This window comes from Notolabrus celidotus, chromosome 7 (assembly GCF_009762535.1).
Source record: "Notolabrus celidotus isolate fNotCel1 chromosome 7, fNotCel1.pri, whole genome shotgun sequence".
Taxonomy (NCBI): Eukaryota; Metazoa; Chordata; class Actinopteri; order Labriformes; family Labridae; genus Notolabrus; species Notolabrus celidotus.
The window spans coordinates 22,873,152-23,004,595 of NC_048278.1; the positions used below are offsets into that span (position 1 = coordinate 22,873,152).

Consider the following 131,444-nt stretch of genomic DNA (forward strand, 5'->3'; position numbering starts at 1 on the left):
TAAAACCTTCATGTGTTTTAAGTTTTTTTCCTTTCAGCTCCCACCCTATAGTTGGTCGATTGACATAATGCAATAACGTGACAAATACATGATTTTTAATGCAAAAACAGCATTCAGTTAACTTAGTCTTTCAAAGTGTTTCCAAAATCTTACCTAGTCAAATACAGCATCTGTTTTACAAAAGTAATGCTTGTTTTCAATTTTAAAAAATGACATCACAACATTTTAAGGTAATAATCTCAAAGAGTGTTTCATTTAAATTAAGTCTTTTCATTAATTATATAAAGCTAAATTAATTAAAACAGTGGTACTTGATCCTTTGGCCTGCTGTTGAGAGAGCATACATTTACAGTGTTAAAAACTGATGTTGGTGGGAATATTCCCAGGAGAAATCACAGCAAGACACAGATATAAGTTTTCAATCATTCTGCAGGGTTTTTTTTCCTCAGTGAGGCTACGCTAATGCAGCAGAAACTTAATTTCATTTGTCTGCTGGCATTGCAAGATGCAGGCGACCTCTTATAAGTGGTGTTAAGTCATTGAAATTGAGATTTTCAAGAGTGTATCTTTAAGATTACGTCAGAAACCTCTCTCACTTACCAGTTTATTTTATTACACAAGATTAAGTGTTCAGTATGTCTGTAGTACGATGACACCTTTTGCAGCCAGAGCGATGACCTTGATACTGCTGTATAAAAATGGTTTTGGCTGCCTACCATCCCAGCGATGAGACCACACTGCTCTTTAACTCCTTTCCCACACAGATCTGTATGTAGAAAGTCCATTGACTTGGGAAATATGGGCAAGAGATAATGGTGATGACATACACTCAAAGGCCGAGGGTCAGAGTTGAGCCTGTGGCCAGTGCCATGAGGAATCAGCGTCTCTATACTGGGGCATTTTAGCACTGAGCAAAACCAGCACCCAGATCTGCATATCATTATCCAAAGTCTTTAGTTGTGGGTAATAACAATAGCACAACTAAGTTTGAAGAGAAGGCTACAAATATTTGAGGCAGCTGTGCCCAGCTTTAACCTCCACCCTGACTTAAAGCCTCAGAGGTAACATCAACTCACAGAGAGACATGCCCACTATAAGGACTAGGCACGTGGACGGAAGCATGTCTCTGGAGGGGGGCTGTTGCCTTAAAGAACACCACACACAACATGTATGTTGACCATCCCCTCCTCCTCGCCCTCTCTCCCCTTTCTCTCTCTTTTTCTGTGGTAGCTATCCTTGCCCCATGGTGTTAGAGAGTGGTTTTGAGTGTTTGACAAGTTAAATTTAGCCTATTGATGTAAGCTGCATTCCATTCACAACAGACACAGAGAGACACACTCACAGTTTGGCTTTAGTGTCCGGGAGTGTGAAGATCAGGGAAGATCAAACTTCCTACTGTAGGTTGACCCCTGAGCCTCTGTGTCTCCTCTTCAAGGATACAGGTTGCAGACTAGGGATACCATCACAGGTAGGGATACATGTCTTCAGGGTGAATTTTGAAATTATCTGTTTTATTCAAATAATGCTGAATGTACTTTAAAATGTTAAATTGAGTGTTGCTAAACTGTGTTAAAATATATCTAGCTGTTTAAAAGACTTATCTATTGAAAAAGATTCAAAACCTTTTCTCTGTTTAATTTGCATAGAAATAATTTTGAAATAGTCCAACATAAATTGAGAATTTTAAACTGAAAAACTACATTTAAAAATTTTCTGTAAGTAATTTATTTAAAGTTACTTTAGAAAAAAAGAAGTATATTTAAAGTCACACTATCAAGTATGATGATCTGCATTTGACACAAAAAAAATGTGATTGCAGCGACCACTGCAAATGCCACACAGTTATTCTGAGGACTATATTTTGCATTGTGCTAGACATGTATTGTCTGCAGCTACACATACTAACTGGAAACACAATATTCAGCCTTGATCTTAACAATGGTGATTTATTCTGTGACAGCATGGAGAGGAGATTCCACTAACATTAACTTACTAAGAAATGGATCCAGTGACGGGGACAGATTTAAGAATTACATGTGCGGGACTCATGTCGGCACAATGGGGATTTGGGATTATGTAATATATTGTAATCTAATGACCGTAACCTCTGCAGAGATTACTGTAACATGGCAAACACTGATATGGCAGATTTGTTTGAGAGGTAACTATAAATGCTGTCAGACATGGGAGATGCAGCAGATTTAATGGACTCTAAAAAAGTGAGTTGTACAAGTTAGCTATGTAACTTTGTACTTTGCCTCTCTGTCTGATTTACGTCAAAAGTACTGTTGTTTTCGCTGATGATTTTTGAATGATGACACTTACACACCAAACAGCAACATACAGGATACCGGTGCATTGATGTTCTATCGGGAATTCAAACTCATTTTTTAATACCTTGGGCAGAACGACTACATCCTGTGTCCTGTATGTGTTTCCAGTACTCCTGCCAACCTTGCCAAAGCCACAATGTCACAATTCTGTACAATGCCAACTGGAGAGAGGAAGAAGCATGCAGCAGCTATTTGTCGGGAGGTCCATGGTACCAATGGTATGACTTGAGTTTTGAGGATCACTGCTGCAAGAGAGTTTTCATTTTGATCAGGGTTCAAAATGTCAGGGCAGATCTCCAGCTCCTCCACAAATAAGCTAATGGAATGATTTAGTACCTATAGTGGCTGATCCTTTGTCGTTGTCCTTTCAAAAGTCTATTTCTGGAGAGGGGAGGGAAGCAGTGTGGGCCAACTGTGTAGCTGTTTGTTATGTGACGGTCCGTGACAGCTGGGGTACATACCGTTTGTAGTGGTGGATGAGGAAGCATCCTGTACATCCAAAAACTCATTCTCAAGTACAATGATAACTCATGTCCAATGACAGGGCTTAGAACATGGAAAATGTGAATTTTTTAATTCCTTTTATGTATTTTATAGACACTCCCGAAGCTTGTCAGTTGAGGATTATATCCAGGGGCATTTATATTTCTATTTTCTATCCGGCTCTTTGCAGATCTAAAACCAGGGCTGGATTAACCCACAAGCAGGGCTCTGGGTAAAAATACTGTTGCTATCATTCCCTCCCGTTCTTCCAAAGTTAGGCTGTGAAAACTTAATCTTATAAAATGTATCTAAGAATATGCATCCTGTAAGGATATTATCACTTGATGCATTAAAAGTGGCAGGGCTAGACAGATTCCGCGGTGCTTAATCAATAAAATAAGTTTACCATAACATGCCACAGAAATTTCATTAAGAAACCATGTAGCACACAGAACCCGTCTGAAAGACTACATATCCATGATTGTGCCACTGTGGCTCACCATTGTCAGAAATGAAGCAATTAAATATATATATTTTTTCCACTACATTTTTAATGTTTTTGTTCTTGTCTGTCAGGGGACGTAATGGATCTCGGAAAGAAGCTCAGCACTCCCAAGGATATAATGTTAGAGGAGTTATCGTTGCTATCCAACAGAGGGTCCCGGCTTTTCAAAATGCGCCAGAGGAGATCTGAGAAATACACATTTGAAAGTATCCAGAATGAGGCAAACGCACAGCTAAGGGTAAGTCAACATGTCAGGTTACTCAGCCTCTGTTTTTTTTTTTAGGGAAGACATTTATCAGGAAATATGCTATAAAAAAAAGTGTCACAACACATGGATGATAACACAGACATGTGCCTCGTGCCTTTGGTTTCCTCCAGCCAAATCTTCAGAGAGGCTGCTCATGCACTTGGTGAAGAGCTGCACCCTGCTTCACTTATCAGTGCCTGATGATATGTGTCTGTGTGTTTGTGAGTGCATGAGAGACGACAGCAGTTACAAAGTAGATGAGCCAACTGAATGTTTATTGTAGCTCAGATGAGGATTCAACTCAACTTTTGTATTTTGCTTTCTGTTTGCAGAACGATGTTTTAACTGAAAATGCAAGCACTGTGGAGATCACAGTAGATGCTCCAGCTGATGGAAATACTGCAGATACAGCAAACACTGATTCAGGTAACCATGTTGATCAGTCTGAAAGGAGGGCTGTTAAATCCATAATGCGGTGTTATCACTTTCAACATTAGTCAACATTTAAATACTAACAAACTTATAATTAAATAAATGATTTCTACATCATCTCTGTTACACTGTCAGAAAAATGAAGCTGCTATGTGCTATGAGGTTATGTAACACTGTCATAATAATGACTGCTGGTATTATACAGTCACAACAGCTGGTGTTCCCTTGTAGCAGCTAGTAAGCTAGAAGCCATATATGTAACAATGATTTTTTCATAGAACCTGGGAAGCTTTATGTGTTTTATTTATATTGTATTATACTTGAATAGCAGTCAGAGCCTTGTGCCCTGTATTCTAAAATGCTCCAGTAGGGTGCCGTTGCATGTCGACACATTATATGGTGAGTGCACGCTACAACTATGTGCTATTTTAAGGTCTTAGATCCCAATGATGGACATCTCAGTCCGCCTGTAAGTGTTCTCTAAGCACAGTTTCTATTCATAATCCTATCCACTCTAAAGCCTACAAAAAAAAAAGAAAACAGCTCAGCGTTTACCCTTAACTGCAAACCAAACTGTTAGATCCTTTTGTTGCACAATACTATCTATTAGTGACATGTTTTTTTATGGCATCTCTCTTTGTTTGCGCATTGACAGACAACACTGCAGACAAGTTAAACGCCTCAGGGATGCCCAAGTCCTATCACTCACCATGGGATCAGGCGATCCTCAGCGACCCCGATCTCGCAGAAACCCTCAAACTGACAATGTCAGCACCAGACCCACGAGAAGACCTGGCTCAGTACAAATGCTTCAACAGGTGAGAAATTTACATTGAAGAGAGCTAGATCAGAGTATGAAAAAGAGATTCACTTCTAATATTGTTATAGGGTCGCCACTCCATATGGTGGCTTTGGCCAAGCTCCCAGAGGGATCACATTCAAGCTACCTGAGGTGGACCTGAACCCGCCCAGTTACCCAGAGCTCCAGGACCCAGGGGTCAAGCGTCCCACCTTCAACAGGTCAGCCCAGGGATGGATATCTGAGGGCACCCATCTGATCCTCCCCACAATTACCCTGGAGCCCATTCAAGTCCCTGAGTCTGATGACCTGTAGATGGTCTGACTTTGTGTTTGTATTCTGGCAAAATGATGTCTGCTGTAGTTTGTTGGCTCTGTCAACAACAACAAAAGGTCAATGAGTAGCACGGTCACATCTACTGTAAGTCCAAGATTTTGGATTTCTGCAATTCAATGGACAAAAAAATGTTTGATGCATTTGTTGACTAGAGTGTTTAGTGATCACTAGAATAAACTGTATTAGAACTTCATGTAAATAGCAAAAGAAATGGTCTATACATAACTCAAACAGTCTAGCAGTTTCAAGTGACACTGAAAGCAAACCTGTAAATTTTAATGATGTTCAAATGAATTGATGAATGTGTAATGTAAATAAAGAATGAAGCCTATTTATGGATGGCACACAACTGGGACATAAAGGAAGTTACAGTAAGTTATGTTTGTATGGTGTCTATAAAGTATGATATCATAAAACATTAATAGATAAGGATCTTATCTTAATGCTAACTTAATGTAAAGGCAATCACTGCTGTACATAAAAAAGATAAATCAAGCTGTGAAATAAGATGATAAAAAATGAGCTTTAAATATACAGATCCAAAGATTTTCAATACAGTGCTGTAAAAGCTCTTTTATCTCAATTTCCCACATCCAGAACAAAGGAGGTATGTGGGTGGTTTTATTGTTAGCTGATGAAAAAGAAATACAATTATGAAATATTTTAGCATCTTGAGGCAACATCAGTTTAACCGAAGAGCCATGACTTATTTCTTGCCCTTCAAAGCAATAAGCCAACACCCCCACAGATAAATAAAACACACTGTGGAAGTAATCGTGCCTGCCTTGATGCTTGCCTAGTTTGGAAACAAATATTTCTAAAGGAAAAGTTTCACTTTGCTTTGTATTGTTACATTACAATCAACTGTAGAAATACTGTGTATGACTGCAAAAAAAGAAAAAAAATCTCTGCATCTTTGTGAGGGATATTGAGCTCATAAAGTGAAAACTTTCAAGCTCCATTTCTCTATGTACGGCACTTTTTTTTCTGTGACAGTTTAGAGGCATAACGCATGACCTCTAGATTTCTAGAGAACAGAAAAGGAGTAATATTGGAGAGAAAAATGTGGTAGGAACACACATGACTTAAAACATGATTTCCCCCAAATCCTGTTATCAGGAGAATTTTCACGTTGGTCAAATAAAATGGTCACCACACAATGGAATATAATAATCCATCCAATGAGAAGTGCAAGTTGTTTTTCATTTTTTCTATATTTATTTTCTTTTGCAAATTTCCTCATCAATGCCTGAGAATATAAGTAACTGGAGAAACTATATAAGGGTAAAATGTTGTCCACTCAATGGTCGTTTTGCTAATGAAAGATGGAGCAGCTCAGTCCCACCATGTCAGCTTCTCTAAGGTATTTTCTCCCTGCTATGCCAACAACTTTCTGGAGACTTGATATGTCCACAGCCGCTTTGTTCCAGGGAGTGTGCTGTCATCAAATGCATAGCATCACAAACAACTTCCTTCAGCACTTCCAGAAGCGTCATGCCAATTACAATCAAGTCTCTTATTATTGCTTAATAAGTTATTATCAAAACAAGTATCTAGTCCTGACAATAGCTAAAGCACAGGAACTGGTATGTGAGAGAAAAACTAAGAGTCTGAATCTGAATCTGTGCATTGTATCTGTATAGAAGACGGAAAACCTATTTTAACACGTTAAGTGTGTCTAACGAGACTGACCCTTGATAATCATATGAATAAATAAACTACTGCATGGCCTGATTTGGGCCTAAGAAGAGGAGACTTTTAGGTTCTGCTGGGAGTCTATCTAAGTCACTATTTCAGGAAGTTTGAACCACTACACACTGCAGTCTGAAAAAAAGAAAGAAAGAACAAAACAGATCCAAAAAACAGATCCAAAAATAACCTCAAGAACAGTTGAGTTTGACAGCTCATCTGAACCAAAGTTAGCAGTGCAACATTCAGAGCAAGAAATGATATGTCTTTTTTCCCTTCAGCCTTTTTTTTTTCTTATAAATAATACCAAAATGCTTCATATGTCTCTGGGGAGGTTTCAGTGCTATTGCTGGAGCCAAGACAGAATCACAGACAGGCTATACAGAGTTAAACTGCATACACACATGTCCAGCTGTACACAGCACATGGACCATACTTTATACATCACTGAGTAGAGTTCAAAGAAATTCAAAGCTGAGCCTTTTATTTAATTTTTTATACTTTCTGCAGACACAGTTGCTGAGTATCACTCTTTTTTTTCTCTATTATTGTAAAAAGCTCTTGGTTAATATTCTCAAACAGATTTCATTCTTGGACTCAAATTCAGGGGGACTTCACAGTGTAACAACTCTGGAGATTGAGTTACACTGTTTTTCACAGCCTTGCTTGAGCCCTGTGCACACACATTTCACACATTACACACAGACACGTGCAGGCATACACACACACACACACACAGAGAGAGAGAGAGAGAGAGAGAGAGAGAAAGAGAGAGAGAGAGAGAGAGAGAGAGAGAGAGAGAGAGAGAGAGGGGGGGGGGGGGGGGGGAGAGTAAAAAAAGTAAAAAAAAAAAAATATTATTGAAAGAAGTGAGAGATGTAGCTGATCAACACTTTTCATGTGGCATGTGGATTCTAAACATTGTGTTGGATTTGCTGCGTCATTAAATTACTCATTTCATCCTGCATTTGATATATGAATGTGAAGCTCTTTTTTAGATTTTTCTGTGTGCATCTTCATTTACTGGTGTACTCTTTTGGATGAGTTTGTTTGTAGAGGATGACCATTTACTGAGTGACATTTGTGCTGACTGAGCTCGTGGGCACCATCAGCCTGTATTGGTCGTCCTGTTTACACTTAAAAACCTTCTCTGCTCGGCAGGCTTCCCCTTCCAGGCCTTCCATCTGCCCCATCTTATTGTGATCCCATGTCCGGTTTACTGCAGCAGTAGAGTCACATGTATAAAAATGGCTGATTACTTATATTGTGAGGCCATATGATCAATATCATAAGTAATATTTAATGATATGAGAGGGAAATAAGGAAAAACTATTCTCATAGAAAATGTGACGTATTCACACATTTGGTATTTCATTTCATTTATGACATGAAACGTTTTTATGTTCAGTTGTCTGACATTTAAGTAAGAGAATAATTGAAAAAAAGGAAAAAAGGGAAAAAAACAAAACAGGCAGGGTTTAGTACCCTCAGTGCTGCATGATTATGAAACCAGTGCAGTCATGTGATGTCTTCTCTCATCATCATCATGACAAGTTGGAAGTCTGACCTTCCGCCAGCACACAGTTTGCCATGCAGGGATTGAAAATTGCTATACAGCAGCAGTGCACTTGAGGCTACACTAGGGGCGGAGTTTGACCTCTCAAGTCTCAAAACATCACTAATCCGCGTCGGACATCCTGGCACAGGCCATCACTGGCCCCGATCGTACGGAAAGGGGACGAATTTTCACCGAAATATCACTGTCCCGACTGGGTCTGAGTGGCAACAAACACAGGCTTGCGCTGCCGCCTATGTGCGTGTCGGAGGGATTGGGACCACTGTGGCAGATAGTGCATTTATGCGTCTGGATATAACTGCAGTCATTTTTCGCCCGTTTAGATTTTAGGATTCGGAGAGAGGTGTTTGGATTTTGCGCGGTTGACAGCTGGATCGCCCTGCGCCAGCTACCACGTATCCGCTTCCCTTTGAGGTGAGTCGACAGAGCACTTGTTTTCCCCGTGTCTCAGCTGTGCAAGTTGCGGCATATTTGTGCTATTGTAGCTGACCGGGCTCTGCTCTCCTGCACAGTTCACTGTGAGGCTGCAGCATGGTGTTACTGTGATGGGAGAGCGCTCGGCGAGGCTTTCAAGGGGGGGATTCAACGCAGCTAAAGCATGACATGGTTATAAATTCCTCTTCTGTAAAGGATTTATGTCCTTTTTATGAACCCTGCTGCAAAGATGGGCGCTTCTAACTAGACTGTATAGGCCTATACAGGCATTATCACATGGTGTACGAGAGGTTAGTGCAGGAACGCATGTGAACACAAATTTTAGTGTTGAATGTACATGATGAAAACGTTGGAATATTTTGAAGAAGGGGTACAGTGATTCAATGATCCAATCGTTGACCTATTTACATCATTAATGTACGTATCACAAACGTAAACAAACAAGGGCAGCATCAGATAATGAGAGAATAAGCACAGTTGTTGTGTAGTGCGCTGCTCATGTAAGTGTATTTAAGAGAAAAATAAGCTTTTGCTTTGTGCTTTGTTTTTTGTGGTGTATGTGTGTGTGTGTGTGTGTGTGTGTGTGTGTGTGTGTGGGGAGGGGGTGTTTTTAACATTTTTTTTAAAAATTGTATCTAAAAGTCTGATGTAATTCAGTGACAGACTGCTGTTTACGTTGAACAACATGTTCCCTGTTGCAGACTTTGAAATATTAGATAACATGTCAACCAATGTACGCACATAGCAATCAAAAGTAGCATCAGATCAAAGTGAGAAATAAAAGTTGTTTTCTAATCATGCACATGTCAGTGTGTTTCACACCAACACGGGAGCTCAGATTTGAAGGTCTGGAATTAAATTACTATAAATGAATATGCTGTAGATCAAAGTTGGACCGTACACCATGTAAATGTGAATGTGGTCATCATGTTAGACAATAAAAATATATTCTGCATTGTAAGTTTGGTCATTGTGTTATTAGTCTCTTTTCCTTGTATTACTGATGAAGCAGAATGAAAATAGTTGTATCCAAAACAATTCAGTAGTCATATTCTTGCATCAGCATGTTTGCTGGTCCCATGCACAGTGACACTGGGCTTGTGACCAGCAGACAGCAGTCTTTAAGACATTCAACAATATGTACCTTTTCTGGCATGAAAATTAATTTAAATTAATTCTCCCTTACACAGCATATCGTTTAAAAGTGCTTTACATAATGAGGGGCGGATTTACATTGAGTTTAGATTTTCATTTCATGGTAGGATGTATTTTGTACTTTTTTTTTTTAGCATTAAATGGCTGTAGTGCTTTTGAGACTTGATAGTTGCACTGTGGACTAAACAATAATTCATATCTTCCCAAATGTTCATCTTCAGATATTATTCGGTTGCCATTCAATGTCCAGTGGCACATTGCTGAGGCTGCCTTGTGGCTGATCCTGACCATGCTTTCCACCAACCGCTCTGGAGGAGCTTGGGGATGAAATGGATGGAGCCCATGGCCAGACCAACGCACCAGCTCCCACCTCCCAACATGTCCAGCCGCAGCAAGTCTCCCCCCAACTCTGGAGAAGGTAGATAAAAAGATTTATCTGGCTGCCAACTCAAACACATATTTTGGATCAGAGACACAATGAAAGCTGTCTGAGATAAACTTAATTTTTATGCAGGCTTGTTTATTGTTTCCAACACAGAGCAATGCCGCAATTATCACATTAAATATCATGAGCTAATTATTTTACTGGAAATACTAACTGTTGTTCGTGTGTGTGAGTGTTAAGTTTGTTTAGTATATTTTGACTACATAAAAGTTTAACTTTTTACTGTAGCGGTTACTGAAAACTTTACTGTTACTGTTTTTGAAATATAATCTCAGTTGATACCAGAACCATGTCATTGTAGGACTCTAATTTGTCCTAAATTATTGAAACTCTGCTCAGAATTTACAGAAATGTAAAACACAATAGCTTTCTATATCTATTCTGAAAGTGTCCCTAATGTCATATCATAGAAATTATTCATTACCTATGAAACATTCGTCATAGTTGTTTTTGTATTCTACTGCATAGCCTAAGCCTAGCTTTAGCTTTGAGCTAAGATCAAGAGAGAAATTACCAACCAAAACAAACTGATGACCTTTTCAAGAGAGCCCACTTATACATTCATTGTGGGGAAAAACTTCAGCATGATAATTTCAGTAACATTTTCAGCCAGTTTTTGCTTGTAAATATGTTTGCTCTGTAAAGTGGTTTCCCTGTGGTCTAGTACATTTTTAATATCATTTTCTTGTGCTGGTCAAATTCAGTGTTTTGACCATTTTAGGGTATATGTTATCAAGCAATGAAACGCATCTTTGGGATGTTTTTAAAAGTTACTACCTAAAATCATGGCAAAACTAAAGAGTTTTTATTTTGCAAAGAAAATAATAGATATTAAGTTGTTCCAGCTTGTTGAGCCGGTTCTGTGGTTATCAACAAGAAACATGTTATGTAGTTGTCAAATAAGGAATATAGATTTTCATACTGCTTAGGATATGAATGTTGTGACCTGATGTCAATAATAACCATATGAGGTTTTTTTAAATCCCTACATTAAAGATCTGTTTATTCATAGATTCTAAATTGGCTATTGAAATTCTATGCAAATACATTTCCTGTGGCTAAGTGTGAAAGAAGCACAGACCAGCATCTTATCAAACAAAAGACAAGTGTCAAATCCGAATATTTTTTCATCAGTTGCAGGCTCTAACTCCATGGCATGGGTGAAGATGTTCAAAAAACCTGGAGGAGGCCTAAAAAAATCCTACCAGCCTGGGAGCATGCTGTCTCTCGCGCTCACCAAAGGCCTGCTGAATGAACCTGGCCAAAATAGCTGCTTTCTAAACAGTGCTGTTCAGGTGAGAACTCTTTTCTACCGGATCTAAAAACTTCACTCTGCTGTAATTGAAAGATGCTCCAACAAACTACAAATCTAACATTTCCCCACGCTTCTCTTGGAAAAATAAAAAATACAACTGATATTTAAAATGAGAAGTACATCCCAAAACAAACTTACTGGACTGAAACTATTGCAACTTATCTTTTAATCTTGGAGACAAGATTAGGTAAAAATTAACCTAGCATAACTTGGTCAGCAGAACCAGCAAGTTGGTAGAAACATGAGTTCTTGTTTACTCTTTATGCTGGCAATGTCTCGAAATCATGTGAGTTGAGCTTGTTGATTTCATGTGTGGGTTAATGAGGGATGCTGGGACTCGGTCACATAAGCAAACCAAAATAATGAGCCGAAAGTGGCTTTAATCTGAGAAAAGCTGCATGTTAAGTGTTGATTTTCAGGGTGTCGCAGTACTGCCAAACTCTTCATGTAACATTATGACACTTAAAAGACATTAGTTATTATTATTAACATTTAATAGAAATTACATTGCTTTCCGTTTAAATCAGTGTTATGATGAGGAATTTTTGTTGTTGTCGTGTTGTACTCTTGCAGGTGCTCTGGCAGCTGGACATTTTCCGGAGGAGTTTGAGGCAGCTCTCAGGTCACTTCTGTCTCGGTGACGCCTGCATTTTCTGTGCTTTGAAGGTTTGCATTGTTCTACACTTTGAGCTAAACTTAGCAATTGCAGTAACAGAAAATATTACTTCATTTCTTTCCACCAAAATAAAGACAATGCAAATACATTTGGATGCAACAACAACAACAACAACAACTGTATGCAAGTTAAATAGTGTTTGAAAAATGTCATTTCAAAATGCTATTTACTTTCAGGGCAGCAAGCAATCATTTGTGTCTCTTCCTCAGAGTATCTTCAGCCAGTTTCAGCAAAGTAGAGAGCGAGTGCTCCCGTCCGACAGCCTGCGAAATGCTTTGGCTGAAACATTCAAAGATGAACAACGCTTCCAGCTCGGCCTAATGGATGATGCTGCTGAGTGCTTTGTACGTTGACACAGTGCCTTTGGCTTTTAATCAAAGTAATACTCAGAGGAAGACCTTTACAGGCTTCACTCTCCTTAAATAATATCATGGTGCTTCCTCTGTGACATGAAAGTTAAAAATGAAGAGGCGTCTGACAAAATGACTTGGCTTTGTATATTTAATATTTTAATGACTAAATGTAAATTACATATGGGCATAATGGCCAATTGCATTTTGAACTCTAGGAATGCATATATAAAATATCTGCCTCTTAGATGAGTTTTGTTTGTCATATATTTTTGTTGTTCCAATAACATCTAATATCCAATATAGTCCGTTATAACAGTATATGTTATGTATATTTAGCTCTTTGTATAAAAATAAAATTTTAGTCAAGAAGGACTTCACCAACTTATTAAAATACAACTTATATTAAAATATAGGGACAGTGTTTTATTTATTTTTAATTTAATACAAATCTGATATTGCCAGTAGTTCTAATGTTTTATTCAGTCGGTATAATTTATATAGAACAGATGCTATCTTAAAGGTATGGATAGAGAGAATACCACAATTACTGTGCTTCTAAATGTGCCATAGTGCTATAAAGCATGTATGCACAGTATGCTTGTATTCAGTGTTGTTGCTGATTTTTCTCTTATTTCTGGTATCAGGAGAATATCCTGGAGCGGATTCACTTACACATTGTTTCAGACGCTTCAACAGATGCTTGTTCGTCCAAATCCTGCATCACCCATCAGAAGTTTGCAATGATGCTGTATGAGCAGGTAATTCATGTTTTTGAATTCTGCGGTCATCTAACTTTAAGTAATGTTTTAAAAAGAAACATCTCTGCTTTAAAACAGTTTGATATAAAAAAAAAAGCAGTGTCTTTTTTTTAATAGAGGAGTTAAGTGGAATAATTGTGATAAACAGCTGCTCTCACTAAATGGTCAAGTAGACGTTACTGACTGGTCATTCCGTTTACCAAAACATGAACAAAAGCTGTAATATCTAAGATAATGTCTCTTTTTTTCCACAGTTTGTGTGTCGCTGTTGTGGAGCATCCTCAGACCCACATCCATTCACAGAACTGGTACATTATGTCTCAACCACTGCTTTATGGTAAGTACTTGAAATGCTGCCACGGCTTAAAAATTTGGGAAACAAAAATGAGGCCAGAGTGCTAATCCTGATTTAAATGTCAAAGCATTAACTAAAGTTGCTTGATAATTATTTGATTGCAATTTTAAGCATCTTAGATCAATTTTCTTCATGTATTTCAAAAGCCATGGTAGCTTGAATATCAACAAATCTTGGTGATTTTCACTTATATTGATTAGCTTCAAAAAATGTTAAAATGTATGATTGTAAACTATTTGTAAACTTCTCTGAAGTATAACGTGTCTTCCTGCTAAGTTCAAATGCTGCTTTTCTCTTTGGTGTAACAAGTGCTTTATGCATGCTCAGCTCACCTGCTGCATAAGTGTTCCCTTCTGTCCTGGCAAAGCAAACAGGATAACATGACAGTGGTATCAAAGTTCATTATGTAAAGCTGCAGAGTGTTAAAATGAACACCACTTTTCATTTTGTAACCTATTCTGTATTTTATGCAAATAACTTAAAGGTAGGGGGAGGAGTGCTTATGCAATGCAATGCAAACGAATGCAAACCAAACCACCAGCAAATAAAATAACTATTTATTAATAGTTATTTTTATCTGTTAATGCTGAGGCGATAGAATAACATTGCTGAAAGAGCCTTTATGCATATTTTCCTCCTCAAAGTTTACAGTAAGGTCTACTTTTACGATGACAGTGAAGCGGGATTAAAATTTTTAATAAAGAATAGAAAATACTGCATAGGACAGGACCAGTGAAAACAGAAGAGGTAATGCTATGTCCACTGGGGGCGCCAAAATGTACACAAAATTATAGTTCCTGGCAGTTGCTTTAACTGATTGGATGGATAATTCTCAAAGATGACATAAAGCAACTTGTTTTCAAATCTGCTTTAGTTGATCTTTTTGGATTGATACTAGCCTTTAAGTCAGTTAAGAAATATGTATTAACTTGAAGACTTCAAATTGTGAGGTATGTTGACTGAATGAAATATTAATATGAGATGCTTTTGTCAGGAATTGAGAATCTCTATTTTTATGCACAGCCAACAGGTTGATCGTATGATGGGCAAGAGCGAGCGGCTCAGGTCAGACATGTTTGGAGAATTGCTGCAGGCGGCAAACAACACAGGTGACCTCCGAAGCTGCCCGGTATGTGATTTAGTATCATAGCTGTTCTTAGAATTATAAACAGATCATTTGACTTAACAGTAAGCATGCTTTTAAAAACTGGATGCAAAATGATCCTAGCAGCTATGCAGAGTATACTCTGTACTTTTAACTGTGGCACTCGAAGTGGCTGGCGGGAGACGGTGCCAGAATACTGTTAGGATATAAATAGCAGAGAGGCCATAACCACTGATTTTCTCTCATCTGTATTTTGTAATGCTATCTTCCTCTTCAGTGTGCTTCAGTTTGGTTAAGCTTCCCTTAACCCATTATTCTCCAACAAGCTGTGAGCCATAGTACAGACTTAGTAATAATGAGGCACATACAGTGAATGTTGTCTGGCTCTTTTCCGTTTTTGAGCTTTTTCTTGTTATGATATTTTGAAGTACTGTGTCTTATGAGTTTTTAGTTCTCTTTTGGAAAGCAAAATAGATAAAGTCACAAAGTTTTGTTGTAAAGGAAACATTGACATTGAAGATTTTTGTGCTATGCAAAAGACTGACATAATATCACAGAAAGTTCAGACTCACTCAAGACAGCGTCCTCAGTCTTTTCTTGAATGGAAAACATCATGTGTTCAAGGGAAGATGTAAAAGGGAAGTCATAGGAACTTAAGAAAAGACAGCCATGAGTTCTAACACCACATTATGTCACACTAAGTAAGACTTCGCAGGGGAATGGAAATTATTAGCTGTCTAAAATCTATGAGTCAGACTCTACATTGGCTAGTTGTTTCCCCTTCCCTCCTGTCTTTGTGCCAAGCTAAATTTTGGCTAAATTCACAGATTACCTCTGTCAAGAACACTTGAATCAATTTACACAGAAATCTTCAAAAACGTAACCTCTGACCACTAGACTTGTTTATATATGTATGTTTGTTGGCTTTATCAACCTGCATCTATTTCTGTCATATTTTACAGAGCAACTGTGGTCAAAGTATCAAGATCCGCCGTGTGCTCATGAACTGTCCAGAGATTGTCACAATTGGATTTGTATGGGATGCTGAGCAGTCTGATCTTACAGATGATGTCATTCGATCGCTTGGCCCACGTTTGAATCTGTGTGGGGTAGGAGCTAAAGCACGCTTCACGAGACAACAAATACAAATAGTACATATTATTAATATATATTATATTATAATACTTTGGGTTCTAAAAGTAAAAGCCTTCAGATTGAAACACCAAAATAAAGAGCTGGCTACACAATCAAAACAAAATATTGCTGCCCATGTCTGGGATGTGCTAACTTAAAGGCACTATGAGGAGTTTTTCACCAGCTGAGAAACAGACTGAAACCAACACTGATGCCTCTTTATGACCTTCAAAAGCAAACAAAACCATAAACAACAACACTGATACCTTCTCTGTTGTCATTTTTAATGCCTTAAACCACTCAGAGGGGGTAGGTGTCAGACCACATGATTGACATTTGGCTTTAGAAACTCCCTTTTTAGGCTGTTTTCATGGCAAATAATCACATTGGGTGATAAATCTGGCTGTTAAAAGACAGCAGGGTGAGGTTTTAGTTTAAAACACTACTTTTGCATGTAGAGAACAAAAAATAAGAGGTATCACTTTGTCCACAATGGGGTGCCAAAATTGATATAAATCAAAAGTTCCTCACAGCAGCTTTAACTTAACGTAACCTACATATTTTACAACAAGGTTTGTGTTAAGAAATAAGTTAATTGTATTAAGATTTACTTCTGTTGTAATCTGTCTTTGGGCTTTTACTGGCAAATTAACAGTTCTACTTTTATACTCCTTGTTCATGATAGATAAACCAAATAACAACGACGAATATCACATTTTTATTTTGTCAAATTTGAAATAATAGTAGAATATATTCATCTTGTAATACTATCCAATTACATAATAAACAGTACTAATAATAACTTATCAAAACTGAGTCAAATTCAGTCCACTCAAATTTTAGATTTGGAGAATTTTTACAACTCTATAACGTCCAGATACTTGGCCAAGTAGAGGATTGCCTGTTGGGTTGCCAGAGAGTTGCTTTCAAGTTACTTAATTCTTTGGAAGATATCTGTGGCCTTTAAAAAGGTTTTATAGAGTAACAAAAACACAAACTCTACTCCAAGGATTTTATATCAGCTAGCGAGTGATATGGGGAGAACAAACTTGTCTCTTTTCCCTTTCTTTCAGCTTTTCAACCGTGTCACTGATGAAAATGCCAAACGGAGTGAGCTACATCTGGTGGGGATGATCTGTTTTTCCAGTAAACATTACTCAGCCTTTGCCTATCACACCAAATCTTCAAAATGGATGTTTTTTGATGATGCTACTGTAAAGGAGGTCAGAAACTATGCTATTGATCAGCTTTGTCCCAGTTCAAATGTCTACCTGTTACTGTGTATTACATGCTTTCACATCATGTTCTCCTTTTGCTCAGATTGGATCCAAATGGAAAGATGTTGCGTCTAAATGTATCAGGGGACATTTCCAGCCACTTCTTTTATTTTACACCAATCCTGAAGGTTCTCCAGTTTCTAATGAAGACGCACCGAGACAAACTTCCATGTGTCCCCGGTACAAAGCCCAAGTCAATGGTGACACAACAGGTACGTCAACACTTAAGCTATCAGCAGTCCTTACTTCTGAATGTCTTACAGATAGGCAAGGTGTGTTAATTCAAACATCTTTGTAAACACAGTTTATACTTTATTATTACGACATATACGTTTTATAAACCTTTTACTTCTGTGTCAAACAAAATTTCAGATTAATACAGCTCCATTTGTTATTTTTTCCCTTAAACCGTAACTCAAAGACTTTAAATCATCTGTAATATGCAGGAACCTTTAGCTACCAAAAAGTATGTTTACTGTAACATAGTTTCAATAGTGTAAAGTCTTCAAGACTTACACATGTGCCCACAGAAGTTATTTTCAAATATAGAAAAGTGGGTTTATTTAACTTAATGCTCCAACTGGATGCTTACACTTTTTTTTTCTTCTAATAACAGAAGAAAGTTGCTGCAAGAAAGAATCAAACAAATGAAGAAAATCTGTTGTGAATGGGTAAATAAAAAACCCAATTAAAGTGTTTGGCACTAATGAACAGTTAGAGGCCATGATAAGTATCTGAATAGTTATTTATCAATTTGCATTTTATTTCCATGAATTCAAATCTATGTTTGCATTTTAGCCTCTTTTATTTGACTGGTACTATCAACATTACAACCCATCAGTACCTATGGCAACAAACAAATTCGCTCTACAAATTACAGTTTCGGTTTGAATTGGGATTTAGAGAGTGCTGTTAAACCGTAAGCAGAAAGATTGTCCTGCCCTGTGTGCTGGCTTGAACTTGACATGAGGATGATGCCTCTGTTGCACGCAGATTACCACCCACGCCTCACTCCCTAATCCCTACTCCTGTAGCCAAGCGCACTCATGCTCCTGCTCAACAGTCCTCACTCCGCCCTCAGACATTTCTGATGTTAGCGTCCATTAATTTATCTGCTTGGTGTTTTGGCAATGGTGCCCGTTTAGATGGATTGTTTTGCTTTAGTGCGTTACCCAGGCTCTTTGACTGGCATGGGACTGGATCCTTGTTTATATGAAAATATGTGTAAGTGATTGTTTTTGTTTGATTTTGAGTGCGATATCGCTCAGGTTTTATAAAGTGTTATATTTGTTGTATGCACTGTTATCTGTTATATTATTAGTTGAATGTAAGACATTTAGGTAGTTTTGTATTTGAAACATGCTTTGCTTTACTTTGTGACGGGTCTTTTATCATTGTTTATCCACTCTTGCAACTACAACTAATAAAAATAACTGGCCTGTACTGTTGCACTTAAGTTAACAGCTTGAGAGTCCCAGTATCACTTAATTATCCAGCAGTTTTGAGAAATATACTCTATCTCAAATTAGCTTCTGCTCTCTTGAAACAACTTAATGTCTGCTCCATAAACAAAACTGGGACTCTATAATAGAATAGCCTACAAGCTATTGTTACTCACCTTTGTTGTAACATACACCAACTAAACGTCAGCATGAAGAAATGTATTTATTAAAACATGTCTGTTATATCATAGTAAACTGTTGATCTTCTTGAAGTGCAGTGTTTCAATTTTGAAGACTAATATTAAGGAAACCATGCTGTAAGAAGTAGTCCAAATGGAAGACAGTAGGAGTTGAGTAAATGTTAAAGATAGTGACACTGTTTGGTGACTGTGTTGATTTTGGTGGCAGATGTTTACTGCATTTCTGTTTTTCACAGTGACCTGCTTGCTGAAGAATGACATAACTACACCACAGGGTAGACAATAGTGGCAACAGTAGTGTATTTTAAGCCAATGATCCACTGAAGCCTGTCCTTCACTAAGTTTATTTTTTCCAAATTAATTGTTGTTCCATAGCTTGTTTGCAGCTAATATGCAAAGTGAGGATAAAATAGATAACTTTAAGATGTACTTACATTTGTAGGAAGGGTCTAATTCACCTGGATATGTAGACTTCATTAGCTGCAAGTTCTGGGTGCCTTTAGTAAATTTACACAAGTACCTGCGATGGTTGTAGTACAGAGTGTAGCCCTGAACATTTAGAATTGATGAAAGGTATATGTGACTTTTCACATGCTAGTGGGCTAATTTGGGGTGAAATGTAGCCATGGTTGGAGAGATGACCCCATCACTTCAAGCTAAATACATCCATTTGACAAACAATTCTGTTTGAGCCTAGAATGAGATGTATTTCTATCACATTTGCTCATACAACACATATTAGGTAAAGTCCATGCATAAAATAATAGTATTCAATGAGCATTATGAGCAGTTGGGGGTTAGGTGCCTTGTTCAAGAACACTTTGGCAGTGCCCAGTTGTAAACTGGTCAAGCAACCAGTCCCAACTTCCATACTTGCTCCATAATGGGGATTGTACTGGCGACCCTCCATTCCCAATAGGCTGAGCTATTGCCACCCTCTTACTCCGTGATGCTTTATGAACTAAAGGGAACTTAGGGCAGAATAGGTTACTTAAAGCCTCTATAAAACACATATATATATATTTGAGGGCAATTATCTAAACTGTTGACTAGCTTCTCATGTGCCTGTGTGTTGTTGTTTTTTCCTCAGTGAAACATCCCATGGGCAGCCCTAAAAAGTTCCAGGAGCCTTCAACAGAAAATTTAAAGAGGCCAAGTGATATTTCCAAAAAGGATAGAGGACATCGGAGGACGGACCCTTCACAACACAAAGGTAGAGCATTGTGTCTTTATCTTCTGTTGAGGAGAACCTCTGATGAAGAGGCAAAAACAATGCCAACTGTGTCAAACCAGTTTTGTAAACTTTGCTAGGTCCAAGCTTTTTTAAAAATCATCCACTCTATCTCTCTCTCTCTCTCTAGAGATGGCACATGCAAGATCTTCATCTCCTCCAGAAAATGGACCTAGACCTTCATTGGACCAAAAATCAAAAACCCATCCACGTATTGAGAAGTCATCAAACCATTCAAGCAAAGGATCTCAGGAGCCACGTGCCAACTCCTTTGGTACCCAAAGCCGGAAGAACAACACGTCCCCAAGTCGCCATGATCAGGACAGCTGCCAAGAGCATTGGGAAAAAGTTGGAAGTGAAGGAAGTCACAATAAATCAAAGTCCACTTGGAGACCCATTCGAGAGGTGTTAAATGTTGACACTGTACTCAATGAACTAGAGCAGCGTCGACAACAACAACATGACAGCCCACGGCACAGTAAACCGTCATCCCAGGAAAGAGTGCACAGTGAGCAGAGTCGAGACCGCGAGCGGGAACATGTACGGACCAGAGATGACCGTAAGCAGAAGTGTCTGATGACGATTTATGAGGACGAGCAGCGGCATGAGACGGAGAGCCACAGCTCTGTAGAATCAGAGAGCAGGGCTAACCAACAAAGGGGCAGCAGACTTAAGGGTGGGCCAAAGACCTTACTGCGTAGTGACACCTGGACCATCCAAAGGACAGAGTCTGGCTATGAGAGCAGTGATAGACTCAGTAGCGGCTCCACCAACCCAGACTCACCTGGGGTTGATTGCTTTGTTGTAAAAGACCAGAGAACAACTCCAGATGCACATTTGCAAAGGTAAGAAACAACTGTTTTGTGTTCATTTGAACATTTCTTAGGATGGAAATTGAAGTTTTTGCGTTTGAGATGGAGTCCTAGGAAAACACCCTTTTTTTCCAATAGGAAGAAGTAAGAGATGCCTTTGTCACTTAAGTCAATCTTTTATAGCTAAGCCTGTTAATTTCACTTGTTCACTTCTATAAGCTTAATAAGCAAAAAAAAATAAAATGCTCACTTACATTGGTCACAAAACTTTACTTAGATTGATATTAAAGTTGGAAACTTAAGACAACTAAATTGCAGATCCTATCCAAAATGTATTGTGACAATGTACTTGACACCACTGATGGCATATAGAAAATTATCTATGCAATATGTTGCTTTAAAGCCTCTTGAAACCAATAACAATAAACTGTATTCTTACTAAGAGGAATGTGGAGTCTTAGGAACAAAATACATAGCATAGCATATTAAATTCCATCCCAAATGGGGCGCTGGTGGCCTAGCGATCTAGGTGCCCCACGTATAGAGGCTACAGTCCTCGTTGCATAGGTCGCCAGCTCGACTCTCGGCCAGTTGACTATTTGCTGTGTCTTTCCCCACTCTCTGCTCCCCACATATTCCTGTGTCTTTTCAGCTGCCCTGTCAATAAAGGCAAAAAAGCCCCAAATATACCTTTAAAAAAAATTATATCCTGATTCAAAAATAGTGTCACTTATGTCCCTGTTAACTTGGCTGTTATTGGGTTTGAATTTGGTGTGGTTGTGCAGGTATTTTACACAAGTGATCTTTTGAACAAATCAAAAGCTACTTGCCTGTTTATACTAAGTGTGAGCATTGTTTGTGGGTGATTATTGACAAAAGTGTTTTGCATGTCAAATGGAGTTGTCTATTTTCAGCTTCAGAGATTTGGTGCAGGCTCCTATTAATCTATTTTTGTTGAGGGTTTTTAAACACTGGCAAAGGGAACGTAGTTCCATCAAAACATGGCATTAGCTGTAGTTACTTAGGTGAGCTATCACTTTGCATTACATACACTCTTTGAGGAAAAAAACATCTCAGCTAATAGACCATGTGTTTGTAATCCACTGAACTCAAAGATAATATGAACAGCAAAGCATATGGTACCTTTAGTGACCAAATAACATCAAAAATGTAATATTTCAGGGCTCTTGCATACTTCTCTGGCTTCTATGTAATATTATTTACGATGAAAAATGCTTTTGTTAATTAAGTTTTCCAATAGTTGTTATTATTTCATTTTCTTATTTGCCATTTCTTCTTCATGGGGCACTCAAAATAAATATCACAAACTTGAAGTATTGTGTTCCAAATTTCTAGTGGCTTCAAATTGACATACAAGGAATTCCCAAAGGATATTGGGGAAATAATTATCAAATATGTGATTGGTAATCAAGCGTGTGACTATAAATTGTTATAAATCATGCTTTTACCTTGTGAAAATGTTCTTTAGTTACAGAGAGGACATTGTTATTACAATATATTTAAATCAGTGCTTTCAGCATAGTTTTTTATTTTTAAATTCATCGTCAAACTTGACAGAAGTCTTAAAAAATCATCAAAAGTTAAAAAAAAATGGTGTGAGTATATACAAAGTAGCAACAACTACATGGAGTTGTACACTTTTGGAATCACAATAGTTATTATAATAAAAAAATATGAACAGCATTTCTTTAACATGGGAACTAGTTGGACCTAATGAAACAGTTAATTTAAGATCCTCCTGTTTCTGGGATTTCTTTCATTTTTTAATGGTGCTCGGAATCCTTTAATATTTTCCTTTTGCATCAACAGGCCATTAAAATAAAAAAAAAAAACTAAGTGACTTATGATTGACTGATAACATGCTTAAAATAACTTCTGTTTTATTTTCTAGTCAGCTGCACCAAAAAGGAGGCGATGCAAAATCAAGCGTAATGTCCTCACCTTCACACAATGGTAAGTTCCAAGGCTTTCAATCTTCCTTTCAAACTGCTAAAGTTTGCTTGTGATTTGTGAAGTTAGTGCGAAACACCCTTAACTCACTGGCTAGTTTTACTATCAGTAGTGATTCACTTTTGAGCATTTTTAATAATAACTATAATAATTGATATTAGTATTATTATTATTATTAGTTTTAGTGTTATTTATTGTTATAGGCTATGTAACTGTACGGTTTAGCCAATGTTTTTGGACAGGCACAGTGTTTGATGTAATTTTTTATCAAATCCACTTTACAAAACATAAAGCTAAAGTTAAAAAAAAACCTTTTTTTTAAAAGAGAAAGAATAAGACACACAACCAACAAAAATAGCTTGACATGAAAATGATAACTTGATGAAAAGCATCAAAGAACACATCTCTGCCCAGGATTGGTTACAACTCTTATTTAATCTGCAAATACTTCCAGGAATAGATTTACAGGGAAATGTACGAATTAAGACTTGCAGTCCAACAGATTGGTTACCACAGTATCTACTGCATACACTAAAGTCTTTTAATAGTTTAAAGTCTGATTTATGCAAACCACAATATGATCTTACAGCAAGAAAGATCACTTTTCCTTTAGAGTTCCAGTCACACAAGACTTTCCACAGGAGGAGGGTTATTTTTGTTCATTTTATTTATTTCTGTTAGTATAACAAATGAATTGTGAGTCCTTGGATTCTTACAAAGTGAGAATAATTGACCACTGATTTATGTCTGAGTTTATATATAAGCTTAGATTGGTTTCTTTAACCTCTTCACCCAGTCAGCCAAGCACAGGCATTAATCTGATGATAATCCCACAAAGCTCATTCAGACAGCACAGCTGGACACGGCTGCTGGCATTGTCATAAATATCTTCCTCGTTCATGCACTACTTTGAGTGCGCGGCATTTGATTCTTTATCAAAGTTATATGCATTTTTAGCCACTGAACCAAAATCTACAGCTTTTATCCTTGAATAGACCTCTCCAGGACAACAGCAGAGAAAAAAATGACATCTATTTTTAAAGGGAAGGAATTCAGCACCCTGCTGCTCTGGTACTGACTAGTTTATCCAGCTGTGAGAGGGTCTTATGGGATTTAACAGTCAGCTGCTGCCCCCTTGTGTCCTGATAAGACAACAGTTTTATAGTCACATGTGTAGATGACATAGTCTGCTTGGTTTCTTGTATGATCCAATTTTGCTGTGTTGTAGACTAATGCGTATGCCTGGTTCATAACAAGGGAACAAGGATTAGGGGTACACAAGAGTAGGACCCTGATTTAAGAGATGAGTTTTTAAATATCTTCTCTGAATTTTTATTTAATTTTATTTTTTAAGGGTTTGAGAAAATCAGCCCTCCTATAGCAGCCCCTCCCTATCTGTAGCGTGTCTCAACAGACGATCAAATGGGGTTGTGCATACCCTTAACTAATTACAACACATACAAAGCATGCTGCTTTGATGGAAAATCTACTCAAAATATGTTAAAACAAGAAAGTACAGTTTTTATGTCACAGAAAATTGAGTTAGCGGTTACCTTCCTGGGATAACAACCATGTTTTTACTTTCACGATATATAAAACTGTCAATGCCAGCTTCAATCTTAGAATTCAGAAGACAGTTCATAGTTACCCATTTAGAACAAAGTCTACAATCATCAAATTAACTTCTTTTTACTCCATTCTCTCAGGATTCTGATTTGAAACTTTAAATTCTGAGAAAGAACTCATTAATCTCAATACCAAGTTTTTTAGGCTCTAATCTCGTCCCTTGTATTTTTATGTTTTGTTTTTTCTTTAATGTCGTCTTATTTGTTGGATTCTAAATTTTCCTACAGTGCACAGCACATACATAGTTTGGCACTTTTAAACATGCTCTACTTAAATTAACTCTGCAGAGAAGGAAAGGTCAAAAGATAAAAATACATCGGGCTACCTTGAGCGCTAATTACAGGATGTTAAAGCTACTTGTCTCTACAGAGCAGACCTATCCAAAGCAGTACTGCTACTTTGGGGTTTTTTTTCTATGTATTTTCACTTTGTCTCCTTTACTGTCATTCTGGTTTAATCTTCTTTGTTTTATATATTGTAGGTAAACATCAACCCAAACCTCAGGGAAAGAGCCATGACCAAGTTTCACATTCACATCTAAAGTGCAGTCCAAATTCAAGGTAGTGTCCTATATTTTAAGTGTTATCCAACTTGTTCTAATAAATTGATGTTCTGCAATATTCAGTGATCATTTCCATGGCTCTGTGCAACACATCTCTTGTAGACGGAAATCAAAGTACACTTCCAGTACCTCCAGAAAAGTAGCGTCTTCAGAAAGAGACTCCAATAGCTCTGATAGCAGGCCGAGTGAGCAGCACACTGCAGAAAGTACAGCCCTGAGGCACATCACAAAAACCAGCAGCTCAGAATGGAACAGCTCAGACGATCTTGCTCTCTCTGAGCCCGAGGACAGAGAAAATTCTTACCGCTCGAGCAACAGCGAGTCCGCCGTCTCTGAATCCCAGTGTCCTCACATGACTCTGCAATACCACCCTCCCAGCAATGTGACTGCAGAGCCTCTTCCACTGAACACTCAGCGTCCGCCGGGCACAACAGGGTCCCCTCATCTCAGATCAACCCAGCGCATCCCTCCTCATCAGGGTGAAACAAGCCACGCAGTGTTTCGTCCGAGGATGCTTCAAGAAACCTTTCCCTCGAGTCCTCGTCTTTCATCTACATCCTTTGTCAGTCCTCACAAGAAACCTGACATGTCAGGCCTCAGAGCCCTCTCAGATGCAAGCTCCAAGTCGGGCTCTGACCTGGAGAGGAGCACCCCGTCATCATGTGAAAGTGAGGAAAGACTAACTAGCTGCAAGGGTGAACAAGCGGTGCCAGCTCAAGAGGTTTCCCTGACCACATACTTCAATGTGGATAACTGTATGACGGAAACATACCGTCTCAAGTACCACAACCAGAGGCCTCTTGTCCTCTCTGCCACAGTGCCACGGACAGTGGTAGTGACTGAGCGCAGAGATACCAGCCACACACTCCCCACTGACACACACTCACAAGATGTGCCAAAAGCAAGACCTGAAACAAGTAAGCCTCTTTCACAAACCTCAAATTCACCTGAGACTTAGCTGTACTGTTTATAACCTAGCAGTTTTCTCTATCATATATAGTTGTTACGGTCGTTGAGGAAAATAATGCAAATCAATCAGATGGACTATGGTAAACCATAAAATAAGATAATTTAACATACATATTATAAACCATCTTCTTTCTATTTGTCAGGTACAATCCTGTGTGATTATTTTGAATCCATTTACAGTTTATAAGTTAATAATCAAGACTATCCCCTAATCTACCATATAAATAAACATTACCATATAAAACAGAATCTAAAACGCTATAAAGGTTTTATTTTCTTTGCCCACTCCAGCCGGACACTGTCTAAAATAGACAATATTACAGCATTAAGTTGTGTACTTTGTTTTATAATATTAAACAGGGTGAACCATAAAACTAAAGTTAAACTAGATTTTCATTTCTTTTTTTTTCTTTACAGGCCATAATAGCAATAAACCCACTGCAAATGGAACCCAGTGACAGCCAAAGGACTGGATGAACGTGGTTTTTTATGAGTGTTACTTGGTAAAAATTGTTTACATGGATGAGCAGCGGTCAGTAGAGTACCAACTGGATGCCAAAGAGTTTACAGAATGGAAATATGTCCTGAAGCCAGAGATCTCCAAATAGAGTGGAATGTGTTTATGCAAGCTTGTCACATAAGTCAATGCTATTTCTAAATGCTGTTGCATTTTGTTTGAAAGATTATCAGCTATCACGTATACTGTCTTCCATTACTCCCCAGTATTGCTGAAAGCAGATTTTGTTTAGAGCAAAATCTCAACTGTTTTTGGTTTGCACAAAGGGATTCTGAGTCTCTATTATTCTTTTTGTCACCGTATCTCAATTTTAAAATGTTTATTTTTGTATTTTTTGAGTATTTCTGGAGAAGTAATCAAGGAATGGAGATATACTTGTATATTGCAAGAGAGGCATGACAGTTTACTGGAGCCACATTTTGATGAAGTATATTGTGTACAGTTATTACACAGAGATGAAAAGGAGGTAATGTGATGGAAAATCAAGACATGTTATCATGAAACAATATGTTTAAGATATTTTATAAGAATATGATGTCATTTTACTAGACAAAAGAAAACTTATAGACTGAAGATTTGAAAGAGCAGGTTCAAGAAAGTTCATTCAATACTAAATGTCTAAGGACTAATATCAGGACAGCCAAATCAATTTATGCATGTAGAGGGCTTCAGTTCACCAGGGAAGAGACATTGCAACATTTATATAAGTTCAGTTACTGATTTGTTTCAGCTGTTATCATTTATCAGTTCTTGTACAACATCTGTGTGTTAATCAATGACTGAGGGCTGCCCCATTCCAGCTAACCTCATTGGTTGTTACAAAATGTTGACTTAGATCCTTGCTCTTTTTTTCTCTCTCCAAATTTTCATTCTCCTGGATGATTCCAGGCAGTTTCGATGCCTCTATTGATAGATACCTAAAGATATTTGAGAGACAATGTTTCTCAAAATATGATTCTGCTGGTCTGAATCCAGTTTCAGGTTGTCTACATTCTTTGGTAACTGTGATGTTCTGTGGTGCTTGTGGCAGCCCTCAGGTCATTTCAAAAATCACTATATACTGTACGTACAACTTATCTCCTAATGTACTCTACCTTGAATTGTGCTGGTTCTTGTAATCCTTTTGTTTTTGTAACTCACAGTGATGTCAAATTGTATTTTTTTAGTCTTCCTTTTAAAGTAGACAGATTGAAACAGGTCTGTATTTGCAGGTATTTTCATAACAATGCCAATATTAACTAATATGCCTATCTGATACAACACAACAATTACTCTTGTTTATAAGACTAATGTTCTGAAACCTGCATGTGGCCTTTACAAAGTCTTACTAGCTCTGTGTACAGCATAAGCATGAGCATGATAATTCTGGACATACATTCTATTGGATTTAACTTATTTGTATTAAATTCATTAAATAGTGATTTGTAACAATAGTTTTGGAAACTTGAACCTTTTCTCCTCTCTTGCCCATGCGAGGACACATACTTTTGATTATGCATCCATTGTATATATAAAGATATGTTGCAAACAATACGCTGGAAAACAACCAACTGTTCAAGACATACTATGCATTCACTAGAAAATAATTTAAGATGACTTAAAATAAATTTGGTACTTTTAAGGCTTTGTATTATGTACATCAGACATTCCCAAGAATATACAAATCAGTATTGTTGCATTTTCAAATATAAGCTTTCTCTTGTGCTCACATGATTGCCAAGTCTTTTCCTGAACACCCTGTTAATTATTATTTTCCACTTAGCACTTTGGTCTACCCATGATAACTTTTACCCAGGTATTTCTAGAGTATTCTAATCAAACACATTTAATCACTAAATTTGCTGTGTTTGTGTGTTGTGCTTGTGCTGTCTGACACCACAAGATGGTGTGAAATTTATGTGTGTGGTTTCACATCAAAATGATCAATTTAGCATCTGCTCGCATTTGTCATGTTTTAATTATTGACACTGTTTGAATTGAAGAAAATGGAAACATACAATGAGACTAATCTATGAAATAGGTTAGTCTCTCAAGTAACATTAAGATGCCTTTACACTTGATTGTGCTCTAGTAATTATAAGTCACTCATTCACCTTTATGATAGGATATATAAATCCGAATTACTAAACCATTGGATTAGATGAGGTGCAATTTGAGTATATTTATTGTTGTCTCCCTTCAAATTGTTCTTTTAGTGTCTTAAGTGACATAGATTTATAATTTATCAACAGTTTCTGTCATGTTATTCATCATTTTCTTCATATGAAAAAGCAGGATTTTATTGTGTTCACCTGAGCTGTATTTAAAATTCTGAATTTTGGTGTCTTTAGTTATATCAAGAGTGCCTTGACATTTTTAGTGGGACTTGTTTTTTGTTAGCAAAACCACAATATGGAATGAGGGTGATGAATGACAGGGAATGCAGGATGTCATGAAAAACTTTAAAATATGCAATGTTAAAAGTGACATATCTGACCAACATTATACTGTATGTGTGTTTGCGTGTTTGTGTGTGTGTGTGTGTGTGTGTGTGTGTGTGTGTGTATGTGGCCAGGGAGTGGAACTCAGGACTTAGGACCTGAGCCGGGTCCAGATTTCCAGAGGTATCTCTAAATGCCCTTTCAGACTTAGAACTATGACCACAGTGGTAAGAGGCAATTTCTCAGTTCATTCTGTATGCAACAGCAATTAGCAAAACTTGACATTCTCAAATGTCAGTTACAAAAAGTGGGAATATCTGTGCTACATGTGAGAAGTGCATACCACCTTTGAAAAGCTTCTCAGTGTGAAAGAGCCTTGATTTAAAACAACTGAAATATTTATTTCGGTGCAAAACTTTAAATTCATTAAATGTGCATGCATGCCTATGTGTCTGAGTTGGAAAAAGTTAACTCATAATTACTTTTCTTCTTGCATTCATGATCTGTCCAAGAACGGCTTTACAGTGGTTTGTTTGACTAACGGTCTTTTTGTCCTGTGTCACATAAGTCGCAGTTGGCATTGCATCAATTCATACCTTTTGACTTGTACTTAATATACAGGGACAGAAACTAATTAGACTGTCTTGCATCAACACTCAAAAACAAAAGAGATCTCTTCACACTTCTGTCATTGATTTTATCTGATATGTTACTGGCTGATGTGGCCTGGTGTGCAGGAAATGTATCCTGGTGTCATACACCTCTGTGTGTGGTTTGGATTCAGCCTGACATTACTGTTGAATTGAGTTGTTGGTGCTTCAGTGAATGCTTCATGACTTGTGTAAGTACAGATCAATTTAAAGAAACATATAAAATCTGTCTACACTTTATATTTTTGTACATTATATATATTTTATTTTTATTCATTGTTGAATAAAGTCTAAATTATTGTATCACTCTCAAATCAGTCACTTGCATCTTTTTTCATTTGCACACACCTCCACTGTTTCTCATAGAAAATGATTTCATGAATTAAAGTTCCAAAGGAAGAAAAAAAAAAGAGAACCGGTTGTTACATGAAGGCTTTATTACTGCAGGTATCAAAATACTATCCAGTCCAAAGTGTTTTTTTAAACTGTATAACAGGCATTACAAGTAGTGCACATATTTAAAGTTAGTAGGGTACAAGTTGTTGACAGTTCAACACAATACTGTATGTAATCCTGAGTCTAACATCTCGCTATGAAGTTTGAACTTTTGGGCTCAGTCTAACACTTCTTGAAAATCCTCTTTGCATCCACACCTTCATAGTTGTAGCTCTGTTGGTGAAAAATATCACATAAAATCATCATTTAGCTTCATACTTCAGACGGTTGTTGCACATTTAGATTAGTGTATCTTGTTACTCATTATTTTCAGACAGAATGACAGCTTAAATATGAGATTTACAATTCACAACGGACTTTTTAACCGTTATGGAAATATGCTGCAGGAGGGTTTTTTTTTTTGGTGTGCCTTAATTTGCATAGTTTTTAAACCTACCTGAATGAGTTCATCTCCTTGGACAATTCTGGTTGTTGTCAGTTGCTTTCCATTGTCCTTTCTGATGAAGACACCCTTCAGCATGTCTCCTTCCATGGCCCATGAGCCCTGCAGGGACAAATATGAAAATGACTAATGACAAGGACATAACATGAAAAAGGTGTTGCATGTGTGCATATGAAGGCAGGTGGTGCTAGCTGATTGTTATATGGTTATTGCTGTTAAGAGCAGAGAGTTTAAATGAACGTGGCACAAGGGTTACAAGAATAAAACTCTGACAGTGACAGATGAATTGTGTACTTAGTAAACAACTGAACATTCTCATGCAGCTCAAGGGTTCAAAGTCTGAAGTGACTGAAAGAAAAGAACCTTTCAGAACAAACTTAATAATTAAATTAAATTGAATAAAAATAGTTGTAAATAATCCTGAAAAAAAACACTTCCTGTAATGAAAGTGCTACACTGGATGCAGCTTTAACTTACAGAAACTTCTGTTCCATCAGCGAGGCTGTACTCAAAGGTGACCCCCAGGGTGAAGTCTAATTCCAAGTTGCGGAAATTGCTGCTCTCCTTGACATGAAACTTGTCTCCAGTCTGTTCAAGGGTTATCTTGAGGTTGTCGTGAGAAGCCAACTTCCTCTTAACCATGTTAATTCCTATCAACAGAGACAATGAATAAGTTCAATAGACAATGAACAATGAAAGGAAGGGTGTCAGGAGTTAATCACTTTTCATGCACATGTTGTTCCATTGTTTTTCTATTTTGTAGAGAGTGAGTGGGTACAGAAGCCAAACATGTTCAGTGGGTCACTGTACTACAAAGTGAGTTCAAATAAGACCTCTAGGATTTGTTACGTTTTCTATTCTAGAGTTGAAACACCTTTTACTTACATGATGATTGCACAAGCTAAATAAAACATCTCATGGAATAAAACATTGGTAGGAGTATCAGTTCTCTATATAACTGACATTTCAACTTTATAACTTCATTGAATGTGACTTACTGACTAGCTGCACTTTATGTTTAAACTGCCATAATTATCATGTCTTAATTATATTATGTATATCTTACACAGAGATAGTAGCTATGGTTACATTGTATTTGTTTTCAAACAATCCATTAAATCAGCCATAAAACATGTCACACATTCACTTCGATATTTCGTCTGTAGTTTGGCATTACTCACCCATCTGTTCCATGAATTTCTCATAGTTGTCATTGCGATCAATTTTCCAGGTGCCGTTGAAGGTCATGGTGGCGGTGAGGGTGAACAGGACGACTCTGCAACAAGGAGTGACTTGCTCAGTGACTGCCACTCCTTTTAAACCACGCACCCTCCTTATCTCGTCATCAATACAGCTGAGGTGGCTGTTTAAAGTTTACATTTTCTGAAGGCAACATCCACCACTGCAGCTGATTGGGCAATGCCATGGTTTCTGCAGAGAATGGTGCCACATCCCATTGAAGACTGAAATATAATACTTTTTTAATGGTTGACATCCTGGTGTATTTGTATTGTGTTTGCAAAGGGTGTTGGTCATACAGCTGCTTAAACACAACCCCAATGCAGCAGTTATTAGACATGCACCAACATGAAACAAAAATCTATTTATAGATTTAACTACAAGCACTGTCATGTTTTTAAGCCTTGGTGTCTTTCCTGAATTCAAGATGACATAAAATGTATACTGAAGGACCTGTTTAGGCATACAGTGGATAGCAAAAGTCTACACACCCCTGTTAAAATGCCAGGTTTTGTGATGTAAAAAAATGAGACCAAGATAAATAATTTCAGAACTTTTTCCACCTTCAATGTGACCTATAACTTGAACAATTCAACTGAAAAGAAAATTGAAATATTTTAGGGGGAAGAATAAAAAAACAATAAAATAAAACAATGTGGTTGCATAAGTGTACACACCCTTCCTATAACTGGGGATGTGGCTGTGTTCTGGCTAAACCAATCACATTCAAACTCATGACAAATAGTAGTCAGTATACACCTGACATAGTTTAAAGTGACTTTGATTAATCCCAATAAAGTTAAGCCGTTCTAGGAGGATTTTCCAGACATTTCCTCAGTTGCATCTTGCAGTTGCAAAAGCCATGGTCCACAGAGAGCTTCCAAAGCATCAGAGGGATCTCATTGTTGAAAGGTATCAGTCAGGAGAAGGGTACAAACATGTTCCAAGGCATTAGATATACCATGGACCACAGTGAAGACAGTCATCATCATGTGACAACATCTCTCCTATTCTTCATATGTTTCGGCTATGGGTAGGGTGGCGGAAGACGGAAGCCTTTTCTTAAGAAGAAAAACATCCAAACACAGCAAAATGTTTCAAAAACACACATGAAGTCTCCCAAAAGCATGTGACAAATGTTTTATGGTCTGATGAAACCAAGGCTGAACTTTTAGGGCATAATTCTAAAAAGTTGTGTGTGGCATGAAAACAACAATGCACATAACATAAAGAACACCAGACCCACAGAGATGCATGGTGGGGGCAGCATCATGCTTTGGGCCTTAGTCAAGGTGGAGGGAAGTATGAACAGTTACAAATTCCAGTCAGTTTTAGCACAAAACCTCCAGGCCTCCGATAGAAAGATGAAGAGGAATTTCACCTTTCAATACGACAACGAAACCAAAGCATACATCCAAATCAACAAAAGCATGGCTTCACCAGAAGAATATTCAAGTTTTGGAATAGACCAGCCAGAGTCCAGACCTGGATCCAGTTGAATATCTGTGGGGTGGTCTGAAGAGGGCTGTGCACAGGAGATGCCCTCGCAATCTGATGGATTTGGAGCTTTGTTGTAAAGAAGAATGGTCAAATATTGCCACGTCAAGATGTGCCATGCTAATAGACTCCTATAAAAAAAGCAAAGTGCTGTAATAAAATCAAAAGGTGCTTCAAACAATTATTAGTTAAAGGGTGGTCACTAATGCAACCACATTATCTTATTTTTTAATTTTTTATTCTTACCTTTTCATTTTTTTTTCAGTTGAGTTGTGCATGTTATAGGTCACATTAAAGGTGGAAAAAGCTCTGACATGATTTATCTTGGTCTCATTTTTTTACATTAAAAAACCTGGCATTTTAACAGGGGTGTGTAGACTTTTGCTATCCACTCTATGTGAATAAAAATTCTGCACACTTAAATAATGACTTTAAACCAGGTGTCATTTTGTAACCCTCTTATCACTCAGCTGAGATACTAGATGCACTAGATGTAATTGCTTTGCACAAAAGGCAGTGATCGCACTTGTTGATAGTAAGTTTACAATCATACCTTTGACCTTAATCTGGCTATTGTAGACCTTTGATATTTGAAGTTAATATTATACAAACACGTCATCATTTACTAGATAATTTGATTTATCAAGATACACACAACTGATTATAATAACTTGTATGGTCATTATGATAACACACAAGGTCCATTTGAATGAGGAAATGGTTTTATTGGGTATTTGTGTTTTGGAGTTAAGGTGCTCTGTAAGGACAATTCTCAATGCTTTATCTAAAGTCTGTTTCTGGCGCCAAAAAACATGTGTGTATTTTGAAGCATCTAAATGAAAGCAGTAAAATTGCACATGGGGAGGTATCTCTTGAACATCGCTGCCAAGTCTCACAGGAAAAAAACATGCACATGATGTCAATTCTCTTTCTTATCTGAGTGTATTTTCATCTTACTTTGTGGCAGAAGAGACCTTTGCCTGACCTTTTCTTCCCCTCAGAGAATCTGCCTCTTATCAGTCAAAAGACCGTTTCTACTATCTCTGCCATAATTATATTGACAGGTGAACTAGAGGTGCTGAAACTTGGCTTCAACACAATTATATTCCACAATGTTTTATCCAAGCTGTAGTAACAACTATACCAGTGCAAGATAAATAGTAAAAAGGTGTATAAAGGACATGTACAGTATGTCTTTTGGTCGTTGTAACATGTCTTCGGCAGCTGTTGCAAGCCACTGAGGTATTGTTCTACTAGCTGTAAGTGTCTTGAAGCATAAAGATTTAAGAACTGGAACCAGAAAGTTGGCTCTAGCATAATACTCCATCTTATAACAATGATGTTCACTTACCATTAAATCAGTCTGCAGTTTCAATCAAGAACATACATTGACCAGCTGTAACATTATGACCACCTACCTAATGCTGTGTAGGCCCTCCTCTCATCAGATCCGCACCAAAACAGCCCAGAGCTAATGAGACAGACTCCACTTGACCTCTGAGGGTATGCTGTGGTATTTGGAACCAATACGTCAGTGGTAGATCCTTAGTCTCTGGGAAAATTGGAGACAAAGTTAACACCTTTAACTCATTATCATGCTCCTTTAGGCTACCTTCTTCCATTGCTCTGTGGTCCAGTTCTGACACTCATGTAACCATTGTAGGTGCTTGCAGCAGGTCATGTGTCAGCATGGACACCCTGACCGGTTTTATGGTGTCCCATAAAAAACAAACTGTGATGTACTGTGTGTTCTGACCCCTTTCTATTAAAACCAGCATCAACTTTTTCAACAGTCTGAGCTCCTGTAGATTATCCATTGTATCAGGCCACATATCCACTTAATGACAGGTGCCATTGCCGTCAGTAGTCATAATGGTATGGCTAGTAACTGCTTTTACCATTACTTTACCAGTTACCTGTTTATTTATGAATAGTGGTAAGATTTCACTGGGTACTTTTGGGGCTAGTAGTGGCCAGGTTACTAGCTATCAGGGTCAATTATTCACCAACCTGAACTGCTACCTTCAGCTGCCTTACTATTAAAAGAAAGGCAAACGTTTCAAAATACTGATTAAATATTATAAATGTATTTATATTAAATATTGATTAATAAAAACAAATTTACTTAAGTCGGTGAATTATCATTTTTCATGATTTGTTTCTCATATAATGGCAGGGAATGTGATTTTATAAACCTATAGAATGTTTTAAACCCAGAGTAGCAAGTCAACATGTCTGCTGTAAACAAAAGTTACCACTGAAGTTGTTGTGGCTAACTTGTAAGCAAACAAATATCTCACTTACCCAGTCCACATAGCAAGAAACCCTTATGTTTTCTCATGGCCACCTTGTGAATTTCCAGTCGTCTCTCACTAAAGTCTTGCTACCATTAAGAGCTCCTGGGTGACCACCTAGCCAGCTTAGCTGCATATTTTATACAGTCTATGGTGGAAACTTGAGGGAAAGCCTACGTAGACGTATTAGTTTGTTCATTGAAATGGTAAGACTAACTTTAAGTTTATTTCTGTCTTCATAGTCAAAATCAGCAAATTATGTATGTTTTGGCTAAGACAGAGCCAAAAACCCATACGCACATACTGAGTCTAACACAGTGGTTCCCAAAGTGGGGGTGGGACCACTTGGGTGGTCGTGAGACACTAATTGGGGGGGTCGCAAGATGCCTTCCAAAAATCAATAAAAACTTAGAATGATCTAAAACTGCATCTTTTATCCTTTTGTTGTAAAAACATATACAAAATGTGTAGCCTAAGGAAATTATCCTGCTATAATAGCCTTCTTTAAATTACAAAGAGATCTGGTTTTTGGATGGGCCTAATAGTTTTGTGAGCAACATTTAACCCTATGATTTAACCACATCAGGACAGTGGGGGTCTCAAGTCTCTGGCATTGTTATTTCGGGGGTCACAGAATAAAAAGTTTGGGAACCCCTGGTCTAACAGACACCGGTACTTACCTGTTAACTAGCAGTCAGTGGACTTTCTATTGAAATAGTTGGTTGCCAAATGTAGTTGGTCTGAGTTGCTTAGACTCAGGGAAAACTGAAACCATGATCTGAAAGGCCTCAATACCCAAAACGGGAAAAAAATCCCATGAAGCCGAAAACTAGAATCCACATGTCTTGCCTAAGTTTAGGAGCGCATGTGCGGCCTTGGTACAAATTTACCTAAAGGAGAGCAATCACTGTGGAGGAATAAATGCAAACCAGATCAGTTTTCACTGTAATGCAAGACAGACTTTAATTTGGACCACAAACAAAATGAAAGGTTTCCATTTCAAATTGACAAACAAGAGGAATCATACAAAGAGAGAACCCAAGATAGAAACGTGAACAAAAAATGAGCATGGGTTACTAATCCAGAGCTCATTCATACACCATAAAATACATATAAATCACAACAAGACTTATTTGTAAGTGTCATACTTGAAATTGGTCATTAGTAAATACCTCAAACCTCAAAATCATGTTTCACCTTCATCAATGTATGTATCCTAAATAAAGTTTTAATCTCCCATGAAAACAATGAAAATGCTGTACCATGTAACATTTCGCACCCACTTTATGGTAACCTTTATATTTATTCATAGCATAAGTCAAAAATTACAGGGAGTGTGACAAATTCTACAAGAAATGGTAGAGCTTTCAAGATGTAGGTATTTTGACTAGCCACTAGAGAGAGCTCTTCACTAACAGATGCACTGTAGTGATCAGCCTTTGTAGTGGTTACACTGATGCCCTTTGACTATATCATAAAGTACTTCCTTCAGTGAAGTGCTATGTTTTTCCTGACTTTTTAAAATAGCCACAGATTTTAGCTGAGCTTTAGAAAGCAAAAATAGAGAAACAAACATTTCACAACACAGTTTTAATAGTGGCCTCCCAAATGAAACAGTGTTACAATAGAACATGCCCTACAAGCCCAGAGATGCACTTGTAAAGTACTTGAGGTACCTGTTTGTTTATAATCCAGGAAGCTACACTGATACAAAGGACACTGTGAGGGGTTAATTTAACCTATAATATAGGTTTAAAAAAATGAAGTGAATTTCCTGTGTTAAATTAATGCAACAGGTTTAGTAGAGGCACAAACAGATGTTTCCGCTATTCCTAACCTTGTGTATTTTTTTCGTGTAATGTAAAATATACTTTCTGATTTCTAAAGGTCATAATAATCACTTTTGATGATGAAAAAGGAATAAACATAATGTACAATGTTAACAGTAAATATGTAAATCATTAATGAATATCTTAAGAAGAACCTAAAACAATATATTTTTAGATAACCACACACAAATGATTGTGCAAGAAGAAGAGGTGTAATAAATATTTTTAATAAAGTAGTATATAGCACTAATAAGACTTTTAATAATTCAGTGATGGATGCATACGATTTAGAGTTTGCTTAAGACTCAACATCTACTTCTTGTTACTTTTAAGAAAATATTTAAACTGTAAATCTGTCTTTGAATCTATTTTAATGAATGTATGAATTTAGTGAGCACAGCAGCTTTTGCAAAACAACAATAGTGCATGGTGATAAAAATCTACAGTATTAAATACAACAGCTATAATATCTATTTTTGTCTTTTAATATAACTCTACTATTCAGTGAGAAAAAAACAAGTCACTCAAATAGAGTATTTTAATGGCACTGACATAATATTAAGTGATTCCATTAGTTCATTTTAAATCAAGATTGTATCTGTTTGGAATGAAAACATTTATAAATTACCTTTTTTTTTTTTTTTGCCGGTTTCTGAACAAATATGACAAATATAGCAGCTGAAATATCAAAGATAGATGGAAATGTATAAAAACCTTTTGGGTTTTAATGTACATTAACACTAGAGAGTGAGAATACTTATCTAATATAGTACCAAAATTTAACATACTATGTAATATATCACTTACCTCAACCCATCAAGGAACACTTCACCAATGTGAATATGCTAACAAACACAGAGAAGTCAAGACTGCTCATGTTAAAGCTGATAAGCAGGGAGAGCAACGTTATGGACTTAAAAAGTCCAAGCAGCTGTTTGCTTTCAGAAGAATTATCTGCTTGTCTGTGAATAGATGCTCTTGTTTCCTGCTTCAAAATGTGCGTGATCATACAGATTTATGAACTACACTAGTACGACTCTGAATGCTGTTATCTCGACACACTCTTGGCGTTTCAGTGTCAGGTCTGAATTTGTTAAGCTTGAACTGTAGAAGACTCTGTGTCTGTGGGCTTCCTGGATAAAAACCACACCTTCATCGGTTCCTTCTTTCCTTTCATGGTTACAGGGCCACGATACTCCAAATGAAACTGTGGGTCAGCGTTCTCAGCAGACTGCAAACACCTGCAGCAAAAGTGTAAACCGTCATATATTACTGACACTGCTGTAGGCTTCCAAGGGACTTCTCTATGTGTGTCAGCAAAGAACACCAAATAAACTGACCAAGACTATACGGTATATATACTTTATATTGACATGAATACTAGCATGATGATACTTTCCTAAAAACTTAAACAGCTCTAAATAGTGTTGCAAAGCACCTTCAACCCCACCCAACTTTCCTAAAACCATGGATGAAATCAAAACAAAACTAAAATGCTTACCTGTAAGTGTATTCTGAGACGTTTATTTTCCCTTTCTCTCCAGTAGTTTCTGTACGACTTGTGAGGTTGACTGCGTTTCCAAAAAGGCAGTATCTGGGCATCCTCTGGCCAATCACTCCAGTCACTACCTCTCCTGTGTGGATACCAATGGTTATCTAAAAGGAGAGGAGAATGACAAAGAAGACTGCTTCATCATCAATCAATCAATCAATCTTTATTTGTACAACGCCAAATTACAACAAACGTTATCTCAAGACGCTTTCATAAAAAATAGCAGGTCTAGACCATACTCTATGTTCAATTATTAACAAAGACCCAACATCAAGACAGGATACGATCCAGTCCCCTCTTACTGACAGGACTCTATCTTATCCTCTCATCTTAATCCACCATGAGCATTGCACCTCGCAGTATTTAGCTCGTTACAGTGGCGATGAAAAACTTCCTTTTAACAGGCAGAAACCTCGAGCAGAACCAGACTCATGTTAGACAGCCATCTACTGAGACCGTGTTAGGGTTGGAAAGAGAGATAGAAGAGAATTAGAGAGAGAGAGAGATGATAGTGATGAGACGGATAGTAGTAGTAGTAGTAGTAGTAGTACTAGTAGCTGAATCATGTAATCCACTGTGATTCAACAATATGTCAGTCATAATTCAACCAAAGTTAATGAATACTCTCCTATACAATGGAACAGCCTGACGGAGGCGAGAGCAGCTGGAGATATTGAGACTTTTAAACTTAAACTAAAAACGTTTATTTGGTCTGGCTTTTATGTAGGATTTAATTTTGTATGACTTATTTGATCTTTTAGTTTATGGGGCTAATTACTTATCTGATTTTAATGTTTTGTAATTATTTTATTAATTTTAACTATCTGTTTTTTAGTATTTATCTACTACATTTAATTGATATTTTTACCCATTATTTTATCTCCAACTATTATCCTCAGCCTTTTTAATTTTTTTTAAGTTATATTTTTGCCTTTATGTGATAGGACAGCTGAAGAGAGACAGAAAATGTGGGGAGCAGAGAGTGGGAGAGGACATGCAGTAAACGGTCAAGGCTGGAATCGAAGCTGCGATGAGGGCTATAGCCTCTGTATATGGGGCGCTTGCTTAGATAGCTAGGCCAACGGCACCCCAATTTATTTATCTATTTTAACTAATTCTTAATGCTGATTTGAAGCTTTAACTTATTTTAATCACACATATTTTATTGTTGTTGGTGTGATTTAGTGTCTATTTTAAAATCCATCTTGGTTTTTTAATATGTCTTCTTTCTTGTTTTTAATCACTGTAAAGTACTTTGCGTTGCATTTGATTTGTATGAAAGGTGCTATATAAATAAAGCTTGATTGATTGATATGCCACAGATATTGCTTTTTCCTGTCAAAGCACTGACAAAAGCAAGCTCAATTATTTGTGGTATCCACAGCACAGGTCATTAGTTATCTGCAGTTAGTTCATTATAAGTGCACAGTTTTAGTTTGAGAAAAACTGCAAAGGTTATATTAAGAATGAGGTTAAAGATATGTGCTCCACAAAGTGAGGTTCAACTATCCAGTTAAATGCTCCAAGTCTGTTGGCACGAATTCTTAAAGATATCTTAAAGACAGGGGAGGTGCAGCATTTGGTGGGTGGATAAACGTTGCAAGCAAACCATGCACAAAATTAGGTCTATATTTTTTCACAGTTGCAAAAAACAGGCAATTCCAAAAGTAGCTTCAAGCAATCTACAGAGTAATATTTATACTTGATCCTGTAGGCACTTCAGTGCTTGTTGTCTTCAAAGCATGAGCATGCAGTGAGTGTCTGGGATAAATGGGAATCTATTTTTAGACACAAGATCGTGAGATGACTTGAGTCTGTTTCTGCAGCTAAAACGGGCTCCTCTTCAGCCAGTGCCATGTCCAGAAAATAAACAGCCTTTTGTTAAGCAGACATCATTTTCCAAAGTTACGTCTTAACAGTCCATGATACAATAACAATGTCCAACAGTCAGTTAAACAAATGTCTGCTGTTTTTTATCCAGCATTTCACGGCCTGTTACTTCAGTGTGGAAATATGTCCTGATGTATGGATATAGTTATTTCAAAATGTATCTGCAGAAAAGCTCAAATGTTGGTCTTATTAAGTCCAATGTTTACATATTAGTAGAAAACACACAGAGATATAACAAAATAGTGGGTATAAAAAGTCTAAACAGTGAAAATGATAGGAACAAAACCTGCTACCAGTCGTTAAAATTCAAGAATAACTGCCATCTGGCTTTAATGTGTACACAGTTACCATCTGCCAACATAAAAATATCGTTGTGGGATTTTTTATCCTTGCACGCAGTAGGTGTTGCTGATATACAAATTTAAAACCTGACATAAATAGAATTGATTTAGCCAGAGCATACTATAGTTTAATAGGTTTACAATACATACACATGGATCAAGAGTTTGATATTTGTACCTGTACTGGTTCATTGTCCACTTTAACTTGTCCTGCAATCTCCAGCATTTCAAGAGCCAGGTGGCAAATTGACTTGGCGTGGTGTGTGCACGGCTCCGGGAGGCCGCTCACTGTCATGTACTTATCACCTACTGTTTCCACCTGCATTAAAACAAAACAGAAAGTTATATCATTACCTCTTTTAGTTGGATTTACTTTTGCTTCATAGGAAATCATCTTCCCCCTGTGTGCTAAATGAACGCACTGTGCAGCGAGAAATAAACTGAAACACCCTGAGATAAACACTTAAACACTTACATCAGCTTTAAGACATTCAGGGCCCCTTAGAACCCCCGGACCACCTAGCCATTCAGCTTGTAGAGTAAATATTACTTCTTTTGGTGACCCAGTGCCTGAAGCTGATCCCCTGGAAGTGCCGGGGTCTGTTTGACTTCTTAAAGTGCATTCTTGTCTGAAAGCCTGGAGTGTAAATCTGCTGCATGAGGCCTATAAAGTGCTGCAGTCCCTCTGTAAAACCACACCGTGTTTAGAAGGTAGTACTACTCTTCTTATGGAGAAAAACTCAAGTCATTTGATATAAATTCCATCTTTCTGACTTGTACATGCATGATTGCATAACATTATTAATCGGGTCAGATGTGCTTCACTGGTCCATTTAAGCTGAAGAACCATGTAAGAGGTTGGAGTTCAATGCACTTAAATTCTTAGTTTTTAGATTCCAGACTTGTGTGTTTTTGTGTGTACATACACACTTTGATCTTGCTACTCACAGAACTCCTTATTCGTTTCTTTACTGTTAGAAATGCACACAAATGTATGATACTGTCATGGTAAACATCTTGCTTCCAACCTTGTATACATAAGGGTTATTCCGAGAGTCCGTCAGGATGTCGAAACGTGTGTAAACATCATTTAGCAGGTTGACTATCTTGATAGCTCCCTCAGCTGATGCATGCTTGCTGCAGAAGGCGTTGAATCCCACAATGCCACTGAAGAGGATGGTCAAGTTGTCGTAACGCTTAGCCGGGACGGGCCGTTTGTGACGCAGCTCGTTGGCAACAGATGGCGGCAGAACCGAATAGAGCAATCTAGAAGGAAGGAGAGAGAGGTGTACATTTTGAGCGCAGTGATGGTGCACTCTAGCAGCAGAGTAATGGGCTGTGGCTGGCAGACTAGAGTCCACCCTTTGGATCAGCATTTTGTTTGCTCACCCACCACCTTTTGGCAATTTTGCTATGCAAGCTGCTCTCGGATGGGAGGGTGGTGTTTCTATGGTAACTGGGTAGCTCAGATGGTAGCCTGTTAAAGGTATTATACCTTCCATGAAGCATCATAATTTAAGGACACATGAGACATTCAGTCCCCAAACAAAAACATATACATGCAAGTGGAGTATGATTACCAAGGAGATGAGACTTAAAGTATTTATCCATGACGTCTTTGAGAATTCACATGCTGGAGCAGGTTTTCCTCTTGTTAAGATACATAACTTAACTTTGGAGGGGGGGAAACAGAAGTATGTTTTTATTTTAAGTGAAAATGGTGAAAGCTGAGGCTTTGCTCTGAAAAAGCAATAAATCAACACTGGTAATTCTATTAATATCTAGAGACGAGACATAAGTTCTTATCAGCGTTTGATGCCTGGAGCACTTTGAGGCCAGAGAACAAGAATAATAATCTACGGATCCAGCGTCAGGATGAGAGTCTTCTCTTGAGAATATATAGAGCTACAACATCAATCTTAGTGAAGGCAAGGCTCCACCTCTATGCTCCTTTGCAGCTGTGCCAAATTACTATGACAGGCCCTCTTCCAGCCAATCCAACAGAGTTTCTTCACTGTAACAGGAGCTGAGGAGAAGATAAGGCCTCAGACAACCATAGATTTTACACATAGGTGGTTGTACATAAAAGAGGATAATTTTTGGTCAAATTATTTACATGATGCATTTATATGTGTTTAGAATTCCTAAATTCTGATAGTTACAATACAATTGGCAAGAAAGAAAGAACTTTAAACCAGATTTTAAGGGTTAATAATAATTTCAAAGTCTTATTAAACAATCTAACCTATCTGTCTTTTTCTTCTCATCCTCCAGGGCCCGCAGCGTGTGCTGCAGACGATCAGTCAAGATCTCCAGCTCTTGGGTCAGCTTGTACTCCTCACGAAACTGCTCGCCCAGCAGCACCAGGTCACGTGTGGCGTCGTGGAGAGGGATGTCGCTCAGGTACAGCCCCCTCCGTGTCAGATCATCCAGGTTCATAACACTAGAAAAACAGAAAGGAGAAAGCAACTAGAAACATATTGCTTTTTGCTGGTGTTACTGTGTGATTTTCATTCAAGTTAAAGGGTTTTATTTTCATGAGTGGGTAGTGGAAAACCTGCAGACTTTTTTCTTGGTCTTGCTTGTACCAAGTGTTGGTATAATTCATACAGAAGATAAAGTGTACCAGCAGCAATGACAGCACCATCATTCTCTCAGAGCTGAGCTCACGGTCTTCAGATGACGTCAGACACCATCTTGTGTTCTCTGTTAGATTAAATACATGCTTAATGTCTCATATTGTTATTTACGATCAGGAAACAACATTTCAGGTAAGAGTCTTTAATCCTGTAGGACAAGATCTCTTGAACCCTTCTCTCCTGCATCCAATATTTCAATAGACAAGTCTGATTGATTATTCGAGGGCTGTAGAGGCTAATGGAGGTCAGAACAGAAGAACCAATGTAATCACAAGCCCACAGATTCCTCTGTTTTTACGTGTTCATATTCCCTTTTTAACCATGTTGGTTTAAACAGATACATAATCCTAAACCCTGATTAGGACTATGCACAAACTGAATTACCGGTAAAACAAAAATCAGGAATACAAATCATCAAACATTCACCTGCTATACTGAACTAATAAAATAAACATGGGCAGAAAATAACTGCTCTGTTGTTGTGAATACTTCCTTTTACATAATTTGCATCCACAAATAGATCACTTAAAATCACAGTGACAAGAGCACAAATCAAAACAGAGTGGAAAATGAGAAGTTTTTAAAGGATCAACACAATGTAGGTAAACATGTTTGTCATCTCCTCAGTCATCTTCATTATAGCGGTTGTAGAGGAAACCATAAACAAAAACACAGTTGTAAGCAACTGTAGGAAATTATAAATACATGTGAATTTTGCTTTCACTCCAGGGTTATTTATATTTACTGTATACAGTGAGTCTTCATTTCTTTATGTACAGAACGACAATGATTCTCATCAAATAGATCAACACCTTTGAATTCCTGGATTTGTATCTTTGCCAGTAATTGGTGTGCTCCTATTCAGGTGTCAAAAGAGAATCAGTGGTTAGGTGTGTGTGTGTGTGTGTGTGTGTGTGTGTGTGTGTGTGTGTGTGTGTGTGTGTGTGTGTGTGTGTGTGTGAGTGTGTGTGTGTGTGTGTGTGTGTGTGTGTGTGTGTGTGTGTGTGTGTGTGTGTGTAGTATCTATTCAGCCTGTGCTGCTGTCAGGACGGACGACACCATGGGTTTACCTGGGTGAGCAAAGAAAAAGGATGTTCTCCGCCTCTGGCAAGTAAATCATCTGTCCTTTCAATCTGAGACAGCTGATCTCCACCCCCGTCAGCTCGTCCTCATTCTCCACGGTCTCTACATTCAGCAGGCCCTCCTGTCAGGATTACATGACACTCATGAATATTTCATTGCATGTTCTTGTCTAAATCCGCCTCAAAACTGGGCACCGCTTCAGCTCACTATTCTTAATCCTTATGTTTTTCACCTCAAGTCTTACATACATCATTGGCCATTGGAGAAAATCTGTCCAGATTTGATGTGTGTGAAGATAAACTTTCATCTTCTTCTTCATTTTATCGCCGTCAAGAAGCTTTCCAGGAGTGAAGCTGCTTCAGGTCTTATAACAACGATTGCAAAATAGACGTATTTTTGCTGAAATAATCAACAAATTTATACATCAACACCTTTCTGCTCTACCCTTTCTTTGTGCTTTAAGTCTTTCTGACTTATCTTTCCCACATATTGCATAAAATGTATTCCTGCTTTTGCGTACAACACTTAATTCTCAGTAAATGTGTTGAAGAAACCAACAAAGTCTAAATGATGTACAGCTGCTTCAAGAATAAGCTTTCATATGGGACTATATCACATTCTGTCATGTACATTGCACAACCAAACCATTTACTGATTATTTCCACCTCTGTGTGACTCAGTTCCTCTTTACATCCAGGAAAAGTGTTCTAATATGAGAAAGTACTAATTTGATAAGTCAACAATACAGTGGAAAAATGAATAATAGGTCATATTTACCTTGCTTCGCAGAACAAAGACAGTGTTGATGTGGGAGAGGATGCCATGAAAACTGAAGTCAATGTGAGGACGGACCAAAGAAAAAACTGAAGGGAGGTTACAGGTACCGGGCTGGAGCTGAGGATCAAAATAAGATGGTTGTCTTTTAGTTGCATGGTATTAGAATGCTATTCTTTTTATTCATGGTATTAATTACAACTGCAATCTCGACGAACAGATCAAGTCCAAGCTTTAGAAAAAAGAAACTTAAGCTAATTTTGATACCATTTTTTGTTAGTCCAAAGTGTTTTTTGATTGCTTCTTTTGACCAAGCAACATTCAAAACCTCTATGTCTGTCCATTACCCATCACTAAAGTCAAAGAAAAGAAGCAGATCCTGAAGCATTTGCCGGTTTTGACTTTTGCAGTGACACATTTTTGTTTGAAAAATGACTAAAACAATCTGTTAGCAAAGTAGTAAGAATCTAATATCCATGCAGTTGATCTATTATTTTTTGTAGCACGTCATACTTAAACTCTGCATGAAAAATACACACCTGAGGCAGGACACGATAAATGGCATTCCCACACTGAGTGAGCACCAGGTCTTTGTCAAACATAAGGTGGAATGGGAAGGCCTTGCAAAACGTGTACGGGCTGATCCGGGTCTCCTGTGTGCCATTCTCCTCATAGCCGTCCAGGTCTTCGTAGAACGCCTCCTCCTCCGAGTCTTTCTCCTCAATCAGGAACTTGATGTGGTCACACTCCTCGCTTTTCGGTTGTATCATCTGCATAAAATTTAGTTTAACAATCAATCAAAAATGTGTTATTCTTACAAAGTGGACATGATTAAGTTATAACGACATGGCACATGGTTGCATCAAATTTGATTCAATACTTCACCCAAACATTAATGTTATGTATGCACTCCAATTAATAATAATATAAATTTAATGTTTATTATTAGGGAATTAAGACTGTGAAAAATGACATTATTCTGTGGGTTTATGGCATAAGGCACGCTGACGTCAAGCTGCTGTCTCTGCACTCTGTTGCCACAGCAACAGAGGCTAATATTTCCAGAAATTGGGTGTCACATTTGGAGCGTCTGCCATTTTCTGTTCTTTCATTACACACACAATTGTAGAAAAATAAAACCCTTCCTGAACAATACCATTACATTTGAGGGCTAATGCTTTCTTTAGAAACGAAGAGCAAACTCAAGCTCGTGTACAGGAGAGGACGTCCCAGGAGAATAACATGTTGATGTTAATGGTGTGGACTTAAAGCTCAGAATAGTGGGCTAAGATAGAAAAATACCACCAGCAGTTTGTAATATTGTGTTTTTCATAGTAGTTTACACCAAAAGACAAGTGTTGTCAGGTAAATAAGCCTGCATAAAAAATATTTATCTTTCCACTGGATGAATAATCTGACAAACACACAGGAGAAGGCCAATTGGAATCCAGCCGCAGTTCGACAAGCTTAAAATAAACTGTGAAAGAAAAAAACTCCCTGTAAGACTCCCATGCTTGAGACTCTATAACTTGGTTCTAAAAATATCCTCTGACTCACAGACATTAGCCAAAAACTCTGAGCTGAACTGCAGTTGGCACAGCACAGCACTATTCCCATTTTCAAACTTTCTGTCTAATCTTCACATCATAACCTTTGACCTTCAGTTGTACAGTACAGTGCACAAACACTCAAATCCTGACAGAAAACATTACGAGGGCTGGAAGCCTTAATTGTGTGTTGGAAAAAATAAGAGGAGGAAGGAGGAAAAAGTCATCTTCATTTATCTTCAATAGCAGAGCGAGCCTTTAAAGCTGTGGCTTCACACAAAGAAGGCACAAAAACAGCCAAACAGACCTTCATCTCTATCTCTGTCCCATGGATTTGTTGGGCGACAGTTTTAATTATGCCTATAACGATGTCCTGCAGGCCTTCTCTCTCAGAGTAGTAGTGGAGGATCAGGTTGTTGCCCTTCTCTGCATCGGTGCAGCGGAAAGAGGGAGCTCTCATCCCGGGGTAGATGGTACCCAGGTGGTCATGTAGAGCATCCAGATTCTGAAAATTCAGATTACACATGAAATATTTACTGTTAAATGATAGCTTAGTTCATTAAACCTGGCTGAGGCACAATGAGTTAGATGGTGATGCTGCTGTATATTATTCATGCAACACTGAAGAAGTTAAGCTCTTTATTACTGCAAACACATAATAATATTTGACTGGCTACTGACAGATTGAAAAAAAAGACCAGTCAAAGTAAAAGCAATAGAGCCCTAAGAGTTAGGAGTTCAGAGTAGTGACATATTTTGATGTTCAGGTATTGAGGACAAGTGTATTTTGTAGGTAACTTTAGTCCTTAGAATGTATTAGGTTCATTTTTTTTGATCCCACAATTCCCATGGTTCAAACTCTTCAGTTTTCTGTAAAATAGTCAGGGACTGTTTTAAAATCCAGCTACTATACAGTATACCATTTCTACCCGGATGTCATACGAATTTCGAGAGATTTCTCAGTACGCAGCGGACCAGTCTCCCTAGTGTTCTTTTTTCCCACATTGCACAGCTCTAACGTTATGCTTTTCTTTGTTCTTCTTTTCTGAGGGGGGCCCTTTGTTTTTAGGTGTTATGTAAATTCACAAATTCCATACAAAACACTTCTTAACTTTTTGAATCATAAGTGGATGCTAAAGAAGCAGTTTCGCTATCAGCTTAACCATTGTTTATGTCTGCTTTTCTAAACTGGAAATCCAGCGACGCCTGGCCCAGCATACTGCAAACAGATCCAACAGAGTAGTCATACCACATACTACCAAACGCAGTATGCAGTACGTACTGCTTACTACATTCGTTGGTAGTATGTAGCAGGCGGTTTCAAAAACAGCCAAAGTCTCTCCGTCACACGGAGATGACCCTGATGGCAACACCAGCTTTTCTTTTTCGCCTCAGATTGGACAAAGCTTCTCCTGTAGCACAAACAACATTAAACAACCTGTTTGCAATGGTTTCACGGTGGTCCTCATAATGAGTAAACTGGCATGAAAAGAAACCGAAATAACCTGCAGGAATTCTCTGACATTTGAACCCAACACCCTCAGGATGGTGTCATATCCAGACTCTTGGCAAAATTCAAAAAACATCTTCCCAAACATCTGCAGGATGGCCCCTGCATCGATCTCTGAAATACAGAAAGCATCATCATCAGTATCATAGTTTTGATACAAATTCACATGTGATCAAGCTTTATTTGCATTATGTACTTCTTTAGGAGTCATTTGTATTCCTAATATTACAAAAAACATGGCGTCACTTACTTAGAACTTTACTTGCAGCAGCAACAAGATCGTATGTTTTGGCGTCTTCGTAAATGATTCGAACGAGGAACTGACCCTCGATATCGAGCTGCGCCTCCCTCCTGTAAACAGAATGATGTCATCACTCAGGAGCTAGGGAACATTTCACCGCAATAATAAACAGTCTTTGTTGGCAACTTGTTTGCTTTGCTATAATGTAAGTTCTCTTTTGTGTTGCCAGAATCACAGGGGGACATTTGTTGATGGGGATTACTGGATAAAGCTGTTTGTTTGTTTTTTGTTGTTTTCATTTTTTTGTGGCTAGTCAGTGAAAGCAATCTTGATCAATACAAGTGTAACATTACAACAGTTGCCATATTGCTGTGAAGTTTTTTTGTTGCTTTAAAACTTTACTGTTGAGCAGGATCAGATAAGTAGGAGCATATCAACTGCTGGTCCGAGCTAAGGGTTGCAATTTGCTATTTATAAATTCAAGGATCAGAGTTTTTAACAAATAGTCTGAAAAGTTAATGAGGTTCTGATTACTGCTGTTTAGCTGAGAAAACAAAGATGATTTACAGGCCTGACCAGAAGCCACCATTTTAACAGAACCTATCACAGCTGGAAAAACATACCAAGCCTTGAAATCTTTTTAAAGAAAATAAGAATTATTTTAAACCATTCCACTTATCAAAGTCTGAAAACAGACCAAACACAATAAATTATGTAATATATAACACAGAGTAACATTTTCAGACAATAAAAGTAGCCTTAGAAAATTGTCTGCTGAGAACATTTACACAAGGCAGCTGCTGTTGGATCGATTGTCTGCTTGCATAAATCTTTTTTTGTTTGGAAAGGGTTAAGTATAGTGAAGTTGACAACAAAATAACAGAGATTGCACCAAACATTTCAATGGGCTAATAACACTGGCATGTAAACATTACAGAAGACTTGAAATAATCACATTATTTGTGTCTGCTTGGTGAACTTGGGTTTGCCACTGCTGTAAATTAAAAAGCTTAATTGGTGTGTTGAATGTTGTTAAGACGCTATCTGACATATAATTGTAATACAATTTGTAAATCTACTCAAGTACCTCAAGTCAGTCAGGCCTGAACCTAAGTCCTCTGTATTTTTCTCAAGTCTGTTGGGCTTTTAGGAACCTGCAGGGAAGGTTACATCCCAGTGTTGTAGACAGCATATAGTTTTGTTCAACACACACAAAATACACCAAAAGATATGAAATAAAATGAACTGCTTTTTTTTTTTACAAAACAGTAGAATTAGTTAACATTAACATTATTAAGAAATTATCATGGAAAAAATCTGAAAGTAATGAATCTGCTGCTTTTTTAAGCAGCACTTGTATTTTGTTTATTTTTTTTTGTAAGTCTTCCTAGCTTTGTGTGTGGGAACTGATGCTTTCACACAAATAAAGTTCCTTACGGATAGATACAGTTTGTTGAAGTTGAGATTTAGTCATACTATATTTGTCTAGGAACATTTTTTTCCTGTGGATGAGGGTCTCATGACCTCCGTATTTGTAAAAACCCCTGGCTCAAGCCCAAATTTAGGCACTTAATGCATATGCATTACTGCATATTTAAGAGGAAACTAATACACATTTTTGTCATTTCACATCTAGAAATAAATATTCCTTTGCAGAGACTTTTCATACTAATCACATCACTATTATAATACACATTTTTGAAGTAAACTACAAACTAAGTTAACTAGAATGGATTTTAGTGTAACCAGCGACAACATGACATTATTTCTAACAAATTACTTAAATAGTTACAATAACTTGTGATGCTTGCAAATATATTTTGCTCATCGCAGCTGCATTGCTTTGCTTCAGAAAGATGTAATGCATAAGTATTTATGCAATGTTGTAGCTTTTTAGCAACAATTCTATTTTTTTATTCTCTGCCCAGTCATTGGAGCAGCTCACCAAACTTAAATTTGAAATCTCAGATGTGAAACTTTTAATTATCCCACTTCTGTATTACTTTTAGTGTTATGCTGCAAATATAAGGGTTAATATTTACTATAAATGTAAATGTATGTCAAAGTGTGGGCTGGTTGTGAGCTGGGCTTTATACATTATCTCCCTTGTCTCCTTGTGGCAGTCTGCTTGGCCACAGTGTAACCTATGATACCAGCAGGGCCGATTAGTAAACACATGATCCAGAAACTCACTTGATATCTTCCCACACTTCCGGGCCGTAATTCCTTAAAACCAGGAGCTCCAAGGCGTGATTCACAAAACCATACTGTAAATTTATGGAAAAACACACACGAGCAATGTTAATTTTCTTTCATGGAGAATGACATGCAGGGTGACTAGCTCTCGAAAGATAATGTGTCATCAAACGATTAAGAATATACACAAAATCTAAAGGCTGAATAAACCCAGGCTGTTATCTGTTTATCCGTAAATACACACAGTTCACAATATCCAGGAAATTATTGGAGAACGGTGCTTTAACAGGAAACGTCAGACGCAAACACAGCCTGTCACACGATACAACAAATCATTTAACCAGCACTGAAACATCATGCAAAATCATCCTATACACACCATGATGGCAGCCGCTCTTCTATTTCCTTATTTTTAAGCAAAAAGCGTTGAATCCTACACAACCTTCATCGTTTGGTACGGATGCTGAGTGACTCTACGTCCATGCCCCATTTTTCCCCTCCGCTTGTGAGTGACAGTGAGTGTGGCCAATAGTAGACAAGGGGGCGTCTTACGTAAACACCCCTCGGCCAATGAAAATGCTGCTGCGTTGTTGTCGCAACTGATGCTGGTGAGCTTTGAGACACAGCAGGCAGCCACTGAGCTCTTGTGCTGGAGGTCCCGTTTTACACTATGAACTTTAAAAACTAATATCATCTGCGTATTACAACTGTAAAATAATCATATAATGTCTCAATCCTTATATATATAATCCTTCCAAAGTAAATTTGGAAGAGATAGGGACGGTGGCCCTGAAATGCAAATACCAACAGCAATTCAGAAAACACAACGGCAAATCAGAAAATACTATGGCAGATGTCGATTTTGTGATTTTTTTTTTTTTTTATCTTAACCCTAACCCAATGGTTAATGCCGTAGTGTTTTCTGATTTGTCGTAGTGTTTTCTAACTTGCTATAGTGTTTTCTGAATTGCTCTAGTGTTTTCTGATTTGCCGTAGTGTTTTCTGATTTGCTCTAATGTTTTCTGATTTGCAGTAGTGTTTTCTGAATTGCTGTAGTGTTTTCTGATTTGCCGTAGTGTTTTCTGATTTGCTCTAGTGTTTTCTGATTTGCCGTAGTGTTTTCTGATTTGCTCTAGTGTTTTCTGATTTACCGTAGTGTTTTCTGATTTGCCGTAGTGTTTTCTGATTTACCGTAGTGTTTTCTGATTTACCGTAGTGTTTTCTGATTTGCTCTAGTGTTTTCTGATTTACTGTAGTGTTTTCTGATTTGCTCTAGTGTTTTCTGATTTGTTAGTGTTTTCTGATTTGCTCGTGTTTTCTGATTTGTTAGTGTTTTCTGATTTGCTCTAGTGTTTTCTGATTTGCCATAGTGTTTTCTGATTTACTGTAGTGTTTTCTGATTTGCTCTAGTGTTTTCTGATTTGTTAGTGTTTTCTGATTTGCTCGTGTTTTCTGATTTGTTAGTGTTTTCTGATTTGCTCTAGTGTTTTCTGATTTGCCATAGTGTTTTCTGATTTGCCGTAGTGTTTTCTGATTTACCGTAATGTTTTCTGATTTACCGTAGTGTTTTCTGATTTACCGTAGTGTTTTCTGAATTGCCGTAATGTTTTCTGATTTGATTAAGTACTCTTAAAGGAATACTGGGGCCTATTTGCATTACTGTTATTGCTTATGAAGATTATCATGTATTATTTAATGTTTTATTACTGACAATACACACTAGCCTTTTGATAAATTAACCATGTTTTTCATGATTAAAATCTTAACTACAGAGGTAACTTTACTTTTGAATGATTAATTGTCATAAATAGGCTGTTATTTTGGAAATGATGTAACATTAGAAACACGCTAAAGTGTAAATCCCTAAAAGTTTATCTTGTATACATAGGTCCTTAACTTTGTAAAACATCCTTAATTACTTTTCTTAACTCCAAACTATATAATAATTTGTTTGAACAACCAAATTTGACATCACAAATATTCCCATTATAAAATACTATATTCTTGCAATTAAATCTATTAATGCAAAATTTTATTGCATTTCGATTACATTTCAGTAATGATTCAAACACATCATTATGAGTGATAATATAGAACATTCATTGGATTCTTGTTGTGTTGTATTCCTGTTTTATAGCAAAGGTGTGCATTAAAACTAATGTAATAAATATATTATAAACATGTGTACAGTGGAAAAAGTAAAAAATACATTTGTATCACTTGTATTATAGGAATATGCAATCTTGGAATGCTTCATGTCTAACAAATGGAAGTTTGAGTAACATGTTATTACAAATATATACTGAGCAGGAACCACAGAACTCTGGAAGAAGTAAATTCATATTGATCCATATCCAAAGAAACAAAAAGCAGTAAAAATAAACATATAATTACTTTTTGACATTATTGATCCCGCCTGTACAGTATCCATAAGGCACCTTAATCTGCTCTACATACATTATTCAAATACAGGGCTGAATCTCAGCTCAATAAGTTTGTCTGCTTAGTCTTTAAAGCTTTCATATTAACTTAACTTTAGCATTAATTATTTGTTAACCTCAGTTTTAATCTTGACTCCTCCTATTGTACCAACAGGCCACGGTGCTTAAGTAGGTACCTTGTCTGGACAGGTGTGGATGAGCCAAGTAAATATTTACAGAAAACAACCATAATTAAATTAGCTACTATATTTAGCCACATCACATTTAGGATCAACATCCAAAATGTTTTTCTGTTTCATATCCACATTATGAAAGAAGATGATATTTTTCTAATTCTTAACTTACCAGACACTACAGAACATTTTTGAAAAATGGGCCACATTAACTACTTGTTTTAAATATTGTAAAGCTTATAACTGTGGAAATGAACAAAACAGTCTCAAAATTAGCCATTAACAGCATATATATAGACACTTTGTGTTACATATGAGATATCCTAGATGGCTCATTGTGGAAGAAAAGTAAAGGAAGTGAGTTTTTGTCTCTGCTACATCTGCATAAATGGATTATTGTACCGAGAAGACACTCAAGTTTACAGCAAACTGACATCTCTGTAATCAAAAAGCTGCGAAAGTTTGACACATAAACGATTTCATCAATATCTAAACAACTGAGACCAAAGTACACAAGGTGTTGGCACTGTGTTCACTAGATACATTTATGTTTTAACATTTTTGTGGCTCTGCAAGGGCTTCACTTTTTTCAGTCGGTTCTGAAGTTGTGAAGGACGCCTCTAAAAAGTAACAAACACCAGGGATGTCCTCCGGGAAGTTGGCCGGAAGCTCCTGTCTGCTCCTGGGAACAAAGACAAACTCTGGACGATCCTTCAGCAGTCTGGGACAGAGAGCACACAAATAAAACATGAAACTAAAAACAATGTGGCAAAATACTTGACACAAGAGGAAACACAGAGCTCTTCTTAAAGTTAAGTTTCCTGTCGTGAGCACTTTTTTTCCCCCTGCAGGAAACAAACATTACCATACAGCATCGGCTCATTAAAATATGACAGCTGTTTATCTAAACTCTTTGACATCTACTAGTTTTGCATTAATTTTTAGAGAGAAGTAGAAGATAGTTTTGTAATTTTAATGGATAAAACAATAATAATTTGCAACCTGATGAGTTTAAAAGTATTTGATAGAGCTGTGTTAGGCTAAGTTACTTCACCTGTAGGTTGTCGGGCTGATGTTGATTTTTCTGGGTTGGCTGCCAGATTCAAATTTGTTGGCCAGTGTGACATTGTTTCCAAAAAGGCAGTAGCGTGGCATCTTCACCCCAACTACACCAGCCAGGACTGAACCGGTGTGGAGGCCAATACGCATCTGGGATAGAATGTTAACATTCAACATGATTCAGGTTTCTTCTTGCTCTTTTATTTATTTACAGCTTAGAGTGCATGAAAAGCTTCCACTTGACATTTCTACCATGTTTAAACATACTATTTGCACAACCACATTTTCCTTTTTTCCCACATGAAAAAAACAAACATTTCAAAAAGATAAATCTGAGTTCTTACTATGAACAAATACCTTTAAAGAGACATAAACAATACAATTTCATTTCCAACAATCTCTCATAAGCACCATCCTGCTGCTGTAATTACTCACTCATGCACAAATTCCACGAATGAAATAGGTCATAAAAAACACAAGATACTCTGCTGTTTATAGATCCTGTGTGTGATAGTGCCTAATGCATAGCAAATATTTTTTTGACATAGTGGGAGAAATTGCATTTCTCTCAGTAACACTCCATGTTAACACTTTTTGAATCTGTGAACTTCTGCATGTTTTTTTTATAAAGTCCTTCTGTCATGTGGTTTTCAGTGTTCTCAGCAGCTACAGATTCCATGAAAACTATTAATAAACAAACCAATCTTGAGGTTTTTCGTAGGGAACAGGAAGGCACAGATGGGAAATATATATTTTATGTCATACATACATTAGCCTATGATATCAGCCTAATGATACTAAGTTGAATATCTTAAGACACCACAGCTTTTACCTCACATTTCTGTGAGATAAAATGTCAAGGTGTCTGATATAATTTGCTGTTTTCCTATTTTTACTTTTTACCTATATGACATTAATGCAGCTTTTGACATGTTAGACAGAAACAAAAATTAACGACTGGTTGTAAATGTAAATAGAGTACATATATTACTGCCATGAATGTGATACTTTCAGTTCTTTATTTGGTAGCACAACATTATGTATAATGTTGGAGTTGCATGCCGAAGCATGAAGATGGAAGATTATTACCATGATACATTCACTGGTTAAAATTTTTGTTAAATTCTCTACAGATGATTCCAAACAGCTTAATATGGATTAACTTTAGTAACAGCAACTATTGTGTTAGAGAATGGTGCATATACCTCTTCAAAGAGGAGGCTCATATTTTTAAATGAAACCATTAGGAGAGTCTGCATAAGAAAACTCCCATGGGGATTACATCAGGCTGAATAATAAAAATAACACAGCAATACTAGACCCTCACCTGTATTTGTTCTCCTGTTGGGGTCATAACATCGTCTGAAACCTCCATCATCTTTAAGGCCATGAGGGCAATCTGGACAGCATGCGTCTCACTCTCCCTGTGTAAACCTCCAGCAACACAGTAAGCGTCACCGATCGTCTCCACCTGAACACAGAGGATGATTATTGAAATGATTTCAAAAGCTGTTTGCACACTGTCCTCAAAGTCAAGGACCTCCTCATCAGTGAGTCTATGCAGAAAGGGTTTTTTTTTCACTTTATTAAAGCCATCAAGACAATACCCCTTGAGTTAAATTACAAATGTGAAGAGGATATCCATCAGAATTCCTTTGCAATCCGACATGCTCTTCATCCTAAAGGAGAAGACAAAGGGCAGAAAACCCAGGAGTAATAAAACTTAAATTGTAATAGTGCTTGATCCCTGGTCGTATGAAAAAGTTTAAAAGTGTCTCGTCTTCTTTTTCTGCTTCTTGTAAATCTGGACCGGAGAGCACTCAGCGGCTATGTGGCAGAGACAGAGTGAAACTATTTTTAGGCTCTTATACATGTGGAGTGGAAACAGGGTCCTGAAGGAACCTCTGACTTCCTTGCGTTTTACGAGGTATTCGTCAAACAGGCTGCTCTTTCTGTTATGCTTCCTTGACACTTTGATTACATTGTCCAACCTCCCGGTAGATTAGCGGCCTTTGGCAGACACCAGGGTTGTTGGTTGAGCTATAGTCACTGTCTGTGAAATCTGTTGAAGAATTGTGTATGATTTTCGGATATCTCTACATAGGAGAGACTAACCACACTTGTTTTTTGAAGGTATAGTTGCCAGGTTTAGCGCTGCTGCTAATGACACAACGCGATATCTATAAATTATTATTGAGTGTGTTAAAATTGACTTAACAGTTAGCAAGGGAAGCGGGAATGTCGCAGGTCAACTTTCATAATCTAGCTCCAGTAAGCACCTGTGAGAAGTCTCAAATTGAGGTTGTGGGAAAAATAACAGCGTCAACAGACAGCCACTGATGGTTCAGTAGTCTTGTATTTTTATACCGAAATCTAAATGGTTAGTTTACAATTTGACATTTTGTGACAACACCAAATATGTTTAGTTTTTTGTAATGTCACAAATGTTTCATGGATTTTAAGTTAGCAGTTGTGCAGAGACAAATTTAAATACAAACGAAAGTGTTAGTCATGGAATGTATCACAGAAAATGTTCAGCAGTGAGCATTCCTCACCTTGTAAACATCAAGCTCTCCACAGTGGTGGTCAAACCGGGTGTACAGCTCATTTAGCATGGTGATCACTTGCATCGGAGTGCAGCGTGAGCACACAGACGTAAAGCCCACAATGTCAGAGAAGAGCATCGTAACTCGTTCAAACTTCTTGGCCTGTACAGTTTGGCCCTGCCACAGCTGCTGCGCCACAGTGCCGGGGAAGATGGTGAAGAGGAGATCCACCGTCTTCTTCTTCTCCTCCTCCAGAGCTTGGTGAGCATGCTCCAGTGCTGCCTTGGCCTTCCCTAGACGTTTCTTCAACCCGTCCTGTGCTTTGGCCTGTTCACCAACAAGCACAACGTCCCGCAGTGCGTTATGGATGGGGATGTCCGACAGATAGAGGCCACGGCCTGTCAGCTCCTCCAGCTTGTCCACACATGGGGAGCCCAGGAACAAGATGGCGTTTGACTCTGGCACGTAGATCATTTGACCTTTGAGGTCCATTAGCTGTAAGAAATAATGGATGACAAAAATAGTTAAGTTTTCTACAAATTAGTAATTTCCTAATGTATTTAAATGGCCTTGCAGTTCATGTAGTTTAATAACTTCCCTCTGTGGCAGACTATTAGTTAATGTTAGCGACATCCTAGCGCACAAGTCTCATATTGCTTACTTTAGCAGCAGATATCCCATGGCTAAATGAGGAAAAATAATGTTTCTGTAAATGGCATATGTGCATTTAAATCTAAATATACAATATATACATGTACAAACTTTCACAAGGCTTATATAGACATATATACATTTAAGATGAGGAAAAGCAAACTTGTCATTTGTGTGATATTTATTAAAGTGCAGCTGTTCAAAGTCATCTGTCATCAAAAACAGTAAACACAAAAAGGGGTTTGTTGATGTTCCAGAAGAACAGGAATGCATAAAACAAGCAAACACAACTCCATACAACCTAAACACAGTCTTCACTAACCACAGTCCAAACATCAAAGCAACTTTTCAAAATGTAAAGAAATTCATGGTTCCTAGAGGAGGAACCATGATTTATGGTGCACTGATTTCTTCACTTGTGACACCACGACAACCTGGTGTCGTTCATTTACATGTGTTGATGATTGATTATGGCTAAGTATGTCGGAGCCAGTAGCCTTTAATGAGATTGGATTTTCTCCTGACTTTTTACTGTGTTGTTATGAGGTCGAAACTTTCATCTGAAAACTTCTAGAATTTATACCAATCGTATCATCCTCAGACACACTTTGGGATGGCTGATTAAAGAATATAACTTGCATCTTAGGTAATGCTAACAGACTAAGTTGAATACTGATTTAACAGTCTTTACCACAGATTTTTTGAAGTATTTGGCTGGAGTTGACTTTGACTTTGCCCATATCTGGGTAAAAAAAGTCAAAATCTGTCAAAGACTTTGGCTAAAAATTACTTTTTCTGATTATTCCCTATTTAACTTTTGGTTACAAAAGAAATTTTTTTCCTTTACATGTCATTGTAACAGTGTTGTGTACTGATGTACTCAAGGACTAAATATAGTGTGACTTTTGAATGGAAGTATCTAAAGATCAAGTATTTCTATCTATGAACGCATATCAGTTAGATCAGAATCTGTTAGATTGTAAACTGTGATCCTTTACTCAATTGCGGAGCCAGGCTTTTGACATTTGTGCCTGACTTAGGCCACTGTAGGGATGGCCTGCCATAGTAAACATTGAATGACATGAATGTTTGCACACCATCCATCCATCCATCCATTATCTTGACCGCTTATCCCGCATGGGGTTGCGGGGGGCTGGAGCCTATCCCAGCTGACTTCGAGCGGAAGGCAGGGCACACCCTGGACAGGTCGCCAACCTATCACAGGGCAAACACTGAAAGACAGACAACCATTCATGCAAATACTCACATCTACGGGCAATTTAGAGTGACCAATTAACCTGGTGAGCATTTATTTTTGGACTGTGGGAGGGAGCCGGAGTACCCGAAGTACATGGGGAGAACGTGCAAACTCCACACAGAAAGGCACGTGCCCGATCGGGGATTGGAACCAGGAACCTTCTTGCTGTGAGGCAACAGCGCTACCCACTGCACCACCGTGCAGCCCTTGTCTGCGAATCAGAGATTATTAATTTTGTGGTATAGCTTTGTGAATGGACACAATTGCAAGACCACACAGATCAAACAGCAGTTGGTCAGATTTAATTAATTGCTGTGCTCACAAAATCATAACTCCCTGAAAGGACTAATTAATGGCTAAAAATGTAGTCACATTCAGGGATGGTATGGAATAGGCCTCACATTTTCTTTGTGTATAACTAAATTTGTGTTTAACGCCTCACCTGTTTTAACGCCACTGTGTGCTTTAACTGTGAAACTACTGATGTTGTAGTAAATAGAAGCATCACTGCATGAATGTAAGTAGTCATTATGCCAAGGCCATGTTTACTCACTAGTATTTTTTTTTCTCCTGTCGTGGTGACCGATTGCTGCGCACCCTCTCATAAATAGCACAAGCATGGCTGTGCCTTTGATGGATAAAATGGTTTGACATTTGCTTCTGATCTCCACTGGGGGTATAATGTTGATCCCTTCCTCAGGCCAAGTGCACCCAAGTCATATACAGCTAACAAGCTGCAATGCTGATAAATTCCCTGATTCTTCTTTTTCTATCTCATGTGTGACTAGACCTTTTTCTGCTCATTAGTCGGTGACATCACTCGCATAGCGTAGTAATACCTTGCAGATATGGGGACATACCTTTCCTGTGTTATCTGTGGAGGAGCATCCATGCTTGATCCGGATGATGAACTGTGTGTTGAGCATGGTCAGGATACTCTGAAAGGTACATTTGATCTGTGGGGAGACAATGATGAAGTGTTCTTGGAAGGTAGCAGGCCGCCTCAGGCCGTCCTTCCTGCTCAGTCTCTTCCTAAGCCCGTGTCCTATTTGAACCAGAATCATGTCTGGGTCCAGGATCAGGTGGAAGGGGAATATGGTGGAGAACAGAGAGGTAGGAAGGGTCCCCGCTGAGGTCGCCCGCAGAGGACTAGGGCTCAGGTTTTTAGCATCCTTGACTACAACTGTGTACAGAAGATTGGGCTGCGGGCTGGACTGCAGGATGCTGTCTTTGGCTGCGGGGGGTTCCATCAACACATCCACTGTGGTGTTATAGAGCAGGCGGGCAGCAGCTTTGATGACACCGGGGAAAAAGAGCTCAGTGGTCGAGCGGGGGTTGAAGAAATAGACAGTAAGCAGACCCAGATCCTTATCTAAGCACAAGACTGAAGGTTCGTTTACACAATGCTCTCTGTCCAGGTTGGGCGGCGGGCTGCTCTGTTTCAACAAGACGTTGAAGCTGTTGAGGAAGTCGTGAAGAGCACCCCCCACCACCCTCAAAATGTGTCCGTCTTCCTCGTAGCACATGTTGAAGAGCTCCTCACCGAGAGCGACTTTCACGGCTTCCATCTGGATTTCTGTCAAATACATAGAGAAGAAAACTGAAGCCCACAATACACAGAAGCAGTTAAAAAAAATAGAAATTATATATCATCATTTTGGCTTCAGATTTAATGTTACCTGTTTTGGTTGAGTAAGCGTTCATCATTTCAGCCAAATGACCTGGGTCATCTTTGCAGCTCTGATAATCTGTACAGCAAGGCATTTGACTGCAAAAACAAGAAACATCATGATCAGACACATGAAACCAATGCTAAGGAGACCATGCTACAGTTGCAATTACCCTCTCTTTTATCCTTAGATAATCTACAAGAAAACCCTCAAATAATCAGCTGTTTCTCCATGAAAAAGGTGGAACATAAATTAAGTCTGTCAATGTTCTGTTTTGACTGAATAACAGCCCACGACCCAGAGACATTCAGTTTAATATCATAGATGACCAATCAAAAAGCAGTAAATTCTTGAATTTGAAGGTCTGAAATGAGCAAATGCAGATCATCAATCTTTGTGTACATTTGTTATTGGCTTATCTTAAGTACAGCACATTGCTTACAGTGCACGTAGCACAAAAACTATGAAATAAATACATCATTTAAGAGAGCTACTGAGTGCTTGGCAGCAAACAGCTTATATATCAGTATGTTTTCTTAAAAGAAAAACCACCAGAGTTGATCATTTATTCATTACGTATACCTTTATCATGCCATGCAATGTTTTAGCTCTACCTTAGGCTGAACTTGAAGAAGTATGAAGAGTGTTTCACTGTGTGCTTGACATTTTTTTTAAAGTAATGTGTTTTTCAGCAGATTTGGGGGGGATTTCTCTCTGTGCTCTGGTCTCCATAGCAGCCTGAGTCTGCCTCACACCTTCTAGCTACCATCAGGATTTTCAGTAAGGTAGTGAGGGTAATGCAAGGTACGATTTAAATGGATTTTGAGCCTAAAACAGGGGCCTATTAGGCTGTAACATCTATTATTATGAGGAATACCTGCTGTAGAACTAAGCATTTAGGGGCTCACAAAATATACAATAGCAGCAGTAGCATTTGTAGAGTATTTGTTTGTTCATGTCTTGGTAGGAGAGTATTTAAAAAACACACACGTGTTACCTTTCAGAGTCCCTGCTGTGATCTGACAGTCTCATCATTCGTTGGAGGGCAGTATGCAGCCTCTGAAACTGTATAACAAAGTGTTCAGATAAAGGTCACCGTCTGCCAAGACTTCAGAGCAGCTTTAATTACAGGAGCGCCCACAAATGTAAAAAAAAAAAACGGATTACTATATGTATATGTCAAGTGGAAATAGAGGCATGGTGTCTGTCTAGGGCAAGCATGACAAAAATCCATCTGCAGCTACAAATCTATGCTGAAAACTGGAGTAGATGCGTGAGGTGAATACTAACACATGTATTTTAAGTTACCTCAGGACATGCCAATTTTCGGATGCTGTCCCCAAGTGTGTGCAGGTTAACTTTGGCTCTGCTGGTCTTTTGTTGAGAAAGATCCTCTCCTGCTTTTCCAGGTACGTCCTTAGAAATGGGCAATAAATCCGCGGCGTCAGTTGAGCGCTCCTCAAAGTCTCCGAGCTGATTATTTTGGGCGCCGCTGGAGAACGGGCACTCTCCTGCTATCTTCAGCTCCTTCAGCTTCGCGCAGAACATCTTTCCCTCGCTGTTAACAATCTCCCCTGCTCTTCTGTCTCTCTTATCTATTCTCGGAGGAGGGGGGAGACAGTGTTGGTCGAGCAGCTGCTGCGGTCTCCGGGAGAAATTCCATCATCTGGTGCTCTGCTCATCCAGGGTGCCTTCCTCCTCCGGCTCGACGCGCTGATTCAAATGATGAGCACCCAAAGCTGAGAGCCTACATACAATATTCATTGAAAACTGCACGCGCAAATGATGGCAGGGAACTATCAGTGCCAAAAGCCAATGAGAAAGTGGAGAAAAAAAAGAGCAGTAGGCCAATCCATGCGCAAGTGAGGGCTGGTGCAGCTCAACAACCTATCAGCAAGGAGAAATTATTTCCAGTCGAGTCCCCGCATGCAATGCACTTTTTTCTTATTTAGAAATGCATTTGGACTGGGTCCCATCATGTGAAATGGCACTAACATAAACAAGAAAACAAGAAATTATACAGAATGTGCTATATGTCCACATGGGAAGTCAAGTGTATATGCCTCATGTGCTCAAAGGTGTGTTTATGTTTATGTTTATGTTTATGTTTATTTGTTTGCACAATTAAAAGAAAATACATACAAAAAAATAGCAAAGATAAATAATATACTGTGCAGGAAGAGGCAGAAAACTCAGAGTTTATTTGAAGCCTCCACCCAAATAATGTTCTAATATAAAAAATGAATTAAAGAAAATACTAAATTGACACATATAAAGACAATAGTTGATACGAAAAATAAAATAACATAAGAATATACAAAATGAACAATTAATATAAATACAGTTATTATATCAACAGAATTCAAAAGTATAAAGTATGAATATGATATGCATGGACACCTACTCTATGAGTATGTGGTTGAGCATGATGAGTATAATTAAGTAACAGTGGTTAAAAGTTTTTTCAAGCATGCTTTATAACATTTTAAAGATAAACAGTTTTTCGCTACATTGGAATTAATATTCCAGAATTTGCAAACTATATTACAATATGAAAGATATGGATAAATTAGGTTGTAATAAAGAGTAAGGAGACAGTTTGTGGTAACAAGATGACTAATCCTTCTTATAATACCTAGAGATTTATTTGTTTTTCTGCTAACCCAATCGATTTGTTCTTTCCAACTCAGATTCTCATCAACAAAAACTCCAAGGAATCTAGTAGCTGATACCTTAGGCATCATTCAGACTGATAAGAGAACGCCTCAAAATGTGTTCCTTCCAATCACAGTTATATCTGATTTGGAATATCAAAATTAGTGTATATTGTTAAATTTCCAATGTTTTTTTTTTTTAATAAATTCCAAATCAGATATAGCTGTGGCAGGAACACATTTTGAGGTGCTCTCTTGTCAGCCTGATTAAAAATATTTAAGTGAAAACAGGGTTGTTAATGTCAAATATCATATTACAGATGTCTTTTACTTTGAAAATCATCTGCCGTTTGTAATTTTGTTGCGGGACTGGTAAAATGTTTTGTCATTTGTAAAACTGTCTCACCAATTTCAAAAGTGTTTCTGATTTTGTAAATTTGTTTTGGCCTTGTTAAAAGTGTTGTGCTAATGTAATTATGTTTTATAAAGTGTGAAAATGTTTTCCAAAATGTTAATTAGTCTCCAACTTTGTAAAAGTCTTTCATCTTTTGTAAATTTGTATGGCACTTCCCAGCCACCGTACCTGTATGCTAGTCTGATGTGTCAGATTATAAATGGCAATGTTGATCGGCTGTGACAGTTCAAGCTCCTTCAGTAGATTTTGCCTCTCGGTTTAAGAGCTTCTCAGACAGGGTCTATTTTGTAACAGTCCTAATCCACAAAATATTTATGCAACTTGGCAATAGAAATAATCTAATGAGTCAAGTTTAAGCAGTTATTTGTGAGTTGTTGGGAAAAAAAATCCCACTGTCAATGTTAAAGAACAGATTAATGGTCTTATAATTTAGAGTGTCAAATAATTGAGAAAACTGCCAAACAAAAATTCCCAATCCCCTACTTCATCTTCATAGGACCTCCATGTTTCGCCTGACCATAACTTGCTTACGTATTTATCAATGAAAAGTTGAAAAAAGCTTTTTGTAGATCCAGAGGAAGCTAAAGCAGACAAACTGCCGCATCTGAAGTCACTGTGGTCATTCTCAGTTTGGTTTTATGACAACCTCTTTCAAAAGTCAGGGACATGATGTTAGCTTACCATACATCTGTAGCTAACAATTTGTCTGTGGCTATGCTTAAGCTGTTTTTGGCCAATTTAGCTGCTACTGGCAAAAGATAGATGAATGTCTGTTTAGCTGTTGTCAGTGGGGTTGGATTGTAGTGATGTTGTAATCAGGCGTTGATAAGGAAGAAGGATAAATGGAGCAAAAAAATTATCATTTCATCACTTCTGCTGCTTGGATGCATGACCTACCAATACCTACACTCTTCCATGAGTGGGGTCAAAAATGACCCCAATTAGAATCAATGCGTTTTTGCAATAAACTTAAGACATTTCTTTAATTTTGGTTAAAGTTGATGATTTTTATTATATTTTGATCAACAAAAGAGTGATTTCATTTTTGACATGTTCATTTATTACTTTTTATTCACATTTCATTACAAAACAATCAATCAAAAATCAAAAAATGTCAAAATACATTGTGTGTCCGTTTGTCTGTTTGACTGTGGAGGACAAACAGAGAATGAACAAACAGTAGGTCCGGGGACCATAACACCAGTTAATAACACAATGATGTTATAAATATAGTAAGAGTCTCTACACAACAAATACAGTAATACATTACAGTACTAAAATTGCTTTGTAGTAAGCTAACTTTGTAGTTGGTAGTAAGCTCACTAGCTAACAATAAAGTAGGAGGATTTGATGACAATAATACTAATACTCTATCACAGAAAAGTCATGAATGTGGAAATTAAGTTCATAAATGAAGATAATACTTACATGTATGTTGCTGTGTAATCCATTACAGAGCTAAAATTACTTTGTAGTAAGCTAACTTTGTAGTTGGTAGTAAGCTAACTAGCTAACAACAAAGTAGACGGATTTGATGACAATAATACTAATACTCTATCACAGAAAAGTCATGAATGTGGAAATTAAGTTCATAAATGAAGATAATACTTACATGTGTGTTGCTGTGTAATACATTACAGTGCTAAAATTACTTTGTAGTAAGCTAACTTTGTAGTTGGTAGTAAGCTAACTAGCTAACAACAAAGCAGGATAATGTAATGAAAATAATACTAATACTCTATCACAGAAAAGTCATAAATGTGGAAATTAAGTCCATAAATGAAGATATTACTTACATGTTGCTGTGTAAAAATGACCTCCTGGGTGGTGAGACTGCAGCATCAGATGTGTAAGTGCAACAGTAAATGTATACTGACAATCACAGTTGATAAGTATCAAAGGTTCCTAGAGTTAAGCCCTGAGATTCCATAGGAAATGTTTGGGGTCATTTTTGACCCCGCTCATGGAAAAGTGGGGTAGTGATACAAAAGCTGCAATTTCTTAAAATGTATGATTTTTTTTTTTAAAAATGCAATGGCCTCATGTCACAAACATGTTTTATGAGGAATACCTGGAATATGAAAAAATAAACACTTTTAATTTCAAAGATTTTGAAGAATAACAACCCTTGGGGTCATTTTTGACCCCACTTATGCATCTAAGGGTTAACCCTTTATAGCATGGTGGCCCTCAGGCAACAGATCGCTTCTTTGTCAACACACCTCCCTTTTAACTTTTTTAAATATTTGTCGTTAAATATAACACCACAAATTATTTCTCTAGACAACAAAACAAGGGACTGCAGTGGGTATGGTATTTTCATGTGGGGGAAATATACTTTTTGGAGCCAAAACCTCATCAGGAGCAAGTAAGTGATGGTGAATGAGTGCATGTAGATGATGGGGTGTGTGGGTCTGTGCTTTGGGAGGGTGAGGAGAGCACATTGTAACTATTTCTTTTGAAGGGGATGACCTGTCTGTTGATGCTGAACCTGTTTCTGTGAGTGACAAAAGAGATGCTGATGAAGAATCAGAGCATGACAACCCATGCTTACCTCACTGGAAAATGCCCCACAATGCAAATGTCCCTGTTTACCCTAAATGGCAGTACAGCCTTCCAAAATCGTATGACATCATGTGAAACCTTCTGTAGACATACTTCAGCCTTTTTTCCCCCTGAAGACATTCTGGATCTCATTGAAGAGCAATCAGATCTAAATTCTCCACAGTGTGACACAAACAAGACACTTTTCCACAGATCCTATGTTTTTGACTCATTGCTCCATGACCCATGTGAAACTAATATCATGGATGGTATGATTCTTATGCTGTATTTTTAGAAGACTTAGCAGTAGTGATGTGTCATGATCAAAAGCTGCGGCTCTGAGAGCCGATGCTTTATAGTAAATCAGAAGAGCCGGCTCTCATCGAGAGAGAGCCGGCTCCCAGTTTTTTCCTTACGCTGCTTAGCTCTCACAGTGCTCAGCCCCAACTCTGCTCACAGCAGAACTTTGTTTTGATTGGTCAGCATGGCGGCCATGCGGCCAATCACATGTGAGGATATAGGATACAGGTGATGGAAGGGAGGCTTTGCATCGTGGCTTCATCTGTTTCTTCTGAGAGGGTTAGGGTTAGGGTTAGGGTTCTTATTAAAGACCGGGCAAATTGTCACTGAGAGGAGAAATCGGATCACCCCATCCAAGCTGAGGCATCTGATTTTTCTCAATGCCAACCTTCACTGAAGACATTAATAATGTTTGCTCGAGTTTAGTTCTGGGTCTGGTTCTTTTTTCCTGAGTTTGGTTCTTGTTTCTGTTTACTTGAGTTGGTTCTGGCTCTGTTTGCTTGAGTTTGGTTCTGGTTCTGTTTGCTTGAGTTTGGTTCTGGTTCTGTTTGCTTGAGCTGGTTCTGGTTCTGTTTGCTTGAGTTGGTTCTGGTTCTGTTTGCTTGAGTTTATGTTCTGGTTCTGTTTGCTTGAGTTGGTTCTGGTTCTGGTTCTGTTTGCTTGAGTTGGTTCTGGTTTTGTTTGCTTGAGTTTGGTTCTGGTTCTGTTTGCTTGAGTTTGGTTCTGGTTCTGATTATGTTTGCTTGAGTTTGGTTCTGGTTCTGTTTGCTTGAGTCTGGTTCTGGTTCGGTTCTGGTTCGGTTCTGGATCGGCTCTGGATCGGTTCTGGTTCGGTTCTGGTTCGGTAAGGTTCTGGTTCGGTTCTGGATCGGCTCTGGATCGGCTCTGGTTCGGTTGTGGTTCAGCTCTGGTTCGGTTGTGGTTCGGTTGTGGTTCGGTAAGGTTCTGGTTCGGTTCTGGATCGGCTCTGGATCGGTTGTGGTTCAGCTCTGGTTCGGTTGTGGTTCGGTAAGGTTCTGGTTCGGTTCTGGTTAGGTTCTGGTTCTGGTTGCTTGAGTTTGGTTCTGGTTCTGTTTGCATAAATTTAGTTCTGGTTCTAACCGTAATCCTAACCCTCATCATAATCCTAATCCTAACCCTCATCATAATCCTAATCTTAACCCGAACCCTAATCCTAGCCCTAACCCTAACTCTAACCCTAATCCTAATCCTAACCCTAATCCTAACCCTTATCCTAACCCTAACCCTAATACTAATCCTAACCCTAACCCTAATCCTAATCCTAAACCGAATCCTAACCCTGACGCTAACCCTAACTCTAACCCTAATCCTAATCCTAACCCTAATCCTAACCCTTACCCTTACCCTTACCCTTACCCTAACCCTACTAATCCTAACCCTAAACCTAACCCTAATCCTAACCATTACCCTAACCCCAATCATAACCCTAATCCTAACCCTAATCACAACCTTAACCCTTATCACAACCCTAACCGTAATCGTAACCCTAACCCTAATCCTAACCCTAATCATAACGCTAACCCTATTACTAGCCCTAATCACAACCCTAACCCTAACCCTGAACACAACCCTAACCCTAATCACAACCCTAACCCTAACCCTGAACACAACCCTAACCCTAATCACAACCCTAACCCTAACCCTGAACACAACCCTAACCCTAATCATAACCCTAACCCTAATAATAACCGTAACCCTAATCCTAACCCTAATCACAACCCTAACCTAACCGTAAACATAACCCTTATTCTTACCCTAACCCTAACCCTTATTCTTACCCTAATCATAACCCTAATCACAACCCTAACCCTAATCATAACCCTAATCATAACCCTAATCATAACCCTAATCCTAACCCTCATCATAACCCGAACCCTAACCCTAACCCTAATCCTAACCCTCATCATAACCCCAACCCTAATCCTAACCCTAGGGTTAGGGTAAGAATGGTTTTGTAACAGAATAAATACACAAAATTGGGCAATTATAAGGCTTCTCATAAAATCACTGTACGTAAAAGGGTTATTCAACACACAAACCATTATTTTTTGCAAAGCTAAGGTAAAATATACGGCTACAAAAGATCCTAAATTAAGAGCCGTTCGGGAGTCGAAAGAGCCGGCTCCTCTTTGGAAGCTAAGCCCAAAGAGCCGGCTCTCTGAAAAGAGCCGAACTTTCAATCACTACTTAGCAGTGCTGTATATCAAAGAGTAAAAGTAGTTTCCAAATCACCAATGTTGTGCTGCTTCTTGTTGCTCTGCCCAGCTGGTCGATTATGTTTGTGCATCTTATATGACACCTAATTAATTTTAGGGGATCCTGCAAGAAATGGCTGTAGCCTGGTTATAGGCTATTTGCTCAGCCAAAACTGGAACATATAAAGAAACAAAGGTGACTAATGTGCTTTATCATTTAAATAAATAACACTCTTTACAGTAGAACATTTTCTGTTCTTATCTTTGGGAGTGTGAGTGCAGCATAAAATGTTTTAGATTGTTTATTTAAAACTATCACAAAGTGGTTTAGTGATGATTACACACGTTGGTTGATCATTTATAAAACTTGTGTCAAAAATAGATGTTACTGGCCCAGATGAGACCACAGCATTGCTCAATGGCCTTGTTTGGTCTGAAAAGAGCATTTTCATCGTCTGACATAATAAATCCATTTCAGAGCTTAAATAATGAACAGCTTTGTCATTTGTGTGTTTTCTCATCTCTGGCCACTGCTTATGTTGGTTATCTCCAAAGACAGAGACCCAGGATGTTGCGACGACACGATAACACAAAGCTTATGTTAGAGATTAAAGGGGGAGCTCTTTTTATAGGCTCCTGGGTGGTCATCTTCAATGCAGTTATTTTGTGTCTCTTTTGCTGTAAGCTAAAAGACTGCCCAATTTAGAGGTGGAGGATTATCTGTAATGCAACATGTTGATGAGGATATACTCTGAGTGACATAGGAGAAAAATATTCTGATGTAATGTAAATCAGCACTCTTGGAATGTCTTTCGCCCAATCAGGTACTGCTTGATTAAGCTTTAAACCTGCTGAATGTAAGGGTTTGTTTTTCTGATTTAACTTATTTTAATTTGACATGTCCACACAGAGTTAATCTTTTCCATTTTATAAGATGGAGGAGGTCAAAATCTCCTCTGTCACATGCTTTCCATTCAAGAGGGTGATGCAGATGAACTGCAGTGACGTCCTGAAGTGAATCTTGCAGGCTCTCCTCAAGTCTTAGCAGCCCATCTGCCTCCACAGTGGTGACAGCTGTTGCTGCCGCCTCTCACCACGACCCAGAGGAGACAGCACGACCTGCACCAGCATGAACAAACCTCTCTGTCATGATCATCTACAACACAGACTTTCTGATCTATGCCAAGCTGGAAAAAAGTCTTTAAGTTGTGCTTTTATTTAAAAAAAAAGGTGAGAAGGCTGAAAGTGAAGACGACTCCTGAAAATAATGCGCATTGACCCACATGTTGGTGGGACTGAGTATCAAGCCACAGAGAAGAGCAGAAAACTGATGAATCATTCCTCACATACTCTGTAGGGAACAAAAGGGGCTGGATGTGAAGATGACAGCTTTATCAGCTTATGAATCCCTTGACTTCTTGTACTTCAACTGTTGTAGTTAGAGGGTGTTTTGTGTTGTCTGCTGCCAGTTTGAATGCCAAGATAAAGGGAAAGAAGAGTCAGGTCTTATTTAAAGCTCCTGTGAGGAACTTTCAGTTTGTGTTGATTTTTGCACCCCCTGTGGTCAAAGCAGTCATTGCTTATTGGTCCTGTACTTGTGAAATCAGTGTTTCTTCACACAAAAGAAATCCCATCCTGCTGTCTTGTATCAGTCAAATGTATCACTGACTCTGTTGAACATGTGAAAAATGCTGAATCAGCAACAAGCATTTACATTTGCTATGATAAAGACCCCCTGTCAGTGCTTCCAGACAAAATAACTATCAAGAAAAGGTTGCTTTTATTGTTAATGGTATTGATTGCTAATTTAGGTCCTAAAGAGTCATGACTATAGTTTTGAGTCTGTTTCACAACCAAATAAAAACTCCTCACTGGAGCTTTAAAGAGAAAAAGAAGAGAAAAGGAGGTTGACAGGAGGATGCATCTGCTAGCTTCAGTGGTTGTGGAAAAAGAAGTGTCCATTTTCAAAGAGCAGAACAAATGGGGCTGCAAGGAGATGAGGAATAGGTTTTGGCTTAAATAAAAACACAACTGCAAACTAGAGAGGCTGGAAACCTGGTTTGACTAAATAAGAAAAATGACTTGGCAGGGTATGTGGCAGAGCTGGGTCTTTGTAGGAGTCGTGATTGTGGATGGATACAGTTGCTTGGGCTCTGCTCCCGGATAAGCACACCTGTCTCAATCTTAATCGTAATCCTATATCCAAAAAAAATGTTTAACCCACAAAAATTAACTCTAACATCTCGTTGGGGATTATTAAAACACAAACAACCATCCAAAAACAGTTCAAGACACTGACTGAGTGGCTCTTAAAGTTTAAATAGGTAAGGGTGAAAAATGCCCAAAAGCAGACATCAAATTTGTTGTAAAACCTTTATATTAGTTGTTCCCGTAAATAGTCCACTCTCACTTTGTGGTCTCACAAGCCCAAATATAACTTGTATGCATTTAAAGCACTTTTTAATGTTTCTTTCACTGTAACATCCAGCAATAAGTCATTTTCCCACAAATATTACTCAATCATAAAACTTCTACATATGTACTTTGCTTATGTTCTTATGATAAATGTGTATTTGTAATGCAAGTTTCCATAACTACTGCCATATATTCACTCCCTGCACACACTTTTCCAAAGACCCTAAAACTGTGTTTATGGTACTCGCTGAGATAGCTAATCTCATCACAAATCAAACGCAGCACACTGAGTCCACAGAAACGTAACAACCATGATGTCAGATAGTTACAGTGTATATCCTCTGCACTAAGTTCAGCTCAGATTGCAACATTTAGGCACATAAAGACCTTTAAAAGATACTCAATACGTCTTCAAAGGTGATGTTGCATTTAAGCGCTCTAGTGATCTTTTGTGCCCAAACAAAGGAGACCATGACAAAAATGTTTCAGTTTAACCAGTTTACAAAGAACAGTTATATACCAAAATGTGTATGCTCCTCATGAGTGTCCACAAGCTAGAGAGACTCTGGGTCTGTTAAGTGTGTTTAAAGAACACTTAACTGACTACGTCCTTTGCACAGACCATTGATTCTGACAGTTTGAATGTGATGGACCTTTTCAGCAGTCCTAATAAACCCTTCGTGGTTTAGTCTAGCAACAATGGTAGAAAAAAACACCACCAACCTAAATCTGACCTCATTTTTAAGTCTGCTTCTGGGCATGTGCTTTATTTAACTTTGCAATAATGAAGCAGAGCATTTTTTTTTAACATTTGAATTCACTGAGGTACAACAAGGCTGTAACAGTGAATTCATATTGTCAGGTCCTCTTGTTTACATATTTCCATGTCATTTGCTTGTTAGTATAATACTATGCAAATTGTATTTGTTTGAAAAAGGAATGATTCTAGAACGGTGTCGAATCTGTCTACATGTGCAGCCTTTTCTTTTTCTGTCTTTAGGCCCAGAGTTTTGGTGGTGACACAAGCGATGATAGTCAGTAGGCACCCATTTCTGCATGCATGACAGCTACATACAATTTCTCTAACTGGGTGTCCACTCTCAATGCCTGGCCAAGCATGGCTGCCATGTAAAAGCCTGAGGCAAGCAGGCATAGCACAAGAAAAGATGTTGCCTTTATTATTTGTATAAAATTTGAATGTGCAATTGAATTTTTGTAAAACTGTGGATGGAATCTCCCCTCACACAAGCACAAACACTAACACATACGCACACACACATTAACCCACAAAAAGCAGCTAAAAAGAACGATTAAAATACAATAATGTTATGGCATTTTACTTAGTGATGCATGAGATGGGTGACATGACCACTGATGCCAGAATAATGAGATATGGTATGCATCAGTCAATCCTAGTAAAGCACAACCAGCATTAGAGATACACTTAATTCTGTGGTAACAGCATCGCTATGGGACATTTTTTATTATTTTATCAGTGACCTTAATAAATGAACGGTGGATTTCTGAAAGTATAGCACCAATAGTGACTTTAACTGATCTTTTTTCCCCACAAGTGCGTAACAGGGTTTTTTTTTTTTTTAGTTTGCTGTCTCTCAAAAGTCACATAATGCTATTATACTTTCACAAAGGATGAACTCTAAAAATGTCTTTTTTTAATGCGTTACACTCTACAACTTTTAGTTTAGTTAGTTTAGTTTTCAGTATGTAAATGATACATCCTGTAGTACATCTATACTAAAAAGAAAGCTATTTTTAAATTTAATGTAAATGCCCCTCAGTTTAAAACAATGTCAAAAACTATCCCCATTTTCTTTGTAGCTATAAAAATAAATGAGACACAATGTTGCAAAAAACATTGAATAGGATTCGTTCATGCAATGTTTTGAAGACAGATGTGACAAAAAGATTTTAACTATAGTCAAATGCCCCCGCCAAGAAGAATAAAGAAAAATAAATTGATTTGTTATTCTTCTCCAGATGTTCAATTTTTTTGCTTTTCATTTTCCGATATCAGGCGCGTATCCACCGCAATCTTGATTACAGTATTTCTCAATAGCTAAAACACTAAACCCTATTGTCTGAACCAAATTCCTTTGTATCTGAACCCATGTATTGAATCAGTCACTCTTACTCTGGCAAAACCACAAGCACTTTTATCCTGGTTAGACACAACTTACAAACACATTATCACTCACTAAAACACATGTTGCACTGTGATGCACTTGTGTTGCCTAATGGTAAGCACAGGTAGCAAAATGTGAAACATATTTGAAGCACAGTTGTCACAGCCTAAACACAACCACTCAAAACTGATCACACTTGCGGCTAATGATGTGAGGAAACCAATATAAGCCAGTTCAGAGAGCACTGGCAGTTGAAGGTTGTACAATGGACAGAAATAATCTGAGAGGCAGAGGAAGAGTGCGTGTAAGAGGTGGTCGAGGAGGAAGAGGAGGGGAGCGAAATAGAGAAAGACAAAGAACAGTAACTTCTGATGAAATCTGAGCTACTGTGATAGACCATGTTCTTCTCATTTATATTTGTGTTTACTTTATTTTCACTGTATACAGGTGCTACATTCAAAGAGGAATTTTATTTTTTTGCTAAATTAATGTAGCCTACTGTGAACAATTAACATTATTCTTACAGCTTCATGTTCTGAGCATTATGTTTTCAGTTTTTTTTACGTAGTGTGCAATGACTGCTCAGTTTGGTTTTAATTTTGATTGACTTGGGGTATGATCTGACAACATGTATAAATTAATTCATGATCAGGCCCCACCACCACTTAAACAATGTGTGTTACTCTGCAGGAACAATCTTAGGGAGACCAGGGCATCAGCAAGAGGAGACTGTTCAGCTAAACGTAGGGAGACTGCATTTGGACAGTCTGCATTTTCAGTCAGAGCAGGAAAATGGAACTCAATTCCTACCCACATTAGAGACTGTACAAGCCTCAGTGTTTTTAAAAGTAAACTGAAATTATGTCTCAAGGAAAAACAATTATGTGATCATCTGAATGCATCAAATTAGAGACAATGAAATGTAATTTTGAATGCTTTGTTATTAGTGATGGACTGTGTTGAGTAGCCTATGTATTGTTTTAAATGCTAATATGTTTTTTTTTAGCATTTTTATTGTACATTTGTTTACATCTTCCTGCCCAGAGACCACAGATGAAAATTTGCTTATAGCTAACTCTGGCTTGACAGTTTTTGTTTTGCATGGCCCCTGTCAAATAAACTAATAAATAAAATAAATTATAAATTGTTTGGTTTTGCAGGAAGAGTCAGATGTTTGATGAATGTAGTTTGAAAATTTGGGTTTGTGCTTATAGTGTTGAGAAAAGCGTGGTGGATGTCAATAAATGTGTATTAGCAATTGAGAAATACTGTAAAGGGGTTTACAAACTGATGCTGATTTTATTCAAGAAGTTTCTCGATTACGAGTTACATTGAACGCACCATAAATGGGCGGGGCTACTATTATCCAATAGAATGCAGCCCTCAAAGACACGTTTCCTACAACAGACATGTCAGCCTCCAGATCATAGACTACAGCAGATTTCTCAGTGATTTCGCATTACTTTACATAACGATGGTGAGATCTGCTATAAAGCGGCTTTAAAACATTCATCTCAATTCATGTTTATCTGTATACTACAGCTAACTTGGTTCTAAAACAAAAATAAGGATATTATGACAGCGGCTCCCCGGTTCCTTCTGTGATGGCACTTAAATATTGACGCACATTGACGTGGTAAACTCTGACCTGATCACCCTTTAAGTTAAATTCTTATGTTGTATTGTCATAGGTTGTTTCTGACTCACAGTCCACAGACACAGGGACCATCCTGCGTGTCAGAGGACCACTGGAGTTCAAGTGTCTGCTGGAAACCACAGATGGTACGTTCATGGACGTTTTTACTCGTTCTGGCCTGACTGACTATTTTGATGTAGTTGGCTGAACTTTAGTCAAAATCGAGGTGCCACAGTAACAAAATACACACGTACAAGTTCGTCATTGGAAATTTTATCCATGCAAACGTTTTTATTACAATCAGAGCTATTAGAAGTAAAAGTTATCAATGCAGGAAAAGTAGCACCAGTGCATATTATACTAATGTTAAAATTAAAGGATTACAATAACCAAGTATGAGCAATATTTTACTCTTATTTGTTTAAGCAAAGCTAAAAGGGACTGCAACTTAGGAGTGTACTATCAATGGAATAGACAACTGTGTGTATGGTTTGTAAAAAAAAAAAGGGAAAATACTATCACCATCACATTGCAGAGATCTGTGTTGTTATTGTTTTGTTAATATATGGAAAGAGTAAAAGGAAAAGCAGAAAATCATTGCAGTTGAAATTCTTGAGCAATGGGTTGCATGGTAGTTTTGTTTACATTTGTTGTCAATTTCTTTTCAATTAAGATTAACAGATGGGGATAACGTGCAGTTACAGACACAGAGGGACACTGTACAAACAGTTTTTAAAATATGATGTGACAACAGTGGATTCATTTTAAATGACTTATCATCTGTCTGTCTGTCTCCTTTCAGCTCCGCACATGCATAAAGTCATATCAAGAACATTTGAGATGCTTCACACGCAGGTGAAATCTGAGTCTTGTGTTCTGACCGTCTGCGACAGTCCTGTCTTTATTTGGCCTAACCAAAGTTTTAATGCAACACCCAAAGACATAACTCCAGAGACATCATGTGAGGATTTACAGCAGTGGATACAGTAAGTTCACTTTTTACTTCCCGACAGAAGAGTGTTAGTCTGTTTAGATTTTAGAATTGTGATCAAGTTTGTATTCATTTCAGGACAGATGAATATGAGGGCACTGGCAAAAGATCTGGGAAAAAGAAGAGCAAGAAGACTTCATCTGCAGTATGTAGATGTGTTGTACTGAAGGATTGTCTGAAAATATAGTTTTTATGTATACCTGGTTGTGAAACACTACAGAGCTCAACTTATTTTTTTTATAACACCCAGGTACCTGCGAAAACATTGGGCATAGTTTGCCCTCTAAGTGTGGTTTACTGTAGGTCTCAGTTTACTACTACACAAGTCTGAGACAGGCCTTTTTGCTCTTTGTCTGGTGAAAAAAATATCCAAAAGATTAATTTACTATTAAAATGAATAACTATTGATTTTTAGTTCATCTACTAGACCTCAAAGTAAGTGATTGTTTCACCTCTCGATTTAAAGACGTAAAATGATGCCTTGTTAATGCTGTAAAAGTGTTTGTCTTCAATGTAAATTCACGCTTGTCATTTAGAGTGTTGTTAACCTTCGCCTGATGATGGAAGTGACAACAAAAGGAGGCCCTCTTTCAGCCCCAGTCCTCAGCCGAACACTTAAAACATCCCACTTTTTATCCACAACACTTCAAATGGACTGTGCTGTCCACACCAACAGCAGATGCATGGTCAAGGAGTATGTTTTACCACATGATAACATCACTCACCACACTCTGGTTCCTCATTATATCAATATTCACAACTTTCTATGTGAGATTTCTCAATTATGAGACTTTTGTTCTGGTGTTGTAGTGCCTTTGAGCGCCTGTCGGAGGCGCTGAGCCATCAGCTCTGTGAGATGGAGAAAGTGATGCTCCAACAAATGAAGGGGACTACTCCGCTGGTACCTGAGCCACTGCACTTCCTGCTTCCAGAGCCTAAAGGACTAGTAACTGTGGTTTACCCTGCAGGAGTGCCCGACAGCCAGCTGGAGTCACAGCGTAAGGTTAGAAACACAGATATCCCTGATTCGTGTCATGTTGTTACTATCTTAAATGCTGAATTCTATTTGATACAAAATCTCTTTATGAATAGGAATTACATCAACAGTTTGAGCTTCCTGATGATCAGCCATTCTTTAGAAGAGCCAATGCTTTCCACTTTCCCAATGAGCCCTACAAAGATGGCTACCTCCGAAACCCTCACCTGGTCCTCACACATCCCAGTCTGGAAAACGGAAAGGTAAAACCACTTTCAAAATGAATTGTCACACTCTATTTCTCCTTTAAAGACAGATACTTAAAAGTTCTCTACATGATACTGAGTCCATTTTTCTTCTTCCATGTGTTTTGATGTGTTTTCATTAGGTGTACTTGGTCCAGGGCATCTACAGCTACCATCACTACATGCAAGACCACACGGATGACAATGGCTGGGGCTGTGCTTATCGCTCCCTGCAGACCATCTGCTCCTGGTTCCAGCAGCAGGGCTACGCAGAAAGACCTGTGCCCACCCACAAAGAGATTCAACAGGTGGAGCAGGGGTCCTAAAGATATCTCACAAATAATATACCAAATTATTTTTCCTTAATGGGGGTTTCTCCTCTCCAGACATTGGTGGATGTAGGAGACAAACAGAAGTCCTTTGTTGGATCACGTCAGTGGATCGGATCCATTGAGGTTCAGGTTGTTCTGAACCAGCTACTTGAGGTCACCTCAAAGATCATGTTTGTGAGGTGTGTAGTGATGGTTGCACCTTGTTTCATGATTTGGATTTATCTCTCTTTATTGGATTTGATCAATGTTTGTCATTTTTAGTCAAGGTTCTGAATTGGGATCTAAAGGCAGAGAATTGGCGAACCACTTTCTCACTGAAGGCACTCCCATCATGATTGGTGAGTTGGATGTCTGAACTACTGTAGTTCAGACTATGTCTTAAACAATGTTACAACCCCGTTGTTATAACTTATAACTTAAACTTACTATGAGGAGTTCATAGCTGGGTGTTAAGCATTTTTTTATTGTGGATGACTCCACATGACCCACTATAGCAAACTAGACCAGGAGTTATTTTTAATCTCTATGACCACTGCAATTAGGTTAGAATCCAATGTCAATGCTAAATAAAATTCCTCAAGCAAAAAAATCTATTTGTTTATATCTTTACACAGTACCAGCAGTCTCTACCAAAAAGTGTACAGCATGTAATTTATATACCAGTAATGAAGGTCATTAAAAGTAGCAGGTTTCTTTAAATGCTTTAGCTTGAACAGCTAATTCAATAAAAAGCAACTTTAGCAAACTTAAAAGTCAAAGTGAGTGGTGGTTAGCAAAGGCAAAAGCTCTTAAATACCTTTAGCACAGGCCATGATAAGTGTTTTCCGAGATTAAAGGCAGGCATATTTTCATGCTATGTTGCAGGAGGGGGAGTCCTGGCTCACACTATTCTAGGTGTTTCATGGAGTGAGACGACTGGGCAGATCCGTTATCTGATCCTAGATCCACATTACACCGGAGCAGAGGACTTGCAGGTTATCACTGACAAGGTGACTGTTACAAGCATCTACATTGGCTGCATTTCTCTGTATAGAATATTCATGTATATGTTTTATACAATGTTGATTGTATCTTTCTCAGGGCTGGTGTGGCTGGAAAGGACCAGATTTCTGGGATCAAACTGCATATTATAATCTGTGTCTCCCTCAGAGGCCAAAGGTTATTTGAGCTCAAAGCCTCAAAGACATCAAAAATGCTTTTTTTGTGTTTATTTTATGAAGAATCATGTCCACCATTACAATTTTCAGGCTTTCTGCTGTGATAAGTTGAACAAGCAACCGCTGCAATGAGGATGATAGCCTCTGAATACGGGGCAAATGCTCAAACTGCAAGGCCAAAGGTGCCCTAAGATGGGTGTCATTTTGTAATGAAAATAGAAATTAATCTTGTTATAAAGTACATTTTATCTACTTTAATTGTTTGAAAAAACGCTGATGAAATATTGCATGCTAACCGGAGAGGCTTATCTCATTGAAAAATACAATGCACCTTGTTGAAAGAGTTTTCTTAATGTCACACCTTTAAGAATAAACTCACAAAACTGATTCTCATTAGAAATAAAACTGCTTTAAATCTCATTCTCTGCATTACCATACTGCTGATTTTTATGAAAAATAAAACCGGAATAATTTGTCTCCCCAACTTTTCTACTTCCTAATTTATTAGCTGTTGAATAAGTAAGTGCCAGAAAATGAGTCTGATACCTTTTCTCAAGCAAAACAGTCTTGATTTTTAGAACCTCATACCATGAGTATCAGTATTAGTCTTCAATATTCTGGTTACCTCTTTTTGTAAATAAAAAATGAAATCTGAAGACATCGCAATTGTCTGGTATATTATTGTCACAAGAAATAGGAATCAGCTGCAGTTGTGTTACAGACAACAGTAAACAGCCACTGGTTATATTGTTCATGGGTACACTGAAGGATTGCTGTTTTGTATTCTTTGTAAGCTTGAACTGTTATATATGCAGAGCTCACTATACGCTTTATACACTATATTGGTCAATTTAATAAACAACAGCTAAATAACAGTTACTCTCATTCAGATCCTTAACACTTCTTGCCTTTTTTGGTGATTGCTTATACATAGACTGATTGTTGGAATGAGGCTGCCGAAGAAATAACCCCATTCAATCCTCATCTTTACTCATCCTGTATTGGCATGTAAATTTTATGACAGTGACCAGACACAGGTTTAAATGATGGATTCACCAAGGGACATGGGCATTTCATTAGTGTGTGTCAATTCTACGTCTGACATTGTTATTAAGAGAAAACCCGTGACCAATTGTAATTTCAGGGGACGCGCCTTCAGATAATCCCCTTTCTTGTTAAAGGGTTTGCACTGAGGGGAGCAGTTACTTTGGAATAAGATCCCCAAGGATAAACTACATGACCTCCTATCTATGCATCTCCCATCTCTGATTATCAATTTGTTATAACTAATTAAGCCTTTACCTGAAAAAGACAGCTCATCACATTTTAATTTTTTTTTTTATGTCACTCGCCTCCTTATAGGAGCTGATGATTTTTATATGGTGTGGCTGAGAAGCCTGATAAACGTTGAAGATATATATATAAAAATATAAAGTAAAACAAAATCAGAATTTATATCGCCAAAAGGAAAAGAAGTGTAAAATTACTGAAAACTAAAACTTTAATTTTTTTTTTTTTTTTGTATTTAGATTTTGATATTTCACTCGTCTTTAGTTATGCAATGTTAGATTTTTTTTCGACCTTTTTTATATGTTTTCCTTAAACAATCCTCGTTCAAATTCTATTTAATGGCTTTTCACATAATTCTTTAGTGGATTAATGTCCATAATTTTAACCAAAGTTAGAATATGTATTTATTTATTTATTTATTTGATTCTATGCCATATGTCAGTATTGCTAACATGTTGTCTTACTGTCGAGGCCTTCACAGTATCAAATGGCATAAACTGTCTTACATGCAGTGGTGGACAAAGTACACACCTTCATTACTTAAATCAAAGTATAGATACTCCAGGTCAAATATTACTTTAATAGAAGTGAAAGTTTCTCTGTCAAATTATTACTTGAGTTAAAGTACTGAAGTACTTGCTTTTAAAACACTGTAGTATTTCATAGTTTACAAAGTACTTCTTAAAAAATCTCAAAACGTTGTATTTTCACAATTCATGAATGCAGTCAAGAATACATTCTGTTTATTTAGAAAACATTACTTGAAATCTCTAAAAACTATACCATGGAATAAAGACAGCAACAGTGTTCATCTGGAATAAAACAAATGTTACGTATCTCAACACACTTTCTCAGGTGGGACAGTGAGTTTTTGTATGTTTGGGCAGAGTGGGAAACAGGGAGAACATTTCAAACGATACGTATCATTCTTCATTTCAAAAACCTCTTACACGGGCTGAAGATATGGCCATGGGTGCTCAGGTGGAGAATTATAACCATCATTACCTCCTCTAAATGAACTGCCTGATCTGAGTTTTGCTCTGTGTTTTCTCCACATTCAAGTGTGGTGACGCACGATTTTCAGGTATGACTAAACCACTGAGACAAACAGAACTACACAAACACATTTTACTGTCTTAGGGATCAGATTTCAGAAAATAAAATACAATTCATGAGCTGACTTCAAAGTAAAAGTAGTGAGTAACTAGAGCACTGATAGAAATGTAGTGGAGTCAAAAGTACAATAATCGTACAATAATAGTCTTCTGAATGTAGTGGAGTAAAGTCATAAGTATCCCCAAAAAATAATACTCAAGTAAAGTACAGATACTCAAAAAATGTACTTAATTACAGTATTCAAGTACATTTACTTTGTTAATGTCCACCACTGCATATTTCTTTAGTGGATTAATGTCCATAATTTGAACCAAAGTTAGAATATTTATTGATTCATGTTGTTTTTTTTTAAATCTATGCCATATGTCAGTATTGCTAACATGTCTTACTGTCGAGGCCTTCACAGTATTAAATGGCATAAACTGTCTTTAAATTGTTCTGGGACTCATCGGATGCAGAGGACTTCTCCAGAGAACTCCTCAACGCAGCAACCGTTGCCAGGAAGTGACGTAGCTTAGTTACAAGGCACTATGTGACACCCACGGCAGCAGCCCGCTGACTGTATACAGATAACTATCATCCTGTTTTGAAAGCCTGTTCAAAGTAACACACATTTTTAATGAAGAAAATGCACTTGTAACATCATATACTATACTGTGCGACTCTTCTCACGGTAAGATATCATTGTCATACAGCTAAAGTTAGCCAGTCAGTTTGCATGTTGCTGTATGCTAGCTAAACATGTAAGCTAGCTTTCAAACTTTACGTATGCGTGTTATTATTATTATTATTATGTTAAAGGTGTTTACACGTGCTTTGCCTCTTTATGCTGCTGTGCGCAAGTTCTTGTGTATCACCCGTTAGAAAATGTCTGATTTTGTCCAAATCACGTGCTGTGTTTCCATACATCAAGCTAAAGATGTTTTGTAACCAGTTGAACAATTTTTTGTTCCATAATTTGTCATTTTGGTGTTAGGTCATTTTTTTTGAAAAGCCACTGGTTTTCCATTTTGCCTCCTTGTTTGTAAATGTACTACCAGATAACTCAAACCTGCTTCAAATGTTTGATCCCTCACAGAGAACTAAATCATTGCATGTAGTAATGCATGTTACAAATGCAGCTTAAAATGACTAACATAATGTTCATAAAGATTATATTACTGAAGTTAATGCTGACTTGTTTGTACCCGAGAGCTTGCTAGTGTAGCAGTAGATCAATATGTATTTAGTATTTAAAATTCAGCAGAATAGCTTAAAAAACATTTTTTAGTAATGACTGAAACAATTGGGTTCTTATTTGACTTCTATAAACATCTCAATCTTTTACTTTCGTACAGGGCCAGTCTGTGAGGAACACTGCCATGTTTAACCCTAATGAACTAGAGGGTGAAGTAGATCATTCGTTTTTTGACAGTGACTGTGAATCTTCCAGCGTCAGTAAGGATGCTGGGAAAAAGATGGAGAAATGCCTGAAAGGTGAAAAGGACAATCAACCAGCTCAGGAGAGGCTAAATGGAAAACAATATGAAAATACAAAGGGTGGATTATCCCCAAGGACCAATGGCTCAACAAGACAACTGGCACCACTCAAGAGCATCAGTAGCAACAGAGCAGAACAGAAAGAAAGCAGCTGCCAATCAACAGAAGAAGAGAGGGGCAGCACGTCCAGTGTTTCCTCTGTTGCCAGTACTTCAGACCATGTCAGCAGTGATAGCAGTGAAAGTGAAGAGGACATTAATTTATCCTCTAAAAGGCCAAATGGAACAGTTATGTCTTGGTTGGCTGAAAACAAAGAGGTAGATAATAAAACTGTGTTCCAACAAAGTCCAAATAACACCGAAGGAGAAACTCTATCATCCGATAATAAACTCTCAGGCTCAAACGGGAGAAATAAACAATCTCCTAAAAGATGGATAAGAAACCGACGGACAAGAAGTCCATCCCCCATTTCAACTGAGGCCAGCGTTGACGCAGACTCTGAGAGCTCCTGTAGCAGTGTCAAACAGACACGCGGTTCAGGGCCCCCCATCCTTCCCAGGCCTGGCAAATCTCTATCCCCAGGAGTGAGAAGGACCTGTGGAGGGGGCTCAGCAGGATCTCAGGATGTAGCTGTTGACCCTACAGAAGAGGCAGAGGACACTGTAACAGATGTGAGCCCCCTCTCCTCTTCTGACTTCAGCCCGCAACATTCATTGGAACCATACCCCAGGGAGACCAAAGAAGGAGCTCTTACAGAGCAGCAGGAGGAGGAAAGTGTGCCCTCCAGTGGCCTTAGCAACACACAGCAAGATGAGGACTCAGATCAGGACAATGATGATTGTGAGTATTTTGAACCTTTTATGTCTGTCAGGATGACGAGTTCTCTTTCCTCTTTGTTTACTCTTAAGACACAGAACACATTTAAAAATTACAAACAGTAATAACTTCTAACGATTGTTCTTTTCAACGCACAGGCTCTCTCAGCTCAGACAGCCAATTCGGAAGCAGAATGGTCATCCTCAATCCTGGGGGAAGACACAGGAAAAACTATTCCTTCACCAACGACCAGGTTCGAAGCATAGATCAAGAGAACCAGCGGCTTCTTCGGGAGCTTTCACGCCTCTCTCCAGGGCCCAGACCAACAAGTATGGCAGGGAAGAAAACTAGCATGGCCAATAACTCACCGCTCATTCGCCTCTCTCATAGCGCACGCAACAGGCAGCGGGAACAGCAACGCATTGAGAGGGAGAACCTGGTGAGTTCAGCACAAAAGCCTAAACCTTATCATATAAATTCACAGCACATTTTATTTCCTGTCTAAAATGAATGCTTTAGTTCTCATTTAAAAAAATGCCTTAACAGAAAGTTGGTCTGTTTTAAATGTTTGTTATAGAAGCTCTAACCCAATGTCTTTGATTTTGTGGTTATAATCACTCAACGTCATAAACTGCATCAAATCTGAATAAGAATGCACTATTTTAGGACTTCACCATAAGATGTTGGGCATTTGATGAAAGCTCTATTTGTTTTTTTACATAGTAGATTCAATTTTGGGGCATATATGGAACAATACGTGTGCTAAGTTACAGGTACTCCTATGCCCAAGCAGTTTACCATCAATCTGTGGAGTACATGTCAAAGTCACAGCTGAGATATTTTCCACATGGCATGTGTCTTTTTCGTAACTTAAGTCTGTTACTTTCTGCATGAAGAAAAACGTTGTAAAAATGTATTGTCGTCTGCCTCCTGACGCGTCTTTAAGGACACTAGCATGGAAGGCAGCTGTAGTGAGCTGTGGTCAGAGTACGAGTGCCTCTTCTGAAAGCAGACACGGATGGACTTGGACAGATGGCAGCAGGTGGCAGACTTGCAGCAGCGCCACAGAGTGACATTATAAGACAGTTCAGCCTGTTCAGCTTTAGCCTCTCACCCCAATATATTAACTCTACTTGACCAGGTCGTGGATGTTTACTCAGGGCCAGACACAGGCAGCAGTGTTAAAACATGAGTCAGAAAATAACTGACAATCAGCTGTAGCAGAGTTCTATTGTCTACTGAGAGGTTTGTCAAGTCAAAACAGGAAACTTCAAATACTTTCTACACTGATATTGGCATGATTACATTTGATTTGTTGACCAAAGATTGTTGCAGAGAATATACTCCTATATTTTCAAGGACAAACTGTTCTCTCTAACGAGTCCATCTCTCTGTGTTGTCGGGAGTGCTTTTCTGTGCCTTATCTATTCTTAGAGTGAAGTAATTGAATCTGCCGTGTGATCGGTGTATCCACCCAGCACATCACAGTGTAAGACGCTAGACAGCAAACTTCTTGAAATGTCAAGATTGGTCAATAACACATGCAACATTAATTATTTATCAGTGCTGTTTCTTTCATTTAGAAGGCTGGATTATGTTTGAAGAGGTTTCTAAATATTTGTTGGAGATGAAGACGAGTAGAAGACCCCAGTGCCTTTTTGTGACCTTCAGAGGACCTGTAACCTTTAGAAGAACTGCCTCTTGACTGTTGAGCTTAATTTGTTTTTCTTTTCATTTGGAGCTTTTTCTTTCTGATGGTTTTCTGCACAGCATGCATGTGGGAGTGTGACTGCATGTATGACATCCAGCTACTTGCCTACACACTTGGCTTTACAATTTGTAGACTTCTGCTTGAAAATGAAGATGTTGTTTTTTGTTTTATGATCAATTCAGGCTTGGAACACACCCTAATGCATGATGAATCACTTATGTTACACTCGTTATAATGCATTTTTTAAATGATGGATGGCTTCCCCACACAACTTTTATTACTGATTTAATTTATGCACACGTTGCAAGTTAAGGGTGATCACTATCTTCAGCATATTCACATGTTGAGCCTGTGAACTTTGATAGTTGGCGAGAACAGTAAGTGTGTACAATATGATTTATTTTCAACAGGCTTTCCTGAAGAGGCTGGAGTCTGTCAAACCTACACCTGGGCTAAAGCGCTCACAGCAGCTTTCAGACTACCAGCGACAAATTTCACACGTGGGAGGTCCTTCTTACCCTGTCTGTTTGTCCACAACAAAGAAGGAGAGGTCGACCAGCAAGCCACCTTCAGGTTAGAAGCTTGGCCACATTGAAATATACCCTAATCCACATGACAACAAAGTGAATAAATATCTGCTCATGCAAGGTGTGAATTCAGGATTACACTGTATAACTAAACCTCAAGGCAAGAGGATGTTAATATCACTAAAATATCACTCCCAGCTGAAAAGCCTCTGTGCACCCGACTCTAGCAGAGCATTCATATCCACACAAAATACAGTGACACCGGGAGAACTGTGTAGTTATTTTGTCGCAGCCTGGTGTTTTCTGTGTGATGATCTAACCAAGATAAACAAAGATGATCAGCATGTGGCGCTGCTCTGCGCTGCTCCTGTCAGATTGAATGCTGCAGATTTATCACACATTATCCGACCTGCTGTCATGAGATGGCTGTAGATATTTAATTAACAGAAGGGGAATGACTGTCAGGCAGTGAAAAAACAGCTGTGGATGATAGAAAGCTGCTAAGAATCGACCATTCATATGTAGGGGTTCCTCTTGGCTCTTAAACCTTGTCACTTTGAATAAACATACAAGTTTTGAAGGATTTTTCTTGTTACATCTTGTATTTTTGATAGTATTGTATTAACTCATAAATATCCATGTAGGGTTCAAGAGTCATAAATAAAACTCTCTTTACATCTCAGTGGTTGCTGAAATGTTCAGATCTAAAATATAAGTTCTATATTCCTATTAACTAAACTTACAAATGTTGGTGTGTTAGGTTTTTGAGATTTTCTCTCTGTTGTCCACCCTAGAGGGGGCCAGGCCGGTCAGCTCAGTCCATTGCAGCCCCAGACTGGTTTCCACCAGCACCAACTCCAGAAACACACCAGTACCAAGGTCAAAAAAACCAAGTGCAGTCCGGCCTGCTTGGTGCTGAGAACTCTACAGACATCTGATCTACAATATATAACAATGCTTCTGGTTCGATGTTGGTTCCCATTCTTCTCAACAGGATCAGTTTTGTGGGAACCAAGACTATAGGTCACATATTCATACATGTATGGATTTGCTATATCTTTAGTTGACAAACTCAACTATTCTGTGCTTTGTATTGTCATAATAAACAACTATAAAGATCTTTGTTGCTGAAATATTGCAAATTATGCTTAAAGCTCAAAGCCATTGTAATATATTTAATTTGTGCATTAGTAGTTTGTAAATACTGCAGTAACTATTCAAAACAGTAAACAACTGTGCTCATATTAATAGCAACTTACTGATTATCTCATTGAGTTTGTTTACATTAAATCAGCAAGTTCTTTTTTTGTTTGCACCCTTTCCCTCATATTTTTACAATGTGTAATGTGCTACAGATTATGTTTCATAAACAATAAACATTTTAAAATCATTTTGTTTGTTTTGATATTCTGTTACTGTTTAAAAAAGCTGCTTGTTTCACCAGTAGGCAATGCAACATTTAAAAACTAAAAAAGGTAAGAGGGCAAAAGTTTTGCTAGGTCATACTCCCTATTAAGGGGCGTAACGCAAGTGAAAATCAGGATGTTTAGCTGCTGTTTTTGCATACTGGCTCACAAATACACTGTAGTAACTTGCTGAGTGAGTTGGATATAAAGGAGCCAGATACAAGGTGTCTGAGGTATATATATAATAAATGTGTGTTTTACTGTGGCTGACAGGCATGACAATAGAGCGTGCATCAAACCGGACTGTTTGACTAATACATCTTTATTCTTAGTTAAATTAAGTGTGAGATAAGATACATGGAGTAGAGTGCTCACAACACAACTGCTTCACAAAATGAAACTAACATGAGGAGGCTGGTAGTGATGTCATCATTTTCGTCATCACAACATCTCCACTGGACAACCTGCTTTGACTTTTTGTGCGTTTTGGCACGTCGTAGATGGGATGTGTATGTACAGATTTTCTTCGGGGGCATGTGAACCCGGTGAGGTAAACCTAACGTACCTGTCTCGGGCAATCTCAGAGGAGAACATGCCCTCATTACAATTCACCACAAGCTGTTATCACTCTATCACAAGAATTAAGACTTAAACAACGCGAAGGGTTTCCTTGGGGGGGCGGGGGGACTGGGAGATGAGAAAGTTTATTATGTGTACTTCTTGATCTCGTCGTAAAGCACCAACACGAAGGCGCCGCCCATTCCTCTGATCACGTTGGACCAGGCCCCCTTGAAGAAGGCTTTTCCACCCTCATCCTTCACGATCTTCTTCCAGCAGTCGATTGTGCCCGTGTACATGATGTCAGCTGTGGACATAAAGACACAGAGAGTGATGTCCAATTCTCAAAGGTGCTTACATAAAATCAAAAAATAATTTTACTAGTACAAGTGCCACTCACCTCCTTTACGTCCAGACTGCATCATCATACGACGTCTGACGGTGTCGAATGGGTATGAAATGATGCCTGCAGCGGCAGTGACAGTCTGCGCGATCATCCAGGTGACGACGATGTGCGTGTTTTTGGGATCTGGCAGCATACCTGCACGAGAGGACAGGTTGGGTCACTTGCAAGTTACAACGATACACACAAACATGTTAAAAACATGGCAAAGGTGACGTTCGTCCAGATGTGCGCACCTTTAGCTGTGTCAAAGCATCCGAAGTAAGCCGCTCTGTAGATGATGATACCCTGCACTGACACGTTGAAACCCAGGTACAGACCCTTGAGGCCATCGGTTTTGAAGATCTTGGAGATGCAGTTTCCAAGACCGGTGAACTCTCTTTCGGCTGTGCCTTTTCCGATGTCGGCAGCGAGTCTTGTTCTGGCGAAGTCAAGAGGATAGACGAAGCAGAGCGAGGTCGCACCAGCAGCACCGCCAGATGCCAGGTTACCTGCGAAGTAACGCCAGAACTGTGTCTTTTGATCCACACCACCGAGGAACAGCTTCTTGTACTTGTCTTTGAAGGCGAAGTTGAGGGCTTGGGTGGGGAAGTAACGGATCACGTTGGCCAGGTTGCCTCTCCAGAAGGAAATAAAGCCTTGTTCCTTTGGGATCCTGACCACACAGTCCATGATTCCCTTGTACTGCATATCTACAGTGATCTGTTTGCTGGCATGCTGGACCTACAACCAAAGACAATACAAATATATACATATTTTTTAAACACAGGCCTATGAACTACCGCAAAGTTTGATCATTCCCCAGTTTGCGCAATACAATTATTCATTTGTTTGCGACTGAAATTAAAGGATAATATTCAGTATACCAATATTAATGCTTTTCTATATTTACATATAATCTTGGTGAGTGTTTAAACTTTTCTGTCCAGGCATTTCTGTGAGTAGTTGTAGGCCTGGCAGTGAACACTCCTGTTACTTGAGAATGAGCTGTGTATTAGATTACATGCTTGAAGTTAAATTTAGCAATTTAATTCCACTAAATATGACTGCGGTCATGTGCAATATAGAAAACATTATTAACATAATAAACGTATCAATAGCTCATGAAGTTAAGTTTTTTCAACTTTTATTGCCTATTATTAGCCAATCACCGCTTTCTTAGCAGCAACACTGTGAGGTCCAGTGCGTAAAACCATTTCCACACTGACGCGGGACCTCTCGCGTGCCCTCTGACATTATGCACCTGACCATATGAACTGACACAGCGCACAACTGGACGTTTCGTATGTAAAAACTATATTAATATTACATTCAAGTCTTGGGGTTATCAGCAACCTAACATTTACGCACAGTTTACGCACACCATTGTTAACATGCTGCGACTCTTAGGGCAACAATCAAGTCAAAAATTTTACCTGCAGCAACAACTTGACTCTCTCAATGGGAGCAACAGCAGTTTTGGAGATGGCAGCGGCAATACCACCTGCCAAAAAGTCCTTCATGAAACTAACCACCGCGTCCGACATGGCTGCAAATTATGAGACCCTAGACAGTTCCAAACTTGACCGAGATCCTCCAAGGAAACCCAACGCCTCTCCAAGTGGACGAGCCCCCCTCATCTGCCTTAATATATCAGCAGCATTTATCGCGAGAATTTTAAGTGATGGATTTGCATTTTGTCGAACGGACGAACGAGCCTGAATAAATATCCGAGGTTAAAGTTCAAGGCGTGCGCCATGTTTCCTGATATCAAAAGTCGACTAAGCCGGGGACGTTTAAAGGACACGATATAAGTTGTTTTACTACTATTAAAACATGCATATGAATGGAATCAAATCAAATTTCAATCATGTTAAAGCCTTTACCTGAGCTACTGCTGGTAAATTACCCTCATATCCATAATGCAATATACTCACGAGGGGTCAAATTAATTACAGAAGAACTCGAAATGAAAAGAGAATTCTATGTCATGATTTGTCAAATTGAAAAAATATTTGCTGCATATTTTATTGTCATCCTAGAGCAGGCCATTTTGATCACATTTCACAGCCTGTGCGTAAATTGAAATCTAAAAAACAAACCATAGACTCTCACAAAGTTCCTTCACTTAATAATTTCCGCAAATAAACACGCTATAAAGATCTTAAAGATAGAACAATTCTGGCCTATTCCCATCACACCTAGACAAATGTCAGTCCAGGTAACCTGTTAGAGGTCAAATTAGGGAGAAACTTTTTTCCATGGAAGTAAAAGAAAAAGGGGGGTGGTTTGATTAAAGCACCACCTTATTTCATTAGATTTTTTATTGATTCAGGTTGGTCTTTTCCTCTCAGTTCACAGTCAATTTTGCAGCACATTCATTTTTGCACCTGTTGAAAAATCTAGAGTCAAGTCAGCGCAATTCAGAACGGAAGCGCATCTTGTCCTTTCAAAACAGCAGTCACCAATATGCCTTAAAGAAACACATCATTCAAGTTATTATTTTTTTTTTTTTTGCATAGAGGTCTGTTTTACCAAAAACATCATTCTGGCTGACTTATCCTGTGTGGTCCCGTGTGTGCACATATCTGATACTTAAAAGCGACATGATCCATGGCCACATATGATCTTCATACGCTGCCAACTTGGCTTAGTTTTGTTCCACCGCACAGAACGTACTTCAGCTTCCTGTCCATCAGTGTAGCAGAGTTTCGACACTAACACATTTATAGACTAGCCTAATTCCAAATGCGCAGTTCCAGTATAAGTTCCAGAAATCCTTGTATTGCTTCCACATTTAAGATTGGCATAATTCAAATAGGCCTCCATTTAAAAAAAAATGTTTTAAACAATATCTGAAAGTAGTGCAGAAGCGTATTGTTGTCATTACAGGGAAAATGCTAGGCTGGCTATCGAGTATTTTAAGCGATTGCCTAACTTTCTCTGTAGTCCCCATGTTGCCTGCTTGAATGTGTATCAGATGCATCCCCTTATTTCCATGAAACAGCATAATCGACTAAACTGATCCTGAGAAACATTGCAACATCCAGCAGATCATACATAGCTTTACGTCGGAAAAACTGCAAAGCCCTAATATGTGCGTGTAAAATCGACGAAGCCATACTAATATCAAACATTAAAAATAATATTGGAAGAGGTTCTTTTTTTTTCAGACACCATTCCTCCCCTCACGACAGTACCTTCCACATTGTAACCACTTGATGGCGCTATTTGACTATGTTGATTCTCAAGCCAAATTAAAAAGTTAGTTTAAATACTAACAATATCCCGTACTACTTTCATGAACCACAAAACAAATTAGAAAGGCTGAGAAACAGCAAAATTACTGCAGAGGTCAAGAATCATCATCAGAATATATGATTAAAATATTCAATAACGACATTAAAAAGATGAGATAAATAATTACAACGGTATAGGGAAACACTGATGATCAAAACCTATTATTATAGCTATGACATTATTTTAGATAACCCTGATATAGCACTATAAATGAATAATACTGTACTAAAAGTATAGGGTAATTAAAAGCCCCATTTAAAGAATGCACTCGCTTCTTGATATCAGATATCCTGACAAATAATCAATCAAGCTTTATATATATATAACACCTTTCATACAAAAAAATTGCAATTCAAAGTTCTTACAGAGATTGAAAACAAGAAAGAAGTAGACATAAAATGATGGCAAGACATATTAAAAAACAAAAATGTATTTTAAAATAGAGACTTTTGCACACCAACAACAATAAAAAAAAAGTTTTATTTAAATAAGTTAAAGCACCAAATCAACATTAAGAATATAAATAATTAAAATAAATACATAAAAAAGGGTAAGGATAAGAGTTTAAGATAAAATACGGGCTTAAAATATTAATAAAATTGAGTAGATGAATAATAAAAACAGATAGTTAAATTAATAAAATAATACAACAAAGCCAGACTGAATAGATACATTTTTAGTATACATTAATGGTATATATTCAAGTTTTTTATAAATATATTCAATTTCAATTGGTTGTCTTTCTTTCAATAGTGGAATTTTGTATGATGTGCAACTGGGATAACATACACTTAAACTAAATGCACCAAAGACAACACTTAGTCTTTTCTTCATTTAGTTAAATCTTTGGTGTTGATACACGTTGACATAAACAAACTAAGTACATTTTGCCTATAGCTTCTCTAATTCTAACTTTGTCTGGTTCTGCTGTACCACCGCCAGGCTGTTGCATTGCTTCTCCCAGTCAGTGGGTGGCAGTGAAGAGCTGGAGTTACAATAAAGAGCATCATTACCATCCTCAGACTGCAGTAGTGGTACCCAGAGAAACAGGTGCTTTAACTCATCTACTACATACCCGACTGACAACAATACAAATAATGCAACACTTTGTTTGTTCCCCACGGGAAAATAATTTTAAGTAGCCACCAGCAGCGGGGTCAGAGGTCAGGCTCAGCTGCGACCAAGGAGCTTGTTTAGGATCTCGGTTACTTTAACACTTGAGTAAGGCAGATGCTGGCTGGCATGGGGGGCTTGCACCTGCTTGTCTGCAAGTATATTTTGGTAATTTTGTTTGTTGTTTAAAAGTGTGTTTATTAACCCGACACTTGGTAAAGCAATATCTTTTTAAAATGAGCATCTTTATCAGAAAAAGAATCTTTACTTTGAAATGTCAGAGATGTCACTTTAAAAAAAAAATTTAGTTAACAATTCAATTTTCACATTTATCAATCCTGTTTCAGTTACATTAATTGAAACTGTTTCTAAAAATTAAAACTTACTAAATGATAAATATTTTATTCTTCATTTGGATTAACTGGGTTTTTTTTTCTCCACACATTTGCCTTGTTTAATGTTTACAATATTTGTTGTTGTTGTTGTTTTAAAAACCTCATCAACCTCATTCAAATTATCTAAGAACATGGAGAAACCACTTGTTTTAGTGGAGGTGACTTGGCACAGTAGATTGACTTTAACACACAAACAAAACTTGTGCAACTTGTCCAAAATAAAGCTGCGATGCCTTGTTTGGTGCCGTTGAACCTCTTTTTGTACTGTTATTTAAATCTGATCTAGATTTGCGAAAGTCGTTGCTCAGTAACCTTGGATGGAGGGAGGGGTCTTGGAGGGGGTGAGGGCCTGGATTTGCATTTTGAGTATGAAGAGCTGCAGGTGTCAGACAGTTAGACCCCCGCCACACACACACAAACGTGCACACACCCATACACGGAGCCGTTACGCACGGCTCTGACACCAATACAGTCACCGATTTTATCTCTTAAGAAGCAACTGTGACAGACATCTTTTTATTCTCATGGTCCCCTACTGTCTCAGACCTTAAAGCTTTGACCAGCAGGGACAGAAAGATAATAGAGATTAGGAATGTCAGACAGGGTTAAAACCACAGATATTAGGGTCAAAACTCACCAGCATGGGGGCCACTGGTTGCTTCTGACTCCAACTTGTGAATTATGAGTGTCTATATCAGTCATTTCTACTCTATGAAATATTACTAATATAACTCAATAAAATACCTACTATTTAAAGCTTCTGTGAGGATATTTAAACTGGTTGTGAAACAGACTGAAGTCAATACTGATGCTGCTAAATGAGCAACAAAAGCAAACAAGAAAATCAGTGACAATTCTGCTTATTTCTGTGGGTTTCTGAAAAAATTATAAAAAGTACCCGGCCTAAACAACTTAACATTTATCACAGTAAGGATTCTTAATGTGTGATTTATTTGACTTCTGAAAGAAAGTAAGATGCGTTTATTTGTTTAAAACATCACTAATGTATGTGAAATTGACCAAATAAAAGTTCCTCAAAGGAGCTTTAATGTGTAGAACCTAACAATATTGTTACAATGTTAAACACAGAGATAAGCTAACTTCAAAGTAAAGTTAAAATATAAAAAATTTAAAAGCCCTCTCAGCGAAATCTCCAAAAATAAATATATACCCCCTTTTTTTTTCCCATCAAGCAGCAACCTCCGGTCTTGAGAAATGAAGCCCATCTTTACTGCAACATGCAGATAACATGTTAACAGCCTGGTTAAAAAAATATTTTGGTCTTCTCTAACTGCATACATTGTAAAGGAGACACATTTCTTTTCATAACTCATTAGTTCTGAAAAAAGATGTAAAGGCAACAAGTTTTGCATAATAAGGGCTATTGCTGACCAGATTGATGGGTGGGTACACCGCAGCTGTAAGCAAGGAAGGTTAGGCCTGCCTCAAGTCCACCTCTTTGCCTATTGAGAGGTTGACCTAAAGGTATGTTGAGTCAGCATTTCCAATATGGCAACTGCACCCAGCTTCAAAACTCAGTCATGGCACACTGTATAGGTTTTCAACACAAACTTCTACTTACTTAATATCATTTTTCAAGAAATCTGCCTCTGAATAATAAACATAGTTAATACTATACAGATTTTTCAAATCCTAAGAATACACTAAAACCATCCATGTGTTGTCTTGTCTCTCAATACTTTGTGCTCTCCCTTGCTTTAGTTGTTTCTTATTTATGACCTATGGTAAATATATAGTTTCACTTTTAAATAGCCTGACTGATTTCCCTAAATGGCAGTGTTCTGTAGCAAAAAGCAAACATTGCTCAGACAGGTGTAAAATACTTTGGGATTACTTTCCCTTGCGGATTAATACACATTTGGTGCTTTTCTGAGTATTTATGGCAGCAGGTCGATGAATGTGAGACTGATAAAAACAAAGTAAAGATCATTTTAATGAAGGATCAACAGTGTGGCTAAACGATAGATTGAAGAGGTTGAGTCACATTGAAGCTTTTAGACACAAACAAAGAAAGCTGTTAGCAGGATCAGTTCACCAAATTTGTTGGCAGAAAGGAATAAAGGGCCTTGTAGAAATGTAAAGTGTGTTATAAAATATACAAGCTTACACAGAATACAAAACCATGTGTATCTAATATGTGCCATATTACAAGCAGCATAATCCAGCAGAAGAAAAGAGCCACGCACCAACAAAAGCTCAGTTCCCTCCTAAAAGAAGATCATATTGGCTGTTTATTCCCCCACAATGCTCGATCCCATGAGTCTCCTGTTTAAAGTCAAAATCTTGATCCAATCCTCTTCCCTCAAATCCAGCAGGCTGGGATGCACACTGAGTTAGACACCGGGCTCTTGGGGGCTTAGAGGGAAGAAGATTATTTGAGTGTTTCCCCTCTTCTCTTTGGTGCCATTATTGGCTTTTGACCTGTTTTTATAAACTTTAAAGAGGCTAGCAGGGGCCACTATGAGTAAGGGAAAGCTCAAGTGTGTTTGTGACAAGGGGAGGACAGCGTCATGCAGTTGCTGTTTCTTATCCTGGGTACTGCCAATCCCAGAGCAGACAAGGTGAACAAACACACATACACACACATGTAAACAGGCTACTGTTGAGAACAAGGGGAAATCCCCATGACCAATCAGGAAGACCTGGAGACATACAGCTAGTGGGGGATGAAGGGATGGACGTGGTGAGAGTTGGGGGTGAAGGGTGAGACACGTAGGCTGAGAGAGAGAGTTCTGAAGATTAGAGGTTCATGAGAAAGAGATTTTGGGTGTATTGGGAGAGGAATATGGGAGCAGATCTGGTGCTGAGATGGAGACATGAGTGTGAAGTGCGGAGAAAGAGTCTGTGGTTGGAGGAGGAGGGGGTGCACTCACACTAGGCCTAGTTGCCCCATACCATGCTGAAGCATGATTCTCCCTCCTCCCCAGTCCCCTGTTGGCCTGCACTAACATCGCTCCAGGCCCAACCGGGAGTGACACAACTTGGTGACAACTAAGAATATCCATCAGTAACTTGTATGATTGTGCAAAGCTGGGCACATGCCATGTTTTTCCTCAGGCTTTCAAATAACAAAATTGGTGGTGTTAGGGGCTCAGAGTAATCACCTATGACTTCATTCTAGTAGCAGAGTATCTCCAGATTTTACAAATGTTTATTTTGTGAAATCATCATCACATTTTCACACCACTTGTAATTTACAATCCATATTTGCTGTCTCTTGTTTTTTCTAAGTGTGAAATGTTTGTAGAGGCCTCAGAAATTACAGAATAGAACGGAAGTAGCAGCAGGTACACTACTTTCTGACTAATCCCACAAAGCAACATAGTGCACTTGTGCTTTATGTGTAAAAACTTGTGTGACACCTCTCAGTGATGACAAACAATGATGGCCAATCATTAGTCTGCTATTTATGCTCACCATTGACAGCTGATCTCTAGTTGTGGGACTATTACATATATGAATGAGAGAGTTCTAGCTACCTTACTTCCCCCCAGAACCTTGGTAGCCATTAATATGTCTTTTCAAATTTTCTTCGACAAGTTCTTACCACATAAATATGCTGCATCAGAGTCATACTGACCTGCGAGGTAGTGTCTGTTATTTTAAAAGGTAAAACTAACTTTCTCTGTTTATTCTGGTTTTGGCAAAAATACTACTTTTAAAGTTTAGACAGCTTGGAACATAGTTAAGTTAAAAAATTTTAAATCATGGTATGGTTTAGTGTCTGGTATTGCAATGGAAGGGTGTGGTTGAAGGCTCTGTGTGGCATACAGAGATGCTAAAGGGATGGATGAGTCACTGCAGGCTGTGACACAGAATGGTTATTTGACATCTTAAGATAACAGGCTGATCTCATTTTACCATGCAGTAAAATGCGACCAATTAGGAATCTTCAGATACATGTTTGGAAGTAATGTACATTTTAGCTTAAGAAGTTTTGCAGTGTCTGCTTTTGTCACTAAGGTTTTTAGAGTATCAACATTTAGAGGGTGTCACACTGTTTAAACTTTGGCTGAGAGGTTTAGCTGCAGTGCGGGCAGCCCCATTCACAGATTAAGTTCCCCAAATTGGATAAATTAGACAAAGTAAACTTTGCTTTTAGTCCATTTTCAGGGTTTAGTGAGGCTGTAGGATGAGAATGATTAGGATTAGTCCACATAGAGGAAAGAGTGAGATTGGGAATGTGTCTCATTGTGTCACCAGCTGGTCAAACAAATGTTTTTGTCATCTTCGACAAATACTTATTACTGATCGAGGGGAAATTATTTGTTCCATAACACAAATTCATTGGGGTTTTTTAAATTAAAATTGTTATGATTAAATCTAGTGATATTTATTATTCAGACCTTACAAGTATTACAAGATTTAGCGAGCGATTGTCTGATTATCTTTCATCACCAGTTGAATAATATACATCTTGTGGATTTTACATTTTAGATTCAGGTGCCCAAGAGCTAATACAGCCCCAGTATTTGCATATTGACCCCTGCAACAGAACCTGAGGTCGGAACAAAAACTCTCATTTCTTAGCTGCTTCCTTCACCTTCCTCTGCTTTGTTTTCTTTGGACCAAAGTGTAGGAGATTTTGAATAGCAGCACTCATCTCTCCCTCACAATTAAGGAATTCCACTCAGACCAGTGGTCACTCAAGAACCTACTAATCATTGCAGAGGAGTAATATACTTGGAGCACCCTCAAGATGATGGTACCTCTTGTGTAAGTGTGGGTACTTCATTCATACATCCTTCATTCTTCTAAGACAACCTCTCCAAACCTCAGAGCCATTTAAGACAGATTTGGAACCCTCTAAACAACCCAGAGTCCCAAATTAGCAGGGTCATTTTAGGTGTAGAAAGATTCTCATCTAGGATTAGAGTGCATAATGAGGAAACTAGTCAAGAGGTTAGCCTGTAGTGTCTCTATTGTGCAGTAGAGCTGGTATGTATGTAAATATATTGGTTTCATCTTGAACATTATGTTGTGGAGAGCCTGAGGAGAGGACATCTTGTATGATGTCATTTTATTCAAAGTAAAAGCTCTTGAGTTGAAAGAATAAAGGGCGACTTCACCTAATTAAACACAGGAAGGCTGCAGAAATTGTGATTTTTTTATTGTAATTAAAAAGCACCTATGAAAATGAAACAGACAGAATGACATACTAACACATTACACCAAGCTCACATTAATATCTCTCTGATACAATTTCTGCAAAAACATATCAAGATGTAGTAACAAAAGTTAAAGCACTATTTTCAGGTGACAAAGCAATAAAAGGTGTTCGTATAATATGTTTATCCCTGCATCATGTTTTTTTAGAGTGTGTTTTGCTTGAAAAGTTTTTCAAACTTGGCTAGCTTTATCTCCAGACTGGCAGCTGTGGTGCAAAGCTGAAAAGTTTTCATACATACACAGAATTTCCAGGAATTTTCAGGGCTGGCTGCATGTGTGAACACTACCAAATACAAAATAACATTTTCACCCCAACTTTATCTGAATTCCCCCTCCCAGTTCCCTCACAAAATTCCAGCGAGATGTCGGGTGAGTCGATGTGAGAATGCAACTCGAGATGAATTGTAAATTGTGAGCAAGTGGGCGAGCGTGATGACGTTCTCGTAAATGTTACATGATAGCTGTAGCAGCGTGCCTCCTGAAGCTGATAATTGTTCATTGCTGCCCTAGATATAAAAATGACTTTATATTAGCAGTATTTAAATTTTAATTCCCCAACTGACTTAATACTTAATTAACTTTGAGTGATTTTATTTTCAGGTATAATACCAAAGGAAGATAATTCTCTCATCCTCCTTCATATTCACTCTCTTGAAGTCACACAGATTTAACTAAATGTGTGTGACTTCATACTTGTGTCTGTTAAAACACACTTTATGCTAATCTTAAAACCTTAAGAGTAGATTTCTCTTAAAAGTTATCAACATCTTTGATATATCAATTGGTGTTGATCTGTGTGTGTGTGTGTGTGTGTGTGTGTGTGTGTGTGTGTGTGTGTGTGTGCGTGTGTGCGTGTGCGCGTGCGTGTGTGTGTGTGTGTGTGTGTGTGTGTGTACCGGACAATGCATCGCTGACCCTTTGATTGGGGGATAAGTCTCTGCTTGTGGGTCCATCTTGATTTGATGGCCAGAGAGAGGTCTGATTGACCCCGCGACCTTTCGGTGCTCGGTGTCCAGAGCTCTGTCAGCGGGTTAATGAGCGACGGCTGCTCAGGGCATGCTAGGCCATGGCTAAGTGACCGAGCCGGATGACCACCCTCTGCTCTGGCTCTCTACGGCCATCAGTTAAACAACCCTTCAATGACCACCAACTACCACCCAACACTTGTGTTTGCCCTCCCCCATCTTTCTCCCCCTCCTGAAGTGAAGCTGGAACTTAGGACTTAAGCTGAGATTTGTTCAGCTGCTGAACAAGTTTGGGATGCAGAAATGCTCCTCCCTAGTACACACAGAGATTATAAAGCCGCTACTATGGTAAATGCAGACATTAGTTCATTTACGTCAATGAAATTAATTGAAATTGCAACAAATCATTTATTACAAATTCAACCAATTAGATTTTTTTTGTGGTACTACTCACTACTGAAATGCTATTATAATGCAATATTTGAATTCCTTTACTTATTTCAGCTATTGGCAAATATTAAATGTGTGTTTATTGCAATTTTGTCAACAATTATAATGCATTATACAACCCCAATTCCATGAGAGTTGGGGCGTTGTGTAGTATACCGTACATGAAATAATTAAAAGATTGAAAGAATCTGGAGAAATCTATGTGTAAGAGGGACAAGGCTGAAGAGCAACACTGAATAGCAGTGGTTTTGGGGCCCTCAAGCAGCACTGAGTTGAAAAAAAACATGAGTCTGTGGTGGAAATCACTGCATGGGATAAAACTTGCATCTAGAAACCATTCTGTGAACACAGTTTATCACTGCATCCACAAATGTAGGTTAAAATTGTATCATGTTAAGAAGAAACCACATGGAAACATGCAACAGTACCAGCTACTTTTCACTTTTCTGGACCTTATCCTTTTTAAGATGGATTGATTTGAAGTGGAAAACTGTGGTATGACAAATCAAAATTTGACATTATTTTTGGAAATCATGGACGCCTCTTCATCTGCTCTAAAGAGGTGAGGGACTAACTGGCATTGTTCAGCGCACAACAGCCAGTATCTTCGATGGTATGGGGATGCGTAAGGGCCCATGGCATGAGTAGTTTACACATCTGGGAAGGCACCAATGCACCATTAATGCAAATCAATCAATTACAGTCTCTGCAAGTGGGGCGTGCACCTAAGCCCAACCAGCACGCCACAAACTTGTAATTATGATAATACTTTTTCATTAGGAATATGATGTCTATATGAATAGATGTTTTGAACCACAAAACTTCAACTTGATTGCACATAACAAAGTTAAATAATCATTTACGTGAGTTTAGAATTTTCCACCAGGTCTGGAAAGTTCAAAACAAGCCACCACAAATGGCTTATTCCTAAATTACGCAGTTATTAACCATTTATTTATGATGAATAAACTAATAACTGCAAAACTTTACAAAGTAATTCTATGAGGAAGTCGCAGCAGATGTTGTATTGTGGACAATATCTTCATGGTTTGTAAAAGTCAACGCATAAGAAAAACAGAAATCTACAAGGGTTAACAGATTGTCAATTCTAACTTTAACACTCATACTTGTTTGAAACTTACTAATTTCTAACAGTGTTTCTTGGAGCAACTGAAATCTCTGTGCTGCAGCTGAAAGCAGCCCATCCCAGTGTGGACGTTTGTTAAAGCTAACAGGGTAATGAATTTTAAACCACTATAGTAACAGCTCTTAGACATGTGGTTTTAGTGTGTGAGCATGGGTGAGTGGGTGGGCGTGTGTGTGTGTGTGTGTGTGTGTGTGTGTGTGTGTGTGTGTGTGTGTGTGTGTGTGTGTGTGTGTGTGTGTGTGTGTGTGGGTGTGCGGTTGGGATTTGCAGTTGTGTCTGTGTCCATGTATTTTCTATGAATGTAGGGGATATGTGCATAGATGGGGGAGGGGGCTGGGAGTCAGCCTCTGTGTACGTGTGAGTGTATGTGCTGAGGATAAAGACCTAGCAAACCAGCCGGGCTTAGTTGACAGGTGACAAGGGTTGTTTTCAATGGGGATTTTGTAATACCAACAGTGAGGAAAAAGCCAGGGTACCAAGGGACTTGTGAAAAGGGAGAAAGAGGACTTTTCTTCTGGCAGTGACGGAGGAGAGAAAGGGCCGTGAAGGCTTGGAGGGTCTTAAGGATCCCACTAATCAAACTGCTCCACCGTCTAGCGCACTCATTTTTATTCAAAAGTAGAAATGCTAAATCATTCCAATCGGATTGATCCCTGTGTCAGCGCCTGTGTGGTATTTTCATTCTCTCCTCTTCGCTGTGTCCTCAACTTTGACATATCAGTCAAGCAAGGACAGAGCTGTTACAAAGAGTGCTGATCCAGGGCCAGCCTAATGGTTAAAAAGTAGCATTTTAAATGTTGTTTGTAAATTTGCATTAATTAGCAGGCCCCTCTTGAACAAACCGCTTCTTTGGCAGAGTGTTTTACAAAAAGTCACCTTTTCTTACGTGTGTATGACAGGAGTTATAATAGAACAATGTGTGGAAAAGGGTATGTAACAACACATAATAACAACGTGTTTGAAGGAAAATAACATTTAACATTTTATCATAGACTGTAATAGACATGGATGGTACTCATTGAATGTTGAATTTCAACTGCTGTTATTGTCTACCAACTTACTTTGTCTTCAACTACTTATTGTTTAGAAGTCTGCTCAGGACAAAAACACACTTGACTCATACCCTGATGGATGGGAAATTTTGTGCTACGATGTAACCAAACCTGATAACTTTAAAACTATGCAGGCCTACACCAAACATTCTTACCTGAGATGTTACAGACACACTGCAGTGATACCCAAAATGGGTGGGGTCAGTACAATAGCTTCTACAAACCAGGTCTCCTTTGATTATTTTGTGTATTAGGCCCAATACCTGAGGAAACAGACAAGGACCTGACCTGAACCAGATTGACCATTATAAAGAGTGGACCCGAAACACTGACTGTATGATATCAAAACAGGACGATGGGCTTCCATCTCCTCCAATTGTAAAAACAGCAAAGCCAAAATACTGCCTCAATGAGCCCTGGCATCTTGCACTGGTGACATATTTTTGAGCCAAGACATGTACAGTAAAACTCTGTCTGATGGAGACGCAAGATTGAAGTTACACCCTTCCTGTTGTCCAAAACACACATTTAACTTACCGGTAAAATGTCAGAGATCCTCCAGTCAGTTCAGTCCACAGCAGATTGTTTTGTCAGTCTGAATCAGTCATTCATGGTTATGGAGACTTCTATGACGCTTATGTAAGTGTTTGTTACGTTTCCTCTCATCAATTCTCCGCCTTTGTGAATCCGATAAAGACACTGCAGGAGCCTCAAATGGAAACAGAGGTGTCAGTCATGACGTCACATCCACGCATTTTAGCATCAAATAACTAAAGACTAAACTACCGCAAAAAATTAACACCTACACATGAATCCTAAAGCATGTTGAAAATTTGACACATTTATTTGATATGTATCTTAATACTCTAGTATTACCCATGTGCCACCTGTTAAAAAAGAGCAGCCAGTCGACATGAGAAACTTAAAATGGTTTTGCCTCAATTTTGGAAAGCGGTCAGTCATCCATGTTTTATACAGTCCCAAAGCCACATTCATCCAAGATTTGTTCTTAAGTCCTAGGTAGACCTGGGAGGATTTCTATTACTTTAATTTAGACAGTATTTTTATAAACTCAATCAATCAATCAATCAATCAATCAATCAATCAATCAATCAATCAATCAATCAATCAATCAATCAATCAATGAGCATTGCACCGTGCAGTATTTAGCTAGTTACAGTGGTACGGAAATACTTCTTTTTAACAGGCAGAAACCTCGAGCAGAACCTTACTCATGTTGCACAGCCATCTGCCTCGACCGAGTTGGGAAAGCGGGATAGAGGAGAATAAGAGAGAGAGCAATGATAGTGATGAGAGAGATAGTAGTGGTAGTAGTTGTAATAGTAGCGGCTGTTGCCGCTGGAGTCCAGCACGTCTATAGCGGCTGGAGTCTGGAACATCCAGAGCAGCAGGACGTCTACGGCATCGACTCAGAGGACTGTGAACTGTTTAATCCAAAATGAAATTGCTTTGATGATATGCACTTAAACAGACACTTTGTTTTTGGCTTCAGTTGTTTGCAGTGCAAACACTCCCCACTTGTCACTTTCCTTAGCAGACATTTCAGTTTCTTTTATCTCTACACTTTCTTTAAACATTTAAATCTCTCCACGAATGTTTTTAGACTTAAACTTCATCTGAACTTTCCTCTTTAGCTGTCAGGGAAATCACCTCAGTTAACATCATTGCTGATGTTATTAACACTGTACCAACATTCACTTTATTAACAAAAAGTGTTAGTCAACACTGATAGCTGATAGTTAAAATACTATCATTTTTAACACTTAAAGAAACGATTCAAGAACTTTTAGGTCTTCAATATACATATCAGCTGCTTTCATTGTATCACACAAACAAGTGAATGTTTTCTTTTGCCCCAGCAACTGTCAGGTCAAGCGGCCACACCTTAACTTTTTTCATGAATACTTGCTTTTTCTAGTTAAAAAAATGTAACATTGATATCAATGATAACAACTGACTACACACAAAAAATCCCAACTTATTAAACCTCAATCACAGCCTTTAGAAATGTTCTGCTCTTTAAGCTATATTCATTTTTCTGTTGAGTCAGATGTAAATCATTTAAGAGTTTTTGAATGAAAAATAATAATAGTGACACTTTAAATCACTTGTAGTTTATTGTAAATGATCAACAACAAATCTAAGAATCTTATCTCATCAGTCTGTGTGTGTGTGTGTGTGTGTGTGTGTGTGTGTGTGTGTGTGTGTGTGTGTGTGTGTGTGTGTGTGTGTGTGTGTGTGTGTCTGTCTGTCTGTCTGTCTGTCTATCTGTCTGGGTATAATTTGTGTGTATGTGTGTGTATGTGTCTGTGTGTGTGTGTGTGTGTGTGGCATTTGGGAGGCATGATATCTGCATGATTAATCTCAGTGGGCGGTGCTCACATGCTATGGAAAGTCCTTGGATTAGTTTGCAGCCACCAGAGATGTCTGCCTCTGAGAGTGAATGAAGTGCAGAGTTGCACCGTATAAAATAGTTTTGCATTGCTTTTTCCTCTTTGGTAAGCATAAAGCACTACAACCTCAAATTAACATGTTGAAATCCTGTGTTTTAAATTTGTTAAAGGCATTTCTTGGTGGCTTTTCTGCAAATGATGTCCCCCCCCCCTCTAATGGGTGTGGTTTACAGAGTTTTTTGACATTGAGCTGTAAAGTATTGTATCAGGGGGGGTTCCTGTATTACTTGATTTACCTCTTTGCAATACCGTTATGAGCAGACTCTGTTCACAATACGTATAGATTAATTTCATCCAGATAATGGTTAGGTTTATGTGTGTACATGTACTGTATGCTACACTTACTTATAAAGATGTGATTTCCTCTGAATCAGCCTGTGTTAAATAATTGATTCTGATTGGTCATTACTCAAAAGTCAGCAATATCTGCGGAGGTTTACGACACAAAAAACTACCAATGAGCACTCACTGGGATTTCAACTTTGATATTTTGTTGATAACAGGTTGAAATAAGTTCTGGGCATCCAATACTTAATTATAACAAATGTTCAGTAGGCTAAAATACGGTTACAACATTCTGTCAGCAAACACAGCAGAAGAAAACCCCATATGCCAGACTGTCTCGTTTCAGTTCTGCCTATCCTCCTCCAAGGGATGTTATACCTAAATCTAGACACAGCTATCATACACAGAGCAGTTTTAAACCTTAGAAGTAGAAGTAACAAGACTCTGCAGGCACTTAGGCCGTGTAACTTACGGGGAAGCTAGAAAGACCCCTGGTTGCTGACGTAGTTGTATGACATCATCACAGATCTCTGCTGCTGATGAGTGTTGGATATCAATGCTGATGGTTAGTGTTAGAAACGAGTCCATGCACTGCACATGTACTATTTGCTCAGCTTACTAATGCACTCATTTTAGTGGCTATGTGAGATACTTCTTAAACATTGCCTTTAAGGTTTGTGATAGAAGCATTTTTGAATGTCTTGTCAATGGTGGCCTTTGTCTTTTCTAAACATAATTCCAGCTGAAAATAGCTTGATGGAGTGAAAGTATCACCTACTGATGTACACGATATTACAGCTGTAGTTTCACACCTCAGTGAAAAGTAATGAATCATCCTCTGTCGCAGGCTTTTGAGACATGTTATTGTCTCAGCAGATTTAATGACATTTTAATGAAGATGTGAGTTGATGAGATAATCTTCAGCTTTTCTTTTTTGAGCTTATAAGTAGAGCTGGGCTCTCTTGGGATATCAAATGCTCTACACTCTAATCTGTTTGTTTTACACAAACATGTTTTTGCATTTGGTCAATTATCCATCGGATTCACATGATTTCTGGTTCATAAACACACCATTATGCAGAGTTGTTACACTTTAAGCTCCCCCGATGTGAGCTCCTCAGTAACTGGACGAACATCTGAGTGGATTAGTGGCTGCAGTGAACACAGAAATTGGTTAATTGTATTTTAAAGGGACAAGTTTTTCGGGTTAAACACCCCTGCTGTGACCCAGCCTATCCTCCACAGAACATTTACCCAGGCAAACAGTGCCTCCACCCCCACCCTCACCCCCCATCTCCACCACCTCCGGTGGCTTGTAGCTCCCCAGGAATGAAAAGAGGACGAACTGACTCAACTCTCATCCTCTCCGCCACCGTCCCAGATTAAATCGTGAAATCATTTGGTGTTTGTGTGGTCTCCCCTGCCTGTGAGGAGAAAGGATGGACCCGGGTGGAGACAGAGAGGAGGGATCCAGCTCAAGTCAGTGTGTGGGAACCACATAGGGAGAAATCCCTGGCTGATCCTGGCCAAGACACTTTGTTTTTCTCCCCTCCCGCTCCCACCCTTTTCCCTCCCTCTCTTTCTCTACATCCATTTTTGGGTTTTCATTTTTATTCATAGGGTGGTCAGGGTGGAGGGAAGGGTGTCAAGAAAGCAGGGGGCAGTTTGTGTGAGTGTGTGTGTGTGTGTGTGTGTGTGTGTGTGTGTGTGTGTGTGTGTGTGTGTGTGTGTGTGTGTGTGTGTGTGTGTGTGTGTGTGTAGAAGGAAGGGATTGTTAGTGGGCCGATGCCAGTGGATGTAGGTGCAGGCCTCAGACCAGGCCTGCCAACAATAGCCGCAGTGTTGTTTGGGTAGTTGCGTCCAGGACTCTTGGACATTCTTCCCATGTCAGTATAATCACTACTGGGAGGTAGCTCCATTACGGATTACCATATCATTAATAGAATCCATGACTTTTGTTCAAAGGCTACTTGTGTAATGTTGCCTTGTGGATGACGGCTAATCCGCTGAGCTGCAGCTGTAGGAAAGAAGAGGGGTAGATCCCACCATTACTCTCTCTCTCTACCTCTCTCTCTCTCTCTCTCTCTGTCTCTCTCTCTCTCTCTCACACACACACACACACACACACACACACACACACACACACAGATACACACACACATATACTGACACACTCACTGCAAACACATATAGAGGCATCTCTCTGTCCAGGCTCACGGGGATCAGACCCCTGAAAGACAGATACAAACAACAGTCAAATACAAAGTTCCCCCCATAGAGAAAAAGAAACATCCATTCTACACTTCCCAACTGATCCCCTCCTTAAAGCCAAAGAGCCCCCCCCCCTCCAACCCTCCTCTCTCCACCCCTGTCCCTGAGTTGGCTCTCGTCCTCCCGTTAAAGCCCCCCGCTCTTTAGCGCGGCCCTCCTCTCTCAGATGGTGGGCCAGATTAGGAGAGGGGAACAATAACAGTTTTCAATGTAAAATGTGCATCTTGTTAGTGCTCTTTCTCTGCCCTGCGATCTTATGATGGGGACAGAAAAGCAGAAGCGTAGGCGGCCATTCACAAAGTTATCTGTGGGTGTCTTCTCCTCCACAAATGAGGGCTTGTTCAGGGGCTGGTTTTAATCCTCCCATTTTTCAGTCTGCCGCTGGATTTCAGCAGAAACACAACCCATAACCTATGGGCTGGGTTTCCATGGGAACACTCAGAGGATATGAAGTTTGAAATGGATGTCACTACGCCAAAGGGTCTTGAATTTCTCCTTTAACTGTGTAACTTAAACGTTAGTTTTCAATTTTTGACAATTTTTATCGCAAAATAGTTACAGATTTCTCTTCAGGAGCCACTCTTTAGGAAGACTTTCTGAAAAAAGTTAATTTTATTGGTGTTTTTTTGTCCACTGATGAGTGCAGAACTTGAAGCAGCAGCATTCGTCATTGATTAATTGTTGACGAAAGAGTCAGGAAGTTGTTACAAGACCATATAACTTATAATATAAAGTATTTTTTACCCCTTTCACTCCAAACTCTTTTTTGTTTTAACAGGACAAAAGAAGACGGAACTTTGTTTCAGAATAGCAAGTATGTGTTGACATTGATGCTTTCATGAGTAAAAAACTATGTAAATTATAATCTTTCTCTTAAAAGAATGAGAGAAGCAGTTTGTTCAAAAAGGAGCCCAGCCTGACAGTCACCCATGGTGTTGGCACGTTGGCAGGAAGAGCTGCCAGCTCTGAGAGAAGCAGATTTCTCTGAATGATACACTTTAAACCCTGTTTGTTTTCCTAACGGGTGTTAATGTTGGGTTGAAAACAACACTGTTTTGTGTGTGTGTGTGTGTGTGTGTGTGTGTGTGTGTGTGTGTGTGTGTGTGTGTGTGTGTGTGTGTGTGTGTGTGTGTGTGTGTGTTGGTTTGTTGGCTGCCTGCTGATATCCTGCAGTAAAATTAGACAAGTTTGTAGAAGAAAAGGAAAATGAGCTTTAATCAAGGTCCACGTGATGAATCCGTCCAGGGCTTTTCTACAATCTCAGTGATGGACTTGGATGAACAACTCAAGGTTGAAAAATAGCTCAGAAGCAAAGTTTAGATTAAAATGGTTTACCATACCTCATCACCATGCCCTGAATTTGACTTCTCCATGAAATATATATAAAAAAAATTAATAATAATTAACATTTTTCTTAAAATACATTCAAGTTAAGTAAAACCAAGAAAGTCTAATATCAAAAAATAACAAAACACACCGTAGCTTTGTACCTTAACTTCGAAAATATAAAAAGTCCACAAAACTCAATCTCTGCTCTGTAAAACTGTCACTTAGTTTATTTTTATGACACATTTGACAAAATATAAAGAAAAATTGCCATTATAAGCTTGAAATAGTAACAAAAGAAAGGTGCTCCAATACTCATCGAGACTACTCTAAATCCATTGTTAATAATGAAAAAAACAGTCTTTCTAAGTATGTCAGCACCAGTCGAACATGTGATGACCCTCACAGTGTTTGCAGTACCGTCATTTTAAAGAAAGTTTAAGCTTATAAATAACTTACAAAATTGAAAAACTACACTTGGACACATTGTTTGCACACACCCATAGGAAAGGAAATTTAGAGAGGAGATCTCAAAAGTGTTTCATCTATGTCTCCTAGACAACAATGAGATCTGTTTGAAAGCAAAATGAGACTATATGTCTCCTGTTTCTCATTCTTGCCTCCAGAAAAAAAGTTGCAAAAAGTCTCAGCTTAGTCTCCCTTTCAGTTCAAAAGGAGATCTCGTCAAAATCTGAAATGATTCTCAGGTATTTCTCAAGTGTTGTGACTCCTTTTGAGCTCAGGTGGAGAAATCAGGGAACTCTCTCAATTGTCTCAATCTAACCTCATCCATTCATTTTTGTCAGACTCAGTTTTTATGTCTCAAGCTGAGCTCAGATGGAGCAAAGAAAGAGCCTGAGCTCATCTTTTCATGAACATTTACAGTGCCCTGCAAAATTAAGATTTCAATGTAATTGTCCACAAACTTACAATTCTCATTAAAACATTTGAACCACTTGCAAGATCAGATATTTAGATGTCAAGTGATCTCTTCTTTGACTACACAATATGGTCCTTCCTTTACAAGTCTGTGTGGAACAAAACAACTTCACAAAGATTTAGTGTCTTTGAGAGAAATTGCAAAAGATAGAGATTTCATACCAGGTATGACATACGATTTATTTAAAATATGGGCCGCAAAAGGGCTGACCAGATTTAGCCAGATTATTACAATTAAAGGGGAGGACTCTTTTGGGCGCTGGTGGCCTAGTGGTCTAAGCATCCCACATACAGAGGCTACAGTCCTCGTCACAGGGGTCGCTGGTTCAATTCCCGGCTGGTCAACCATTTCCTGCATGTCTTCCCCCGCTCACTACTCCCCACATTTCCTGTCTCTCTTCAGCTGTCCTGTCAAATAAAGGCCAAAAAATTATTTTAAAAAAGAGAGGAAAATTAGCCATTAATGAGATCTCTCATTTAGGGCTCAAGTAAGACTCATGTCATGGTCTCAACTATTTCTCCTAGTGAATTTTAGGAGAAACTAATGAGAAACCAATGAGAACTATTTGAAACTTGAATGAGGCTGAAGTGAGAATCTCAATTTTGTCTCCGGAGACTTAGAAGAGAAAGCCTTGAGCAGTAAAACTTTCCTCTGGGCACATTTACAGACCATAGATGATGAACAGTGTGCAGGTCTGAAAATAAATGCTCTTTGTAGTGTTAGAGAAATTCAGAATCATGAGTACACCCTGGTGGCAGAGAGTTGGATATAATTTTGTCATCACAGCATCTGCAGTTGGAGTCAGGCTTCCTCTTTTCCTCCATTCATTGAACAGCCGTCTATAACTAAATCTTCTAAAAAAGTAAAGTCCTAGAAAAAAACTAGAAACCCTGATCAGAATCTTAAAGAGTGGCTTCTAAGTGCACTCAAGCTCTCACATGCTTTCAATTCTTCTAATCCTAGAACCTGCCTGTAACAATATCTTATGAAACCAATTAATCAGGGAAGAAGAAGTACTTTTTTAAAAGCATCTATATAGACATGCATACAATAAACATACATGTTATTATATATATACTTCCGATGTTCAGGATTAGATTAAATGCCTAAAAATATTTGATAGAAAGTTTTTTCTTGCAGCTCTGCTTGTCTGATTTGATGAGTGACCTCATTGGTTTCAAACTGATTTCCTGATTTATGTGTTTGATGTTCCACAGTGTGTTATGCTGCATCATGTTCTCCTTGTTGGACATGGGCGCCCTGCTGTGAGGGTCACAGAGAGGTCAGTAAGGGTACAAGTGCTTCGCCCACCACCCAGATGACCACTGATATACACAGAGTCTGATGGCTGAAAACTCCAGAAAAAACAAAGAAAACACTTTGATTTTAAATGTTTTTACTTATTCCATGGTCTTTCAGTGTCTTTTAGCATCTCTGAGCGTGTGAATATCTCTTTCTTTCTTCTTTATCTCCATCTTATCCTGAAGCCCGCTCCAGCTAACAATAAAGCTCTTTGAGTTTGATTAACAGCATTCAGTCACACTACCAACATTCACACGAGAAAATATATCTGCAGGATCTTATTAAGTCACATGAAGTCTGCCCTCCTCACTGGTTGCCAATCTCACTCCTCCTTTAGTTCTTTCTCTGGATTGGTTCCCCACATCATGACCTCAGAGGGCGACCCTTAGAGCCCCGGGGTCCCCCTCAGCTGGCCTTACGCTGGCCCTGGACGCAGCTAAATCCAGATGAGCGTCCGTCATCTCGCCGGACAAAAGGTTGAACATAGCACGCTGGCCCCTCATGAGTCCAGCCAAGCGCACAGAGAGCACATTAAGACCTCTGGCTTTTATTTACCCTTTTCTTTCTGGCCCTGCAAAGAGTCGACCGGGGCGTCAAGTTTGTCAGGTGCCTCAGACGCTGAAACCGTCTGACCACATCACACATACACACACAAGCCTTCGGTTTGCATTCTCCTGATTCACGTTGTCGGTTTTCATATCCTCCCCTCGCCACTGAGGCGTTATGTAGGAGAAAGATTGCTGGCAGGAATCAAGCTGCCCCAGTACAACCTAGAGGCCCTCTCAAAGAAAACCTTCACACGTGAATGCAGCCTCACAGGCACGAGAGTGATTGAAGCTGAAAGGATGCCTCTCCTCATTCAGTATCAAGATGGGAGCTTTGGAGATGCTGGAGATCTTCAGCTCCTCTTGTTGGAGAAAACGGAAGGGAAATAAAACGTGCAGAGATGAAGGGAGGGCTCAGCAAGATATCTGTATTATGTTAATGTTGAATCAAAGAAGAAAGATTTGGTTCTAGTAAATTATTACAAAATAAGAACTTAGAATACAATATCTAACACAATCACAAAATGCTCCATGGTAAAGTGTAAGGCTTCATCCCCCACATAACTAATAACTAAGAAAATATTTTCCTCTTACCAGATATGAGTATTATCCAGCCATGGGGAAAACTTTTTAAGCCGAATTATTGCTACTTACTTTACTTTTTTTTTAGTAATTAGACTTTACTTTGCCAGGATTTAATAATAACACAAGCAATTAAAATACTATAGCTGAAGGTGACCCTTTGGCTCTAACCAAGATGAGGAAGATAAAACATGAAGAGCACTTTTACCAAATACAGAGCAAGTGAAAGGATTTACATACAGGAAGTGTCTATTAGATGGAAAGCTACAGCTGAACTTTTTAGTAGCTAGTGAAGCAAGTTCAACTCTACTTAGTTAGGTTATAAGTTAGAAAAAGGGGTGCCATTGGTCTAACAGTCTAAGCGTGCCCCATATACAGAGGCCCTTGTCCCAGAGGTCACAGGCTCAATTCCAGCCTCGACCATTTACTGAATGTCCTCCCCCTCTCTCTACTCGCCACATTTCTTGTCTCTCTTCAGCTGTCCTATCCATTAAATGCAAAAATGCCCCAAAATACAATTTTATGTTGGAAAAAAAGACAGTGTTCAACACTTTTTTACAAGTCTAAGTCCTACAATCCAACTATTGAAAATTAAAAGTACAGAAGGAACAAAGATATTATCAGTAAACTTTGATTATCACATACAACTGCCTAACAAGCTGAATGGCCTCTCTGTCAGGGTGTGTGTACATGTACATTACGTATTGTCTTGTATTGTGTGATAATTCCTAGACTCTAAATGTTACTTCCACATTTTAAATGTAAGTCTAAACGTCAGAACATTTTGTATTTATACGACTGTTATACCTGATAACAGTAAATGTTTTGTAACATAATCCCTGTCTTTTTTCAGCTTCATTTTTCTTCTCATATTTTTCTGTTTTCGTGCAGTTCCTTTATTTTACTGTTCTGCCTCCTGCACAAACGCCTTTATGTAGCTGTTTACTGATCTGTGAGTTTAATGACAATCACCAGACTGAACACAACGTAAGGAGACCAGTCACACTATCACCCTGATGAAGGCTGGGTGCCAATTTAACAGCAGGTGAAGTTAGAAATCAGAGTTTAGCAAGAACCATTAAGTAAAAACTACGACTTTCCAGCAAAAGCAAAATGTAACCATAGAAACACAGCAGTTTCATTACATATGTTGAATTTTCTGAATGTGAAACAAAGCAACAAGGTTAATATCTTCATCACAGCCCCTTTAATTTAACATAATTCATTCAAATCTGAATAATTTATTGATGTTTTTCAACTTAATCCCATTAACCATGAACAAAAATGCCTTAAATCATAAATTATGCTCCTTTAGTGGAGACGTCTTGTGAAATTACTCACACAGTGTTATTATTAGCCTCCTCTTAACACAATCTCTCTCTCTAAACACACACAGGAACTGGAATGTATGGCACTCTTTGTCTAACTACCATGCAAAATCACCTGATTTATCTGCAGCACTTTCCGATGTCACACTGTCTGTGCTCGTGACAAAAGTGGCCCTTGTTGTTGCTCACCAGATAACCAAACCGGCTCACGGAGCTGGATCTGAAAACACGCTCTCTCAACCTTTTGTCCCCCCAAAAACAAAGACCTGCACTTTCTCTTGGCAAATGATGCCTTAATTGTGCAAGTTAACAAGCTTGCACTTTTTTCCCATGAATAACAAAGAGTTTGGTCCCACTGTGTTTCTTTTTGTTTGTTGTTTTTTGTTTCTTTGACTCTCTTTAGCTCCTTTCTTTGGTGTGTTGTTGCACGCTTGTTGGACTGTTCCCATGCTGTTCTCCGCCGCCATATTTCTGTACAGGAGAAAACTTAACAAAACAACAGAAAAAACACAAAAGCAAGCAAAAAAGAGGGTGTGACAGAGATGCTGGTCCACAGTGGGATACTCTGTACAGTATTCATCATGTCTTCATTAATATTGAAGATGTATTTGACCCTTCCATGCTCTTGCTCCTTTAAAACACTGCCTCCTTTATTGCTCTATTCATTTTTGGCACAAATATCTCAATCCTAAATGGAGGTAGTGTTGAATAGGACATCTTTGTGGATTTGCATAATCTGGTGGCATTTCTAGCGAACACATCGAGAGGTTGTGCCAAGTGCAGAAAGGTGAAGGCCTCATCTCTTGGCAGGGGGCAGGGGAGGAACACAGGCAAATTTTAAGGCTGATATTTTCTGCCTTAGGTCATTTGTTTTCCTGCAGGAGCAAAATAAATATATGTTTCTGCAGAATTTATTGATTTATTTATTCATTTCCTGCTAATTTAAAGAAATTTGTCCCTGTCTGAAAGAAAAAACGCTCATCATCCAATCAAAAACAATCACTTCTCACACTCTCACACAATCAAAAGGCCTTGATATGTGCCGTTTGTTTTCCTCCCCTCCTCACAGACCCCATTCATGTCTGCTCTCTTCTTCTTCTTCTTACAGTGGCTGTCTTTCTCCAGACTCCGCTGGTGCCAAGGCTGTAGCATGGCTGCCTCTCCCTCTGATGGGAAACTGTTGCTCATGCACTGGGTTGGCTGCCAAGTTTTGGCATTATTGGTACGAGGGGGGGGGTGGGGGTAGAGAAAGGGGGCCCTTTCAGCCCTGTGAGATAGTGCTATCTGTTGTGGGAATGATCTTCATCCTTTTCTTTTCTGCCCTTTTTTCTCCCTCTCTCCATCTCGCACTGTATCTGTTTTACTTACTTACTTCTTACTCACCCCCCTCCCTCCCCTCTTCCCTCCCCCCCTCCTCTCTGTGTCTCTGTCTCTTCATGCAGGAGATCAGACGGCCGTCCTGAGGTGAGCCGATGCCACTGCAGGACTTTGATTAGTAACCAGCACTGACTGTTGGATTTCTCACAGCTTGTATACTTCTTGGCTTCAGTCCCAATGCTTCACTGTATAAGCACACACACACACACACGCACACACACACACACACACACACACACACACACACACACACACTCACACACGCACACACACTCACACACACTCACACACACACAAACACACACACACACATACACACTATAGCATAGTAAAGAAAAAGCAGATTTGCTGTTGTTCTATTAAGCTTGGCTAACTGTCTGAGTCTGACTTCTGGGCTCATACGGCTACAAAGATTTTAAAAAAAAACGTTAGCTCTCAGACACTTGTTGGTTCTTCTTTTTTTTTTACTTCTCAGAAGAAGAATTAGGCTTTTTGGCAACTTTAGTAAATTCCCTTTCTTTCTTAGAGGCTCAGAGGCTATATCTAACTGGTGGTTAGCTTAGTTTAGCATACAGACAACAAGCAGTGAGAAGCTGCTGGCCTTTCTTTGTCAAGAGATATGATGATCTAGCTACCAGCTATTGAAAGCTTACATATTAACATACCCCATCTTGTTACTTTATCTAAATTAAAATGTTGGTGTAAAAGTGAAAGTTGACTTTTTTTCTAACATTTTCCAGCAGAGACTCCAACACTGAATGTCTGCAAGACAGTAAAGATGTGATATATGCTAATATTAAGCATTTAGCTATAGTCCTTTTTCAAATTTTCAGCATTTTATTGACATGCAATACTATAGGTCATTTTTTTGGTTACTTTTAAATTTTGTATAGTTGTATAGGTGGTGTTTTGCTTAGCTGTAATCATTAACTTGCATTGTATCCTCCAGGTGTATGCTAGATGTCACATTTCACTATACAGTCTATACAGTGGAAATAAGTTCTTGTAATGTGACAGGAAGCGTTATAAAATATTAAAGGAAATGTACCCCACTGAAAAGGAATATTTCTACCCGTTGGTTATTGTACAGATTAAACAAACAGGCTGTATTGCTGTGAATTAGTAAAAACAGGAAGGTCGCACTCCCCTGTTTTTAGTCTTTGTGATAAGATAACCAGCTGCTAAGAGCTCCATGTTTAATGGACAGACATCTACTCTTTTTCTGAGTCTCGACAGAAATCACAAATATAACAGGTTTCCCAGAAATGTTAAACTATTCCTATAAAAATGAAGATAAGTCTTATCACCGGGTTATGGCCCTCAGAGGTAACATTCACCTGTATAGCTGCATAAATTAAGCTGTGCATTCTTTCTGAGGGTGGGAGACATTTTTTAGATAATTTCTGTAAGCAGAACATGAAAACACTCAAATAAAGGATCAATACATTTATTTGCACACATAAATGCTGCATATGACATCTGATTTATATTACTGCCCTTGACTCATTATCCAAAGCATGATAAATATAGTCCACACCAATTCAATCTAATATTGCACCTTTTCAACTAATGTGACAGAAATATTTTTTGAGTTTTAAAATATGCTAACTTTTAAAACTAGACAATTATAAAGAATATGAACATCTAATGAATTCATATGCTGAGCCATACTACCACTACAAAATAATATGATGGGTATATTATGAAAGAATGGTACAAAAATGACACCCCAATAGATCCACATGTATAATGTTTTGGATTGTTAATGAAATAAAAAGGTATCTAAAATAGTGCAACTTTTTAAAATTCTGATCCACTTATAGAATAAAAACATATCCATTAATAATGTCCAAGACTAATGTTGCCTTCATTATCTCTCTTTTTTTACAAGTGTCTCATAAACATGCATGCTGTCAAAGTCACACTTTGTGTTTTGATGCTCCAGTGATGAATAATTTTACAGAGCATGTTGTTAAAGTTCAACATGTGATATTAATGTGAAAGACAAACATTCTCAAACCAAAGCTTTTCCACTGCTGCTCAGTTTACATGACAAAACATGACCCGAGCCCTTTTTTATTCCTGCTCAATTTATTATTATTCATGTGATGTGTTGCGGATAAATCTCCTTCATCTGACTGAACATGAGTCTTTTCTCTTGCTGCTCAGTCACCATTTCAACCAATATTGGGCCTTCAGGGATCCAAGTATTCTTTTAAAGCCTTGTTCTTTTGTTTCTTTGTCACTTTTCCCATTCTACATGGACACTGTCTTTCACTGCTTTTATTTGCTCTCTTGTTGCATGCCTTTTTTTCAGTCAGAAGCTGGTTAATGTGTTTTTTTTAAACTATTCATGCGATTAATGTGGGCTTATCCATACATTTGTCATCTGGCATTAGTTATTCATCAATCATTTGTGTCCAACGTGTAAACAAATATATGAGAGTACCTAAAGCACATCTTGTAAGATGTCTTTTAGCAAAGCAGCCAGGTATTTCTGCATGTAACTTGTCAAAAAGAGAGATGTGTGATGATTTTCTGTTGGGATTTTTCAAAAGGAAACTGTTAAGAGAAAGCTGTTTTCTTGAAGTCCTCTCAGAGAGAAACTTTGATTTCATGCTGATGATTATTTTTCTTCGTAATCACTCAAGGATTAAGCAGAAGGAGGCAGAGATTGTTCCCCTTTCAGACGCGCCACAATGGGCCTGCTTAGTTAAGAAAACAACAAGGAGTCCCCCCCCCTTTCTCTCCTTTTTTAACTTCTCTCTTTATAATCGAACACCTTACAACTTACTTAAAGAAACGCAGAAGGAGCCTGGAAGAAGTCTAATGCAGTTATTGAGACTCTGCGGTCACATGTATTAGACACAAGCTTGGCAAATACAGTCCTCTTTCATTGGAGTAATTGCTCATTCTGTGGGAGGCAGAAACCTTTTCTGTCATCAATATGTTGTTTATCATTTGACAATGAAGTGAAAGTGAAGCTCACTGTGATTTCTGTCCCTGTTGAGTAAATTGTTTCTGACATTTTAGTCACTGATGTGTGAGCCTGAAATAGCACATTTTACATGTAAATAAGAACCAAGTTTCACGTCTTTGGAGAAGATCCCTCTTTACTTCTGATGAATAGTCAACCTAATTTCCCTAAACTTGGCTTAAGCTTGCACACAAGTCAGCTTTGATCCTGTTTTTGATGCTTTACTCTGTAACTCTTCAAGATCCTAAAAAATGAAACCTTTCATTTCATTCACTCTAACACCTCGTATGAAAACTTATATCAGTTATTTCCCTTTATAAGATCAGAAAATGTTTTTGTGTTTTGTGAAAGACTTACATTTTAAGAAAGAGGAAGAGTGTTTGGTGAATTAATGGTTTTGTTAACTGCTGGTTTGTTTAAGTGAGGAACGAGTGGCCCAATGGAAACTCAGGCTCACGTCTGCCCCCCGTGACACCCCTGAATCACCAATGATGAGGACATGGACAAGCCAGTGTACCAGGCTGGGGAAAATACTTGACACTTGTGCTACATAGTAAAGGTTTTTCTGGCTGTTGGATCAAGTTTGAGCTCAGGCTGCTTTCTGATAATTGATCAAAATTCTCAATCTACAATAATTTACACAAACTTTCACAAGTCAGTTTTAGTAAACTTGTTAGTCTTTTTCTTTTCAGCAGTAATTTAAAGGACATTTTCACTGTTTGTTCTCTGAAGGTTTTATATTCTAAGACATATTTTCCCAAAGTTCTACTTGAACATATTTCTGTCCTATACCAGTTTTGTGTCCATCATGAACAATGAAATCAGTGAGGAAACAGTCTTATTACTGGTCTCTGAATTTACGCAATCAAAGCTTCACCCAACCACTTCAAATAGAGAGTCACTGATAACAAAACAAATTAAACTGTCGTCAGAAATATTTATTTACAAACTGTACAGGTGCTCTTTCCATCATTCACAAATATATAAATAAAAACATCCATAAAACAGGTATATCTTTACATGGCGTGCTGCGCACTGTGCAGACTGAACGTGTTGGCGTGCGTGTGACCGATGAAGTTGAAATAGTGGTGATCGAGTCCCTGCACGGGTGACAAGTATCCCGCGTGCTGCTGTGTGTGCGCAGAGAGCGGCACTGCTGGATACGAGATGCCCGGGCTCCGCGCTGAGCCGTGCCATGAGAAGTGTCCCGCTGGACTCTGCTGGTACACGGACTCCGAGGGGCTGTGGCTTTGGTGCTCCGGAGAGGAGTGCAGCTGACCGAGGAAGTCACACGGTTCCGGCATCGAGCCCACGGAGCCGAACACGGGCTCTGTGACCGCGCGGGACTTAGACTGTAAAAAGGCAAGGATCCGCGCGTACTTGATGTCTTTGGATTCAGCTCTGTCCTCTGTGGTTAGGTAATGCACCAGGTTCTTCATACACTCGTGGTATCCGTAGTGGAAGTAGTTTGCAAACTCGGCCAAAAGTTCACCTGCAAAACAAAGTGAGGAGCGATTACAACTCTGTCTATGTGAAATACCATACAAGTGCTGCGTAAAGCTAGAACCGCACCAATTTTTAAAAGAACAAAGGCGACTTGAAACTTAAGAATAAATCACTTAGATTCTAATAAACTTTTCAGAGATGTCCATAGACTACGATAAATGTGTAGATGATATGCGTAAAATGTCTGAGCTTTGTGAAAACTTTACGCACCCTTTTCTCTCCCCCGGGGGAAATCCGCTGAGTGGAGCGCGCGCAAGTATTGAACTGTCATCTCCAGGATCTCAGCCTTCTCCAGTTTTCCAGAGTTCTGGTAAATAAAGAAAACAGCATTATTATAACGTTTGATTGCTATTATAACGAGCAGAAAATATGATAAGACCTTTCTTTCAAAATCATCAGTGCTCTATCATACAACGTAGTTAAAGTACCTCTTATACAAATTACATTGTTTACAATACCTGTTTTGCCAGCGCCATTGGTACAGTTTTTCCTAATTCGTTAAGGCAGCGGTTAATGCGGTCCCGTCTTCGTTTCTCGATGACTTTGTGAGAAATGGGAGTTCTCTGTGAAAATACGGGGAGAAAAAACATACAAATATCAACACAACACATATTACAATCAGGTATTTTTTTTAATGAGAAACACGACGAATAAATCAGCTACAATAACACGATGTCAAAGAAAGGAATCGTCATCAGACACTTGGTGATAAGATACAAAAGATCTGAAACTCCCGGAGAGTTTTGCGCGCCGTGCGCGCTGTGCTCACCCAGAGCGCGCGGCTCAAATCTGCGCTCCGAGAAGTTTCTACATGTCTGAAGCCTTACTGGTGTTGTATGAAAACTCATTTGAGTAAATTTAGCTGAACACATGCGTGTGTTACCCAATTATTGACTTAAAATCAATAAATAATCCGTGAGTGCCTGATTATAACGGATACTTCTGAAGCGCGCCATAGTTATCCTGTAACGCGTGCCACCCAACCGGTGAACAAGAGATTCCCTCCGTACTGGCATGAAAATGGCTCCAAGGTTTAGTTAAAAGATATTTCATGTAAAAATTTAAATTCAAAATTCCATAAAGTAACTCAAAAGTGTTAAAAGTGGAGCAGTGTCAAAGTGGTTTAGTCCTCATAGAGCAGAGCGCACGTGGAGCGCGTACCTTTCTGTCTTTCATTTTAGATGCCATGGATGAATTTCTGACAAATTTCTTGAAAAATCAGTTCAGCTGGACGATGGGTAGATGTGTCGCTCTGGCAGGAGATGAAGCAGACTGAGGTTTGATGGGAAAGCTTGTCCTTATAAAGGGATCATCCAGGGGACTGTGGCATTCATGGCGTAAATTATTCCATGGGATTAGAGCCGTGCATTTGGTAAATGTGTGCATTTAGGATCAGTTAAAGAAATAGTAAAAATCTAAAGCCATGGGCTAGCAGGGGGGCAAACCTGCTTTGTTAATCCACGTGGCTTTTCAAAAGACACGTGATTACTTTTGGAATATTATTTGCATAGTAACAACCCAGGCGGGAAATAAGAAGTGAGCGTTGGGATCGCCTGATCCGGCGGGGCGCACTGTGCGCACTGAAAACAAAGCCGGCGAAAAAAGAAACCCTCTTTCTTCGAACTCGCGTTTCTCACACGATCGCCTGTTTACAAATCCCAGCAAGCTATCTTAACTCTCGTCCAAGCCGGGTCCGAGTTTTAAGGCCTGTCCAGTGTCATTAGAGTAATTAAGTAAGCCTTTAATAGGCTGTTCCGCCAAGTTCAGGGGAGATCTTTTGGAGACGGAGTCCCCCCGTTTGTTCTCGGCGTTTCTCACACGACTTGCTGACACGTCCATCTTTTATGAGAGATGGCAAGCTTTTTGTTTACATTCTTTATTTTGTTGGACTCCTCGGCAGGTGTGTGATTAGCCCTGGCACACGAGCGTCGTCTGCGTCAGGGCCAGCGTCTCCAGCAGCCTCTGGCACACGAGGGTTACCCACCACTGGAGACTCTTTGGAGAGGCTCAATTTGTATCCTATTATCCTATAAGAAAATGTCTATTCAGTCGAATGAATAGTTTCATTGGCCTAAATTTTAATAATGCTGTGAAAGAAAGGGAGAAATAAAGAAGAATGCAGCTGGTGTGAACGCGCATTATTCCCCGTCACCTGCAAGATGGGTAGCCTGGAGACCCCTATTCATTTGCCTAATTTCGGTCAACTTAACAAACTTTGGGAGAAATTATACTGCCATTGTTATGAAGGGTGAAGCTTTCTGATCGAATTAACAGCATGTTTTGATCCGGTAAATGTCATTAGAAAGAAAGAAACAATCGCGTTTAAAGGGGCCTGGGTAATGCGCCAAGTGGAGACGCCAAAGCGCAAACTGCACAAAGGCTGCTAGTAAATGCCACAGGGGACTTTTGTACCCTCACATTGCTCAAGTTTTTCCCCCCAAACAAAGGGCATTATTTTATACTTGAATACATTTCATACAACAATTGGCTGTTTTCTTCAAACATATTTTCACAGCAAGGTTAACAACAGGTTTATTGTGTGCGCTCCACACAGACTGAAACTACTCTCATGCGCCAAAACAGTTTGCTCCAATTCTTCTGCTTTCTCTTTTTGTCACTGAGAACGTTTTAATCTGGAAACTTTCCCTTTGCTGGGATATATTTGATCCTGTGAGTGATGTCGAAGAATAAAACGCAGCGGAGATGGAGAAAGAAAGGCTCACAAGACATCTGAAGAGTTTGGAGAGTTTTTAGAGCACCATGGAGAGAAAAGCGCGAGCGAGCGGGACGGGGGCATAAAATCCAATTACTTGACTGTGCAGTTTTTAACACTTTTTATATATGTATCCTTTGAAATATGAGGGGACTTGTGTGGTGGTGCTCTTATTAAAAACTGAACAAAATACTGGAAGTTTTTACTGAACGACTTTCTAACACCAAGTGTTGCGTCAAAACGAGGCCAAATGATGCGTCAGGATTTGTTGTACTGTGATGTGAACTGTATTTGTGTTTTACATATTTTTTATGCCGTCTATGTAATTGAGTGTCTGATGTTTTTAAGTGCATAAGATGGTCTCTTATTCACTTACATATTTTTTTATAATATTTTTTAACACTAGTGTTTTTGGCTAATACTAAAAATGGTAGCATAATGGTTGTGATTGAAGGCTTTGGGTTGTTTTGGAAAAGTTGTTCTATGAGCAATACCATACACGTGTACAAAATATTAATAACATTTCTACACAAAGTATATTTTTGAATGGTTGCAAGTGTTTACAAATGTTATGGGTTTTTTTGCATTTCCAAATTTTGATGTTTTTTTAGATGTTGATTGCATATTACGTCATGATAGGTGACCCTTATAAGCGTAAGCCTCTTAAACAATTTAAGAACAATATGCAACAGGAAATAAGTATAAACAAGTGTGAACAAGTGTGAACAAGTCTTGTTTGGAGACCATGAGGAAGAAAAAATTATGGTGCTGCCATTATTTTCCTCTATATGTATCTTGTGTTGTTCCTGCGTAAATCTTGTTCCATAATATAGGAGTGAATATATCTGGAGTACAAATCAGTTTTACTGTGAATGTGGGTATTGTGTATAGTACTCACATTTATATATAATGTAGGTTTTCTCTCTGTATTACACCTGGCTGCACGTTCAGAAAAGACTGGTCCTGTTGTCAGTGAATGATGTCACTCAGGTCATTCATGTATCGTGGGATTTATATAAACCAAACCACATCAGTCAGTGTAATTATTGCGTTTGCCCCGTTCCCATTCTGCACAGAGTAAGAAAACACTAACACAGATTGGTATGATTCTTATCTTGTTTAATCTATTGAAGCCATCAGAAAACAGAAGCAGTGATATCTGCATGGACTTGAAACGAGCGTTGTAGCCAGGAGAGGACTATTTGTCCTCATTATATCAAAACATGTACAGTGCAATACGTTATACCTTTAAGTATCAATACAGACACATTGTTGACAATATCTTTATACTACGGTTTAATCTTTTAGTATTTTTCCCCATAGAAACATAATCATTTTCTGTTTGGCTGTATACTAATAACTTGTCTGTTCAGTGAATTGGTGATCATGTTTATTTTTAATCTTTATCACAGCAACTTTCTACACAAATTACAAAAGCAAACATCGAGCAGAGCTTGATTAGTAACAGCAGCCTCACACTCTCTCTCAGAGTGTGTATATGTGTGTTGTTAGGCTCTGCGCTCTGACCCGTGGTGACCTATGAGGGTCCCGGACACAATCCTTTGGCTTGGCGCGCCCCCCTCAGCCTGAACCGCAGCAGTTCACACGGTCTCCATTCAGAGTGTGAACATGGTGTGAGCTGGGTTCACACTGCAGACTGGCCCTTTGAAACACAAACGCAGCATGAACACTGGCTGGAGTTTGACTCAGTAAGGCTTTTTTTAAAGGGAAGCAAGAGTTTGGAACATTACTCTTATAATTCAGAATCACGGTAAGATGACAGACAGTATACTGACTCTCAATCACTTTTAAATCCTTAATAATAACAGAAAAACGTGATTTAATATCATTTAGAACGACAATACTACTTGTTTTTAATTCCGTATCTTTGAATGAAGATACAAATAATTAAGATCATAACGTTAACACTTTGGCCAATTAAATCTATGTTAATGAGAATTTCCAATACATCAATATGTCAAAAATTATTTAAATTCTTGAAAATGTGCGTTTTAAAACGAAAGATTTGATCAATTTGGTTCTGATGTAATTTTCCTTAAAGAAACAGCGCCCTCTTGTGGTACATTTTGGGAACTACAAAGACATTTTCAAAGGCAGATATTTTTAAAATGAGGAGCTGAAATGAGGTCTGTGATTGTTTGTTTTGTTTTCTAAAGAGAGACTTAAACAAACAGTTATCCCTAGGAGGACCTAAGCAGACATGCACCTGTGAAGTTAACGAGCAACCCCTTAAGCTGTTTTCTCAAGACCTTGACTCAACATAAGATGATCACAACTCATATCCTCAGAGTTGCAAAAGCACAACAACAACAACAACAACAACAACAACAACACAATTAAAAATAGGCTTATTTTACCTCCTTAGAGTGGGCGATGGCAGCACAGCTTGTCTTGGTTGGGCCACCTTTTTTTTTTTTTTTTTAAATATCTACCAAATATATCAACCCAAATATTAATAATTATCCCTTTACCACAGGAAAACTGGTGTGGTGATCTTGAGGGAACATGAAAAATAAGTTGAGGTCTGTAGAAAACTACTGGAATTAATTTATTTTAACAGGAAAACTGAGCAAGTTCAGTGTTTGGACTCATGTCTGCTTAGGGCTTCTGTTTATCTTCCCTTTATAAAACTCCCAGCTGCTTATCAGAAGTCTGTGAATATTGTAATCATACCCTAACAGAGTTATTATACACTGTAATACCCATCTTGTTTAGTATAATTCACACACATTTCAAGAAATCTAATGAAAACCTTGCTTTCGGCTGAAGCCTGCACTAACAGTCACAATGACCTCTCAACCAAGAGACGATTCTCTGGGGTTTTCTGTGTTTTACAGCTTCCTGTTTTCTAAGATTCTTTTCTGTACCAATGAACAAATGAGGTAGGGTGCAGATGTCTCACACTGTTCTGCTTACCAAGATACAAAGTTAAGGAAACAAACTGAAGACACCAAGACTACAGCAGTATAAAAAAGAAACATTTATTCTAACTACTTAGTAAAAGTAAAATACATTCAGTTTGAGTTGTAATTTACACCAAGGCCTACCATAAGTATCAAAGTTATTTTCATTGGAAATGATGGCTGTCAATGTTTTCTGGTATTATATAGTTGTTTTACAGTGCCTTGCAAAAGTATTCATCCCCCTTGAACTTTTACACATTTTGTCCCGTTACAAGCACAAAGTTAAATTAATTTTATTGGGATTTTATGTGATAGACAAACACATAGTAGCACATAATTGTGAAGTGGAAGGAAAATGGTTCATGGAGTTAAAGATTTCTTACAAATAAAAAACTAAAAAGTGTGGTGTGCATATGTATTCAGCCCCCCTGAGTCAATACTTAGTTGAACCACCTTCTGCTGCAGTTATAGCTGCAAGTCTTTTGGGGTTTGTCTCTCCCACCTTTGCACATCTAGAGCCAACATTTCTTGCCCATATTTATTTAGAAAACAGCTCCAGTTCAGTCATATTGGATAGAGAGAGTCTGTGAACAGCAATTTTCAAGTCTTGCCACATATTCAGAATAAGATTCAGGTCTGGACTTTGACTAGACCATTCAAACACATGAGTATGCTTTTATCTAAACTATTCCATATATGTTTAGGTTTGTTTTCCTGCTGGAAGATGAACCTCCACCCCAGTCTCAAGTCTTTTGCAGCCTCCAACAGGTTTTCTTCCAGGATGGCCCATTATTTAGGACCATCCATCTTACCAGCAACTCTGACAGCTTCCCTGTCCCTGCTGAAGAAAAGCCTCCCCACAGCATGATGCTGCCACCACCATGTTTCTCGGTCTGGATGGTGTATTCAGGTTGATGCACAGTGTTAGGTTTCTGCCACACATAACATTTGGATGTAGGTCAATTGTTCACTTTTGGTCTCATCTGACCAGAGCACCTTCTTCTACATGTTTTCTGTGTCTCGTACATGGCTTGTGGCAAGCTTTAAACGGGAATTCTTATTGCTTTCTTTCAATAATGACACTCTTCCATAATAGCCAGATTTGTGGAGTGCACGACTAATAGTTGTCCTGTGGACAGATTCTCCCACCTGAGCTGTGGATCTCTGCGGCTCCTCCAGAGTTACCGTTGGCCTCTTGGCTGCTTCTCTGATCAATGCTCTCCTTGCTCGGCCTGTCAGTGTAGGAGTAAGGCCATGTCTTGGTAGGTTTGCAGTTGTGCCATATGCTTTCCATTTTCAGATGATGGATTGAACAGTGTTCTGTGAGATGTTCAAAGTTTGGAAAAGGTTTTTATCACCTAAACCTGCTTTAAACTTCTTCACAACTTTACCCCTGACCTGTCTGGTGTGTTCCTTAGTCTCCATGATGCTGTTTGTTCACTAATGTTCTCTAGCAAAACTCTGAGGCCTCCACAGAACAGCTGTATTTATACTGAGAGTGAAGTACACACAGATAGACTCTATTTACTAATGAGGAGAATTCTAAAGGCAGTTGGTTGCACTGGATTTTATTTAGGGATATCAGAATAAAGGGGGGTGAATACCAAGCGGCAACCTCTGGTCTCAAAATATGAAGCCCATGTGGAAGTGTTATAAACAGCAATTCATCGAGAATCCGCTTGAGGCTGACTGCAGAAACACCTGAAACCACATACACACCAATTCAAAAAAGACGATCTCTGCAGCCTTTCTAAACATGTTTATAGCCTGGTTCAAAAAACAGTATTGCTCTATGTAGCTAATTTCTTTATTGGCACACACTGTACGGGGGACGAATTAGAACACAACGGTTCAGAAGATATTAAGATTACGAGTTTTTCCCAAATAAGGACATGACTGACATGACTGACAGGCGGGAACACATAGCTGTGTGCTAGGTGGCTCAAACCCCGCCTCTTTACATCACACTCTGCCTGGTTGAGATCTTTAACACCATGTATCATTTTCCTTCCACTTCACATGTATGTGCAACTTTGTGTTGGCCTATCACATGAAATCCCAATAAAATTATTTTAAGTTTGTGCTTGTAACATGACAAAATGTATAAAAGTTCAAGGGGGATGAATACTTTTGCAAGGCACTGTATTATTACAGCAGTGTTTACCTCGGATTAAATGAAATACCAAGACGATGAATCAGAGCCTCATAGTCCCCTGAAGGCAAAAAAGTTGTCAAACACACTTTTAATTTGTTTGTTCAACTGTGTTTCGTATAAAAAGGGCAGATTTTTTTCACCAACTGCAAATACACTTAGGACTTAGAGAAGTATTTAGAAAACACGAGTTGTATTATAAATACTTCTTTATTTTCCATGAATGACATACAGATCTGGTCTTTTCCAGGAAACGTTTTGGGCAACTGAAAAAGCTGATTCCAGAAAATATGAATCAGCCCCATTTAAATAATACATTTTAAAATTTTCAGATTGAGAAACCTCTTATTTCCCAGAAACAGATCATGGCCTTGGTGTTGTCAGTGGCGACTACTGCCCTGCTGGGTTGTTTAATCCTAAACAAAGCTTAATATTTGTGAGCTTATCACATTGAAGATCAGATCAGACTGTGTACAGTTAAGAGTTACTACAGCTGCCAAATATAACTAGCAGAGTTAAATGTAAAGTAGTGACATATATAATAACTCAAACATGGTAGTAAATATACTCATAGTTACTTTTGAGTCCTATTGGAATCATTGACTGAGGGCAGTTCTCATCAAATAAAATAAGAAGACAAAGTGATCCATCTACAGCCCTTTGCTTTTCATACCCTGAAGCTGTTGTGCTTTATTTCAGTCTGTAGGCCTGGAATTAGGGCACCCAGAGTTGGGCCTCTTAATTCCATTGTGTTATCCTAATTTCTCTTTAATTTGGGTTATACAGGCTTCAGTGATTGTACTCAGTGTGTGGATTTTCTTCATGGGTTATTGAATTTATAGCGGCTTTGGGGATGAATGATCACTGTTATGTTACAAAAATCACTATATGCAGCATGTATTTGGCTATTAACAGTCATTCAAGATGAAAATGTGTGATGATAACTTTTTTTCTCTTTTCACTTAAATAAAATAAAATGTTTACTCAATTTTGAGTTCCTCTATCAAATTTTCTGTACCTGTGTAATAACAATATAATAACTCTGTATTACCGAGAAAATGTAAAATAAATCTCAAAACCAACAACTTATGACGTCACAGTGCAGAGATAACTTTAGAAACATTTAGGAGGAAAATTATATAATAATGGAAGTATATTGTATCATTAAAACAGTCCAGGGGTCTCAGTTTGACTTGACTCTGCTTTTTAAGGTTGTCATTGAAATTTCAAGGTACAATAAAAAAACATTATTTTTTTTTTATTAAAGGTTAATCATGTTTCATTTGTGGACAAGATACCCAACATAACTAAAGTGAGATCAGCTCCATCTTCACAAGCTGCAAAATAAAAGAGAAGCTTAATTCTCAAGAATGATAATCAAATATTAACATATGCTTCAATAAATATCTGCTTAGGAAGAATGTTCCATTTGAACTCTCACAGTTTAGATCACTACCTCAGTTTGAATGCAGGTCTCTCTTAGAGTATATTTACACTACGTTGTTGTCAATTCTGGTAAGTTCTGAGTTCTTATCTACCACTGTTCCAAAGTTAGGTGGAGGGATTGGGCCTCTTCAAAGAATCATAAGCCAGCATATTTCCATACTTGATTACGGAATGTACTGATATTGACTTCCCAGCATTTTAGAAACCTTGATATCACCAGACTTAACTGAATAAAACCATTACCATCAACACACAACCACAGGTACACCTGTCTTTATTTATTCCCTTTTTATTCTGGTGTTGCTTTAATCTGAGTCGGTAGGCCAGGAATTATAGACTTTAGTAAAAACCCTTGTTACCAATGAATTGCTTTGAGTTAACTTATTGTTCATTTATTTTATTAAGCTGAAGATTTTTGTTTTCTTTTGGTTATCATGAAAAGTACTGAGAAACACCTCATACAGAAACCCAGAGGAAATAGATAACAAAGCATCATAATGGGTGATGCAGTATAAAATCTGTCTGTGTAGTTAGATCATCCCATTTTAATAAAAACAAACATGCGTGACTGTTTTTTTCAAACTGTACAAGTTGCAAAGCTGAACTCAGAGCAGTACAAAGGGGGCACTTATTTTTAACATTACATAACATCACACAATTTATTATCGCAGTAGTTTGAATTAATTATCTTAAACCCTAGAAACATTGATCATTTCAAGACTCCTCACATTTGCCTTGAACATTTTTAGAGAGGTCTGACCTTTAACTTAGTCCACTGGACTAACCCACCAAACAATTGGTTAGAAAGTGCATCATCCATGAAAAAAAGTTTCTAATCTATCCACAGTTTTGTTGTTTACTGAACAAAAAGACAATATCCACTATGTAGAGGCTGCTCTAAATGAAAGCATTCAAAAATCCACTTGAGTTAAATTAAAGTAGGTGTAATAGTATATTGTACATAACGTTTCAAAAGTAGGTGGTCATTATGAGAGCAGAATGACAGATGTTTGATGGATATCATATGATTTAGACTGGATATTGAGGCACTTGTGTGTTCACTTTGGTGTGACAGCTTATAAATATGATTTATAATGCACAGTAAACTAAATCTGTCAAAATATTAAAGGTACAGGGTTTAGAAAGGGGAAAATATAATGGTATTGCTCAAAAAAGTATTGAACGGATGTCAATAGATATTATCTACAGAATCTCTATAATATGACTTCCAGTGGTGGACAAAGTACACAGCTTCATTACTTAAGTCAAAGTATAGATACTCCAGGTCAACTATTACTCCAATACAAGTGAAAGTTGCTCTGTCAAATTATTACTCAAGTTAAAGCACTGAAGTATTCAAAATACTTCTTAAAGGTGACATATCATGCAAAATGGACTTTTTAATGGTTCTCTACCTGAAATATGTGTCCCTGGCATGTCTACAAACCCCCCGAGAATGAAAAAAATCCATTCTGCCCCTGTTCTGATTTCTCCACCTTTCTCTAAATGTGTGCTGAAACGAGCCGTTTCAGACTTCCGTGTTTTTGTTACGTAACAACAATATCCGGTGTGTCACGGAGTCAGAGCTCGGAACTTGTTCAGCCCATAGGCTGTATAAAATAATACTGAATCCCCCCTCCGTTTTTCATTACCTGCACAAATGTGTGCTAACAAGGAGCTTAGGAGGGAGGCATGCTAGATGTAGGCTGTCTTAATAAACACAAAGGTCGGTTTTACTCCCCACGTCTGCAGATTTGAAGATCTAGTGGATGATTTTTATTTATTATGGATAAGTGCTAGCGCTAGTTAGCATAGCTACATGTCGTAGCTGTGTACCAAGACACACGTCTACATACTGACAAATAAAACAACAACACAGAATCTGTGACCAATCCTTCAGAAAAGGTCCCGCTGCCTTTCTGGCAGAGGTCGGTTTTACTCCCCACGTCTGCAGATTTGAAGATCTAGTGGATGATTTTTACTTATCATGGATAGGTGCTAGCGCTAGTTAGCATAGCCACATAGCTACATGTTCGTAGCTGTAGCTGTAGCTGTGTACCAAGACACACGTCGACATATTGACAAATAAAACAACAAGAAACACTAAATCTGTGACAAATCCTTCAGAAAGGTCCTGCTACAGGCGCCTCTCCGTCAGGATCAGATTCTGGATCAGATTCAGAGGGTTGAAGAAACGTGATCTCTGAGCAGCCGTGTATATTCAGCCAACATGTAAACATTAGATCAACGTGCTGGACAGCCGAGGCACATCCACTTCCTGAGGGGGCGTGGTCAGAGAGAAAACAGAGTGTTCTGAGGAGGACTGAAGAAGAGGGCTTTTCAGGCATGCCAAAATCTGATTTCAAAGTGTTTTTTTGAGCATAAACTTTAAAGACATGTTTTGGGGACCTCTTAGACCAATATATATTGATGAAAAAAGCGTGATATGTCACCTCTAAAAAATCTAAAAAAAAAAGATTTTCACAATACATAAGTGCAGTCAAGAATACATAGGAGTACATTTGGTTACATTATGTTTATCTAAGAAAACATTACTTGAAATCTCTAAAAACTATACCATGGAATACAAACAGCGACTAAGTTACTCCAAGCACAGACAACTTAGTTTGAAATGTTCATCTGGAATGAAACAAATGTTACGTAGATCATCGCGCTTTCTCAGGTTGGACAGTGAATTTTTGTATGTTTGGGAAACATGGTGAACATTTCAAACGATATGTATCATTCTTCATTTCAAAACTTCTAACACAGGCTGAAGATATGGCCATGGGTGCTCAGGTGGAGAATTATAGCCATCATTACTACCTCTATATGAACTGCCTGATCTGAGTGAAATTTGAGTGAGTGTTTGCTCCACGTTCAACCGTGGAGACGCACGATATACAGGTGTGACTAAACCACTGAGACAAACAGAACTACAGAAACACAATTTACTGTCTTAGGGATCAAATTTCAGAAAAGAGAAGGACGTTCATGAGCTGACTTCAAAGCAAAGTAGTGAGAAACTAGAGCACTGATAGAAATTTAGTGGAGTCAAAAGTACAATAATTGTCTTCTGAATGTACTTGAGTAAAAGTTATAAGTTCCCCCAAAAAATAATACTCAAGTAAAGTCCAGATACTCAAAAAACTGACATAAGTACAGTACTCAAGTAAATTAACTCTTCTACTGTCCACCACTGTTTATCATATACACAGTAAACTAACTCTGTCAAAAT

General features: G+C 38.4%; 9 protein-coding genes and 1 long non-coding RNA gene across 14 annotated transcripts; 4 read left to right on the forward strand and 6 right to left on the reverse strand.

Annotated features, from left to right (window-relative positions):
• The first annotated feature begins 2,460 nt into the window (after positions 1-2,460).
• Positions 2,461-5,429, forward strand: myoz2b (myozenin 2b). The gene is made up of 5 exons (XM_034688559.1): positions 2,461-2,551; positions 3,393-3,559; positions 3,901-3,994; positions 4,656-4,818; positions 4,889-5,429. The coding sequence occupies exons 1-5, from the start codon at positions 2,470-2,472 to the stop codon at positions 5,112-5,114; spliced, it is 732 nt and encodes a 243-aa protein (XP_034544450.1). The 5' UTR covers positions 2,461-2,469; the 3' UTR covers positions 5,115-5,429.
• Positions 5,430-8,543: 3,114 nt separating this feature from the next.
• Positions 8,544-26,714, forward strand: usp53b (ubiquitin specific peptidase 53b). The gene is given in 18 exon segments (XM_034687342.1): positions 8,544-8,814; positions 10,212-10,408; positions 11,570-11,730; positions 12,324-12,416; positions 12,636-12,770; positions 13,424-13,537; positions 13,792-13,874; positions 14,916-15,021; positions 15,960-16,106; positions 17,205-17,354; positions 17,452-17,620; positions 20,141-20,263; positions 20,412-21,126; positions 23,006-23,067; positions 25,172-25,250; positions 25,355-26,169; positions 26,639-26,659; positions 26,662-26,714. Coding segments are annotated over 17 exon segments (3,120 nt in total). The 5' UTR covers positions 8,544-8,814; positions 10,212-10,314.
• A 3,511-nt stretch (positions 26,715-30,225) lies between these two features.
• On the reverse strand, positions 30,226-34,971 carry fabp2 (fatty acid binding protein 2, intestinal). Its single transcript, XM_034689028.1, has 5 exons — positions 34,861-34,971; positions 31,888-31,982; positions 31,184-31,356; positions 30,701-30,808; positions 30,226-30,477 (listed from the first exon to the last, which is right to left on the reverse strand). Exons 2-5 carry the CDS (start codon positions 31,952-31,954, stop codon positions 30,427-30,429), a joined length of 399 nt encoding a protein of 132 aa, XP_034544919.1. The 5' UTR covers positions 31,955-31,982; positions 34,861-34,971; the 3' UTR covers positions 30,226-30,426.
• Positions 34,907-51,849, reverse strand: gucy1b1 (guanylate cyclase 1 soluble subunit beta 1). Of its 2 annotated transcripts, XM_034689027.1 has the most exons (14): positions 51,718-51,834; positions 51,336-51,409; positions 49,152-49,252; positions 48,897-49,015; positions 47,699-47,896; positions 46,384-46,614; positions 45,848-45,964; positions 45,058-45,191; positions 43,594-43,791; positions 42,377-42,614; positions 41,527-41,667; positions 39,067-39,221; positions 38,716-38,806; positions 34,907-34,994 (listed from the first exon to the last, which is right to left on the reverse strand). In XM_034689027.1, exons 1-14 carry the CDS (start codon positions 51,718-51,720, stop codon positions 34,974-34,976), a joined length of 1,821 nt encoding a protein of 606 aa, XP_034544918.1. In that variant the 5' UTR covers positions 51,721-51,834; the 3' UTR covers positions 34,907-34,973. The 2 variants fall into 2 exon arrangements, with proteins under 2 accessions (XP_034544918.1, XP_034544917.1); XM_034689026.1 differs by lacking the exon at positions 34,907-34,994 and having other exon boundaries at positions 36,674-38,806; positions 51,718-51,849.
• A 1,505-nt stretch (positions 51,850-53,354) lies between these two features.
• On the reverse strand, positions 53,355-63,293 carry gucy1a1 (guanylate cyclase 1 soluble subunit alpha 1). 2 transcript variants are annotated; one of them, XM_034687009.1, is made up of 9 exons: positions 62,445-63,293; positions 62,134-62,201; positions 61,146-61,234; positions 60,327-61,042; positions 57,567-58,052; positions 56,619-56,690; positions 56,339-56,482; positions 55,007-55,161; positions 53,388-54,673 (listed from the first exon to the last, which is right to left on the reverse strand). In XM_034687009.1, the coding sequence occupies exons 1-9, from the start codon at positions 62,682-62,684 to the stop codon at positions 54,505-54,507; spliced, it is 2,139 nt and encodes a 712-aa protein (XP_034542900.1). In that variant the 5' UTR covers positions 62,685-63,293; the 3' UTR covers positions 53,388-54,504. The 2 variants fall into 2 exon arrangements, with proteins under 2 accessions (XP_034542901.1, XP_034542900.1); XM_034687010.1 differs by lacking the exon at positions 56,619-56,690 and having other exon boundaries at positions 53,355-54,673.
• Positions 63,294-65,242: 1,949 nt separating this feature from the next.
• Positions 65,243-66,252, reverse strand: LOC117816366. The gene is made up of 2 exons (XR_004631940.1): positions 66,002-66,252; positions 65,243-65,353 (listed from the first exon to the last, which is right to left on the reverse strand). It is a non-coding gene; the product is annotated as an uncharacterized LOC117816366 (long non-coding RNA).
• An 8,947-nt stretch (positions 66,253-75,199) lies between these two features.
• Positions 75,200-79,822, forward strand: ufsp2 (ufm1-specific peptidase 2). 2 transcript variants are annotated; one of them, XM_034688924.1, is made up of 12 exons: positions 75,200-75,301; positions 75,516-75,606; positions 76,263-76,446; positions 76,530-76,596; positions 76,988-77,145; positions 77,262-77,454; positions 77,544-77,690; positions 77,816-77,980; positions 78,059-78,183; positions 78,266-78,342; positions 78,869-78,993; positions 79,085-79,822. In XM_034688924.1, the coding sequence occupies exons 1-12, from the start codon at positions 75,299-75,301 to the stop codon at positions 79,169-79,171; spliced, it is 1,422 nt and encodes a 473-aa protein (XP_034544815.1). In that variant the 5' UTR covers positions 75,200-75,298; the 3' UTR covers positions 79,172-79,822. The 2 variants fall into 2 exon arrangements, with proteins under 2 accessions (XP_034544815.1, XP_034544816.1); XM_034688925.1 differs by having other exon boundaries at positions 75,204-75,301; positions 75,534-75,606.
• A 2,166-nt stretch (positions 79,823-81,988) lies between these two features.
• cfap97 (cilia and flagella associated protein 97) lies at positions 81,989-87,220 on the forward strand. The gene is made up of 5 exons (XM_034688773.1): positions 81,989-82,240; positions 82,905-83,886; positions 84,021-84,301; positions 85,984-86,146; positions 86,895-87,220. Exons 2-5 carry the CDS (start codon positions 82,929-82,931, stop codon positions 87,017-87,019), a joined length of 1,527 nt encoding a protein of 508 aa, XP_034544664.1. The 5' UTR covers positions 81,989-82,240; positions 82,905-82,928; the 3' UTR covers positions 87,020-87,220.
• A 587-nt stretch (positions 87,221-87,807) lies between these two features.
• On the reverse strand, positions 87,808-90,270 carry slc25a4 (solute carrier family 25 member 4). Its single transcript, XM_034686889.1, has 4 exons — positions 89,883-90,270; positions 88,704-89,190; positions 88,465-88,605; positions 87,808-88,371 (listed from the first exon to the last, which is right to left on the reverse strand). Exons 1-4 carry the CDS (start codon positions 89,991-89,993, stop codon positions 88,214-88,216), a joined length of 897 nt encoding a protein of 298 aa, XP_034542780.1. The 5' UTR covers positions 89,994-90,270; the 3' UTR covers positions 87,808-88,213.
• Positions 90,271-118,388: 28,118 nt separating this feature from the next.
• Positions 118,389-122,683, reverse strand: helt (helt bHLH transcription factor). 2 transcript variants are annotated; one of them, XM_034688519.1, is made up of 4 exons: positions 122,583-122,683; positions 119,430-119,534; positions 119,182-119,278; positions 118,389-118,957 (listed from the first exon to the last, which is right to left on the reverse strand). In XM_034688519.1, exons 2-4 carry the CDS (start codon positions 119,445-119,447, stop codon positions 118,482-118,484), a joined length of 591 nt encoding a protein of 196 aa, XP_034544410.1. In that variant the 5' UTR covers positions 119,448-119,534; positions 122,583-122,683; the 3' UTR covers positions 118,389-118,481. The 2 variants fall into 2 exon arrangements, with proteins under 2 accessions (XP_034544410.1, XP_034544409.1); XM_034688518.1 differs by lacking the exon at positions 122,583-122,683 and adding an exon at positions 120,133-120,470.
• Positions 122,684-131,444: the final 8,761 nt, after the last annotated feature.

What these genes read in the sequence shown, in the direction of transcription:
- cfap97 (XM_034688773.1), top strand. Translation starts at nt 82,929, where the DNA reads ATGTTTAACCCTAATGAACTAGAGGGTGAAGTAGATCATTCGTTTTTT. An exon ending in AGATCAGGACAATGATGATT is followed by an intron (nt 83,887 to 84,020) that starts GTGAGTATTTTG and finishes TTCAACGCACAG; the next exon opens with GCTCTCTCAGCTCAGACAGC. An exon ending in GACCAGCAAGCCACCTTCAG is followed by an intron (nt 86,147 to 86,894) that starts GTTAGAAGCTTG and finishes TGTCCACCCTAG; the next exon opens with AGGGGGCCAGGCCGGTCAGC.
- fabp2 (XM_034689028.1), bottom strand. Translation starts at nt 31,954, where the DNA reads ATGACCTTCAACGGCACCTGGAAAATTGATCGCAATGACAACTATGAG. An exon ending in GAAATTCATGGAACAGATGG is followed by an intron (nt 31,357 to 31,887) that starts GTGAGTAATGCC and finishes CTCTGTTGATAG; the next exon opens with GAATTAACATGGTTAAGAGG. An exon ending in AAGGAGATGAACTCATTCAG is followed by an intron (nt 30,478 to 30,700) that starts GTAGGTTTAAAA and finishes TTTCACCAACAG; the next exon opens with AGCTACAACTATGAAGGTGT.
- gucy1b1 (XM_034689026.1), bottom strand. An exon ending in TTTATCGTGTCCTGCCTCAG is followed by an intron (nt 45,965 to 46,383) that starts GTGTGTATTTTT and finishes TTTGATCCTCAG; the next exon opens with CTCCAGCCCGGTACCTGTAA. An exon ending in GTCTCAGAATACACTTACAG is followed by an intron (nt 38,807 to 39,066) that starts GTAAGCATTTTA and finishes CTTTTGCTGCAG; the next exon opens with GTGTTTGCAGTCTGCTGAGA.
- myoz2b (XM_034688559.1), top strand. Translation starts at nt 2,470, where the DNA reads ATGTCACAATTCTGTACAATGCCAACTGGAGAGAGGAAGAAGCATGCA. An exon ending in GGAGGTCCATGGTACCAATG is followed by an intron (nt 2,552 to 3,392) that starts GTATGACTTGAG and finishes CTTGTCTGTCAG; the next exon opens with GGGACGTAATGGATCTCGGA. An exon ending in CAGTACAAATGCTTCAACAG is followed by an intron (nt 4,819 to 4,888) that starts GTGAGAAATTTA and finishes ATATTGTTATAG; the next exon opens with GGTCGCCACTCCATATGGTG.
- slc25a4 (XM_034686889.1), bottom strand. Translation starts at nt 89,993, where the DNA reads ATGTCGGACGCGGTGGTTAGTTTCATGAAGGACTTTTTGGCAGGTGGT. An exon ending in ATGCTTTGACACAGCTAAAG is followed by an intron (nt 88,606 to 88,703) that starts GTGCGCACATCT and finishes CCTCTCGTGCAG; the next exon opens with GTATGCTGCCAGATCCCAAA. An exon ending in GCAGTCTGGACGTAAAGGAG is followed by an intron (nt 88,372 to 88,464) that starts GTGAGTGGCACT and finishes TTATGTCCACAG; the next exon opens with CTGACATCATGTACACGGGC.
- helt (XM_034688518.1), bottom strand. Translation starts at nt 120,159, where the DNA reads ATGGCATCTAAAATGAAAGACAGAAAG. An exon ending in CAATGGCGCTGGCAAAACAG is followed by an intron (nt 119,279 to 119,429) that starts GTATTGTAAACA and finishes TTTATTTACCAG; the next exon opens with AACTCTGGAAAACTGGAGAA. An exon ending in CCCCCGGGGGAGAGAAAAGG is followed by an intron (nt 118,958 to 119,181) that starts GTGCGTAAAGTT and finishes TTTGTTTTGCAG; the next exon opens with GTGAACTTTTGGCCGAGTTT.
- ufsp2 (XM_034688924.1), top strand. An exon ending in AGCTGGAGTCACAGCGTAAG is followed by an intron (nt 77,455 to 77,543) that starts GTTAGAAACACA and finishes CTTTATGAATAG; the next exon opens with GAATTACATCAACAGTTTGA. An exon ending in AGGCACTCCCATCATGATTG is followed by an intron (nt 78,343 to 78,868) that starts GTGAGTTGGATG and finishes GCTATGTTGCAG; the next exon opens with GAGGGGGAGTCCTGGCTCAC.
- gucy1a1 (XM_034687009.1), bottom strand. Translation starts at nt 62,684, where the DNA reads ATGTTCTGCGCGAAGCTGAAGGAGCTGAAGATAGCAGGAGAGTGCCCG. An exon ending in GAGAGCTTGATGTTTACAAG is followed by an intron (nt 56,691 to 57,566) that starts GTGAGGAATGCT and finishes CTTCTCCTTTAG; the next exon opens with GATGAAGAGCATGTCGGATT. An exon ending in ATCAGCCCGACAACCTACAG is followed by an intron (nt 54,674 to 55,006) that starts GTGAAGTAACTT and finishes TCTCTGTCCCAG; the next exon opens with ACTGCTGAAGGATCGTCCAG.